This window comes from Neomonachus schauinslandi, chromosome 5 (assembly GCF_002201575.2).
Source record: "Neomonachus schauinslandi chromosome 5, ASM220157v2, whole genome shotgun sequence".
NCBI classification, from domain to species: domain Eukaryota; kingdom Metazoa; phylum Chordata; class Mammalia; order Carnivora; family Phocidae; genus Neomonachus; species Neomonachus schauinslandi.
Window position 1 is genome coordinate 36,469,110 of NC_058407.1, and position 144,179 is coordinate 36,613,288.

Below are 144,179 nucleotides of genomic sequence, written 5' to 3' on the forward strand. Positions count from 1 at the left end.
CAGGGAGCCCGATGCGGGGCTCGATCCCACGACCCCGGGATCATGACCTGAGCTGAAGGCAGACGCTTAACGTACTGAGCCACCCAGGCACCCCAAAGCTAATGTTTTCTTATATCATGGTTTAGCTCATCCCACAAGTTTTGATGTGCAGTGTTATCATTATAATTCAATTATTTTCATTATTACTCAAAATATTTTCTGATTTCCACTCTGATTTCTTCTTTGACTCAAAAGTTGTTTACATGTATAATTCTTAAGTTTAAAGTATATGGGAATTTTCTACTTAGATTTAAAACAATTTTTTTAACTTAAATGCATTATGGGTCAGAAACTATGATTTCAATTTTTTTGTAATTTATTAAAATTTACCTCAAAGCCCAGCACATGGTCATTTTTTAAAAAAATTCCACATGTACTTGAAAAAATTATGTAGTGGTTGGGGACAGTTTATTGTATTTGTCCATTAGGTCAATTTACTTTTTTCATTGGTCAAATCTTGTATCTTTATGATTTTGTTTGCTTTTCCCATAAGATTGATGGGAGCATGAAAATATTCCCAGCATGATTGTAGATTTATTTCTTTTATAGCTAATTTTTGTTTTATATATTGAGATTATGTTATTAACTAAATACCAACTTATAATTATTATATTTTCCTGGCAAATTGAAACTTTTTCATTATGAAGGGTTTCTCTTTAACTTCAAGAATATTTTTTGCCTGATATTAACTAATATCTACTTTGATATTCATACATTTTCCTTTTGATGAATATTTACAAATATGCCTTTTCTTTCCTATTAATTTTGAACTTTTTGTACCCTTGTTTTAGTTGTGTTTCTTCTTCTTCTTTTTTTTTTTTTAAAGATTTTATTTATTTATTTTGAGAGAGAGAGAATGAGAGAGAACACATGAGAGGGGATAGGGTCAGAGGGCAAAGCAGACTCCCTGCCGAGCAGGGAGCCCGATGCGGGACTCGATCCCGGGACTCCAGGATCATGACCTGAGCCGAAGGCAGTCGCTTAACCAACTGAGCCACCCAGGCGCCCAGTTGTGTTTCTTCTAACTAACATGTTATTGGGCTCTATTTTCCCAGTAAGTCAATCTTTGTTTTATAATTGAAGCATTCAATTTATATTTAATGGAATCACTGACATATCTGGATGTAAGTCTACTATCCTATACTATTTGTTTTATATATGTATTGTGTGCCAAGAATTAATTGCTTTACATTGAGAACTGTAACCATCTGCATTAATATGACAGAGCTATGGGGTCTAAGAACTGAGACCACCTGTGTCAACATGATTTATTTGTTTGTTAAAGAAAAACTGCCCAGGAAAGATAAGATTGTAAATCAATAAATAACTTCATTGTTTCAGGAAACTCATATGTTAATTTATCTCAGACAATCTGCTCACCTTGGCAAAGAGCTCACTTATCAAGTAACAGTTTACTTATCAAGACTTGCTTCAAGACCCTTCCCTTGCTATAGACACTAATCATAAAACTATTGTCATGAACTTTTCCAAACTGCAATCTGGTCCCCACCTGAAAAGAGCCACCTTTTTAAACCACTTGAGCCCAGACTTCACAATCCTATAAATATCCTCTCCTGACTTCACCTTCAGAGACTGTTGAGGCAGAATTCTCTATTACTACAGAGTTCTAATAAACTTAGTTTTGCTTTATTAACAGATTGCCTGGAGATATTTTGGGGGAGTTCAATAACATATTTATTCCTTTAATCCTCATGACAACCTTGTAAGTAAATTCTGTTCTTATGTTCTTTTTACAGATGAGAAATTGAGGCATACTGAATACTAAAGTGACTTACACAAGGACACAACAATTTAACTCACATGAATCTAAGCTATGCTACTAATATTACTGAGTCTATCTACCCCTGAAGTCTACCTATTTGAAGATACTACAAAGGATCCTATGTTCTGACCCTCTCAGCCCCATACAATAATTACAGTACTGATTACAGTACTTTTGTTGTCTTCCCCACTAGATTGTGAGCTCTTTAAGAACAGGGACATACCCTGTTTGTCTCCATGCTGTCAGTGCCTAGCATAACCTCTGACACATGACAATCATTCAATAAATGTTTCTAAAATGAAAATTAAATGAAACCCCACTTTACAAATGAGGCTCTCAGATATTAAGAGTCTTGCTTTTGCCCAGTTAGAATGTAATTGTCATAACTTATGCTTCTGCCAATACCCCACATTCCTTAGCTCAACTGTAAACTGAATTGAGTTCTCCAAGAGCAGTTTTTATGAGACAAAGAGTCTACAAACATTGAAATGGGGATTGATATTTATAAAGCTATAGCCCTACCAAAATAGGATATTTCTTTGCTTTATTTGCCGAACTTTTATCATCTCAGTGTGATCATACAGGTTCTCTCTTGTGGATTAGCTTGAGTCACACAAATGTCTCTAATAAAAATGGAAAGCATTAATTGGTAAATGTACTTTCTGACAATGTTTTAAGACACAGGGAAGTTACTATAAAGTTTCCTTGGTATTGAAACAGTTGGAATTCACTTCTCTATACTAAACAGAGCTTTACACATATGAAGTTTTTTTTCTTTATTATAAGGGAAAATAATGTTATATATTTAGTCATCAGGGAAAAAGTTCAAAATTTTACATATCTGGGAGTGGGGTGGCAAATAGTGTGTGCATGCTTGTAAGTGTACAGATGAAACAAGATTGGTAAAAAGTTGATAATTACTGAAGTTTGTGATGAGTACCTGGGGATTCATTAGACTCTTCAATTCTGAACACATTTGAAATTTTCCATAATAAGCTTAAAAAATGGCTAATTTCCCCAGTATTGTACTAGCTATACAAAGTACCTGATCATTCACATATATAATGGCTGCAAACTTAATATCACAACCCAAAGCAAAAGTTATTCTTTCCATCTGTGGATAGACTCTAAAATTTACGAGAGTAGTTACTTCTTCTGCTGGAAGAATTTTACATAGTCTTTTGCTGAGCATCAAGGAAGCTTTTCCCCAACTGTCCATCTCTTCTGTGTATATTAGAACCTCAAGATTTCTGCAGATGAAAAGAAGCTGCACCACACCGGGCACAGTGCTGGCCTTCTTTCCTTTACTCCTGCTTTTCTCTGATTGGCTTTCTACAGAGCACAACGTAATTCCATTAAGTGCAACCCATCCCTTTATTTTAGTAAGATAAATAGCTTCAAGAATCCTGAAAGTCATTATCTCACAAGATGTAAATTCCTTTAAGGGCACAGAATATTTCCTCATGTAACTTAGATTAAAACACATATTAAGCACTTTTTATGTCTGCCTGGTTCCTGGGTGTTTCTTTCCTTTGAATGTGAATTTTCCCCTCTGGATAACATGGAAAATCCTTCCAAAATCTGGAGGAAAATGCAAATGATCTTCTGTACCAACTAATTTTACTATATATACACCTCTACCATTCCTCTGTTAATAAAAGTTTTTAAGTCAGTAAAAGTCAAAATGTGGTATGTAGCAAATATCAAGGGTCTCAAATATAGAACAGAAAACAAATGTCAGATTACAATGTCCTATTGATACACTAACTCAGGAACGTAGGTCAATCCTTTTTTAATATTTTCATGAGTTCTTATTTTATTAATGTATGCTTTGACAACGGAAAAATGGATTATGGTATTCTGTTGTTAGCTAGTATTTTATTGTTTATTTAAAATATAGAGCAATGTTTTTCAAATATTTACATAATACAACACACATGTTTAGAAGGGCAAAATTAGCAATCCGTTCCATAAACAGATACATCTAATACCTTGCTTCAACTGAAATCATTGCTGCTTCTTCAGGGCAATAATAGCGTAACATCTGGGAGATTTCACAGGATCAAACAACTTCACAAGTGTGGCCCATGCAATATCTTCCTGCAAATTGATAAGTGATTTAAACACATAGCAATTTGTTGAAGATAAGAATGAAAGATGAATCAAACTATATTGTAATATAAAAACAACACAAAAACAAACTATGTAAAAGAAAATTATGCTGTGGGAAATACAGATGTACATAGATAGTGAACTACAAGGTTACTCTTTGTTGCAATTGTGAAAAACGAAGTGGTCAAAAACAATTGGGTATTACTGAAACAAATTATTATACAATGAAACATTATTCAGCTTCTGTAGTATATTTAATGAGATGGGAAAATTCTAAATAGAATGAAACAAATTATATGCAAAATTGTACTTATAATTTGATTCCAATTTTAATTAAAGTAGGCATAATATGCTCATACATATATGTGTGGCATATATATATTAGAGAACGGCACTAAAAAACATACCAAAAATTTAAAATTAATGCTGATAGATGGAATTATTGTTTTTATTTTTTTATATTCTTCATTTAAAATTCTCTAATGTAAATATTACTCTTATAATATTATTTATACTATTTAAAATATTAAACAATATTTAAAGTATTAACAAATTAATATGATTTCTATCACTTCATAACCAATCTATTAATCTTCATGCATACTATTTACTTATTTTATTTATTTATTTTTTTAGCATTTACTTATTTTATTTAGGTCAATGGAAATTGTTTTGAAAAGGGAAATAGTGAGTACCTAGTAAAACAGGCTTAATTCTGTCACCTATAAATTTGGAAACCTAAGATTTCCAGTGATTCTGAGTTAGTTGGTAGCTTAAGAAAGTACACAAATCCAAATATTTAAAAATTGCCTTTTTCCATAAAAGTACAAATTAGAACAAAAGCAAACATTTATTAAAATCCATCTGTTCCAAATAGCCTGTTGAAAAGAAGAACTAAAACTACCCACTATGATAAAACAAAATTCTTAAAATAAAGCACTTATGATGGAAACTTAAGGCTGAATCCATGTATGGGTTTAATTTAAATAGTTCACATAACTATTTTGATCACAGCTCAGAGTAAAATCTGCAAAAAAACATTTTCCCTAAAGATAACCAAGAAAACAATTTTTGGGGGCATTCAACATAGGTAAAACAAACATGACTATGAAAAGAACAAAAGTAATCTGCACTGATCAGAAAGAAGTTTTTATACTGCAGACGACATATGTCCAAAATCCCAAAGTGATTTAAAAGGTAAATTCTTATAAAATGAAAATATACATACTATCTTTTATATCTGGTCTTTATTAATTTTGGCTATATAATATGTCACATACGATGCTTGTGTTTACTGCCTACTGTATAGTAATTACCATACAATTAAAGAACATAAACTTTTATTATTACACCTTGCTGAAAACATCTGTTGTACATATGTTTATGTTTAAAAAGAGATAGAATGAATATTTAAACTTGGAAAATATAATGAGAAAAATTATCTGACTAGTTTTATGTAAAAGAAAGTTATCCTAGATATAAGTGGATCCATTTACTGCATTTAATGAAGATATTATGTATTTTAAAATACCATGATTTACCTGTTCTTTCAGGTAGCAAAGTCGATCTAGAAGAATCAATGTCTCTATACAAGGAGCCAGAACAACTTTCAACTAAAAGAAAGAATGATAGGATGGTAGAACTTAAAAAAAAAAGACTAGCTTAACACTTATGTTTAAGAAAATATATCTACAGAAATTTATGTAAGGCCAAATCTCCAGTACCAATTGTACATCTTCAGAAAATGAATATTGCAGAGATCAAAAGTTTTTCTTTAATGATAATAGGAAAAGAATGTCCTTTGAATGACTTTGAGGTAGAATCCAAAGGCAGTCATACATATGTGATAGAGAGCTTTCAAAGGTACTAAGAGTAAAATTCATTAAAAGGAATGCTTGTGAAATAACTGCATTGAGACCAATATGTGTTCAAAGAACTCTGAAATTTCTTTCTGTGCATTTATGATACACTTTAAGAGAAATCTACCATGTGTTTTCTTTATTACATTACTGACACCTAATATAGTTCTGAAATAGGAAATGATCCAAAAGGGTTTTTCTGCAGTAAGAGAAAAACAACATAGATTGGTTGGTCCCATAATAAAAGTTAATAGAACCCTATTTAAGTCTAGCAACATATCCAATTTAATAGGTTTAATTCTGAGATTTACCATATTAAAAGCTTCCAGCTCATTCATTCTAGGCTTATACTTCTCGTAGTAGTCCATTATAACTTTTTCTGGCAGCTTCAAGATAAAACAACAACAAGAAATGCAACAACAGTTAAAAAAAAGTTTTTCTTTACCAAATATACCTTAAAGTAAAATCAACGTAACAATTTAAAACAAACTTCAGTGTCTAAAGAACTCTAAGGATATGCATGAAACAAGTCAATATAAGTTCTTTCATTAATATCTTCTGTACCTAGTTTATTTAGCGTATCATAAATAAAACCAGCAGTAACATCCTATTGATATTGTTTAATTTCAGCCAGTAGATGAAATATTTACTTTCACTTGTTTCTATGCATGTAGTACACAGGAGCTCAATAAACTTTTTTTTTTGAGTAAAATTAAGATTTAAAATGATGTATCTATAATTATATGTCCTAGAGAATAATTTTCAAAGGCAACAAGAACACAATAAGGACATATGTTCATATTTAAGGTAATTTCCTCTAACATCCACTTAACAAATCCATCAACAAGCATTACTTTCTTATTTTTTTCAAAAAAAATAGGATGCCTACAGTACACTGAACACTTGTGGTCTGCAGGCTGCTTTTTACAACACATATGCTTCTGTTCACACCAGCAGAACTTTATGTTTACTGAGTCGATTGTATTCGTTTCTAAACTTGATATAAGTAAATATTACATAACTAATAAAATATTAATGCAAAAGAAGAAGTTTTTTCTATAAATTGGATGCTTTTGTGAAAGGCTTGACAAAGGAAACCATCAGAAGAAACTGCTGTCAAATTACATATGGTGAAAGCAAATGAAAGACTGGATAAAAAGGAGTAAAAAATCTGAAAGGATTTGTATTCAGATTTTTTTGCAAATGCCTAAATTACTATTTTTTTTTATTATTTTTTATATATTTTATTATTTTTTTCAAAGTCCTTATTCTTTTTCTTACTGCACTAAATTTCTTTTGAACTTAGAAAGTACAAAAAGGTATCAGTGAAAAGTGAAGTTTTTGTCTCATTCATTTCTAGTGCAGGCTTCCAGAAAAGATTTCTCCCTTGGTATAGAATCCAAGCAGATTACACCTCCTTCCCCAACCCTCTTTAAAATTTTGCCCATCTTTCAATCAAATGAGTACCTCCTGAACCAAATTTTTGCAGTAACGTATATTAGACTGGATCCAGGCCTGAACTTCAAGCCAGCAAAAATTCGCATCTTACAAAATTGTGTGTGTTTGAATTATAGCCTTTATTTAGTCTTTACTTCTCTCCTGCCACCTGAGATCAGCAGTTACAGGACAACTCAGAACTCATAATCTTTTTTTAATCCTGCTCCACCAGCACATTGCTTCCCGTAAACATTGTTTTTCAATGTGAATCCATGGGTTCTCCAATAGTCTTTGTTTCTTTTTTATGTCAAATTGGGAAGCACTACCCTGGTCACCAACTGCATTTGTTCCAAACTAGGAATGGTTGATTTGGCTCCTCAGCATATTCCACTTTAGAGAACTGTATTCTGTTGGTTTTGCCGGGGATATGTAACCCTGGAAATTTTCTCTTGGTATCTTTCTGCATTCCTCTTTACCTTCATTGTGCTTCATAATACATGATTTGAGATTCAACATGCTTTCTGATTTTGTCAAAGAAGGAGTTTGTGTTTTGGTTTCTATTTGTTAGTTTAGTGTGATTCTAAAGAATAATAGAAGTCTGTTGTTTAAGCGACCAAAGCTGGACACTGTAGACTGATAGACTGTTGTTAGCTAAAGTCCATACTATCTCAGCCAGGTAATCACTGTCAACATCAATGATGATAAGTTATATTAATAGATACCCTTGATGGATGCCTGGGTGGCTCAGTTGGTTAAGTGTCTGCCTTCGGCTCAGGTCATGATCCCAGGACCCTGGGATCGAGTCCCCCATCAGGCTCCTTGCTTAGCGGGGAGCCCGCTTCTCCCCCTGACTGCCGGAGCCCCCTGCTTGTCATCTCTCTCTCTGACAAATAAATAAATAAAATCTTTGGGAAAAAAATAGATACCCTTGATATGTCAGGAACATGGCACTCTATTTCTGTGGTCTTCCTCTCAAAAACCCTTAGCCCCAGTCCAATTATGAGGAAAACATATGCAAATCCAAGTGAAGGAATATTCTACAAAATGTCTGACCAGTACTCCTCAAAACTCTCAAGGTCATCAAAAATAAGGTAAGTCTGAGAAACCGTCACAACCAATAGGACTAAATGCAGTGTGATATCCTGGATAGGATTGTGGAACTAAAAAGACATTATGTAAAAACTAAGGAATTCTGAATAAAATATGGACTTCAGCTAACAACAGTGTATCAGTCTACAGTGTCCAGCTTTGGTTCACTGGTTCTTGTGTACTTTTCATTAAAATGTTATTACGTGTGGTTTTTACATATAATATTGACAATGTTATTAGGTGTGGTTTTTACATATAATATTGCTTTTGATCTCAATTTAAAAGTATACTTGTTAACTCTTGTTTTGTTCTTTTCCCAAATGTAATTGCTACAAATCTATACATCATAAGTTACAGGACACTTTATTATTAACAGTATGCTCATTTTCAAGGATAATTTGAAGTGGTTTATAATATGATGAATAAAAACATATCAATAGTAGGGCCATTAAAGAAAGGATAAACTCTCAAGGGTGTACAATTCAAAGGAGAAAAACATGATACCTAGTCCCCTAGCTAAGAACAGCTGCTGGAATCAAGCATAAATGTACATTCGAGCCTCCTGATAGCTAAGGCAAAAAAACAAATAAGTTGAGTGTTCTTTGGAGGAGACTGTCCTATCATGAAAAATTGAATTATTACGTAGATTGTTATATAACAGAACCTAGATATGAAAAAGCTTTGAAATATTGTCTTTACTGAATGCCCAAAAATATCCTCATACCAAATACATTAAGACTCTGAATGTCTCTAAAACTTAAGCCCTATTTTATTGTGTTTCTGCCCAATCACTGCTTGGGGAAAGAACCCTAGGCTGCAACTTATGTAAAAATCCTCCTGAAGGTAGTTTCCCCTTTTCTACCTCTCTCACCTTATTTGATTTAGGGTATCTGTTTACAAAAATTCTATCCAAATACCTGTGAAAGCGATCAAATGAATCAATTAGATCCTCTTTTTCTGGGTCGGGGGGGCGGTGCTGTGCAGAGAGGGGAAGTGATAAAAGCGATATACAAAGTTTGCTGCAGATGGGAAGCAGAGTCATGAATAAACAACTCATCGATAAGCAAGAATCTGGAGAGAAAAATTATCTAGAACAAAGAGTGAAATAGCTGCTGGTTCAGAGCTCTCATTAACAAAATACATTCTGAGGAGACTAGACTGTACATCACTTTCTTGGTTTTTGTGAAGCCAAGAGATCTCAGTCTTTCTTATAAGTATATGTATTCCTGGACTAGCCTCCCACAAATTAATTAGAAAACCTGAGTAAATCTTTATTTCTTGCAATCAAATGACCACATATCTTCCTTTTTTTTTTTTTAAAGATTTTATTTATTTATTTGAGAGAGAGAATGAGATAGAGAGCATGAGAGGGGGGAGGGTCAGAGAGAGAGGCAGACTCCCTGCTGAGCAGGGAGCCCGACGTGGGACTCAATCCCGGGACTCCAGGATCATGACCTGAGCCGAAGGCAGTCGCTTAACCAACTGAGCCACCCAGGCGCCCCACATATCTTCCTTCTTAAAACCATAATAAAAGCAAACCATTTAATCATAACTCTGATAATGCATCCCTACAGGGATGAATTACTATAGGCATAGGGTTGTAAATAGTGGAATATAGTTCTTTAATGATGTGATTTGACATAGAGATTTATGACAACATAGATAGATCCAGAGGGTATCATACTAAGTGAAATAAGTCAGACTAAGAAAAATACCATGTGATTTTACTCATATGTGGAATCTAAAAAAACACAACAAACAAAAAGCAGAATCAGACCTATAAAATACAGAGAACAAACTGATGGTTTCTAGACTGGAGGGGGGATGGGCAAAATGGGTAAAGGGGAGTGGGAGATACAGGTTTCCAGTTATGGCATGAAGAAGTCACTGGAATAAAAGGAACAGCATACAGGATGTAATCAATGGTATTGTAATAGTGTTGTACAGTGACAGATGGTAGCTACACTTGCGAGCACAGCATAACTGTATAAAGAAATGGAATCGCTACACTGTATACCTGAGAGTAATAGAACATTGTGTGTCAACTTTACTCAAATAAAAAAATTAAAGAAAAAAGATAGATAGGGCTTGGGTATCTAGAATGTGGATGGCTAGTATGTGCATTGAAAGTAGGGAGTGGGGTTTAGTACAGAGTTCTTTACTGTTACTGAGGTAAGACCAAGAAATCATGGGACATTCCTGAGATACTGTAGGTAATTCAACTGCAGCTGCTGGGGGATTCAAGGCCACATTCTGAAGTAATGAGGCTTAACTGAGATAAATTAGAAGGCATAATAGGTAAGGATTAGGGTTTTATCATTAAGAATCAGAACTCTGCTGAGAATCTAAAAACATACTGGATCTCTAGCTCATGAGAGGGGGAAAAAAAGCACTCAATACTGAACAAAGGGGAAAACTAGAAATTTAAAGCCTGAAGATGAAGCTGTGTTGGAAGACAGTGATGAAATCAGGGTACCAGAAGCAAAGGCAAGGATTTGAGCAGTGTTCTGGACAAATCTGACTGTTGCCCTGGTTAGACTTCTGAGGTCCCATAACATGTCTGGATTTGCACTTGGAAAAAGCTCATGCACTTTCTGACTCTCTTTAAAGCTCCCGTAACTCTTTAGTACTTACTTGACTGCATAAAAGGAACTGCACATGTGCCTATACGTAGGACCAAAAGTTTCCTAAAGAACAAGTATTTGAGCTGCTCAAGCACTTGAACAAAGTACTCAGTTAAAATCATAGAGTCTTGTCACATACATCAACCTGTTCTGCTAGATACAAAATATACAAATGACATTATTGCAATAAAATAAACTCTTCAGAGCTCTCAGATCCTGGTAGGGGAGATCAGAACTACCGAGTTTCTGGAAAGGGGAATAATTTACTACATAGTTCCCAGAAAAGTGATCTCCAAATCACTGTCCTGTGATTTTTTTTTTCCTCCCAAGGTTCACTGAAAGTTCAGGATAACCTTCCAATTAATTTTGTTCTAAACTTTTTTCTTCCTTGCTTCCTTCCTTCCTTCCTGAACTGGAAGAACTTGGCACACAAAATCATTATACAAGAAGTTTTACATCCATGGTGTTTTTTACTATTACAATCTATAAACCAATAGTAAAGAGATGGTCTGCTATGACACTTAAAAAAAGCATTATTAAAATGAGATCCTACACTGCTATTTTCCAATAGGAAAAAAATCAAGTTCATTAAGGTATGAATTCTAATGTGGAGCACCTTTTTATAAAGAAGCATTAGAAAAGATGGTCTGAGGAGCACCTAGGTGGCTCAGTGGGTTAGGCTTCTGTCTTCAGCTTAGGTCACGATCCCAGGGTCCTGGGATCATGACCTAAGCCGAAGGCAGACGCTCAACGACTGAGACACCCAGGCACCCCATAAATAAAATGTTTAAAAGAAAAAGAAAAAATGGTTTGAATATAAACTCTACTGATGTTCTACATGCCTGCTGTACTATTTTCCTAAAATGTAGAATTATAATTACAAAATGTGGACAATGATTAATATTTTATATAAGGCAAAAGGATGTTTGATTAGTAGATAGGGAATCTCTCTAAATGTGGCTTTTCACAGTTGGTAGCCAGCAGCTTTGGCAGGTGAATCACAGTCAGCAGGGGTGTCAAGGTTAATGACAGCACAAAGGTACACTTATTGCATCAGACTGATAGGCAGGCTTAGGCTGGGCCACAGTATCTCTGAGGAGAACTTCTAGTAAAGGCCTCTAAAAAGACCTGAAACAATTTCTGTCCTTTACCAGAAGAGGTTTATCTTCTCTAATTGGCTCCCACCCTTCTCAATATTAATGCAGGCTGTATTTTTAATTCTCCAAAAACTTTTGTTGCTTTTACTTTGTGTAAGGTTCACTTCCTTTGGGTTTGGTGGTTTCAGGTTTCCAAATTTTTTTTTAAAAAAATTAAAGCTTCAGAAAGTGCAATGAACATTTATATATGCACTACTTAGATTCACCTATCACTACTATATTGCTACATTCATTTTAACCATCCATCCATCTTTATTATTGTTATTACTGCTGATCCATTTGAAAGTAATTACAAATGTCATGACTCTTCATCCCTAAATGCTTCAGCAAGTAGATCCTAGGAACAAGATATGCTCTTACATAACTCATCCCTAAATCCTTCAGCAAGTAGATCCTAGGAATAAGATATGCTCTTACATAACTGCAATAATCAAGTTTAGTAATTTAACATTGATCAAATATTGTTATCTATTATATAGTCTATATCGAAATTTTACCATTTGTCCTAACAATGCCTTTTATAGCTCCCCACCCTTTTTAAAAAGACATTTAATTTTTAAGAGTATTTTTATTTTTGAGAGAGAGCGAGAACAAGTGTGGTGGGGGAGGGGCAGAGAGAGAAGCAGGCTCCCCAAAGAGCAGGGAGCCTGATGCAGGACTCGGTCCCAGGACCCTCGGATCATGACCTGAGCCAAAGGGAGATGCTTAACCGACTAAGCCACCCAGGTGCCCCCCCCCCCACCTTCTTTAAGCATCCAATCTGGAATGGGGCATTAGTATCTCTAATCACATTTAATCTGGAACAGTTCAACTCTTCTTTGTCTTTCATGAAATTGATATATTTTTTTAAATTGAAGAACTGACATACAATATGCTATTAGTTTCAGGTATACAACACAGTAATTTAACATTTATACACATTACAAAATGCTCACCACAATAAGTCTAGTTACCATCTGTCACCATAAGAAGTTGTTATATTTTTGACCATATTCCCTATGCTATACATTACATCCCTGTGTTTATATATTTTATAACTGAAAAATTGTACCACCTAATTCCCTTCAACTATTCTCTGCATCCTCCCCCTCCCTTTCCCTCTGGCAACCACCAATTTGTTCTCTGTATCTATGAGTCTTGTTTCTGTTTTGTTTGCTCATTTTTTTTTTTTTAGATTCCACATATAAGTGAAATCATATGGTGTTTATCTTTCTCTGACTTATTTCACTTAAAAGTTACTTCACTTATTTCACTTAAATTCATAATACCCTCTAGGTCCATGCATGTTGCAAATGGCAAGATTTCATGCTCTTTAATGGTTGAGTAATATTCCATTGTGTATATATACCATATATACATATATACCATACCTTCTTTATCCATTCATCTATTTATGAACATTTAGGTGCTTCTACATCTTGGCTACTATAAATAATGCTGTGATGAACAGAGGGGTGCATAGGTCTTTTTGAATTAGTGTTTTCATTTTCCTTTTTTTCCCAGATAAATACCTAGAAGTGGAATTGCTGGATTGTATGGTAGTTCTATTTTTAATTTTTTTTAAGACTTATTTATTTTAGAGAGAGAGTGCTTGTGTGTGAGTGGGGGGAGGGGCAGAAGGAGAGAATCTTCAACCAGACTCCCCACTGAGCACGGAGCCCAACTTGGGGCTTGATCTCACAACCCATGAGATCATGACCTGAGTCAAAACCAAGAGTCACCAACCTAGCCACCCAGGCACCCATATTTTTAACTTTTTGAGGGACCTCATATTGTTTTCCATAGTAACTGCACCAGTTTGCATTCCTACCAACAGTGCACAAGGCTTCCCTTTCTCCACGTCCTAGCCAACACTCTTTATTTCTTGTCTTTTTGATAACAGCCACTCTAACAGGTATGAGGTGCTATCTCGTTGTGGTTTTAATTTGCATTTCCCTGATGGTTAGTGATGTTGAGCATCATTTCATGTCTGCTGACCATCTGTATGTTTTCTCTAAAAAAATATCTATTCAGGTCCTCTGCCCATTTTTTAATCAGCTTGGGTTTTTTTGATATTGAGTTTATGAGTTCTTTATATATTTTGGATGTTAACCCCTTATCAGATACATCATTTGTGAATATCTTCTCCCACTTGCAGGTTGCCTTTTCCTTGATGTTTGATGGTTCCCTTCATTATCTGACACTGACACATTTTGAAAAGGCCAGTTACCTGGATGTTTTCTCATGAGTAGATTCAAGTTACGCATTTTGGGCAGGAATATTACATACGTGATGCTATATCTTCTTCAAAGCATTGCATTATGAGGCAGATGATGTCAGTTTGTTCATTACTGGTGATGCTAACTTTGAAGGCTGATCTACTTTTTGAAATGAATTAACAATCTGTGGGAGGTACTGTGAGTCTGTGTAAATATCCTGTTCCCCCACAAATGTTTTACCCAATGGTTTTAATCCCTTGATGATTCTCCTGTGAATCAATTATTACCATGGTGGTTGCAAAAAGCAGCCAGAATTTACTTATGGGTATAATGCAAATGTTAAAGGAATTCAATCTATATCACTTATGGACATATTACCACATGGAAGAGGTCATGAGCTCTCTACCCTTGTTGGCTTTCCCGTGGAATAATTCCTGCCCTCTCACCTGTATTTAAACCACCTGGTGATTATTCTTAGCTCTGATAAATCTCTGATTTAACATCCAAAGATCAGTTTACTTGGCCTCTCCACATGTGCCCACTCCTTTAGCCTCATCTCTCAACTGCTGCTTTTCCTGCTGGCTTTGTACTCCAGCAGTGTTTAGTTCAGAATCATGTTTCTCATATCTGTGTGTTTTTGCACAAGCAACCCCACCCCAGCACCTGCAATTAATTCTTTGCTCCCTACTTGCCCACCTTGTCTGCTTGATGAACTCCTACACATTCCTTCAAGACCAAACTAAGGCATATCCTTTGTGAAATCTTCACAGGCAAAGTGAGTTGCTCCTTTCTCTATGCTTCCATCCTATTTTATATATGTGTCTATTGTTGTAGGTTCATGCTATATTATAATTACTTGTTTTCTTTCTAAACGGGTTATATCTTAATTATCTTTGTAGCCCCAGAGTTTATACTGTTCTTAACACATGGGAGATTTTTCAATGTAAGTGTTTGTTGATGAATAACTAAATCATTTTGGTCTCAAAAGTTTTCCTTTTGCTGTTCCATTTTGGAAACATATCTAAGAATATTTTTCTAAATTATCCTTTACTGCTCTTTTTTTAAATTTAATTTTATTATATTATGTTAGTCACCATACAATACATCATTAGTGTCTGATGTAGTGATCCATGATTCACTATTTTCGTATAACACCCAGTGCTCCATGCAGTACGTGCCCTCCTTAAAACCCATCACCAGGCTAACCTATCCCCCCACCACCCCTCCCCTCTAGAACCCTCAGTTTGTTTCTTGGGAGTCCACAGTCTCTCATGGTTTGTGCCCCCTCCGATTTCCTCTCCTTCATTTCTCCTTTACTACTCTTACCTATCTTGCAAGATGGTGGGTAAAAAGGCTGAGAAGAAACCTGAAACCAAAGCTGATCCTGGTGGCAAGGTTAAGAAGGGTAACCTCAAGGCTATAACACCAAAGAAAGAGAAATCCTGTCCTAGTCAGAGGAATTGGCAGATATTCCCGATCGGTTATGTATTCCAGAAAGACCACATACAAAAGGAAGTATTCAGCAGCTAAACTCTGGGCTGAGAAGAAAAAGAGAAGGTTCTTGCTACTGTCACTAAACCAGTTGGTGGTGACAAGAATGGTGGTACCCAAGTGGTTAAACTTCATAAAATGCCTAGGTATTATCCAACTGAAGATGCACCTTGAAAGATGCACTGTGTGCTGAGGCACAATAAAAAACCTTTCAGGCAGCATGTGAGAAAACTGTGAGCAAGTATCACTCCTGGGACCATTTTGATCATCCTCACTGGGTACCACAGAGGCAAGAGGGTGGTTTCCCTGAAGCAACTGAGCAGTGGCTTGCTACTTGTGACTGGACCTCTGGCCCTCAGTTGAGTTTCTCTGTGTAGAACACACCAGAAATTTGTCATTGCCACCTCCACCAAAATTGATCTCAACAGTGTGAAAATCCGAAAACACCTCATTGATACTTACTTCAAGAAGAAGCTGTGTAAACCCATATCAGAAAGGTGAGATCTTCAACATAGAGAAGGAGAAATATGAGATCACACAGCAGTGCAAGGCTGATCAGAAAGCTGTGGATTTGCAAATTCTGCCAAAAATCAAAGCTGTTCCTCAGCTTCAGGGCTATCTATCTACACACTGTGTTTTCTCTCTCAAATGGAGTTTATCCTCACAAATTGGTGTTCTAAATTTCTCACAAAGAACCTAATTAAATAACTTATCCATTAAAAAAATAAATTATCTTTTACTTACTTCCATTAAGGTTTTAGGTTAGTAGTTTTCAACTCTACCCATTCAACACTACAGCATCCTCATCAAATCATCAGTTTTATTGTCTTTATTTTACTTTATGTGAAATTAATTTCAATTATTTCAGTATTCATTATATAACACACAAGTTCTAGAAAATAAGCTTTTCTTTCTCTCTTCTTATAAACAAATAATCCAGGTCATTCTTTGTCTAGCAAATAATATCAATTCTGATGCTTTTAAAATCCAAAGGAGATATGTGCATGTTTGCAATTGTGTGTTTGTATACATGCAGTATAAGCCAGGGGAAAGAGACAGAAAAGCAGAAAAGTAATTACCAATTGACAAAAGAAGGCAAAATGCTATGGACCATGAAGAAATTATGAAAACTGAGGTTTTCTGAAATTGGTGAGATACCCAAGTTTGGGACAGAAGATAAAGTTTGAAAATACCTAATCTCTCTTTTTACATTTAGGTAAAGCTAATCATTAGGATGTTAATATTTTAGACACTTTTCAAGTCTTATGAAAATGTTTTACAAAGAAGTAACTGAATGTTACAAGAATTTTACTCAACTTTCATTCTAAGAAATTGATTCATTATAAACAGTATACCTGCTGATACAAGGTAGTTGATGTTCTGCCACAATTTATTATTTTCAGTGGTTATAGAGTTAGGCTTAACTTCACTACAGAATCTAAACACTCTCCTTAAATAGACCTATATTTTATACTGGGCTGAAACAATATTGCCTATAAGTGGTTAGAGCTATACAAAAACGAAAGATCCAGCAGGGGACTGTTTTGAATAAAAAGTCTTCAAAATATAAGAACAGAATCATTGCTTCTTCCCCACTTCCTCTCTCCATGTTTCTTGGTGTTAACATGTAAAGTGGCATTTAAAAAAACATATGGGGTTTATAATGGAAATATTAGATGACTGCAAACTGCATCACTGAGATGACAAATGCTTGAAGACAGTGGACCTCAACTGGGGGTGGGGAGTAGGGATTTTGCCCCCCAGGGAATTTTTGGCAATGTCTGGAGACTCTCTCTTTTAATTAATAATTTTTTTTTCTACCAGTGGGGTGCTACTGCTGACATTTAGTGGGTAGAGATCAGGGATGCTGCTAGACATCCTTCAATGCACAGGACAGCCTCCCACAACAAAGACTTATCCAAATGTCAACAGTGCTGCCAAATCCTGCTCTAAGAGAAAATGTCCAATGCTGTCTTTCACAACTGACGATAGGAATTATGGACTAAGCTTGTAAGCTGCGCATAAACCACTTATATATCTAGTACACGGAGCTCTGGTCTCCTTTGGAATGATAATTTGTTTGGGAATGTTTTCTGTTTACTTCCATACGTTTAACATGATTTCTTGTAACTAAAAATATATCCAGAGCACATTAAGAGATTTTCTAGACACTTTATTACTACATAGTTTTGAATATTAAGAGATCTGCTTTAAAAGATTAGAAACAGGGGCGCCTGTTGGTTAAGCGACTGCCTTCGGCTCAGGTCATGATCCTGGAGTCCCGGGATCGAGTCCCACATCGGGCTCCCTGCTCGGCAGGGAGTCTGCTTCTCCCTCTGACCCTCCCCCCCTCATGTGCTCTCTCTCTCCTCTCATCCTCTCAAAAAAATAAAATCTTTAAAAAAAAAAAAAAAAGATTAGAAACACATCAAAGCATTCACCATACTTTCCACTATATATCAATAAATGATTATAAATTTAGTCAAGGATCTTTCAAGTATTGTGGTATATTTAACATTTTAAACTTAAATGGTTTTGATATTTTTCAGTGCCTACTTTTTGTGCTTGCATGTGAAAATTAATTTCATTTAGAACCATACACAAATCTCTTTTTACTGAGCTTGTCAAAACTTTAATTTGAGCATTGATACTTCACAATGTGGGAGAAAAATATTAGGAATCTGTATTGGATTGAAAACATAACTTTGGTTTAGGTTTCCAACAACTCTGACCTGACAGATAAAACTTTCTCAATTCCTCTTGCTTAAAATTCAAATAAATCCCCCACCCACAAAACATGTATTCATCTGTTTCCTTCCTTTCACCAGTATATCCTTTTAAATATTGGTTACGTTGCTATTATGTTGTTCTGTACCTTCCTCCCCCAAAGTCTTCCAGCTTGGGTTTCTTGTTCCTTTTTGTCTTCTAACCCATTTTGTCTGACATATTTGTTCTTAATGAGCTTAAATAGTGTTATGAGAAAATCAGTAGGGCACTATTACTGCCTTTATTAACTAATACAAAAAATAATTTAAGACTGATTTTACATGGTGATACTTATCTACATTAGTCTTTTTTTTTTTCTGTTTTTCATTTCACTTCTCAGTATAGTGGTGGTTAACAGTTGAGGTTTTGGGGTGCCTGGGTGGCTCAGTCGTTAAGCGTCTGCCTTCGGCTCGGGTCATGATCCCAGGGTCCTGGGATAGAGCCCCGCATCGGGCTCCCTGCTCAGCAGGAAGCCTGCTTCTCCTTCTCCCACTCCCCCTGCTTGTGTTCCTGCTCTCACTGTGTCTCTCTCTGTCAAATAAATAAATAAAATCTTAAAAAAAATAAATAAAAAAAAAAACAACAGTTGAAGTTTTGATGTTAGCTGAATCTGTGCTCAAGTTCCACCTCTACTACTTGCTAGCCCTTTGACCCTGGGAAAATGACTTGCCTTTTTCTACACCTCTCTTTCTAGATCATTACATTGGGAATAATGATAGAATCTACCATAAGTGTTTCTGTGAAGAGTAAATGAGATAATGTTGTGATGTTCTTGCACAATAACTACCACACAGCAAGTGCTTAGTAACTATTAGCTATTATTAGTATTTCTGTCAGAGGTGCCTGGGTGGCTCAGTTGGTTAAGCATCTGACTCTTGGTTTCATCTCAGGGTCGCCCTGCATGGGGTGATTGAGCCCCGCATCAGATTCCATACTCAGTGGGGAGTCTACTCCAGATTCTCTCTCTCTGACCCTCCCTGCCCACACCCCGCTCTCTCTTTCTCTTATCAGTCATATAATAAGCATATTAAGGAACATTTACTACGGTTACTATTAAAGACAAACTTGGGAAGAGAAAGCTTTCAGGAAGGATAAGTAACATTTTTTCTGGATTTTTTGCTGTTTAGTTTTTGCCAAAGGATAATATATTTTTAGTTTAAGAAAAACTTAGTTCTTCATCTGTGAATGTAATGCTGAGGTTTGTGTTCTTGACATTACTGCAAGATATAAAATTGAGATACGGAATTAAGATGTACACTAAATAAGACTGATTGGAAGGAAAACCAGTCTGATTTATTAAAAACATTTTTTAAAAAACCCAGAAATAAAATAACTAGGATAAAAGTTGTCTATTCTCATTCATTTATGTAAGACTAGAAGGATCTTCATTTGGTGACTAAATAAAAATATTGACAAGAGTCATATCAATTGTGTTATTACATAGAACATATACAAAGATCAGAATAATAAAAACTATACATAAAGTATAATAATATTAATTATAATAACTAATATAATAGTATCCTAATACATATCTATAATATATAATAACTATATATAAAAACTCATACTATTTTGATTGCATTTACTATGTAAAAACATTGTGCTTGGTATTTTACAAATCATATGAGTCAGAAATGCTTTTGAATAGCCATTTCATAGAGGAGGAATCTGATTAATAACACTCTAATTGCTTTAAATAATAAAACAACTGGGGAGTAAGTGACAAATGGTACAATAAATAATACCCTTTAGCTTTGATATAATGTAATCATACCTGTATTACTTTTTCAAGAAATCCATCTCATTCCTTTAACCATCTATTTTATTCTTTATTTCAATTTATAACCAATTCAAAATACCAGAGTGGGGCATTTGGGTGGCTCATCAAGTGTCCAACTCTTGATTTTGGTTCAGGTCATGATCTCAGGATTGTGAGAAGGAGCCCTGCGTCTGGCTCCACTCTGGGCATGACCTGCTTAAGATTCTCTCTCCCTCTCTCTGCCCCTCCCCCCTAAACAAACAAAAAACCCAAACCAACAAACACAAAAACCCAAAATACCAGAGTGGTCCAAGTTCAACTTAATACTTTAGTCAATAACTCTGAATTGAAAGTTTATTTTTTTCCTCAGGGTTAGAATATTTATTACTACTAGCCAACTAGCTTACCATTTTATCTTCAACATTAGGTTCTCAATTATTAGCTTGAGCCTCCTCTATGATATCACCACTTCTCAGGATTCTCCCTTTCATAAAGGCTTTTGAATTTTAAGATTTTTGATTTTAATTAGTTATACAGTCTTTAAATAAATGCAGTTTATTGTCTTATTGCTCTTGCTTTACTTATAATTCCCATTTGTTCTGTTATCTTGTTTTTTAACTGTTTTGATTTGAGAACTGGTACATGGTACCTGAATAAACCTAACGGGGAGTCTTCTAGAGATGTAGGACAGCAAACCATCCATACTGACAGGAAAGATGAACTTGGAATAAAGGTAATGGAGGTATGGTCTCAATATAATTAGATGTTTTTCACAAATGGAAGAAAAGTAGAAGGTAAATTATTTTGTATCATCTCAATTCATTACCCCATAGAAGTTATCCTGTTTTGTTTTGTTTTTTTTATGAAAACAACAATCATATACTGACCTTGGACTCATCTAATCCAAGCTTCTTTAGAGACTTTCTGACATAGTCCAGAAAGGAAGAGGATTTTGAATACATTTTACCCACGTGCCGATCACTGCAAAATAAAAGTGAATCACTTTTTAGTTTTTCCAATTTATAGATGATTTTAAATTCAATCATGAAATATTTTTAAATACTTTGTGTATATGGCACAAGCTTCAGATTTGACAAAGATGTAGTAATATTTTTGTAAACATTTTTAAATTACATATTATAAAGTGTTTAAGATCTGCTTCTGAGAATTCCTTCAACATACAGCAGTGGAAAACAGTATTTGAATACTATAAGAAAGAACTTGTAAACTTACAATATTAAAAAGCTTCATTTTTAAAGAGAACTATAGGTCTTTCAAAAGTTTCCACTATGCTACAAAACACATTTAATTTTACTGGCAACATTATAGTGCATATTTCACTGCAACACCTGCTAATGGTGGCGATAATTCAACAGCTATGCAAAGAGAACTCCTTCAGTGCCAGCCATTAAAGCACCATATGCTGAGTTGGGTCTGACTTGATCTCATTTATGCCCTGCAGATTTTCACCACAGTTTAAACAAAATATGAGATGGTTTTAAATTTAAATAATGAAATATGAGAATATCACATCGCACAACTTTGGTTGCAACTGAGGTAGAATATAAAAATCAAGGGAATAAAAAATTCACCACTTCCAAGTTATCAAAAACAATGAATAAAGCCTCACTTACTACTCTTGGCAGTATAAATATTAATCCCTCTGATTAATTAGACATGAAGATCTATCAATTCTTCCTTTGAAATGTATCTCAAATATATTCTTTCTGCTCCATTTCTAGATGGCCACCTCAATTCTACTTATGATTATCTCGAGTCCTAATTATTATAGCTACTTATTATTTAAGCCTGAAGTCTGTCCTCTTCATTACTGCCTGCACTGTCATATTTTCTTAGAGGAACATTTTTATTTACTACTTCCCTGCTCAAAAAACTTTCAATACCTTTGCCATTTCCTGGGATAAATTTGAAACTCCTTAGTTAAGTGATCAGGGACCACTATTTTCTGGCTATTCCCACATTTTCCCATTATAATCCAGAATTCAGTTTTCCTGCTCATTGTTTCAGACTATTCTCCACTGTTATGTCTTGGTGCATTTGCTCATTCAATCACTTCCTAATGGATTATAAGGTTCTCCACTCTCTTCTTCAGCTCAGTTAAACTAGAGTCCCCCTATATGAACAAGCTCAAATTATGTATTCTTTTTGGTAACATGACTAGCAACAATCCTTTCTAATTTTGAATTTCTATAGCCTGTATCCTTCTTCCATTCATTTGTTATATCATCACTGCTTTTAAATAATAGCTGTTTGAATAGATATAGGTTCCAGGAAGCAGAAACTATATCTAAGTTTCTGTGTAATTCTCAGATCCTACACATACTTATCTTACGTATAACAGATATCATATAATAGATAATGTACATCTTACCTACTACAGGTGGTGAAAACAGAAGCAGTAAGACCAATTAGAAAGTTATTACAATAATCTAGAGGAGAGTTTGGACCTGGGTGGTGACCTTGAGGATGGTGAGAAGCAAGAGAATTTTACATATATTTTAATGGTAGAGAGTACAAAATTGTTGAAGGACTGTATCTAGGCAGTGTGAGAAAGAGAGACGTCAACGCTGCCTCCAAGATTTCTAGCCCAAGCAATGCGAAGAATATGATTGTTATTAACTGGACTATAGTTTGGGATTCATCAGCATATAGATGGTATTTAAAGCCATGAGACATAAGATCACCTAGGTAGTAAGTATAGATTAAAAAAAAAAAAATAAAGGAACTCCAACAATTAGAGCTCCAGAAAAAAAAAAGAAAACAACAAAAAAAAACCAAAAAAAAAAAAAAAAGAGAGAGAGAGAAAGGGGAAAATGTGTCTTATGAAGGACTTTGCTTACAATACGAGAGAAAAAAGATCTTCACTTGAGTGGTAAATTGTGTAAAATACTGATGACAGGCCAAGTAAGATGGTTGAGAACTGACAATGGGATTTAGAAACATGGGTCATTAGTGCCCCTGAAAGAGTGGTTTGATGGAGTGATAGAAGTAAAATCTGATTGGAACTCACGAGAAAAAGTAAAAGAAATTGGCAGCATTTTCAAGGAGTTTTCCAGTAAAGAAAAGAACAGATAAAAGACAGTTGAAAGGGAATATGGGGTCCCAAAAGGATTTTCAGAATCTATGCTCTTAAGCACTCTGTACATCGTTTTATTTAAAAAAACTAAAAAATGGCCATCGAGGAACTCACTAGGTGGTACAGGAGTAGACACAAACAACTAATTGTACTATCAGGTTCGATCAGAACAGTAAATCACTGATTAAATCCTATGGGAGAAGAGAAGAGGGTGAGAGGGAGAAAAGAAAAATATCACAGAGATGTCTTCCAAACTGGGTTTTAAAGAGTGCTTAGATTTTACCGGCCAGAAGCTGTGGAAGGAAAGGGTGGCAGAAATGGGGAGGATATTCCATGTAGCTACAGGAACTTCAAGGAAGCATACCAGATATAAAATTAATTGCATGAGAAACAATGAATAATCCAGTGTGGCAGGACAGTGTGCATGGGCAGCTGCTTGGGGTGCAGAGGGGGAAAAATAGGGTGATGGATTAGGCTGCAAAGGATCTTAGTGACAGATCAGAAATGGCCTTGAATGCAATAAGGATATTTTATTGTTTGAATATAAAGAAGAGGAATTATCAAACATTTTGAAGTTAAAAAAGTGACATGACTGTTTCTGAAAGACAAATGATGGGACTTGAAGAACAAATTAAAAGGGGGCCCTCTGTCAGAATAAAGCATGGTCAGCATGCTAAAAAGGAATTAGTATTCATTCTTTTAATAAAAGTGAATGCAGTAGATCTAATTAAAATTCTACTCAAGTGACTCCAACACCACCCACATGTTTTTCCAAAAATACAATTGCAAGAACATGGTTTACATGTAGCACTTTCCAAAGAGGCAACATTAGTGTAGGAAATTTTAGGAAAATGTGAAGTAGATGTATACCAAATAAATGAAAACAAGCACATGCAGGACAGAAAGTGACAAAATCCAGTTTCTCCATCACTACAAAATACTTATAAAATTAATTATTTTGTGCCTTTTTTATGCTAACACATATTGGAAGACTTGAGATCCACAACATAAAATGTTACTAAAAATGGCAAATGGTTAAGGGAACTCCAAAAATCTTCAAACTACTCTGAAATTTAAAAGACCAGACTTCCTAAGTTCAATTTAGCCATACATTATTGATTAAGTAATCAGTTTTAATTTTGTGAGTCAGTTTTTGTGATCTGGTTTATAACTTTTCTATTTGACTATAACAAAATCAAAATAAAAATTAAACTAGGTAATATATAAAGGTATCAAAAATTACAATATTTATTGTACAGCTGTATACCGTACTCATTATGAAAGAGAGTAACTGTGAGTAAAGTGTATATATTTCCCGTGCTCTCTTTCTAGGTGTTTGAAGAGATTTTTACACAATGAAATTCCTTCTTTGACATTTTATTCCCCTTGGAAAGTTTCCAGATAAGGACTAATTATAAAATCAAGAGTTTTCTATAAATTATTGAGTTTGAACATAAATGTTAATGCTCAATCATAATTAAAATTAATAGAGTAAAAATGCTATTATTTAAGTCCATGAAAAAGTTTACTTCTAATCTAGGCTATGAACAATTACACTTAAACTTTTAGAATAATGTTTCAGATAGTCTAAAAGTACGTATCACTTGCACACTATTTTAGTTAACAAGAAAACAAATTAACCAAAATCAGAAAGAAGTAATAAGGTAATCTTATTTTCTGTCTTTAGCATTCATACTTTTTTTTAAATTGAGGTATAATTGACATATAACGTATTAGTTTCAGGTATACAAGGTAATGATTTGTTTTTTGTAAACACTGTGAAATGATCGCAAGTCTAGTTAACATGCATCATAGTTACAAAAACATTTTTTTTTTCTGGTGATGAAAACTTAAGATTTACTCTTAGCAACTTTTAGTAAGCAATATAGTATTATTAATAAACAATAGTCACCATGATGTATATTATAATCCCGTGACTTACTTATTTTATAATTACAAGTTTGTACCTTTTGACCCTCTTTACCCATTTTGACCACTCCCCACCTGCCTCTTCTCTGGCAACCACCAGTGTTCTGTGTATCTACAAGCTCCGTTTTTTGTTTTGTTTTGTGTTGTTTTGCTTTTTTTAGATTCTACATGTAAGTAAAATCATACGGTATTTATTTTCTCTACCTAATTTCACTTAGTATAATGATACCCTCAAGGTCCATCCATGTTGTTAGAAATGGAAGATTCCATTCTTTTTTATGGCTGAGTAGTATTCCATTGTGTGTGTGTTTATCCATTCATCCATCAGTGGACACTTAGGTTGTTTCCATATCTTGGCTACTGAAAATCATGCTGCAATGAACATAAGGGTGCAGGTGTCTTTTCAAATTAATGTTTTCATTTTCTTCAGATAAATACCCAGAAGTAAAAATTGTTGGATCATATGGTAGTTCTATTTTTAATTTTTTGAGGAACCTCCACACTGTTTTCCATAGTGGCTGTACCAATTTATACTTCCACCAACAGTGCACAGGGTTCCCCTTTTTCCACATCCTCACCAACACTTATTTCCTGTCTTTTTGGTAGCACTCGTTCTAACAGCTGCGAGGTGGTATCTCATGGTGGTTTTGATTTGCATTTCCCTACTGACTAGCGAGGTCGAACATTCTTTCACATGCCTGTTGGTGATCTGTATGTCTTCTTTGAAAAGATGTGTATTCAGGTCCTCTACCCATGTTTTAATTGGATTGTTTGTATTTTTGCTATTGAGCTGTATGAGTTTTTATGTATTTTGGATATTAACCCCTTACCTGGATATAGGACTTGCAAACATTCAGTAGGTTGCCTTTACATTTTGCTGATCATTTCCTTTCTGTGCAGAAACTTCTTAGTTTTATATAGTCCCACTTGTTTTTGCTTTTGTTGCCTTTGCTTCTGGAGTCAGATCCACAAAAATTCACTGCCAAAACTGATGTCAAGGAGTTTATTGCCTGTCTTCTTCTAAGAGTTGTATGGTGTCAGGTTTACATTTAGGTCTTTAATCCATTTTTGAGTTCATTTTTGTGTCTGGTGTAAGACAGTAGTCTAGTTTTATTCTTTGGCATGTAACTGTGCAGATTTACTGAAGAGACTGTCTTTTCCTCATTGATATTCATACTGCCTTTGTCATAAATTAATTGACCATATATGCATATGTGTCTATCCATGAACTCTCTAGTCTGTTCCATTGTTCTATGTGCCTATTTTTATGCCAACACCATGCTGTTTTGATTATTATAGCTTTATAATGTAGTCTGAAATCAGGGAGCATAATGCCTCCAGCTTTGTTTTTCTTTCTCAAGATGGCTTTGACTACCATTCCATATAAATTTTAGTATTATTTTCTATTTCTGTGAAAACTTCCATTGGAATTTTGATAGGGATTGCACTGAATCTGTAGATTGCTTTTGGTAGTATGGCCATTTTTACAATATTAATTCTTCCAATTTATGAGCATGGAATATCTCTCCATTTATTTGTGTATTCTTCAGTTTCTTTCATCAATATCTTATAGTTTAAAGTGTACAGGTCTTTGGCCTCCTTGGTTAAATTTATTCTTATTTTATACATCTTGATGCAATTGCAAATGGTATCATTTTCTTCTCATTCTGATAATTCATTGTTAGCATGTAAAAACTTAACAACCTTTTGTATATTGATTTTATATCCTGCAACTTTACTAAATTCATTTATTAGTACTAATAGTTTTTGGTAGAATCTTTAGGGTTTTCTCTCTATAAAATTCATGTCAACTGCAAATAGTGACAGTTTTACTTCTTCCTTTCCAATTTGGGTGTCTTTTATTTCTTTTTCTTGCCTTACTTCTCTGGCTAGGAATTCTAATACTATGTTGAATAAAAGTGCTGAGAGTGGGCACCCTTGTCTTATTCCTGATCTTAGAGGAAAAGTTCTAAGCTTTTCACTATTGAATATGATTATTAGCTGTAAGCTTGTCATATATGGCCTTTATTACATTGAGGTACATTTCCTCTATACCCACTTTGTCGGGAGTTTTTATCAAAAATGATGTTCAATTTTGTCAAATGTTTTTTCTACATCTATTGAGATTATTGTATGATTTTTACACTTCATTTTGTTAATGTGGTTGACTTTAGTATCCTTGCTGGACAGAGATTCCAATCAAGTTAACCTTGATTTACAGTACTAATAAAAAGATCTGTGCAACTCAAATCATATTAAAAATATTCCAAAAAATGTAAATAAGCAGCATGGGATAGTGAAAATATTTATGGACTATGAATTTAGTCCTAATCTTAGTTTTTCAGGCTCTATGACTTTAGGCAAGCTTTAACTACTTGTATCTTAATTTTTCTATCACTATAGTGAAGTGACTATAATAGATGCTGTGAGTATAACATGCTGCTCAACTAAGCCTGGGGTGTAGCCTAATAAGAAATTAAAATTTTATTGCTATTGAACACAAACATGTAAGTATTTATACAATATGTATAAACTACACAGAATGTCAGTAAAATGAACCCTTGTACCCAATATCAAACTTAAAAAATAGAACATAACAGGATATTGAAATCCCCATGTACCCCTTGTATTTCTTCCCCACCTCATCTCCCTGACTACTCAAATGTCCCCCCTCCCATAAGAAACTACAATACTGAGTCTTGTTTGTGTTTATCATTCTTATATTTTTTATTGTTTATCATATATTTATGTTCCTAAATAATTATACAGTTGTGCTTGTTTGAATTATACAAATGGAACCATCCTGTAAAAGTTTTTCTATGACTTTTATATTCACAAGATTCATCTACACTGATGCATGTAGTTGTAATTAATACATTTTCATTAATACTGTGCCACATTAATACAGTAGCACAGTATTCTACTACAATTTATCCATTCTCTTATTAATGAACTTTTGGTTCCTAGATTTTTGCTCTTATAAATATTGCTGCTATTGGTCATTCTTGTAGATGTCTCTGGGAGCTTAGACATGCTGAGACAGTATTTTCAACATTAGTAGATAAAACTAACTAGGCAACTAGGCATTTTCAACTTTATTGGGTGGTGCTAACTTGTTTTCCAAAGGACTGAAAACGAACTTTCTTCCCTCTCACCAGCAATGTGGACGGTTCTAGGTGATCTACATTCTTGCTATCATTTGATAGTGTCAATCTTCTAAATTTTTGCCTATTTAATGGTCTGAATTGGAAATACCTAAATTCTCCTTTTGTGTTTCTCCTTTACTCCCACAACAGTTCTGACTAAGGGCACACTCACAATGCTTCTGACACTGGATGTGGGTTAAGGGCTCAGTCCTACTAGATTGCCTCCCCACTTCAGATGCCAACTGCAAGTACTAGTTCCCTAGGTTACTTACAATGTCTGTCCAACCTGGTTATAAACTTTAGGTTCCCATGACTTTCTCCTCCCCCTCGGATTCAGTTATTTCCTAGAACAGTTCACAGAACCCAACACTTACATCTCCCAGTTTATTAAAGGATATGATAAAGAATACAGATGGATAGCCAGAGGAAGAGATACATAGGGCAAGATCAAAAGACTAATCAAGTCTTTTCACTATTTTTCTTTAAAATAGGTTAGTTTTTCCACAAATTTGCAGGAATTATGTATTTTGGCTATTAGTCTTTTTCTAGTTACAGGACTTGCAATTAGTTTCTACCAGTGGTTACTTTTCTTTCCACTCTTTCTATGACATCTGAAAACAGAAGTTCTTAATATTAATGTGACTGAGGGGCTCCTGGGAGGCTCAGTTGGTTAGGTGCCTGCCTTCGGCTCGGGTCATGGAGCCAGGAGGGAGTCTGCTTATCCCTCTCCATCTGCCCCTCGCCCCACCTTCACTTGTGCTCTCTCTTGTGCGCATGCTCTCTCTCACTCTCTCTCAAGTAAATAAAATCTTTTAAAAAATATTAATGTGATTGAATTTTCAAACTTTAATTTTAAGATTTGCAGGTTTATATTTAGTTTGAGAAATCCTTCCCCTATCTCAAGATCATAAAGCTATTCTTCAATACTATCTTCTAAAAGTACTATAGTATCACCTTTCACAGTCAAATTTTTAACCCACTATGAATTGATTTTTGTGTTTGTTGTAAAGTAGGGGTTCAGATTAATCTTTTTTTGTGTAGTGAGCAGAGTAATGGTCCCAAAGATGTCCACATTCTAATCCCCAGAACCTTGCATATATCACATGGAAAGAGAAATTAAGGTTGCAGATGTAATTAAATTTTCTAATCTGCTGAGTTTAAAATAGAGAATTCTGGATTATCCAGGTGGCCCAAGGTAATTTTAAGGATCCTTTAAAGTGGAAGAGGGAGACAGAAAGGATGTCAGAATTACAGAAAGATTTAAAGATGCTATGCTGTGGGCTTTGAAGATTGAGGAAGGAGCCATAAGCCAAAGTATGCAGGGTCCTCTAAAAGTTGTCAAAGGTGAAGAAATGGATTATCCCTTAGAGCTCCCAGGAGAAATGCAGCCCTGAAATTACCTGATTGTTGCACAGTGAAACCCACTTTGGACTTCTGACCTTCAGGGGGCTAGATAATAAATTTATGTGGTTTTAAGCCACTAAATTTGTCGGAATGTGTTATAGCATCAAAGGAAACTAATACACTGTATAACTGTATAAATTACTGTCCTAGCAGTCCTAATGACTACTGCCTCTTCTAATGATAACAAATGATATAACAAAAGGTTTGATCTGCACTATTAATTCCACTAGCCAGCCAATAAGACAATCATCTAAATCACTATAGTTAAAAAAAAAAAATGCTGTCATTTGGTAAGACAAGTTTCTCAACCTTGTTTTTCTTCTTCAGTAACGTCTTGGCTTTACTTGCTATTTAGTTCTCTCATGTATATCTTGAAACAACTTACAAATTCCGTAACACACACAAACACACATGCATACACACACTAATACACTTTGGGGATATTCATTAGATGTACTGAATTGCAACAATCTAGCAATCACTTTGTGAAGAGCTGACATTTTTACAATATTAAGTCTGTTTATTCATTAACATATTATATTTGTCCATTTACTTAAGAGTACCCTCTCAACTAGTAACATCCAAAAAAAGGCTCTTGTGTTCCCAAAGAATATTAATTTTTAAGGATGGCCTCACTGTTGCAAGAATTTAGCTGTCCCAGTACTAAATGATCATGTTGGTTAACCCTTAATTAACTCTGGTACCTGGTCAGGTACCCCCATACCTCTTTCTTGACAAATGTGACACGTATCCATCATTATGGAATCACACAAAGTATCTTCACTGCCCTAGAAATCTTCTGTGCTTCACTTGTTCATCCTTCATCCCATCCCAAGCCCTGCTCTTCTTATCTCTCCATAGTTTTGCCTTTTCCAGAATGTCATATGATTGGAATTCTAAAGTATATAGCCTTTTCAGATTGGCTTAGCAATATACATTTAAGTATCTTCCATGTGTTTTCATGGCCTCATACCTCTCTTTTTTTTTCTTTCTGTGAATAATGTTACACTGTCTAGATGTGCCACAGTTAATTTACCCATCTTCTTACTAAAGTATATCTTGGTTGCATCCAAGTTTGGGAAATTATGAATAAAGTTACTACAAACATCAGTGTGGAGGTTTTTGTGTGGACATGTTTTCAACTCCTTTAGGTAAATACCAACAACTGTGATTGCTGGATCATATAGTAAGAGTAGGTTTAGTTTTGCAAGAAACTCCCAAACTCTTCCAAATTGGCTGTCTCATTTTGCATTCCCACCAGCAATGAATGCAAGTTCTTATTGTTCCACAACCTTGCTAGCATTTAGTGTTGTCAGTGTTCTGGATTTTGATATTCTAATAGGTGTGTAGTGGTATCTTGTTGTTTAACTGTATTTCTCTGCAATTTCTCTATTCACTTCTCCATGGGGTTAGTGTACTTTTTTTTAAAGATTTTATTTATCTATTTGAGAGAGAGAGAACACAGAGGGAGCGTGAGAGGGAGAAGCAGACTACCTGCTGAGAAGGGAGCCCAAAGTGGGGCTTGATCAGAGGACCCCGGGATCATGACCTGAGCCGAAGGCAGACGCTTAACGAACTGAGCCACCCAGGCACCCCAAGAGTTAGTGTACTTCTTAAATTTCTTGGACTCATGTCTTTTCTTACTATTGCTACTGCCCTATTTGCTCTCTCCTTTTTTCTCAAACTGCAACTAACATGTATGTGAAGCCTATTCACTGTATTCTCCATAGCTTAGTCTTTCTTTTGTATTCTCCATCTTTCTGTTTCTTCATGTTTCACTGTGGATGTTTTCTTCTGACCTGTCTTCCAGTTTACTAATTATTTCTTCAGCTGTGTCTACAATGCTATTAATACCACTCACAGATTTTTTTTTTTTTTTAAGATTTTATTTATTTGCGAGAGAGAATGAGAGACAGAGAGCATGAGAGGGAGGAGGGTCAGAGGGAGAAGCAGACTCCCTGCTGAGCAGGGAGCCCGATGCGGGACTCGATCCCGGGACTCCAGGATCATGACCTGAGCCGAAGGCAGTCGCTTAACCAACTGAGCCACCCAGGCGCCCAACTCACAGATTTCTTAATTTCAATTATTTTATTTTTCAGTTGCAGAATTTTCACTTGGGTTATTTTTTTGTATGTTTTGGTTCTCTGACAAAATATTTTTATTTCAACATACTTTTTAAGTAGTTTAATAAAAATTTCTATTTTAGGATAATTGTAGATTCACATGCAATTATAGGAAAGAATTCAGAGAGACTGTTATTTCCTTTATCTGGTTTCCTGAAATGTCTCATAATTTGAGACTGGCTTTTTTTCACTCAGTATAATTTTTTTGTAGTTTCATCCAAGTTGTTATATCAATAGCTCATTCCTTTTTATCACTGGGTAGTATTCCATGGTATGGATTAGCACTGTTTGTTTAGCTATCTGTTAAAGGGCATACAGGTTGTTTTCAGTTTGGGATGCTATGGATAAAGCTGCCATAAACATTTATATACAAGTTTTGTGTGAAGATAACACAGCCTCTGTTGACACCTTGTTAGTGCTAGGAGTTCCAGCTTCCCACATCTTCTCCACTGATGTTGTGGTAGGGGGTGCCTTGTAACTCCTGGGCAATGGTGAAAATCCTGACTCTCTACTACTAGGCCTTCTCTGATGCCACACTGGTGGGGAGAGAGTATAACACCTTTTTACTGTTGGGTGGGCAGAAGTTCAGATCCCCACATGGTCTCTGACACTGTGGCAGCAGTGGTGGGGTGCTTGTTACCACCTGGTGGGGAGGAAATCCTAGTTTCCTACTTGTCCTTCTCTGACACCATTCCACAACTGGTGTTCGGGAACCTCATTACAATGTGGCAAAGATGGAAGTCTAGGCTCTCCACTTGGCCTTTGTTGGCATGGGGCGGGGGGGGCACAATATTTTATTTGGTTTCTGGCTGCAATATGGTAGGTCTATTGAAAGGTTTTCCTGTGCCTCCCTCTTTCCTGGTCCTTTGGCTAGAAAGAGAAGGTTTTTTTTTTTTTTTTGGCATGTGCCCAGTGGCATTTCTGGATTGCAGTTTACTTCAGCTCCAATACAAGGTTTTTAAGGCAAAAAGAAAACCCAGGGAACTCCCACTACATTGTTCATTGGGTCCTGAGACCTTAAGCTAGTTTGCTTTATTCTCTCCAAGACTCTTTCAGAATCTTCTTATATTTTATAGATAGTTCTAGATTTTTAATTGTAGTTTCCAGGAAAAATAGAAAAATGTGTATCTATTCCATTTTCCCAAAGTGGAAGTTTCTATGGTTGTTATTTTAAGCTATCTCTGAACTCCCAACTAGTCCATTTCTGTTGCATGTAGTTTACCTTGGTTTTTGGTCATGTCCTATTTCATCACATGGCTGGTTATTTTGGGTTGCTTGCTAAATGCTATATATAGCAAACTATAGTGATAATTTGGGCCTAGATATGTATTATTTTTGTCCAGAGAGGATTTGCCAATAGTAGGCAGCTAGAAAAAGTAGTAATCTGAAATACTTTAATCACAGCTTCAGATAATTCCAAGTGGGGCTTTAAAGCATCTTAGGACTATTTCATTTATAGTTCACCTTTACTCATACTGTGGACCTAACTCAAGGTATGAGTGGTGTGCCTGGCCAATGGAGTCCTCCTCCTAGGGCAGGCTATGAACTTTAACTTTTGTTTCACGAGAACTGTTACTCTATTGAAAGCTGTGCTCACCTTCTCTGTCTACTTTGTTAACTGTTAGACAGCTGCCTTTTCAAGAACTGGCAGATGTTTCTGGGGAAATGCAGCCCCAGAAGAAGCTGGGCTTATCTCTCTTGATTCCCATCTTCTCCTAGGTATTTGCCCTATAGTTTTTGTTGTTGTTTTTTCCATTAACAAGAAGTATTTTAACATTTAATTTTGACTTAACAACATACAGTGGCCTGATTTTTTATAAGTGTCTTAGAAAAGGATTCACTTCAAGTATGAATAAACTAATTTCATAAGATACATGGTGACATTCAAGTACCCACATAAACACAGAACTTATCTTTTTTCCCTAGTTTTATTGGGAAATAATTAGCATACAAGTTTAAGGTGTATAGCAGGATGGTTTGATTTACATATATTATGAAATGATTATCACAATAGGTTCAGCTATAACATCCATCTTCTCATATACATTTAAAAAAGAAAAAAAAGGAAAAATTCCTCTTAGGATGAGAACTCTTAGGATTTACTCTCTTAACAACTTTTCTATATATCATATAGCAGTGTTAGGTATAGTCATTGTGTTGTACATTATATCCATAGTACTTATTTATCTTATAACCTAGAGTTTGTACCGTATAGTCACCTCCCTCCAATTCCCCATCCCCCTGCCCTTTGCCCTTGGTAACCGCAGGTCTGACTTCTTTCTATAAATTTGGTGGTTTTGTTTATATTTGCTTTTGTTTTGAGATTCCACATATAAGTGAGATCATACAATATTTGTCCTTTCTTATTTCACTTAGCATAATGCCTTCAGGTCCACTCATGTTATTGCATATGATAAGATTTCCTCATTTTATGATGGCTGAATAACATTCCATTATCCCTTCATCCATTGAAGGACACTTAGGTTGTTTCTATATCTTAGCTATGGTAAATAATGATGCTATGAACATAGGGGTGCAGATACCTTTTTGAGTTGGTATATTCATTTCCTTCAGATATATTACCAAAGGTGAGAATGCTGGATCATCTGGTAGTTTTATTTTTTATTTTTTTGAGGATTCTCTATGCTGTTTTCAACAGTGGTTGTACCAATTTATAATTCCACCAACAATGCACAAGGGTTCCCTTTTGTCTATATCCACGCCAACATGGTATCTCTTATCTTTTTGATGATGGCCATTCCAACAGGTGTGAGGTGATCTCATTGTGGTTTTCTTTTATTAAATATTTACTTACTTATTTGAGAAAGAGTGCGTGTGAGAGGAGGGGAGGGGCAGAGAGAGAGAGGGAGAGAGAGAAACTCAAGCAGACTCCACACTGAGCATAGAGCTGATGCAGGGCTTGATCTCACAACCCTGAGATCATGAACTGAGCCAAAATCAAGCTGGACACTTAACTGACTGAGCCACTTAGGCACCCCAATCTCATTGTGGTTTTAATTTGCATTTCCTAATGACTAGTAATGTTGAGCATCTTTCCATGTACTTGTTGGCCTTTTGTCTATCTTTGGAAAAATGTCTATTCAGGACCTTTGTCCATTAAAAGTTTTGTTGTTTTGTTATCAAGTTGTATGAGTTCTTTATATAACAGATATATGGTTTGCAAATATATTTTCCCATTCTGTAGGGTTTTTTTCACTTTGTAGATGGTTTATTGTGCTGTGCAGAAGCTTTTTAGTTTGATATAGTCTCATTTGTTTATTTTTTATTTTGTTGCTTGTACTTTAGGTGTCATAACAAAAAAATCATTACCAACACCCATGTCAAGGAGCTTTATTCCTACGTTTTGTCAGGAGTTTCATGGTTTCAGGTTTTACACTTAAGTCTTTAACCCATTTTGAGTTAATTTTTGTGGGTGGTGTAAGATATGGGTCCAGTTTCATTCTTTTCCATGTGAATATCCAGTTATCCCAGCACCATTTATTGAAGAGACTGTCTTTTCTCCATAGGGTATTCCTGGCTCCCTTGTGAAATATTAATCAATTATATATGCTTCAGATTATTTCTAGGCTCTCAGTTCTGTTCCACTGGTCTATTGGTCTGTTTTTATGCCAGTACCATCTAGTTTTGATGAGTACAGCTTGAAAGCAGGAAGTGTGATCTCTCCTGCTTTGTTATTCTTTCTCAGGAATTCTCTGGCTACTCAGGGTCTTTTATGATTCCATATAAATTTTAGGATAAGTTATTGGAATCTTGATAGGGATTGCACTGAATCTAGATGGCTTTTTGTAGTATTTACATTTTAACACTATTAATTCTTCCAATCTATGGACACAGGATATCTTTTCATTTATTTATGTCTTCCTTGATTTCTTTCATCAGTGTTTTGTAGTTTTCAGAGTAGAGATCTTTCACACTCTTGGTTAAATTTATTCCTATTTTATTGTTTTTGATACTGTTGTATTTGCATTTCCCTAAGTTTCTTTAATTCTTTGTCAGAGAAGTCATTGTTAGGGTATAGAAACACTACTGATTTTTATATGTTACTTTTGTATCCTGCAACTTTATTGAATTCAGTTTCTTTCACTGAATCTTTAGGATTTTTTATATATAAAATCATGTCATCTGCAAATAGAGACAATTTTACTTTTTCTTTTCCAATTCTGATTCCTTTTATTTCTTTTTCTTGCTTGATTGCTTTAACTAGTACTTCTAGTACCATGTTGAAACGGAGTGGTGAGAGTGGGCATCCTTCTTTTATTCCTCATGTTAGCAGAAAAGCTTTCTACTTTTACCACTGAGTATGATATTAGCTGTGGGTCTGCCATCTATGGCTTTTATTATGCTGAGATAAATGCCTTCTATGCTGAACTTGTTAGGAGTTTATTATAAATGGATGCTGAATTTTGTCAAATGTGTTTTCTGTGTCTATTTACATGATCATGACTCTTCCATTCTATTAATATATCACATTGATTGGTTAGCATATGTTGAGCCATCCTTGTATCCCTAGGATAAATCCCACTTGATAATGGCAAATGGTCCTTTTAATTAATATGCTACTGAATTTCGTTTGGTAGTATTTTACTGAGAATTTTTATATCTATACTCATCAGGGATATTGGCAAATAGTTTTCTTTTCAACAGTGTCTTTTTTTCTGGTTTTAGTATCAGGATAATGCTGGCCTCATAAAATAAGTTTGGGAATGTTCCCTCCTTTTGGATTTTTTAGAAAGTTTGAGAAGAATTGATGCTAATTCCTCTTTAAATGTTTCATAAAAGGGGCACCTGGGTGACTCAGTCAGTTAAGCATCTGACTCTTGGTTTCAGCTCAGGTCATGATTTCAGGGTGGTGGGATCGAATCCCATGTCTGGTTCTGTGCTCAGCACAGAGTTACTTGGGATTCCCTCTCGCCCTCTCCCTCTGCCCCTCCCCCCACTCATGTGTTTGCTCACTTGTGCACACTCTCTCTCTAAAATACATACATAAGTAAAATCTTTAAAAATAAATCAATAAATGTTTCTTAAAACATCACCAGTGAAGACAGTTGGTCGTGGGGCTTTCTTCATTGAGAGGTTTTGATTATTGATTCAATCTCCTTACTGGTAATTAGTCTATTCAGACTTTCTATTTCTTCCTGATTCAGTCTTCATTAAGTTGTATGTTTATAATTTTTCCATTTTCTAAGTTGTCCAGTTTGTTGGCATATAGTTGTTCAATAGTAGCCTCTTTTGATCCTTGAATTTCTGTGGTATCAGTTGTAATGCTTCCTTTTTCATTTGTAACTTTTATTGATTTGGGTCCTTTCTCTTTTTTTCCTTAGTTATTCTAGCTAAATGTTTGTCAATTTTGGGGGTGTCTGGGTGGCTCAGTCAGTTAAGTGTCTGATTCTTGATTTCGGCTCAGGTCATGATTTCAGGGTTGTGAGATTAAGCCCCGCTCTGCACTGTGTGTAGAGCCTGCTTAAGAGTCTCTTTCCTTCTCCCTTCCTGACTCCCAGCTCTCTCTCTCAATCTCCCCCTCAAAAAAATGGTTTGTCAATGTTGTTTACCTTTTCAAAGAACCAACTCTCAGCTTGTTCTATTCTTTTTCTGTTCTCTATTTTACTTCTTTCTGTTTTAATATTTATTAGTTCTTTTCTTCTAACTTTGGGCTCAATTTGTTCTTTTTATAGTTCCTTAAATCAGAGGTAGGGTATTTGGGATCTTTCTTGTTTCTTAATATAGGCATTTATTGCTAAGAACTTTCCTCTTAGAACTGTTTTCACTGCATCCTGTAAGATCTGGTATATGCTGTATTTCCATTTTTACCTATTTCAAGAAACCTTTTAATATCTTCTTTGATATTAATTTTCATGCATTTGTGAATTTTCCAGTTTTCAATTTACAGATTTCTAATTTTATGCCATTGGGGTCAGAGGAGACACTTTGTATGATTTCAGTCTTCTTGAATTTGCTAAGTCTTGTTTTGTGGCCTAACATATGATCTACCCTAGAAAATGTTTCATATGCACTTGAAAAGTATGTCTATTTTGCTGTTGTTGAATAGAATGTTCTGTACATGTCTGTTAAGTCCATTTGATCTAGAAGGTTCAAATTTGCTGTTTTCTTATTGCTTCTCTGTCTGAATAATGTGCCCAATATTGGAGCACTTAAATATATAATGTTCCTGTATGTCCATTCAAAGAATTCTTATTTAGCATTCCTTATGAGGCAGATCGAGTGGCAAAGAGCTCCTTCAGCTTTTGTTTGTTTAGAAAAGACTTTATCCCTTCTTCGTTTCTGATGGACAGCTTTGCCAGGTATAGAATTCTTGTCTGACAGTTATTTTCTTTCAATATGTCATTCCATTCTCCTCTGGCCTGAAAAGTTTCTGTTGAGAAATCTGCCAACATTCTTATGGGAGGCTATAACTTGTATATAACCCCTCTCTTGTTGCTCCTAAAATTCTTTGTCTTTGACTTCTGACAACTTAATTATGTCTTATAGTGCTACCTGGGTTCAACCTATATGAATTCCTTTGGATCTCATGGATCAGGATGTCCTTTTCTCTCACCAGGTTTGAGAAGTTTTCAGCCATTGTTGCCTTAAATATATTTTCTTTTTCTTTTTTTTTTTTTGCCATTGTTGCCTTAAATATATTTTCTGTCCCTTTGTTTCTGATCTGGAATTCTTATAATACTAACATTGTTTCTTTTCAATATGTTCCATTTTGCCACAGGCTTTCCTCATTCTTTTCACTTTTTGCTTCTCTGACTGGGAAATTTCTAATGTCCTATCCTCTAGGTCACTGATTCTTCCTTCTGTATGGATAAGTCTACTTTTGAAACTCTCTACTGAATTCTTCTGTTCAATTATCATATAGTAGACCCTTGAACACCATGGAGTAAAGGGTATTGACCTCCCATGCAGTTGAAAATCCATGTATAACTTTTGACTCCCCCACTCAAAATATAACTACTAATAGTCTACTATTGACTGAAGCCTTACTTATAACATAAACAGTTGATCAAAACGTATTTTATATTTTATATGTATTGTATACTGTATTCTTACAATAAAGTAGGCTTGAGAAAAAATGTTATTAAGGAAGTCATAAGGAAAATACATTTACAGTACTGTACTGTATTTATCAAAAAAAAAATCTGTGTATAAGTGAATCTGTGCAGTTCAAACCCATGTTGTTCAAGGGTCAACTGTACTTTTCAACTCCAGGATTTTTTTTTTTTGGATGGCTGCTTTTTCCTTGTCAAAATTCTCATTTTGTTCATGCATTGCTTTCTGAATTTTGTTTGTGTTTTCTTGCAGTTCACTAAATTTCCTTAAGAGGATTACTTTGAATTCTTTGACAATTCTTAGATCTCCATTTCTTTAAGATCAGTTATTAGAACTTTATTAGTTTCCTTTGGTGGTATACTTATCTGATTTTTCATGATCCTTGATTCCTTATGTTGTTATTTGAGCACTGGAGTAACTGGGCTCCTCTTTCAGACTTTACAAGTTTTCTTTGATAGAGACTGTTTTTTTACCAGTCAGCTCAATTTGGGTTTCTGGGTTTGTCTACTGCTAACATCCACAGGTAGCAGAGACTGCTATTATGGTCTATTTTGGGGTGAGGCAACCGTTCAAGCTCTGAGGATGGGGACGGGGAGTGTGCCTCTGGTTGAGAATAGCTGGATAGGAATATTGGCTTGGTTCTCGACTTGAGTGAGGCTGTGGAATGGATTCCATGATTGCCTGGATTCTCTAGTCATGCTTACTAGATGGTTAGTACTTGGTACTATATTCAGTAGTATATGGGGCTATGAATTAACTTCCTTGCCATGGCAGGGAAGCAGGATAAGACCCAGGGCCTATATAGCTCATTGTTTGGGGACCCAAATCAGGCCAGAGTGTGCACAGAATTCCCTGGTCAGGTGACGTCACTGGTTTTGTTCTGCAGATAAGGGATGACATGGGCAGTGCTCTCTGTTCAAGTACTACTATAAGTAGGGCTGTTGAATGGGCTATGAAGCTTCCTGTGTGTTCTGGTTAGGTTCCCTGGTTGGACAGGCTGAAGGCTGTATTCAGTAATGAGTGGGTCTATGAATTAGATTCCTTGCCCAGGTGCAGTGAGAGAAGCAACTCTAAAGCTGGAGAGCTCTGGAGCTCCCTGGGGTCTAGTGGTTAGGATACAGTGCTCTCTAAAATTGGGAAAGCTCTTTGTTGTCTTAAGCCAACCTGCACCCCAAGTTTCCTAGCTGAAGAGGGCCACTGGCTTTGCTTTGTACACTACTGACTTTGCCTTTCTCTAGACTCAAGCATTGCTGGACCACACACCTTCCAGGAGTTGTTGCCAGCCCTTTTGGTCAGATGGGCTAAAAGACACATTCCACAGTGGTGTTATGTGTCAGCTCCCTTAACTGGGCAGGAGGGAAGAGGCTACTCCAGGCTACTCTCCAGATTTTCCAATATTCTCCTATTTCCCAAATAGGCTCTCCAGTTGGGAAGGGCTGAGAGCTACCACCACCCTTGGCTATGAATTAATCTTCCTGCCTGTGCATAATAAAAGAATCCTTCATACTTGGTACTGGATTTGCTCTGGGGCTGATCAGCTCTGCCAGCCTGCCTCCTGGCTGGAGTACCACTGAGCTTCCAGAAGTTCTAGCCAATGCTTATGCTCATTGGGACCAGAAGATACTCTCAACAGTGGGTGGGGCTGTAACTCAGCTCCCTGCTTGGGAGTGGAGCAAACCAGGCTCTAGAGATGGCAAAACTCCTCATCTGAGGATCTGAATCAGTCAGATGTGCACCCCACTGAGTTTCCTGGTCAGAGTGAGCCCCTGACATGGTTTTGCAGATGAGCAAATCCACCAGTTGGGATTATTACTTGGGCACTACAGGTATGAACTTGGTCTGCCAATATCCATGTGCTGATTATTGCAAGCCCCTTCCCCCTTCTCCATCCCAGTCAGATTCTCAGTGGTTGAGCCCCACAGACTTCCCTGCAATAACTGTGGGGCAAGATCAGAGTATGGGCTTTCATAAAGTAACCCCCAATATTGGTGGGGTGGCTGCGCTCCCTGGGTTCTTTTCCCACTGGAGGAACCAGAGGCTCAGGGGAGACCTCTCCATGTGCTGCTGCACTGGCCTGAAGGGAGACACAATGTGGTCAACATGTAGCTGCTTCTCTTGCCCTTCTGATGAAGTCTATCTTGGTCTCTGAGGTAGAGGAAGGTGCGAAAGCCTCACCCCCATGTTCTAGGATTCTTTCAGTGGTGTCTTGTTTTTTAATAGCCGTTAGTTGTTCTTGTGGGGGGGGAGGCGCAAAGTCAGGAACAACCTATGTTGTCATCTTAGTGAAATCACTCCTTGCCCTGTAATTCTTAACTTTCTTGATAGGTCTCTGATGTTCTCAAACCAATTAAAAACAAATACGCACACATGCGTACACACACACACACACACCTTCAATGTTTTTCACTTTTCTCAGAAGGAGAGTTGGTTCTAATGATCTAGTCTGCTGTTATTGGAAATGGGTTTCTATCACTGTCTTTGTTTTTTGCACATGCTATCCTGACTAGAATATAAAATATTTCTGTGTGGACAATATATCCTATGCATCCAGAACCTAACAGGCTGCCTGTCATACAATAAATTAATTGCTGGATTGGAAAAATAACAATGTGTAAGTCTTGGCAACTAATGAGAATATGTGGCCTGATGATGGAAGAATAAAATTAAACATAACTAAGATTTCTAAAGCTTGACTTTAGAAATGGTCATGGCATTCCTAGGTTTAATAAAAGAAGTCAAGAGAAGAAAGAAAGAGGAGTAGAATTGGTGGGAAGTTGACTTTGGTTTTTGGATATGCTGAATTTGATGTATCGGTAAGGTACTTAAGTGAAAGCGGTGGGAATAGATACCTGATTCCAGGTATCAGTTGTCAGGGTAATTCCTAAGAGAAAGGAAATATTAAGAGAAAGGAGCTGAATATAAAAATATTAGAGAACGTCTAACTATATGTAGGAGGTTAAGTAAGAGGAAGAACCTTTCAGTAAATAGAAGGATGTGCACAGCAGGAAAAAGAAACTCAGAATGCCACTTAATGGAAGAGAAGGAGGACAAGAGTTGGGAGAAAAAAACAATTATTAAATGGTCAAATGTGGCTAAAAGGTCAATCAGGCTCTGGAATGAAAGAAGTCTTATAATACATACATACCATCTATCTTCTAAGTAGTAAAAGAAGGCAGGAACGTGGAAGGCTGGAGGGTGTTTAATTTTTAAGTGAGAAGAAAAATTCAGAAAAGAATGGAGACAATTTTAAGTTGTCATTAGAGGAATAAAAAAATTTATAAAGAGATTTGAGGTCTCAAAAGAGGCAGGCAGTCAATATTTGCAAAATTATGTGACTTTTTTCCACCAGGTTAGTATCTTGTGGTGAACTCAAGAGAGGGAACTACTTTTCAGGAAAGCATGAGAAATTCACTTGTAGACAATTTTGACGATTGGTAAACATGGAAAAGAGAATGGAGTCTGCAAGCAGATTTGGGAGTTATCTACACAGAAATGATAGTTTAAAACAATGGTATATGTAGTATTTATATGTCATAATTTCTATCAGTAAAAAAATGGTTATTTTCTCTCTTACAGAGAAATAATAACTAATCCAAAAATAGTTTCTATCTCGGTTAGTAAGTGTGGATTTGTTTTTGAGAACCTTAAAATTGTCCTATTTTAACTTGAAGAATAATCCTATTACAACCAAATGGTTATCAGAATCCTAAAATTGTAATTAGCAAGAGGATATTCATGAAACTTGCCAGAAATGTGAATGTAAGCTTGAGTACAGCAGTTACTGAACCAATATTATGGAAAAATTCTCCCATCTCTGCCTGTCTGTGCAATGCATTATTTGGAAAAAAAGACAAAACATATGCAGGGCTACTATTTTACCAGTAATACAATGGCCACAATTGTTTATCATCAATTTCTGTTCTCATTAGCTACGAGTTTAAGCTGTATTGGTTGTAAAACATTTTAAATATAACTCTTGTTCATATGCTAAGTCACTGAATTACTTATATATAACATTTCAATGCTTCTAAAATTCTAAATTACAATTGACACAGACTACTTTACCATTACACCAACTCTTTGGGACAAAAAGGAATCATTAGCGTCCCCACTTTAATAATGATTAAGCTAAGATACAGCTGCTGCATACTTCTTTGTTACTACTCACATTATGCTCAAATTCAAAGCTTCTTCCAACAGTAACAGTGACCCTGAATAAATTCACCTGGGCTAAAAGTCATTTCATTTACAAGACAACATAGTTATTATTAAAATTCTCATACCATTTGGTGATGCCATAACATTCTTTAATAATATCCTGAAGGACGGCTCGATAGAAGAGTGATTCAGTAGGCAGCTGAAAAAAATGTAGATATATATATGAGCACAAGAAACAAAAAACATAAATTGAATCAATACTAGAGAGTCAGGACCATAAGTGAATGTTAGAAACCTGACTTTGTTACAAAACATAGAGGACACTTTAAAAATTTTTTCATTCTAAGTTACATTAACTCCCTGTGGCTAAAATTCACTGAGAAAGTATTCTGCATGAAAATAGAAGAAACTATAAGAGAAATGGTAGTGAGTGAGGAAGAAAAAGCAAAATCAAAGAAAAATGAGCTAATGTCCCAAATAGAGTGCCGTTCAATTTAAAATGTGGAAATAAATTTTCACGACCAGCCAAATCAGCTCTGGAGCCTGTAAGAGAGCAGTCAGGTAGAATATGTGCAAAAGAGAAGAAAACGTGGATTTGTCCTAATGGCGGTGGAAGAGATAGTATCATTTAGGATTCACACCTGCAAAGAGAAGGTACTATTCTAAGGACATTCTAAAAATATATCTGAGCTCTGAAAGATCATAGCATTGGCTACTGTTGAGTTGAAAAGGATATGCTTTTTGTCTTTTAGAAAGGACATAGGATCAGGTATCCATGAACGTTTTCCAAAGGAAAGAAGGTATGGCTGAAAAGAAAGGCCCCAGTGAAACATAATTTTGAAGAAGTAGAAGGTAAAAAAAAAAGTACTACACATAAAATAAAACACTTCACTGAAAAAATGGAAGTGGTACTCAAACTAAGAAACTACAAAAGTCACCCAAACTCCATCCACATCCCCCCAGACCTCTTAATATTGACAGTGTAAATAAATCTAACATGAAATATCAAATATTATCAGCAACAACCCTGGTTCCATGCCAAGTTACTAATGGGAAAAAAAAAAAAAAAAAGGAAAGAAAAATGAGCCAGAGTAGCAGGAGGTCAACAATATCGTATGGTTCTGAAAAGTCTAATAAGGTGAAAACTCCAAACTATGCAGTGATTGGTAAAGTTTTAAAGACAGAGGTCAGTAGACTGTATATATTCCCTGAGTTATCCTTTTGTAACTTTTATTCTCCTTCCTAGCACAGAATTGTTATTTTCATCTGTTTTCAACTAAAATATGTTTGGATTCAGATGGAGTTTAGCACAAAATAAAATCTTGCCTGTGTGCTCAGGCAGAAAACTTAACTCTACTGCTCCTATCCTCATCTGACCTCAAGTTCCTACACTGTGGGCCCCTGGTGCTGAAACTACAAAAAAACACAAATTGGGGAGTTGAGGGTCAACCAACCATTATTTCTTGGGTCTTGTCACTGGACAATGTCTGACTTGCAGGATCTTGACAGAACACTTGGAAAGAACACACGTTATACCCTTTCTGGATGGTGGGAATAGTGGGGAGGGTGATTCTAGTCAGAAATGGTGTTAGGAATACCACAGTCCCCAGTTCGGCTCCTAAAATAACATACTGACAGCAGACATTCATACATACTTGAGTGCCCACAGTAAAATTTATAACCTTCAAAAGACACACTTCTTATATAATATCTCTTTCTAAATACAACTCCTTAAGACAAACTGATTTCTAAACTTTTTTTCTGGAAGACTGCTCCAAAACATTTCATTCTAAATTTCCCATCTCCGGATATACTTTCTTTCTTTTTTTTTTTTTTTTTTAATTTATTTATTTGACAGAGAGCACAAGTAGGCAGAGTGGCAGGCAGAGGGAAAGGGAAAAGTAGGCTCTCAGCTGAGCAGGGAGCCTGATGCGGGGCTCGATCCCAGGACCCTGGGATCATGACCTGAGCCGAAGGCAGCTGCTTAACCAACTGAGCCACCCAGGCACCCCTTGATATACTTTCATTTGGCATTTTTTCATCTTGAGTAATTCTTTTTTGCAGTACTAAAAATCTCTATCATCTGTCCCTCAAATCTCCCCAAATCCCTTCAGTTTTCTCACAAAAATGCTGAAATCCCCTTTCATACATTAACACCTATTGTTCTATTGAAATTCAAGGCATTCTGGGAAATATATTATTACATGAAGTAAAATATTAGCATTAGTATTATAAATGCTTACGAAGTTCTTAATTTTTTATTTGGTTAAGCTATATAATAAACAGGAAGTTTAATTTTATGTAAATTTTATATGAAACTCTAAAAATAGAGCTGGTATCTGAACTGAAGAAGCCTAGCTCAGATGTCCCTGTACCAAGCCATAATGCTATTTTGCCTCTTGGACACTTGGGCAGGGATGAGGTATCATTAGTTTTATTATGTACTTCATTTAGGGAAAAAAAATCTTAAAAATATGGTGTGCCTGGGTGGCTCAGTCAGTTAAGGGGCTGACCCTTGACTTCGGCTCAGGTCATGATCTCAGGGTCCTGGAATTAAGCCCCATGTCCAGCTCCATGCTCAGTGGGGAGTCTGCTTAAGGATTCTTTTTCTCCCTCTCCCCTTCCCTCTGCTCTCTCTTTCTCTCTCTCTAAAAACAAAAACCAAAAAACTCTTAAAAATAAAGCTTTCCATTCCCTGCCTTTGAGAAAAATTTTATAAATGGTAGCAAGATAATTTAGAAATAAATGTATATTTATATTGTTATTAAAAACTGGTTGAAGACGACAAAAAGAAAAAAAACAAGAAATGCATTTAAACAAGAGATTATACAGAAATGCATAGAGAAATACAAACAGGATAGAATAAATCATCATTCCCAAGTTATCCTGAGTAAATAAGAGCTTTACAGCTGTTTCCTAAGAGAAAGGGAAGAGAGTTATGAAGTACCTTCAAATGTGCATTCCTGGAGTAACTAGGACTATCCATCCTGGTAAATACGTACTGGGGGTAAGTGGGAAGGGAATCAACAGCTCCCCACCCCTGTCTGTCTGACTATTCCAAGAATAAACTGGATGTGGCTCAGAGTTTACTTTCCTTCACAAGTGATAAATCAACTTAACACTTTAATGCATTTTAAATGGGAGGGAGCAAAAAGAGCACACCCTTAAAGTATATTATCTTAGGCATGCATTTTACAGGTCTAGTGGAAAGGGCTCTAAGCTGGAAGTCAGTACTCTGCAATTAATTAAGGGAGCTAAAATGCACTATTAAACTTCTGCTGTTCTGCTGTGTATCATGTTCTCATGTAAGTTTGGGATAATACCCAACTTATAAGATTACTGTAAACATGAGTAAGCACTTGGGAAATTGAAAAATACCACAAAAATGCACAGGAACATTATTATGATAAAGTCTCTTTCCTCTTCCATATCCCTAGGGAACCACTAGGTTGATATGCAATATAGCTGTTAACTGCAAACCAGGAGTTTGAGACTAAAGCCCACACACCTAAACAATATGCTCTAATGCCTTTAAAAAATCAGTTTTTATCAACTTTTAGATAGGTACAATGAATACATTTTTTTAATGAGATTATGGTTGTTATGCAGAGTTAAGTCTTTATCTTTCCCATTGATAAGAGTTTCTAGAGATTTATTTTTTAATTTTTTTTTTAAAGATTGTATTTATTTATTTGACAGAGAGAGAGAGACACAGCAAGAGAGGGAACACAAGCGGAGGGGAGAGAGAAGGAGAAGCAGACTCCCCACCGAGGAGGGAGCCCAATGCGGGGCTCGATCCCAGGACTCTGGGACCATGACCAGAGCCAAAGGCAGACACCCAACGACTGAGCCACCCAGGCACCCCCAATGAATACATTTTTTAAAGAAAGTTCTTAGCATCATGCCTGGCCTAGTAAATACTCAGTAAATGGTATTTGTTGCTATTGTCATTTTCAAATTATTATTTTTAAAAATTTAAATTGACATATTAACATTCCTTAAAAAAAAAAAGCAAAAAAGAGATTTCTAAAATTTAGGTCTAACAAGAAAAATCTTGTGAAAAGCTTAAAAAGAATTCTTAAAAATTTTTTAGAAATTCCCAATATGTTTCATGAATTATAAGGTAGAGGATAAGGCAATTACACAGATATTCTGGGGATACATTTAACTTCTGTTTATATGTGCAAGCCCATTTGGCTATTTCAACTAATGACTAATCAAGTAAAATAAGGAAAAGAGTTAAAAAAAAAAACCCAAAATGTGTGTTTTGGACTATAGGTAAAAAATAAACTGAATGCTATATCATGGTTACCTTTGCTTGAACTAAGTCCATAAAAGCCTAATAGTCAGCAACAGCAGTCTTTAGAAATATTTATAGACTGTTTATTATGAAGAAATGAGACATTAGTACAAGAAAATAATGTAGAAGTTTTCTTAAAAGTTCAATTTACTTTTTCTGAAAGTTCACTTCTCTTTTAAAGTAAACTTACAGAAAATGTATATATTTGAATATGAAGAGGTGATATTTATTAAAAGCCATCAGGTTTTAAGTTCATCAGCAGGTCAAGTACGAAGAGTACTTTAAGGAACCATAATGTCCATCTGCTATATTAGAGTAAACATTCTTACTTACCCCTTGGCCAACTGCAACTCGTTCCAATGCCTTTGGAGAAAAAATAAAGAGAAAAAGATAAGACAGAGACTGCTCATATATTTAGTCTTACCTTATAAGACTTATAAACACACTGTATAAGGGCTTACAAAAGTGACATTAAAAAAGATTAATTGATAACATGTAAGTTTATACATTTAAAAGTGTTAATATCATTAAGGAATGTTAACCGGTATACTTGTATAATTTAGGGTTGATTTATATTAGATGTGTGTCATGTACACAAGCACAAACATACCTTAACCGTATACACTCCTTCAATTTTAGAAAAAATAAGAAAACGAAATGAAATAACATGCTCTTGGCTCACTTTTAGTTTAGCTAAAACAATCAAATAAATCCAAAACTATTATTTTTTTAATCTAAAGCTATTATGTGTGTGTATATACAACTTTTAACTTATTTTCATCTAATTTTTTATAAACGTAGTTTCATATTTTATTATAGAAGGTAATACTGAACAGACTGTATTTTAAAACTTAGTTTAGAAAAGTATGTATAGTTTTGATCTACCTGGTCTGCAATTCAAATCAAATTCACATATGATCAAGTGCCCAGTAGAAAAGAAAGTAATACATATTTTTATAATTTTATACATAGCTAGTTTTTATATTTATATTTATTTAAGATCCAGAACATTTTTAGAAAATATTTCCTAATATTTCTAATAAATACTCATAATCCAACATATATGAAAGGTATATATGAAAGATTTGCCATAATTTAAATATGGAATAGAGGCTTCTAAAACTTTCATTTTTTAAGAGACATAAATTTCCACACTTACGTAGTTTATATTTATATATATTATATATAACTGATTTATATATATTATTTATAACTGAATTACATTAAAATATTTTAATATTTATATTTTTTAAATTTTAAATAGTTCAAACACAAAGAAGTAAAATATAACAGATCTGCATATACTTCCTATTCCATTTTAAAAGACTCATATTTGCTTTAGATAGATGTTCTTCATAATCATATACTTGTTAGATATAGCTGAATCATATACTTCTAAGACTAATGGTAATTTACAGATTATCCTATATAAGTACAATTTTTTCAGCTACACAAGCTCACTGACAAGGTAAAGTACTTGCCACAAGTTGTATAGCTAGGTAGCAAGTGAGCAGGAAGTAAAACTTTGTTCTATGAACCCTGATTAACTTCTCCTGCCCTCATACCATGAAGATTTAGTGGGAAAATGAGTTCACTGTATAACAAGTTGCTTCACAGAAAGTGTTTGAAGAAAAAAATTGCAATTTTTCCATTGACTTGAAGGATACCTTCACTGAACATTTAAAGCCACAGATTTATGAATACAGGAGAAAGATATTATGTAATTTTCATATTAAATTAAACAACAGGCCCAGAATAAATTTATTATTGAAGAAAACACTGATTTTCATTTACAGGACTATTTGTGCTCATTTCAGATTAGATTTTTGTGTTATGGCTTTTGCTAAAAGACTGAACTGAATAAAGAAACAAGAATTTTTAATAAGTTGCTTGGTGTTGATAAAAGTATCTGCTTTTAGGTAAGTATAACTAGTTAAAAGTAGTCAATAACAAGACTACTTTTAGTATGTGTTGCTGATGAGGGATTTTAGAAATACAAATGATAAATTAGGATGACATAATAAAAGATAACCAGGTAGGTGATAAGAAGTTTCTTGCAAACATTAGTATTTTTCTTGGCCAATAAATAAAGATAATGAAGAAAATAAACCAAGTGTTCATGTCATACTAATCTAAAATATTTTACAGTTTTATCAGGGTTAAAGTATGCTGACAAGATTGTATTAATCTAATTAAAATTTTATCTCTGGTTAGTACCCTTAACAATTTATCTGAAAGCATCACCAGAAAGGTCTCGTTCTCCTTTTTTAACCCCTAAGGCTTTGATTATTTGTGGAAAAGGTCAGGTATGGAACAAAAGGCAATAAAAAATGCACAAAAAAAATGTTCCTTAGCCTCCAAAAAAGAAGCCAAGGTAGCCAGGGACTGGGATGGAGCCAAGGAGAGGGGCTTTCCATAGGAAGCTGACATCGGTCAGGAAAAGTTATTAAGTGCAGTGTGGTCTATAAATTCTATATTCTGAAATTTATTTTTCAAAAATGCTTCTTTTTGTTTCTTTGAATGTTTATTTTCATAGCAACCACTTCTGTTTTATGAATGCAGTATATTCTTTTATCTAAGGGATATTAATAGCTATTTTACATTATTTTATTTTATTTTGTATAGTCTCCACTTCCACCAAGTTTCTTTTCTTCTTACCTGATTTCTGTTCTTTCACGTTAGAAATTCTTTAGGTATCTAGAGATTCTTGGCTGTCTGCTGATAATTAAAATAGGGGTATCATAAACCTGATTAGAAGTATTATGCTCATGAGTGAGGACTGCTAATTGTGGGCTTCATCATAAAGATGACATGTGTCCTACTTATTACCACAATGCATGTAAAGTAGTAGATAATGTTGTAAGGGCAAGTCATTTTTTTCTTAAAATTTGCAATGCACAAAAGCATTAATAATGATGCTCTGCAAAACTTGGCATTTAATTCATGATATTAGCCAACAATAATAAATTCTGCAACATCTGGATAAAGCTTAGTTCAGAAAAAAATATAATCATACCAAACATGCTGACATTCTGGCATTACGACCACAGCACCATCTCTCTTCTTTTAAATACTGGCACATTGGAAATCCCCACTTTTCTTGGGTACTTTCTGCAGATGGAAGAAAAATATGGATTATTTAAATAAGATTCTTCCTCTTTCAGTTAAAGTAAACAATCTATTAAGAAAGAAAAGCAGTCATTGAGAGTCAAACAGTAGTTAAACATGGAGGTAGTAATGTTTAACAGTTCATGCCAATCTGTTAATTGAAAGCATATTAATGTTATGAAAGTGGTATTTTCAACAACAGCTGTTTTGTGTTTAAGCTTTAGGTCTGATACTAACCAAATTGCCAAAATTATTTTTCTAAGATTTAGCAAAAGCAATTTAAAATGGAAGTACTCCTCATGTTCAGTGTAACTATAGGAAATAAGTAATGAGATACTGGACATTTACTGCTGACCTGATAAGATTTCTAAAAAAAAAGATTTGTTAAATGACATTTGGTAATTTATTATAGAACAATATTAATTCATCCCTAATAACGATGAAGCCTCAATTTTTTTTTCAGCCACTATATTCACTTTCCAGGAAAAGAACAGCTGTATAAGCTCTTCTTTTTCATTTTATTAACAGGCTGCAATATTTTCAATTGTGATCCAATTTGGCTCAGTTGCATATATGGTTTAAGTAACAACAACAAAAATCAACATTCACTGCTTAATCACACGTATCTTTTGCCTAACTCACTTACAAAGTTGCACATGCAATCTGCGGATGTTCAAACCCTTAATGCAGAACTATTAATTACACAGGGATTTTGAAAAGGAAAACAAATTTCTTTTTTAAATTGAAGCCTAAAAATTAAGAGCTTAAATTTTATCAAGACTGTGACAATTTAAAGAAAAATACAAATTTTCTATTAGGTTAAAAAGTAAAAATAGAATTAAAACCTCGAAAACATAAAAACACTTTAAAATAAAATATTATTAAAAAAATAAATAAAAAGAAAATACTGCTGAAGTAGAATCCACTAGGTAAACTTCTCTGCTATGAAGGATCAGATGACTTTTGACTCAAATAGTGAAAGTTTAAATTTCATGCAGATCATATGCCTGTGAGAGTGGTTTCTTCCAGTTCGTAAATTAAAATTTATAATAGACTTTACTGATAATCAGTTGGAAGATATGGACCTTTCCCTGGGAATATAAATAATAATAATGCTAGTGTTTATATAGCACTTAATATTGTGAGGCACTATTGTAAGTGCTTTAAATGTATTAACTAACTAGCTTTAGTCCCTACAGCAACTCTTTGAAATAGGTACACTATTACTCTCATGGCTTAGCTAGGGAAACTAAGCACAGGCAGGTTAAGTAAATTGCCTAAGTTGCAAAATCTAGCACATGGTGGGGTAGGATTTAAACCGAGGCAATCTGACTCCAGAGGCCATACTCTTAACCACCAAGCTATATAAACAATTTCAATTACACATGCACAGGACTTGTGGAGCCCTTGAAGCCCATCCAGGTCCTGGGGACCCTTGGACTACTTCCTCTAGTTCCAAGATGACTTGAAACAGCAGTTTGAGTTTTATTTAAGGCTTTATAATTTTACTGAGACATGATTACCACTAAATAAAAGAATTACTGTAAGGTTTTTTTTTTTTTCTTCTTATAACCAAAAAGAGAAATATCTAGATCTTACTGTAAAGGGTAAGGGGCTAGAGAGGTAGGTTTGTGCTATTTTATTCAGAATAGTTAGGAAAGGTGCTAACCAATAAAATAGCTATATCTTCCCTTTCTCCTAGCCATTCTCTTACTCCTTGTGACAATGATCCCAATGATGGGATTAGTCCTGGCAGTCCCTAGAAAGACAGTGGTGAAGCTGTGAGTGTGTGGTAGGGGGAAGATGGGTGGGAATTATCCAGCGGAATACTGAGTTCTGGGATTCCCAGATTTCTAGTAATAAAGAGAAGATGAAGGCAGGGATACATAGGACCCCTGGTATCCCTCTTGATTTCAGATGACATAAATATGGAAGCCACCAGCGGAGGCTTCTGAGCACATGGGGCTGTCATTAGAAAAATGAAGACTAGTAAAAGAAGGTCTTACTGCATGTTCACTAACTTGTACTGATGAAGGTGATGAGGGTAGAGAAGGGATATGGTGTTCCTAAGGGCACATAAAGCTATTCTTTTCCACTACAATAAAGGCCTACAGAAGGGTAGTTTTTGTGTATTAGGGAGCTTCCTCTCCAACCCTACATAACTGTGATGGCAGAAGGGCAATCTTACTCGATGTATACGGCTCCCTGAATCTCTGGCCAAAACACCTAAGATCCTAGGGCTCTTATAGTTTATAGGAATTGCCAGCCTTGGTTCAGGGTTATGTAAAATCCCATCAAAGCCTCCTTCCTTTGGACACCTGGTGGTTGTGGAATCTCCTTGAAGTTTTCTGAATCTACATCACAGTTTCCTCTGTGGTTGAGGTCATGGTGGCCTCACAGCTCTGCTCATTTTTTAAAAGTAAGTGCAAACAACTGATACAGAGGCAGGACATCCTCAAAGTCAAACAAAGCCTTTCATGTACAGGTTCAATATTATCTTTGGAATCTATTTCAGCAGCTTCATTTTGACTGCAGTGAAGAAGGAGGCTCACTACTATGTCCTGAATCCAAGTCACAGAGTTCGGGTTTCTATTGATATCAATCTCCTATTTAACTGTGTTCATACATTTAAATCTAGTCAAACTGAGCTTTAACCACCCTTATCAGTTGCTTTTCCCTAGGATCACTTTCAGGTTATCTTTAAATGATAATTTTGGAATAGATGAAGTCTCTTGTATTTTTCTTCTATCCCATTTCTTTTTTGTTGGCTTTAGAAATCCATTAATCTCAAAAAGGAGAGCTTCTACTAGTTCTTCCTTCTTGTGTTAATAATATTATTATCCACTTAATTAATCAAGTTTTAAAAACCATCTTCTATTATTCTTTCCTTTAATCCCCAAGTTCTTATATACACAACCTCTTAATTATACCTCCTTTTCATCTTCAATTCTTCATTAGTTCTTGACTGGGTAAATGCAATACCTACTTACTAATTCTCTTTTTCTCTTTCCTTTAGTCTTGTCCATCCTTTATATTAAGAGGAACATTATCTTTCTAAAATAGACACATCTAGAGCGCCTGGGTGGCTCAGATGGTTAAGCATCTGCCTTTGGCTCAGGTCATGATCCCCGCGTCCTGGGATCAAGTCCCGCATTGGGCTCCCTGCTCCTTGGGAGCCTGCTTCTCCCTCTGCCTCTCTCTCTCTGTCTCTCATGAATAAATAAATAAAATCTTTAAAAAAAAAATTAAAAATTTTTTTAAAAATTAAAAAAAATTAAATAAAATAAAATAGACACATCTAACCATGTCACTCCAATAGCTCTTGTTTCCCTCACCACTAGCATCTATGAGACAAAACCTAATGCGTATTTTTCTTACTGTGGATTTTCAGGAGGTTCTGATACTCCTTCTTTGTAATATTCTCTCCCTCTGGTTCCATGATACCATGCTCTCTTATTTGTGGCCTAATGCTCTTCATATCCCCTGATAGTTTGTTATTTTGTGTCTACTGAATGTTCATAAGGATTAATCCTATGCCCCCCTTCAAACTTTTTTGAAGAAGGATTCAAAGTGAAATGATTTCAGTTGGTAAATAAATGTATGAAGCAGCTAGACAGAATAAAATAGGTACTAATCAATTTGTATGGTAACTAAGTATCTCATTTGTCCAGTCTTATTGCTACTTAAAGCATAATTTGGGCATAATACAACTGTCAAAATTGCCCAAAATGAGTCTGGGGGCACTCACTATCAGTGAGAGCCAGTGTGTAACCTCTGCTCCATCTCTATGCTTTCCCTAGGCAATCTTACCTATACCTCAATATACACTAATGATTCCTGTAGTAATTTCCTAGGGCTGCTGTAACAAATTACTACACACTTGGTAGCTTGAAACAACAGAAAGGTATTCTCTTACATTTCTGGAGGCTAGAAGTCTGAAATCAAGGTATGGGCTGGACCATGCTCTCTCTGAAGGCTCTAGGGAAGAATCCTTTCCTTGCTCCTTCCTAGCTTCTGGTGGTTCTGGCAATCCTTGGCATTTCTTGGCTTATAGTTGTACCACTCCAGTTTCCGCCTCTGTCTTCACATGGCTGTCTTCCCTCTGTGTCTCTCTGCTTCCTCTCCTCTTCTTAGAAGGACACTCACCATTGGATTTAAGGTCCACCTTATTCCATTATGACCTCATCTTAACTAATTACATCTATAAATACCCCATTTCTAAATGAGGTCACATTCTGAGGTTCTGAGTTGACGTGACTTTTTGGGAGACACTATTCAAGCTACTCCAATTCCTAAATTATATCTTCAACGACTCTTCTCTAAGATCTAATTCTACATCACAAATAGCCTAACTACCATCTCCAAATAGTTATTTCATCGGCACTTGATAATCAACATGTCCAAAATCTAAATAACTGAATGACACAAAACCAGATATCCTAAAGTTTCCTATTTCCGTGACTGGCATCAACATTTATTCGTTTACATGAGTCAAAAAAATTCAGGAATCTTCTCAGATACCTCTTCATACGTAGCTTGTTTTAGAAATGCCAGTTTATTTTTGCCCTAAATATTCCTCAAATCCATTCATATTCTCTATTTCCACCATCCCAAACTACTATGCTATGAAACTGCTATGAAAGTCTCTTGATTGGTTACCAACACATACTCTTGCTCCTTTTTATTTCAGTTCCAGTATTGCAAAGTGATCTTTTAGAATATAAACCTCATCAGTTCATTTCCTGATTTAACAGGTCCTTCTCCTTTCAGATTGAAAACCAAGAAACAGACTCTTAACTACAAAGAACAAACTGATGGTTACCAGAATGGAGGTGGATGGGGGGATGGGTTAAATAGGTGATGAGGATTAAGGAGGGCACTTGTTACGATGAGCACTGGGTGTTGTATGGAACTGTTCTATCACTATATTGTACACCTGAAACTAATACTACATTGTAATGTTAACTAACTGGAATTTAAATAAAAACTTCAAAAAGAAAGATTAAGACCCTGTTCCTTAACGCGATCTGCTCATGACTACCTCTCTGGCTTCATTTCACACCTTGTTCTGTTTCACCCTCTTGTAACATTTTCAGTTCCCGAAGCTTTGGAATTGTCTGTAGTAGCTTTCCTATCTCAAAGCTTTGGAATTGTCTGTAGTAAGCCCTAGATTTCTATGCTATACTCCACGATTCTTCTATACCCATATCTTTGTAAACAGCCCCTTTGTAAATAGACTCATTTCAAATTATTCTTTTTTTTTTTTTTAAAGATTTTATTTATTTATTTGACAGAGAGAGACAGCCAGAGAGAGAACACAAGCAGGGGGAGTGGGAGAGGGAGAAGCAGGCCTCCCGCCGAGCAGGGAGCCCGACACGGGGCTCGATCCCAGGACCCCGGGATCATGACCTGAACCGAAGGCAGACACTTAACGACTGAGCCACCCAGGCACCCCCTCATTTCAAATTATTCTAATTGATGTGTACCATCCATCTGCTTACTGCTAACTCCCTGACTGGTTTCCATTTCACTTAAAATAAGACTTGTAATATCCTATGCAGCTCTACATGATCGGTACTCTCAACCCAGATCCATTGCCTCTCTGAGCTCCTCTCCTACTATTCTTTCTCACCTCCACTCTGGCTTCTTGCTATTCCTCAAATATGCCAGCTTGTTCCTCTTGTGTGGAATGATTTCCCCCCAGCTATTCACTCAGTAACTCAATTACCTTTTTCAACTCTTTGCTGAAATCTCACCTTTTAATAGGGTTTCTCCTGACTTCCTATTTAATTTACCTAGTTAGGTTATTTATTGTTCATTCTGCTCCTAGTGTTCTTTTCCAATGTATTCTTGATCTGAACTTCTTTTTAAGATTTTATTTATTTATTTGACAGAGAGGGCGAGAGAGCACAAGCAGGGAGAGCAGCAGAGGGAGAGGGAGAAGCAGGCTCTCCGCCAAGCAGGAAGCCCAATGTGGGGCTCGATCCCAGGACCCTGGGATCATGACCTGAGCCAAAGGCAGACGCTTAACCATCTGAGCCACCCAGGCACCCATGATCTGAACTTTTATAACTATTTCCTAACTAGTCTCTGTCCCTGATCTAGCTCTATGTCAATCTATCCTCTATAATGCCAAAAATTACTACCTTTCAGAAATGTAGATGAGTGTATGCAATTCCTTTGCATCAAATCAACACACAAGAGATATTTTTACGGAACAAAATGCATTTTGTCTCCCACTGAATAATATTCTGACACCCCAGCATAGCATTCATGGCTTTCACAATCTGGCTCTAATTTGCTTTTTTAGCCATATTTTCTGTTTCCAACATTCTCACCCTCAGCTAACTCTCAGTTATATATCCACAAGGACTTGTTTTATTCAGAACAAGCCACACAGTTTCTGCCTCTATGCCTCTTCTCCACAAAGTTCTCAAAATGTCCTTCCCTACTCATTCATCTTTCTCAATGAAGACCAAACGTTACCTCTTTTAGAAAGATTTCCTTTATCCGTTAGTTGTGAAAACTTGTTCTCTTCTAGTCTTAGCAGTATTTTGTTTATACATCCATCATTTACTACTTCTTTCATTCATTTTTTTCAAAAATTCACAGTCATAGCTGATTATAATAGGTCTGTGGGCCAGGAATCTCTCACTCTCAGATATGCATGAAAGTTCTCTGTAATTGCTTCTGAATTCCTCACTAGATCACAGGCCTCCCTATGGGGTAGACAGTATCTCACTTTTCTTACATCCTCTAGTGCCTTCTACAGAACTTTGTGGAACTGAATAGAAAGAATGAGACAGATGAATCAAGATTATCTACATATCCTCATTATATTTTGGAAAAAAAATATTCTTTTAAAATTTCTTTAGGGGTGCCTGGGTGGCTCAGTCATTAAGTGTCTGCCTTCGGCTCAGGTCATGATCCCGGGGTCCTGGGATCGAGCCCCACATCGGGCTCCCCGCTCGGCGGGAAGCCTGCTTCTCCCTCTCCCACTCCCCCCACTTGTGTTCCCTCTCTCGCTGTCTCTCTCTGTCAAATAAATAAATAAAGTCTTTTAAAAAAAATTTAAAAAAAAATAATACTAAAATTTCTTTAAACCTAAATGAAATCTGACTGAAATGATTTCATCTGGGAAGAACAAACAGGTATTACGCCTTTAGAGATACAAATTTCTGTCACCTAAGTGAATAATGTCAATTTGCATTATGCCTTCCTAAATAGAGGATTTTAGAATATCTTATTTAAAACCACAATAACCATTATTGAAATATGGGGGGGGGGGGAAGATAGGAAAAAACATAGGTAAGTGATTTTTGAAAAATTCTGCTTTGATCACCATATACCTTACCCTCCACTCTCCTGTTTATTAGTTTCTTTTACTGTTTATAACCTGACATTACATATCTACTTATTTATTTTTCTATTGCCTGATGCCTTCTTATTAGAATATAAGATTGATAAGGGCAGGGGCTTTGTTTTGTTCGATCTTGTATCCCTAGTACCTAGAATGGTCACATGACTAGCATGTGACAGGTACCCAATACATATTTCTTATTAGGAATGAAAAAAATTACAAAATCGTGGCAAGTAAACCAAACTAAAACTAGGCAAGATTAACATGAATATCTGAAACAACAACAAATAAATGAAGATACAACTTATATTTCAGAGAGGAGAAACTGACATCCTAAAGACATCACTTCTCTCCATAATGATCTTTAAATTCAATGCATGCCAATTAAAATCCCAACAGATTGTTTTATGGATCTTAACAATCTAATTTAAAATCCATTCGATACATGCATCATCTAAATCAGTTTTTACTTTGAATTTGGTCAGCAATATTTATTATGATCCATATATTATAAAGAGAATGAGATAATTTTAAAATCATTTTTTCTAAGCATAAAAAATTTTGCAACTTTTCATATAAATTTGCATTATAAACTACACATACTTTAATCTTAAATGAAATACTCAAGTAAATTTATCTATTTAAGCCTTATTAAATGTTTGATGTGATCAGCATTTCAATTCTCCTCTAAGCAAGCTGTTTGGATAAATAAAAGATTTCTTCTCCAAACACTATAATTGTTCCAAATTGCTAATATCTAATAAGCATTTTTAGTATTAATTATCTTCTTCCTTGAAAGATGGTCTGTGCTTTTTGTATCCATACTACAAATATGATGAAGAGCTCTAGCAAAATATGAAACAAAGATGCCTTATTGTTCGACTTTCCTATCTGATGTTGTTCACCAAGTGTGCACTGAGTCATGCCATCTAGAATTGCCAACCCCAGACAATGGTTTTGCTGCTGTCATTAAGCCCTGCTTAATTCAAATCTCTTCTTTTGTGAAACTCATTCAGTAATCCTGAACCTGGTCTCTAAAAAGAGTAAAACTGTATCTGTATGTCTAATAGTTGGTAGAGCAATGAAAGTAAAATTATCACTTTTTAAAAAATACACGAATAAGTAAAACCCCTTTGAAAGAGAAAATACATGAGGTTAGCTAAGAAAATTCTGAAAAAATAAGAACTTTGGGGGACTTCCTCTACCAGATTTCAAAGGTTCCAATAAACTATACTAATTAAGGCAGAATAGTATTATCAGAAGAATCAACAAATTAAGGGAATTCAAGAGAACTCAAATACATTATATGATAAAGGTATCATTTTATATCAGTGTGGCAAAGCATGAATTATTCAATAAATAGCATTTAGAAAAATATAAGATTAGAGCCATTTCTTGAATCATACACACAAATAAATCCAGATAGATTATGGAACTGGATAAGAAAAAACTATAAAAGTTAGAGGGGAAAATTATAAAACAAACGTTAATCAATACAGGAGAAGCTAAATAGGATATGATACATCCATTCCAAGGAACATGTTGTAGTGTGTAAAACAAATTTATGAAAAGAGCTCCAAAATATATTGCTAAGTAAAAGGGCAAAACTATATTGTTCTTTTTTTTTTTTTAATCACACCCTCTTGCTGGTCTTTCTTATCTTCCCAACCTCCTTTGGAATGTCCTTGAGTTCAGTCTCTGTACTTCTTCATCATTTCTATTCCTTATGTGATCTCATTCAGACTTACTATCTATATGTTAATAACTCACAAATTTCTTATCTTTAACCCAGATTTGTCCTCAGGAATCCACAATTATCTATCCAATTCATAATTTAATAACTTTAATTTCTAAGAGGCATACCAAGCTCAACCTATCCAAAACTGAACAACTTCCCTTTTAATTTTACTCTTTCTGTAGTCATATCCAATTCACTAAATGAAAACCCCATCTTTCCACCATTTCAGGTCAAGAACTTTTATGCTTTTTTTTTTTTTTTTGACACCTCCACTGTCAATAATTTCTGCTGACAATACTTTAAAAATATATCCAAAATTTAATCATTTCTTTTAATGCTCCCCTCTGACCTAAACCACCATCATCTCTCACCTGGATAATAGCTCGCCTGGTTACAGCACCCTAAAGGATCTCTGTGCTTTTGTCCTTGACAGTGTTTGGCCAAATATGTATCATTTGCCAGCCCTCTTATCTGTTTTTAAATTTAGTTTATGTTCCATGTCATTCTCTTCTACGATGGAGTAAGACTGCTTAGGTTCCTTTAAAGTATTCTTTAAGGGTATCTGAAGACTTACCACGTAGAGACTGATATACTCTCAAGTAAAGACAATATTTGGATTTTAGTTGTAAAAGTATAGAAACTTATTTCTCACCTTAGAGTTTTATAGTTTAAAATTGGCATTAACACTACAGGACAATTCTATGAAAATTTCTTGATTTTCATTTCAGCTTTTAAACAGGGTTAAGTGTATATGGCATTCAAAATATTACCTAAAGATAAAAGACATATTAAAATTATATTAAACTGTCCCGATTTCTGAAGCATTTACATCTTGCCGGGCTTTTGAGTACATTAAAACTAAAAGGATAAATATGATTAAATGACTATGTAAATCAGACATATACTCCTCAGCATTAATAGCAAATATAATAAAGAATAAAGTCAAAATAGTACAACTAGAAAAAGAATAACTAGATAATTTAAAAGTTCTTCTAAAAATTAAAAGTTATAATAATTTAATTTATAATTTAAAAGTTATTCTAAAAATTGCTCTATTCTCTAGAAATGATTAGAATAAATATGGGTATAAAAATTTAGTAACTTCAAAAGATAAAATTTATACATAGCTATCAACAATGATTTAAGCTGTAAAAGAAGTACTAGGGAAAGATCCTAGAATTCAAGACATTTAAAGAAAATCACAGCATAATGATCATATTTTCATGTTAAGTAATTGATATATTATATAAATATGGATTGAGCCCCTACTGGTCCTCTCCTCCTGCCTTCACCAGAACATATCTTCAATTTAAGTCACTAAAATATATAATCCATGTATGGACTTTTCTACACAGATTATTCAAAGCAGTAAAGCTAGTTAGTTAATGGTAAAAGAGTAATTTATTATTTCTCATTTGTTTCTCTCTAGATCATGACAGGTATAATCCTATTTATAACATCTTTCTTTCTGCATCTCATCTCTACTTCTGGTTCCATTATATAATCAATGTATTAGTATTTCACTTATCCTTTGGTTAAAAGTACAGCTAGGCATGTAATCTCAAGGGAGGGAATATGTAAATTATAGGGTACATACAACAGAAAATAAACAACTAGTTAAAAATGTATATATTACTTTGATAGAATCCTATCTGTGATAAAATATTTTCTTTTAAAAAACATTTATTTATTTATTTTAAAGAGAGAGCCAGAGAGAGAGAGCATGAGTAGAGGGAGGGCCAAGGGAGAGGGAGAAGAATCCTGGAGCAGACTCCCCAGTGAGCCCAGAGCCCAACTCGGGGCTCAATCCCAGTACCCTGAGATCACGAATGGAGCCGAAATCAAGAGTCAGCGGCCCAACTGACTGAGCCACCCAGGCGGCCCCTACAACGCTGTTTCTCAGTGAATCCATCTGGACACTACTGTCTTGGTATTTTTGTGCATGGCCATAAGAATGGCAAAGTCTGGGTGCTGAGAGAAAACACTGTGTTGGTCTGGCCACCACTGTGATAGTAGCTCCCAATGGCGCTTCTCACTGTGCCCAAAAAGTTTCTCCAGCTGTTCCTGATGGGCTCTTTCACAGTCTTTTATCAGTCTTGATAAAAGAGCTTACATTGAGACACATATGGAATATCTGAAACATTAAGTCAGTAAGACAGTTTTTAGACTAATATTATGCATCATGGTGTGACTTTATTCCAATGAGAATTTTACTCACTGTGCCAGACTGATGATGAAACAAATTTAGACAACTTGCTTATAATTTATTTACCATGGGAAAAAGAAATGTGAGAATACTATATTTGTAGCAAAATATTTTTCAAGATCATGTGCTCTACAGTATACAAATCCAAGTTTGTATATAAACCTAGTAAAATGGGGGGGCCTGGGTGGCTCACTAGGTTAAGCACCTGCCTTCAGCTCAGGTCATGATCCCAGGGTCCTGGGATCGAGCCCTACGTTGGGCTCCCTACTCAGCAAGGAGTCTGCTTCTCCTTTGCCCTCTGCTCCCCCACCCCCTGCTCATGCTCTCTCTCTCTTTCAAATAAATAAATAAGAAATAAAATCTTAAAAAAAATAAACCTAGTAAAATGTAAATTACTTTTTTAAAAGCCTGTTTTATATTAGTTTGATAGCCAACCTTCTGATAAGAATTTCTATTAGCTTTGACTTCACATTATTCTATATTTGAAACAAATTATTTGTCTTTACTATTCTTTTAAGTAGATATAATAAGATTTAGATTTTAGATTTCTATTTTAGATTTAATCACATTTTTTATTTCTTTTATTTACCGTGAACACAGGGAGAACTTGTTTTATGCTGAATAAATACAATCTGCATGAGCTTCAGAAACCACTTTATTTTAGTCATGAGAAATAACAAAGTGCAAACTAAAGAAAGAAAGGGCCAAAATGTATTAAAACTCTGTATTTAACTACTTCTAGACAGCAAGAAGATGCCCTATGGCAAAAGTAAAATCAGTGCCAATACTCTAGAAAACGTACAACTGACTGAAGATTAGATACAGCTGTCTATGTGATGTAATTGTATAAAGACTGCCAAGTATATCTAGAAATCTCTACATTATTACCATATTAATTGGCAAGAATTATTCTGAGACATAAACCCAGCTGAATAGTGAGAAGTAATGTGATATTGTAACAAAAGCTTATAAACAGCTGAATCTACAAGGCTGACAGTAAAGTCTACTTATCTGCTATAAGATTACAAGAGCAATACCTTATTCAAGCTGAGACTGCTCCTGATGGTTTCTGAATTACTAAATAAGCTAATAAACTGTTAATATTGATAGTTAAGTAAATGAAAATGTAAATATGCACTTTCTATAAATTATTGTTAGGTAATTTAACTCTTAGAAATCAAACTTCGGGAAAAATAACATGGCCATTATTACACTGATTTTCAAAAACTTCACATTATCATCCAAATGCAGAATCAAAGTAGGAAAGCAGATACCTGTTCATGCAAATCCAATATAATTAAGAAAAAAAAAAAGATAATGAAACTAAACCTAAATGTCATGATAAATATAGGTGAGGTTCAGCTGAAACAAAAGGCATATTTTGGAAAGCTACATTTGAGTCACAGAATCATTACTGGAGCCATGAGAAACTGCCAAGGTCATTGAATTGAGCCCCTTTCTTTTCACTAAATTTACAGATGACCCACAAAGGCTAACTGATTTATCCAAGGCTGTAGCACTGCAGAGACAGATGTAAAACTCTAGGCAGTCAAACCATGTCCTCTTCTATGTGGTGTTCTGGGACTCCCCTGGGCATTTAAACGTCTCCATCTCCACGCTTCCAATATAACGTACAACTCTAATATAGCCCCAATTGCATCGTATTACAGCGGTCTTTGGTTAGCTGTCTTCCCATTGGGCTGTAAATTTCTTTAAAGTGCTTTATCTAGAAATCCTCGGTATCTAGCAAAGTGGGCAGTTAGTGGGTACAAAGCTTCTGGTGTGTCTTCCAAATCTCAGCACACTCTGTGTTGAATAAATGTTTTATTGATATTCTCAATGCCCAAAGTTGTTACTAAATCAGCTCTTATGTTTTCATAACTGTTTCAGAGTCTTCATTTTAATTTCAGGTTAGTTTTAAATTAAAAGGAATTGCTAAATAAAATTCTATGCCCAATATCCAGATTCTGGATCAAATATTAATGATTTATAGAAAGCTAAAAGACAGTTCATTGAAAAAGATTATGAAATATAATCCATCCATCTGTAACTCATTTGTTTTTGAAGCTTTCTTTTCTTCAAAGAATTGTTGTGAAATATAATCACAGTTTTTCAATAATAATTTGTTTTTATTTTCTCAAATTTTAGGCTAAAATTCTTAGAAAACAATTTAAGTGATGAACACATGATACAGTAGGCACCATGACACATGAATAAAGTAAAGTATTTCCTCTTCATCTTTAAGTTTATGAATATAAAAAAATCCCTGTGACATTCAGGTAAGAAACTGCAGTCCTTACGTGAATAACTGGACTGAAAAAGAAACAAACTTGGGGAGATACAAATACTCATATCTGTCAAAATAAAGCAACTCATTCTTCTAACAAATACATATTTGGTATCTGCTATATAATAGATATTGTTTGGGATGTTTAACAGATAAGGCGACTTGCAGTTTAAATGAGCAAATTCACTTACTTATAACAAACATAAATTCATATTTAAACTATTTGTTGTAGCCAGTGATGTGGTGAAGCTGGCTCATAATGGTTCCCGAGAAAGCTGACTGTGTCATTTCGTCCCAGTTGATTCAGTGTCATCAGGATAATAATTTGAAACTGGTCAAGTAGGGTTTATTTAAACCATGGAAATCAGAAAACATTGATATTAGGGGCTTTTATTCAGGTGCAAAGCCAACCATTAAAAATTTACCATCACACTACTAGCTGCAACCCATTAATGGGTCATAAAATCAACTCAGTGGATTGTGATCAACATTTTCTAAAATTTAATAGAAAGGAATAAAATAAACACAAGAGCATGCATTGTGGGTTGTAAGACCCAGCACCTTTCAAAGAACAAATATTAATTAACCAAAAAGAAAAAAAGAATAAGCACTTTTTTGGTGAAATTTCAGTACCAGTTTTATTTACCTATTAATTTGTAATGACATAAAATGTATTCCTTAATCTGGATCAGAGTTAAAAAAAAATGTGAAACCACTATTATAATCAAGAGAACAAATACATTCTTCTTCCACAAACATGTTTTACAACCTTTGTGGTCATCATATGCTTTGTGGTTAAAGATTAGATGCTTTAGAGAGAAATAAAAACTTCATAGTTAATAGGTGAATATCTGGAAGTTTTTTTTCTTCTCAAAGAAAACAAAAGAGGGAATTATAATTTATGACACAAAGGAATCTGAGTTTGTGTAGATTTAAAATTAAGTAAGACCCCTGTCTCACCAGGATAGTGTGCTTTCATCGTTTTGCTCCAGTGTCCTCTGGAATGTAAACCTTCGCTAACCTTCTGTTCCTTATCTTTGCTAAGAAGGGCAAAGCCAGCTCAGTACCTTGAGAATTTCCAAACTACTTATGTCAACATAATGATTTCTTCTCAAGATGCCTCATCAAACACACTTGTTTTTTTTCTTTAGTTTTAACCAGTACTGAATCAGTTTTTTTCTTAATTCATAATTTTATTTCATGTTATTCCTTTATTGAGTACTTGCTATATGTCACATATTTTGGTGAATGTGAGGCATTAAAAGAAAAAATTTAAAGATAAACTTTTTGTTTTAAAGTTTGTCAGAGTCTACTATGAGAAATAAATACTAAACCATCCTGAAGAGATTAAACCTAAACCATTATTTAACCATGATCAAATAATGTGGTAGGTGCCAAAGCAAAAGAGCACTCGAAGAGATCATTGCCCCTCTCCTTTCACAGAGTTAGTGCTCTCATTTTACTCAATCCTCAAAATCAGTACACAACAGAGGACACAGGAAAGAAAGCAGGGGGAAAGAAGGAGGGGTGGGAGAGGAGAAGAAAAAAAATATCTTGCAGACATAGTGAGGTGTTCAACAGTCACTCTTAACACCTGTCTCCTTTGCCTGCCTCACCAGGGAAGCTGAAAAAGTAAAATATTTACTTTTCCAGACTCCCTTGCAGCCAGGAATTACTTTGTGAACTATGTCTAGACAAGGAGACATGAAATAATTATGAGAAATTTCTGGTCAGATGTTTTTCACCCTCCTTGACAGAAGGGTTAGAACGCCTGAGGAGAAAGTCTCTAACTCATGCCACTTCTCATGAAACTGCAGCCCTGAGAGGGAAGTAGAGATGTGAACCGTGATGTCCCAGAAGCAGTGAACCAACCCTAGAACTGCTACTCCTGACTTCTGTTTATGTGAGGAAATGAAGGACTTTATTGTTTACACCACTGTTGGGTGAACTTGCTATTATTTACAGCCAAAAGTATTTTAAAACTCAGGTTCTGGCTTAGATTCTAGGTACGGTTAACCACTATTTTCTTTCTTTCCAAGATGGGGGTCTTCAGAAGTTGCATGCCTCCTACATTATAGGCAGAGCTTATCCTGAAACTATCTTGGTCTCCTTTCTCTCAAGGCCCATTTGGCCCAAACAAATAGAAAATGAATAGAAAAAGCTAATTATGTGGTATAGGCTATAAAACCAAAAAAGAAAGGCAAAATCAAAGCAGGATACAACTATTAAAATCATGCCAATTTAATAGAATATTGGTCCTAGCAAATAAAACATCTGATATCTACATAAAAAGAGAGTTTACAGAATGTGGGAGATGCCACATTTATCTCATATTGAGTACTTATATTTATTGAACCTTAACACAAAATAGAGACATTTAAGGATAGTGCTGCTCCTAAAAACAAAAGGTGAGTATTACCATATAAGCTGGGCCAGAGACCCCTCACCCTTATCATATTCCAGAGAAGGAAAATAGCACCATGTCACTTTATTTGACTGTGAACAGTTATAGTGTACAAAACTGAAGAGAGAGAAGCAGAAATTAGGAAACTGTCCTAACCTTGTATGAATCTCCGCCAAAGTCAATGTCCTTTCCCAGTTCTCAAACCCAAACTAACCAAGCTCATCCATATTTAAGGATTGCTATTCTTAAAAAGAGGTGAGGACCAGAATTAGTCTTCAGTTCTATGCTTGGACTTTATATCTTTTTTTTTTTTTTTTTTTTTTAGATTTTATTTGAGAGAGAGAGAATGAGACAGAGAGAGAAAGAGCATGAGAGGGGGAAGAGTCAGAGGGAGAAGCAGACTCCCTGCTGAGCAGGGAGCCCGATGTGGGACTCGATCCCAGGACTCCGGGATCATGACCTGAGCTGAAGGCAGTCGCTTAACCAACTGAGCCACCTAGGCGCCCCCTTCTCTGTATCTACGAAGAACTAGCATTTGTGTATCCCCTGAGCTTCCCTTATATGCCCCATTTAATTCACACAGGATCTACCTAAGCTTTTGCCTCAGGTTCTGGTTAAGATTCTCGTCCTCCAATAAGAACCAGAAATTACTCCAAAATGTTAACACACTGGGTTTTAGCCCTGATGTTTTAAAATTTAACAGAATCTCCCCAGAAGGCCAAATCCTATCTCTCTGTCCCAATTTCTGACTGATGCTTTAAGAGTGTGACTCTAGAGCCAGACTGGCTGGGCTAAAATTCTAACTCCTTTACTTATTAACTATATGATCTTAGGCAGGTTACTTAACCTCTCTGTCACTCAGTATTCTCACCTGAAAATGGCCATGATAATAATAGTATTACCTTATAGGGGTGTTATAAAGAATAATGAAAATGGGAATGGTAACATTATTACCTCACAGGAATGTCATGAAGACTAAAGGAGTCAATAAAAGTAAAGTACCTAGAATAGTGCTTCACAGACAGTAATTAAAAGATTAGCATTTATGCACCAATATGGGTAGTTTTCCACCTGGTCAGAAACTACTGCTGCATGTCCTCAACTTTCCAATAAGACCCTTTGATAATAGATGCCAACTCATATGTGACTGGAGTTTCCCCCTTTTTTTTTTTTTTTTAAGATTTTATTTATTTGAGAGAGAGAGAGAAAGTGTGCATGAGAGAGAGCAAGAGCGGGGGGGGGGCCAAAAGGTGAGGGAGAATCAGGCTCCCCGCTGAGCATGGAGCCCCATATGGGGCTCGATCCCAGGACCCCAAGATCATGACCTGAGCTGAAGGCAGTCACTTAACTGACTGAGCCACCCATGCGTCCCTGGAGTTTGCCTTTTGAATACCAATAAGGAACTGGCTGCCTGATTTGGGGTGAATACTTCTGCTGGGTTAGTTCCCCTAACATTGGTCCCATGGTTTCTGGTTTATTTTCCTTTCCCCACTGTTAGGGTCCCAGCAAATCTCATGGTTGAGAATCACAGGTCTTACAACATTTGCTCTTGGTCACATTACTGTTCTGCTCAAAAGTTTTCATTACCAAAATGGACTTTGTAGATGAGCCCCTTTCAATACTCTTCAACATTTCAGTACTTCCTATGAATCAGGTTACCACCTAGCTAGAGAATTCATCCATTTCCAATGAGTGACCTACTGCACTTTAACTTAACCTACCTCATTCCGATGCTTGGAATGCTCCTCTCATTTTTGCCTATCTAAATCTTACACTATAAAGCTCAATTCAAAAGTTACTACCTTCATAAAGCTTTTTCTGATCTCTTAAACAGGAAGTAATCTTTATATTTTAGCTGGAATGGTTCTTTTAACACTTACATTCCTTTTTCTTATCTCTAAGAAATCACTTATAAATCATATATCTTCACAATCACTTCATAAATCACATATGTTATTGTTTGTTGTTGCTACTATTGTCAGCTTGTGTACATTGATGGTACATAAATACAGTTACAGTCTCAAGGTACAAGTTTCACACAAAGGAGAAGCATTCAGAACAAGACCTCAGACTAACCTATACTAGATGGGGTATCACAAAGGATCTCAGAAGAGGAGTTGTAATTATTAAAAGAAGAGGACGATGGATATGATTACATTCTGTTTCACATACATACTGTCATATTCCCCACTCTCCTTTACACTCTCCTCTTTCTTGTGCCTTATTCATGCGTTAATACTGCACATGGGCATCTGTGTGTGCACACGTACACATACCCACACAGTGGCAGAGAATGCTAATTGCCCACCTAATACCCAGCTTCTCCTTCTTTCTCACTCACAAAATCTTGATTTCATTTGGAGGTGCAATGTACCCATCTAGAAGGTTACATTTCCTAGCCTTTTGAAGTAGTCTATTAGGAAAGGAAGTTCTATAAAGGAAACTGTCTCAGATGGGAGAAACTCTTTCACCTTCATATTTCTTCTTATTTGAACTATAATGGCTGGAGCAGTAGCAACCATTATGTAATAAGCCATAACTGAAAGGCCAATAAAACTGTAGAGACCTTGGCCTCCACATTCTTAAACCAGATGAAACACTTCAGCTACCACTTTACAGATTTTCTGGAAAATAAGAAAAAAAACAAATCCTATGATTACTACAATAGCTCAATTTCCATGTATTTAGATGTATTTATAAAACTTTCCCAAAATATGATCACTCATACAGAAAGCAATCTCAAATATTAAACATGTTCAAAACTTGGCCCTGAAACTTGGTCTGTCCTTACTGTTTGCTACCGTGTAAGTTCACGATACATCACCTACACAGTGGCTGAAAACAGACACCTTGTAATAATCCTTGACAATTCTTGCTTCTTTATGTCCCATTCTATAAGCAATCTTAAATGTTTCTTGAATTCTCCTAATTTGCTCTATTCCTACTACTGCTGCCCTGACTTTAGTCCTCACCTTTGTGGTCTGAACTTGTGAGAGTGTGTCTATGAGACTCCTTCTGTGTGTGCCTAAGTATAGGTTTATCATTTGCAGCCTACCCCTTATAGGACCATGACACCAAAGCCCTACTTGCCATGGTATACAAACAACCTTAGTGGCTTCAATGCTTCTATCATCTCTGTGGACTCCTACACTCTCCTACGTGTTGACCTGATAAATACTATGTATCTTTCCAGTATTTCAATGCTTTTCAGAAACAAAATTTAACTATCTATATTCAGTACTTTTAGTTGAATAGGGGCAAGTAGCATTCAGGTTATGTCCAGCCAGACATATTTTGTGATTTAGTTAAGTTCCGAGCTTATATTTGGTAGGTTTTAATCTACAGAAACTCCAAGGGCCTGAATTTGGGAAGTATTCCCTCATAGGATTTTCTGTATAGATCTGACTGAAAACTGTTTTGTCTCTTCAAGGTCATGGCTTAGTATGGACTTTCCAGGTTTAGCTCCCTGACTATGCAGGAGGCCCAATATTAGTCTCTAGATCCCACTGTGAGAAGCATTTGCCTCAGGACAACACTGTCTGCTACCTTATGGCTCCAGTTCCCTGCTCTGGTTTCAACTCCTCTTCTTTGTCTCTCCTTTTAACTTTTAGGTTTTGATTTTTCTTGAATCATAGAGATTTCCCTTATTTTTTGTGGACTCAGCAATGCTTAAAAAAATACATGTTCTAATTTAGCCAGGATCTAGCTGAACTGTAGGAGGGTTCCTCAGAAAAATCACATCCCCCACACTGCTAGAAATGGAAATCAAATACATGCTGTTTTGAAAAGAGAAACCATGCTTTGTTCCTCTACATCCCTCAAACTTCCAGTATTAAAAGACCATAGTAGGCAAAAAGATTTATTTAATAAAATACATATGTCAGGAAATATTGCCTTTACTGAAAAGACAGCAATTCTATGTATTGTTGCAATGATGGGAATAATTCACTCCTATTAACTTGACTAAGAAATTAGTCATACCTTTCTGTATGATACAATGCATGGTTTAATGCTGACACTAACCAGCTAATATTGTCTTAGGAGTTTTTAATACCATATACTGGATATCTGAAAGATCTCTAAATACAAGATAAGCTTATTTTTAAACAGTATGTTGCATTTTCAAATGATATGCTCAATATCTTTTCAACTTCCAGATGCCTTTCCCAGTGAAGTACCTCTAAATTTAAAGCAATTATATCAATAGTTAATCCTCAAAGACAGTGAAGAGATGACTATATAAGTATCTAGCTCCCTTAAAATTCCTACTGGTGACAAAAATAGAGAATCTACAATATGAGAGCTATCATGTGCCCTTGAAATATTTCCATTTGATAGAGAAATGGCAGAACCAGCTTGAAAGATGCTACTAAAAGACTACCTACAGCCCTCCTCTGGTTAAAAACAAAACAAAGCAAAAACAAAGCAAAAGTAAGTGGAGGGATCAATGGGAGAATCACCTTAATACCCTGTAACACATTAAGACTGGGGGTAAACATGAAGCTATACCGCAGGCTTTCAAAGGTTACACCATTCATGTGATCTGCAGATATGCAGTATTTGGAGTGCACTAACAATACTGGAAGACTGCCTGGCACTGGACTGGGGATGGGGTCGGGAAGACCAAGCACCAATCTGTGTCCCCGACAAGAGGTGCTCCTAGTAGTGACTTCCTATTGAGGCCAGGGAAGAACTTCTATAAAACTGCCTGATGTGACTCTCCAGGGTCCTAGATCTTTCTCTACTCCTCCTGTACTCCTAAGCCTCTGCAATGATCATATAAACTTAGAAGAAAAGTAAAATTACCTTTTGTCCCTCAGACTGGGCCTGAAGGATTCAGAGCACTAACACCAATTTCTGACAGTATACATAACAGGCAGATATAGAGATATTTCTGTTAGGCTGAACAAACGCATACAAATGACCAAGTCCAGAGGCAAAAAAAAAAAAAAAAAAGGTGATTTCCTGCCTTGTGCTCAGTTTTAAGAAAAAAACAAAACAACAACAAAAAACCACAATTTCCTAGGAAACCCCCTTAGAGATATGCTTCTCGTGCTTCATTGTTAAGAATTGTGTCTCATACCTATTCCTAAATAAATAAAATTATCATAATTAGTTGAGATTGAAAGTCACCTATTTCTGGGGCACCTGGCTGGCTCAGTTGAAAGAGCATGTGACTCTTGATCACAGGGTTGTGAGTTCGAGCCCCATGTTGGGTGTAGAGATTACTTTAAAAAATAAAAAAGAAAGTCATCTATTTCTGAGGCTATAGAAGGGCACAATCTTCCTAAAGACTGATGCCTTAACAAAATTATAGTTCAGTTAGCAAGGAAGAAGAGATATGCGGATCTAGGTAGCTAACTTTTCTAACTTTACAGGAAAAATATCCAAAAGAATTTCTCTCTCCAACTTCAAGGAGAAGTAATGTAAGTATTTCAAATTAATTATAACAATAATAATCAATATTAAAACAAAACACTGCAACAATTCAAGCTTGGGAAAATATATATGTTCTATAAAGCACTGCAATAAAACTGTTTCTGGTATTTCTTGTTCTCCTAGGAACTATTGGCTCATAATATATAAATATTTAAAAGCAGTTTTTAAAACATATGGTATAACTTCAGTATTCATAATGACTCAGAGAGCTTTGAGGTATTTTTGAAAATTGACATTCATGGCAGACCACCTCTACGGTCTACCACAGCATACTGGGTAAACATATCATGTAAAACACATATTGTTTACATAATACATATCATCATAAAAAGTTGCAGTGTACATACCAGACTTTTCTACTATACTTTGTTGGACTATTAATAACTCAAATTTACATCCCAAGGGGCTACCATGCCCCAATTCAAACTTAAAAACAGCTGTGCAAACAAAGCAAGGGTGAGGGGCAGGTGTATAAGATATGAAGGGAGAGACACATGACACACTTGACCTTCAGAGATATAATTCCACGGAACCCAAGTGCTAGATATATGACAGGAAATATGCTAACTTTGTGCATGCAAACCCCTTGCCCTGTAAGTTAGTTTAATATAATGATCAAACTGTATAGTGATGGATTTCTATTTTAGTAAGGAATAGAACTACACAGTATACACTGTATATACAAAACGAGACTATATCCATATTCTATCTATCCAAATAGTTACTGCAATATAGTCCATAACAAACTGCTATTGTCTGCCTTAACATACACACACACCCCCCAAACACACACACCCCTTCTCTTCAACAAAGAAGCTATCAAAATTCTAGTAGTATTCATAATTATCTTGGATATTCTTTTGCTTGTCCTAGCTTTTTCCCCTTGATTTTGTCTAGTTTCTAGCCCTTAAGTTTATTATGCATTTATTACATGGTATCCTGCCCTCTATGTTTGGTTTCCCCAGGTTTTATTCTGAGCTCCATATTTTAAGGACTTTTTTTGGGCTAATTACTCTAGCACTCTGCACCCTGGACTTTGATACACCCTCCTGGGCCTCTTTTGGGTTCAGCCTTTGGTTTGGATCCGCAAGCTGGCATGTGAATAGAGTCTCTAAGTCTGTGCACGGGAGAGGTTGAAATGACTATAAATAATATTGAATATATTGCTACAAATCATCTTTTCAAATTCTGTATGTCTTCTTATGGAACCATAATAAATAGCTTGTTTTCAAACATGCTGTTCATCAGAATTACCTACAGAGCTTTTTAAAAATATTTATATTCAAGTGCTATTCCTGGAGATTATAATTCAGAAGGTCAGAAGCAGGTCTCTGGCATCTATATACTGAAAGTGTCATATTTGATCCAGCTGGGCAGCCAGAATTGAGAAACACTGTTATAAAAATTGCAGGAGATGGTTCATATCTTCTTCCTTTTCCTATAGCCAAGATAAGGCAAGAAAATGGAGATAAAGGCGTGGGAAAGAGAAAAGGGAATAAGTTACCTTTGCCATCTGGCTTTTGAGATGAGAAAATGTGGCAGTCCAAAGCTAGGCAAAACTGCAACACAAATAAAGGTTGCTTTTGTTACTCCTATCACTTATTTTTCTTCTATCTTTTGGCTTTCCACCTCTTTTCTTGACCTCCAAAGTATTTGAAGGTACTCGTGTTGTATGTATCTCCACCTACTTCATAATACTCAGTTCTGTTGCTTTCTGCTTATTCTTTGCTTTCCTGACAAGCAAAACTCCCAACCTTCTGTTTGTTTCAGGTATGCATAAGGAAAACAAGCAGCACTAAGATACTAATACTTGCTTTTGTCAGTTAAGCCTAGTATTATCAGTTTACCTGATAATCTCAGTGATTCTCAGTTAAGATTTTTGATAAGAAAACCTTTCCCTGAATTAATTCTGTCTGTAAGGAGGGAAAATGAGTCTGTAGCTGCCAGTCACTGTTGTTACAAACCTTCCCAACACTTTTTCTTATCTAAATCCTCTGACTAAAAATGTCCTATCCACTTAGTGAACAATGGCAACTTCCACTCTAGAGAAGGAAAGGATCCAAGACCAAAGCTTGAGATCTGTTAACTGAGAGACTTCCATTTCCGAAGTATGAAAATCTGTAGTTATTTGGTTTAACTAATTTTCCCAGAAGACCCAAAGATTATTCTATGAATAACTAGATACTAAGTAAATAAACTAAGAGAACCAAAGAGAGATTCTGAGGAAATGACTTATGGGTAAACTGAAATCAGAAAATGGAGGAGTCATTCACTCTAAAAGCTGCCCCTTTCTACCCACTGAAATGACCATTAGGATTATCATTATCACTGCTGAGAAAGACATAAGGAAAAATAAGATGGGAAAAAAGACAAAGAGAAACAGTAACTATGGAAAGCAAAGAGAAGCAAATGTGATTTTGAACACTTATCACCCCAAGCCTTTGTTTACTGTCTGCGATACCCTTCCCACTTCTTCGTCTGATTAACTCCTACTGATCTTTTAAGTCACAGTGGGTTTGCCACACTGGGAACATAACCTCAACTCCCACCCCCCCATCACAGACTAAGCTACATGTTATTCTGCTATAACACAAGTATAATATTCTGTCTTACAGCACTTACTACACTCTTTTGAACTAATGTTGGAGGATTAGGAAATAGAGGGAAACACTCTTTCCATATTTTGTGTTCTCTAAACTCTACAGTGAAATGACCATCTGTTCACTAAATTCTGATTTACTGAAAGAAAAGTACCATTGTTTTCAGAAAATATAACTATTTAGGATTGAATAAATAAAAAATAGCATATGAGGGGCGCCTGACATTAAAGATCTTATACTGTAGGACAATACTTCTGGATTGAAGAAAACACTAGGCATCTATACCTACCCCAAATGAGCCAATTATTAAAACAAAACAAAAACCCATTTAACTGTACCTATAGAACAAGGAGGCTGTTGAACTAAGAACCACACCTCCCCTACATAAAATCTTACCTTATTGCTGATGCAGGAAAACACTACTCATTTAATATTTTAAAAGCTATACAACTGTGATTGTATTGAAGGTCATTCTTCATTTCTTTTAGGAAAGATGTACAATAAGACTGTAAAATAATGTAAATATTTGTGTATATACTTTGGTAAAAATACTTTTTTTCTATTTTAGGTTCACTTTCTTCCCCAAATTTTTACATTGAAAATTTCTGTACTCAAAGTTGGAAGTAATGGCATAACAAATATATATATTCTCCATGTAAATCAAACTGTTAACTTTTTGCCAATTTGCTTTCTCTCACTCGTGTATCTCCATATATTCCCAACTTTACTTTTGTGCACCTTGTCCTAAAAATTACTTTTTAAGACACATAAAGAATTCAAATTCAATGAACTTTTATCTCACAAAAATCTTTGTCGGTTTTAAGGATGACCTGTCTCATCCAGTCAAATTTCAGTAGAATTATACAATCATAATTTTTACTTCTTGAATGTGGCTAAATGAAAAATAATTAAAATTTCATATTCACCTGGGTTTTAAAACTGAGAAGAGCATACAATACCATCCACATGCACACATCTTCCTGATGTAAAAATTCTTAGCAAGGGATGGTTGATGTTGATAAAGACTTCCTTATACCAATAGAAAAGAGAACTGCTAATGTTAATAGACTAAATAGCCATCTAATCTGAACCAGTGGTTTTGAAAGCATATCTCATGGAGAGATAGAACATATAAAATGGATCAGACAGAGGAGTTTCAGGAGCCACTCTGGATGAAGGGCTATGAGATGCTTCAAGTCCTACCAGAGTACTCTGTATTTTGTTCCTCAGGTACCTTCTCAGTCCAGGGAGTAGTTTGAATACTATTTTGATGCAACTGCACAGTTATGCAGATTTTTAAAATCAGAGTATGTTGACTCTTCAAAATACAGTAAGGAAGTTTGGTGGGGTTTTTTTTGAGAAATAGTAATATAGCTTACAAAACAGAGGCTTTAGAAATGAAAGCAAACTTTACAACTATATATTCATCTCAAAATAATTTAGCTTTACTATTTAAGCAAATATATATCATATAAGTATTTTTAAACAGAAGTTCTCTAAAATGTGCCACATAAAATTTTTAAGTATTTGCAGTTTTTAGCATTCATTAAGACCATTTTATGAACAAAGAAACTATAATAAAATACATAAGGTGATAGCACATCAACTTGCATTTGATGTAACATTAAAATTACAAGAATATTTAGATCAGGTATTCTCTCAAATGTTAATTCAAAATGTTATTGTCAACAATAAGAAAAAAGGAGAGACAGAAAACAGTCGTTATGCTCAAATAAATATAATTAAGAGATATGGGAAACTTTGTACCTTTATGTGGTTTTTCAAACTCTTCAGATAAGAGGTGGTAGCAACAACCCACACTGCAAACTCCCTTGATTTCAGACTTGGAAGTAAATATTCGCAGAGTATTTGGAGCAAGATCACCGCAAGTATGTAGACCTACCATCAAACAATCCTTTGAAAATGAGAAGAAAAAATAAATTTTGGCAATCCAGGAGGAAGCCTAAAAAAAATTTCAGGTGAAGATATTAAATGTTCATTGGAATATACAGAGCTTTTAAAAATGATCAAATTCTACCTAGAAAGTAGTATATGTTTTTTATTTTAAATTTCCTTTATAGGCAAAATGACTGTGATCTTTTATCACAACTAACATACTTTTGAATTGATTTTCTAATGTTTTTGGTTTCTTATCCATTTGAATTTTCTCTGACCTCTTTTACAACTAATATTTGCTTAATAACTAGCCAAATTAAAGACTGGATAGTTAAATGAAGCACATATTACTAGAACAAACTTGTGATCTGAGATACATTTACAGCTTCCAGTCAATATTTTTATTTACCTCTTCACAAGCTGCCTACCGAAACTTATAAAATACTGCCGTACAGAATAAGTGGTGCTAAGTTGGCATTTCTACTCCAACACCAAAAAAGTATAGTTTATTCATTACATCAAATATAGCAATATTAAATTCAATAAAAAAATTTTTTTAATGGACACACATACAGAATGGGCACACACATACATTCACAGATCTTAATCAATATACCAAGTTTGTTTTAACTCTTCAGTGTCTTAACTTCCTCATCTGTAAAATGAGGATAATAGTACCTATCTCAATGGGCTGTTGTAAAATTTAAGTAAGCTAATACTGGTAAATGACTTAGTACAACCTCTGGCACACAATAAAATTCAGTACATGTTTTCTATTCTTATTATCATCATCATGTTATTATAAATTCAAAATAATAGACATGTTAAGTTGTGAGTAAAGTATATTTTTATAACTATCTTCAGAACAAATGCAATTATTTTATTTAAGTTATTCTACTAAAAACGTTTTTTTACGCCATGTATTCTAGACCTTAAGCAAAGCTTAAGTCTAAACTTTCTAAACAAAAAAAATGTACCTGTAAGTAGCTTTGACCTGATAGAACATTCAGTTGCTTCAACCGCCACTGTCTTCAAAGTTTTTGGAGGGTTGTGCAACTATTTTGTTTTCTCAATGACTAGACAGTTTGGGTAGGTTTTATTTAGATGTCACAACATTGTAAGTAGAAAGGAATTTAGAGAGGGAGGGTCTATTACTAATTAGAGGTAGAACAACAGAGGCATAAATCTCTCTCTTTAAACTTAGCTTAGCTCTCCCTAAAGATATTACAAGAAAATTTAATCTCATTCTTTACTATATTCATCATATACTATTAGTTAATAACATTATCAGGTGTCAGACAAAAATATGCAATCACTATTTTATCCTAATAGTAAAATATTTAAATATTGTATATGTATGTTATGGGGAGGGGAGGAAAGGTATTGGTTAATTTGGGTTATTAAACTGCTAATTCACTACAGAACTCAAGAAACATTCTTCTAGCTAATCTTATATTAGATTCTTATAATAGTTTGTATATAGCCTCTGATCATATTTCTTGGCCCTTTAGATTAATGTAATCAAAAAGATAAAGTTAAGTAAGCTACTATTAATATTTAATTCCATGTCTTAGAGCATTTTTATAAATTAAATTAAGGAATTCAAAAGTGAAATCACCTCCAGATCTTTAATAATATCATGTAGTTCTGAATCAGCAGTGATAAAAGATGTTAAAGGTGAATATATATTTGATTCATTTGACTTTGATGTCAGTTTTCTTCTCTCTTTATTTGCTTCAGACATTTTTCTCTTAGGTGTTTGGAATGAAGCAGGTTCTATGGCATTAATAGGCAAAAGGTCTATAAGAGCAAAGGCATTTTCAAAACACAAGTTTTCTTCTCGATGTGAATACACATGTAGGTTTTCCATTTGTGTTCTAATGTTAGAAATTAGAGAATCCGAAAAATCTGGCAAAAAACCTGAGGCAGACATCTTTTCTTGATTTGCAGGACTGTTGTTACATATTCCCTCAATATCTACTTTATACTTAATTTCATTCTGCACTTTCCTTTCTTTTGCCATTTTTAATGCCAGTTCATTGACATCTAATTTTGACCGAGTATGGTAGACTTTCCAATGTTTCTTCAATTTCCTGTTTCTCTCCTCAGCTCCATGAGTATTGGTATTTGATGAATCAATTCCATAAACTTTTAAGCCATACTTCAAGGACAAAAAAGAGCTTAGGTAGCCTTTTCCAGAACCCAGGTCAATTACCTAAAGTAAGAAAAACAGAATGAAATAAAGGATTTTAGTCAGATGAGAACAGAAAGCATTCTCAATATCTTTTTAAAAAGCAAGTAAAGAAATGGTTGTGTAATTTATACAACCTGTTATGTTTGTTTTTTAATTTTTGATTCCTACTAAAAACCAACCATTTTCATCATTTTTATTTGACATTTTAAAGGAGGTTCTAGACACTGTAATAAGTCAAGGAATACACGTAAAAGATATAAATATGGGAAATAAAACTGTCTTTCTTCATAGATGACATGATTGCATCTGTAGAAAATCTAAAGGAATACACAAAACTAACAACTAGCAAGTGAATTTAGCAATGTTCAGGATACGGGATCATTAGAAATTCATAATGAACCAACAGAACATATACAATACAGTAGCAAAGAACAATTAGAAAATAAAATTTAAAACCAACTGAATTAAAATAGCAAAAAAATATAATATCTAGGAATAAATTTAGTGAAGGTTCTGCCAAGGCCTATTCACTGAAAACTTTAAGCAGAGAAAAAATTTAAAAGATCTAAATAAAGATACACCACATTCACGAAATGGCACAGACTTAAAATGAAGATGTCAATCCCCCAAAATGACTTGCAGATTCAACACAATCCTAATCAAAACCCCAGCAGGGTTTCTTAAAAAATTGACAACTAGATATTATAGTTTATGTGAAAAGGCAGAGTACCTAGAATAACCAAAACAATTTTGAAAAAGAATAACGTTGAACATTTATCCTGATTCAGGAATTAATATAAAACTACAGTAATCAAAAACAGCATAGTGCTTTAATCAAAACAGATAAATATATCAATAGAAAAGAACAGCATACAGAAATAGACCCAAACTTATATAATCAACTGATTTTTGACAAAATAGCTAAGGTAATCCAATAGAGAAGATAATCTTTTCAACAAATGGTGCTAGTATAATGGATGTCTGTCCGGGGAAAAAAGTGAACTTTACCTATCACACAGCAAACACAAAACTTAATTAAAAGTGTATGGACACCGGGGAGGGTATGTGCTATGGTGAGTGCTGTGAATTGTGTAAGACTGATGAATCACAGACCTGTACCTCTGAAACAAATAATACATTATATGTTTAAAAGAAAAAAAAAGAAGAAGATAGTAGGAAGGGAAAAACGGAGGGGGGGAAATCGGAGGGGGAGATGAACCATGAGAGACTGGGAGACGAACCATGAGAGACTATGGACTCCGACAAACAAACTGAGGGTTTTAGAGGGAAGGGGGGAAGGGGGATGGGTTAGCCCGGTGATGGGTATTAAGGAGGGCACGTATTGAATGGAGCACTGGGTGTTATACGCAAACAATGAATCATGGAACACTACATCAAAAACTAATGATGTAATGTATGGTGACTAACATAACATAATAAAATTATAAAAAAAAGTATATCACAAATCTAAATGTGATAGTAAAAACTATTAAATTCTGGAAGAAAGCATGAGAACCATTTTTGTGACACTGAGGGGGCAAAGATTCCTTATGCAGGACATAAAAAGTATTTACTTTTACAAAAGAACTAACTGAAAAAACAGACTTCATTAAAATTAAAAATTTTGCTATTAAAAGTACATAGTTAAAAAAAGAAATATTTGCAAAACATATATCTGACCAATGGTTTGTATCCAGAATATACAAAGAACTCTTACAACTCAAAAATAAGACAAGCAAACAACTTAACAGTTGGCAAAATATTTAAACGCACACTTCACAAAAGAAGATATACAAATGGGCAATATGAAAAGATGCCCGACATCACTAGTCATCAGGGAAATGTAAATTAAAATCATAATGAGATACACACAAATGTAATGTGGTTCAGGCACTTTGAAAAACACTGGTAGCTTATCCTAAAGGTAAAACGTACACCTATTACATGACCTACAAATCCCAATTCAGGCTCTCTGCCAAAGATAAATGAAAACATGTTCACACAAAGTCTTATATGTGAATATTCATAGCAGCTAAAAAAAAAATGGTAACATCGCAAATGTCCATCAAATTGTAAGTGGCAAAACAAATTGTAGTATATCTATACCATGTCCTAAAGAGAAACAAAGAGTAAATACAACATTGATGACTCTCAGAAGTTATGTGCTGAAGGAAACAATTCAAACACAAAAGTCCTCATCCTATTTGATTCCACCTATATGACGTTCTAGAAAATTCAAAACTACGGGTATTGTGTAAGACTGATGAATCACAGACCTGTACCCCGAAACAAATAATACATTATATGTTAATTAAAAATATATATATATATAAAGGGCAAAAAAAAAAAAAGAAAATTCAAAACTACAAGTAGGTCAGGGGTGCCCAGCTAGTTCAGTTGGGAGAGCATATGCCTCTTGATCTCAGGGTCATGAGTTTGAGCCCCATGCTGGGGGAGGAGTTTACTTCAAAACAAAACAACAACTACAAGCAGGTCAGTAGTTACCTGAGAGTGGAGAAAGAAATATCTTGTGGAAGGGCATGAGGAAACTTTTTATGATGGCAAATATTTTTGATTATGGTGGTGGTTACACAACTGTACACACCAAGTTCATCAACATGTACACCTAGAATTGGTGAATATGTAAATTATACCTCAATAAAACTAAAAATAAGAAAATTAAATATTACCGAGATTGTTACTGTACTGCCATGTCATTTCATAAGAAATAAATAATTACAGGAATACTATCATAAGAAATCAGTATCTAATTTTATGTCTATCCTAAAATCAGTTAAACACTGATAAGTATGAGCCACTCCAGGAAACATTCTTATATCTGAAATAATTCCATTAATTAAATCCTCAAAAATTTTAGGGTCTTGCAATTCAGGCAGTTCATAGGTAAGACTCCAATAAATAATTCCCATAAATAAGCTTCCAAAGAACTCCCTCTGCCCTTTTTTATGTTCATCTCTGGGCTAGGTATTATGAGAAATACAGAAGCATTATATATCTTGATTTTAAGGAATTACAATCTAACTGAAGATACCATACCTATACTCATGAATACAAGGGCTATACAGTAGAAACTATTAGTCAGTTCTCTCCTATCTGAAACTCCAGAGAAAGCAAAGCTCTCTATTCCTTTCCTTCTATGAAACACACTTACTGATGCTGATGACAACCTTAAAGTTAGCAACCAGTGGGTTGCTTACAAGCATCAGTACATTTGTTCCTATCAGTGTAAATGTTTTCTTACCAAGAGGTAATTGAGTTTGTTCCTATATCTGTTTATGGCAATTCCACTTGTGAGTCAAGAATATCCTGGCTGCAAGTAACAGAACATCAAGTTTTGAACAATGAAGAAAATCCACCCCACTTAAGAAATCTGGCAGTACAGTGGCTGAACCATTCAAAGGCTCAACCACAAACAGCCTTGGGGGCATCTTATTTGTAATTTCTCTGGTTGTAAGATGGCTGTAGAAATTCTAAGAATCATGTCTTCACAGTATTATATCTAAAACCTTTTCAGTAATGGGCGAATTCTCCTAGGAAATCTATCAGTTGACTTACACTCCTATTTTATTGATCCAAGTTGACTTTTATCCCCCCTCCAGATTTGTCTAATTTAGTAGCATATGTAGTATCAGCAACACAATGAAAACTTCTATGCAATTAAGTAACATAAGCCATACAACATTTTGCCTTCAAACTATCTGATCTGAAGAGCAAAATCTCCACCATCCTGATCTCCTATTATCCTTTACTCACAGCAGTCTTTTCCTTCCTGATCATTTTATGGGTTTGAGAATAAAGGATTTTCCAGTCCAATGCCAGGTGGGAGGTATCTTCCTAGTCTCCTAATTCTGTTTAGGAGACTTTCCCACAGAAACATTGTTACACATAGTGGGGACATTTCTTAACACTATTAGTACAGTAATACACTTCATATAGAAGAGTTACATATTGGGGCGCCTGGGTGGCTCAGTTGGTTAAACGACTGCCTTCGGCTCAGGTCATGATCCTGGGGTCCTGGGATCGAGCCCTGCATCAGGCTCCCTGCTCAGCCGGAAGCCTGCTTCTCCCTCTCCCACTCCCTCTACTTGTGTTCCCCCTCACGCTCTATTAGATAAATAAATAAAATCTTTAAAAAAAAAAAAAAGAGTTACATATTTTTTTGAGTCTGCCGTTTTTAATAAAAATTGTATTTAAGGTATACAACATGATGTTTTGATATACACAGTGAAATGACTACTACAGGCAAGCTAATTAACATAGCCATCCCTTCACACAGTTACATCTTTTTTGTTTTGTTTTGTTTTTAAATAAGGAGGTTCATAGTATCTTTTTTTATTAGTTGCAGAGATAGAATTTAGTGATTCATCAGTTGCATATAACACCCAGTGCTCATGACATTAAGTGCCCTCCTTACTGCCCATCTCCCAATTATCCCTCCCCCTGCCTCCAGCAACCCTCAGTTTGTTTCCTTGAGTTCAGCATCTAGAAGAGTTATATTCTGTTATCTGACCTAGAGATCTAATTACCATTCTAGGGTAATGACTTTTAAATTTGTAATTCTAGTATGAAATTCTCCCATGAACTTCATACTCATATAACCAACAGTCTACTAAACATTTCTACTTCAGTATCTAATAAGAATCTCAAATTTAATGTGTTCAAAACTAAGTTCTTGATATTCTCTGTAAAACCTGCCTTTCCCATAATATTCTCCATCATAGTTAATGGTATCTCCATACTTATCTCTAGGTGGAAATTACGACTCCTTTCTTTCTCTCATACCCTATGTGTGAAATGTGAGCAAATCCATAATCTTAGCAACTGCACCCTAAGCCTGCCTTACTGCAACAACCTCCTCAATAGTCTCTCTGCTCCTTTCCCTCAAGTCTATACTCAAGAGAACAAAACAAAGTCTGATCATACCACTCCTCTTAGCAAAATCTCTCTTCAACTCTTTAATCTTATCTCTTCCTTACTAACCTCTTTTGTTATTGGGATTTATGCCGTAACTCTGAAAACTCTTCACATGCTCAGGTAGGAGCCAATTTCTGAAAAGAACCAGCTTGAATGTCTACAAAGACTATGGTTAAAAAAGGCAAAGACAGTGAAAATATCTGCTTTGTAACAGTTCTCAACACAGCAACCAGAGTGATGCAGTGTGTCCAACGGTTTCTCATCTCTTTCAGGATAAAAGCCCAAAATATCACAATGACCTCTAACACTCTACAACTTTATGACCTGCCTTCTACCACTCCAACCGCAGCTCCTACTGCTTTGCCCTTGCTCTCTCCAATGGAGCTGATCCGGCTTTCAGGCTGTTTCAAGAACACACCAGACATACTCCTATTCTAGGTCCACTGAGCATGTTATCCGTTCTACCTGGTAAGTTTTTTGTCCAGATATTCTAATGGGTAACTCTATTACCTCCTGAAGGAGGCCTTACTTCAAATGAGTTTAAAACGAGTTCTTACTTGTTCCTCCCTTTCTTAGCAACAGCTTTAATCTCCCATCTCTGAATTAGCTACTTCCTTTGCTTTTTATTTTTTCTCTTTAAAGTATACCAACACACACCAAAAAATATACGTATAATCACTTTATGATCTATCTTTCCCCATTAGAATATAAATGCCATGGGGCAAAGATATCATTAGTTTTGTTCATTACTGCATCCTCAGTATCTGTAATAGTGTGTGACACATGGTAGGAGCTAATGAAGTATCTGTTAAATGGATGCATGCATGCAGGTATGAATGAATGAACATATTTTGGAAATAAAAATTAAGAAGCCTTGGTAATGTGCGTGAGAGAGGCAAAGGTTTTTGGCATGTAGGGAGCAATGTAGCTGGGGCAAAAATGAATTCTGTTTTGTTTTCTTCTCTGGTGTCTATGGTCACTAGTAAAGTTAGGTATTTCAGAATCTGGGTTTCCATCTATCCCCATGAAATCTGTGCTTACTAAATCTGCATTTTAAAAGTAAAAGTTGTACACATATAATAGACCTTAAACTTTACTATTGTGAGATTCAAATACTGCTATAAAGTGATTTCAAGAGAATGACTTTAAGTCTTTAATTTAGGTTATTTCATTCCCTAAGAACAAGCCTCAGTGCTATAATCAAGTCCCCCGAAAGCAGGTCTAACATGATACACTAAAGTATTTCAAAATTTCTGACTTTAGAAATAAAATAATCTGCTGTGTGAATTTAAAGTTATTTATTACTTAATGTTTCATATAAATAAAGAATAAATGTAGTCTAAATGTAAAGTTATGAAGCACAATAATAAATAGCACTTATCTTAGTTTGGGTTATCACAGAGCACATTCTACAGCAAAGACTTAAGTATAAGCAAATTATTTGGGAGGGAAGTAGAAAACTGAAAAGGAGAAAGGAAGGCAGCCCAATAAAATCTGTGCTATTAAGAAAGATACCACTTGGGAGCTAGTGTACAACACATACCTCAGAATCATCCTACCTGAAATGGCTACATCAACTTTCATCAATCATTAATTCAAGGCTGTTCAAAGGGAAGAATTAATTTCCAGAACCTATATACAAGTAGTACTTTACTTTGGCAGCCAGAGAAAACCCACAGGGGAAAATGCAGATATTGCCAGGTAGAAGGCAGGCTGGCACACCATGAAATGTCCAAGAATATTTGGGTTAGGCATCCAATAGTATCTGCTATAACAGTGAACCTACCAGCCATCCTATGAATGAAAATGTATTTCCACTGCACTTAACTATGTTTTCCTTCCATATCTCATCTCACTGCTTCCTAGGCCAGAAGTAACAACTATTCTCAAATTATGATTCCCTTGCTTCTTTAATAGCTGTTTTGCATGCATTTTTTGCATTAAGAATATACCATTATTTTGCTTAAAAGCTTTAAAAAAATGGTACCATAAAATATGTAGTCTACTGTACACTTTAATTTTCCACTCAATTTTATGTTTCTAATATCCATCCATGTAATATGTATGGCAGTAGTTTATTACTGTGTAATTGCCCCTTTTACTCCAGCTGAGTATCACTGCCATGGTAAGCCTGTTACTGATCCATGTAGGTACCACTAGGTATGATACGTTAAATAAAAGGTTGAAAATTGCTGCCTTAGCTCTTCCCTCTAGCCCCTAACCTAGAGATCTACGCTGCCATAAGTGGCTCTGCATGCCTAGTCCAAGCTGTGACAGTTTTCTAATCATCCTCAAACTCTCCACAAGTCTGGAAGAGTCCATGAGAAAGATTCTAATGCCTAATAGAAACTGAAGGAGGGAAGATCCTCCACTAGCCCCATAGATGTTCTTGTAGAGATAAGAAATATAATTTACTATTTTTACAAGCCAGGGATAAGAAAAATAACTCACTATTTTTATAGGTCAATACAGGCAATCTCTGATTTTATTTTAACATCTGTTTTCAGACAATACTGCTTCACAAAAGCTACTTTTCACAACAGGAATGCACTGTGATTCTGACACTGTGAAAGAATCCAAGTCCTAAAACATAGTTCCTATAAAAAAAATTAAAAAAAAACAAAACAAAACATAGTTCCTTTGTGTTACTATAATGAGGCAGGTACCCCAGACCATAGCTTGGTAACCCAGGTTCTGAGAACACCCAGTGGCAAACAATTATGCAGAATGTCATTATCATAATGCTGCCTCAAGTTGGAAATTTATCAAAGATAATTTAAAAGAGTGAAATCTGTGGCAAAACATGAATAGTCATATCTTATTTTTAGTATAAATTTGTTATAATCATAGTGTATTGGGAAATGAGAGGACATATTTAAAGTGTCTGGCAAAACTAACATCAGCTATTATTTAATGACATTCAAAGGCTAGACAGTGATCATAGATAAGAATGTAAATGTATAACAAAAAAAAAAAGGCACTAATTTTAACACTTGAAAATACAAGGAAATTCTCTTACCTGCTTTATTCCATAGTAATCAGCAATACTGCTGATCAGCTCTGACATAGCCTGAACTTCATGAGATTTTTTCAAATTCATAAATTCATCTGGTTTCACATTTTCACCTGAACAAAAATAAAACAAAGTTAAAATACTGCTATTAAAGAAACAAAATGCAACAAAAAATCATCAATGTTCATGTTTTCTATAATTACATATGAAAATAATAAAGAGATTCCATTGTGCCTGCATGATAGATCTCTATTAGTTTAGCTGCTATGAATCAAAATTTGAATTAACAACATAAATAAGAAGACCCACAGAACATTATTTAAAAAAAAAAAAAATGTTCCTTGACAGGCGCCTGGGTGGCTCACTTGGTTAAGCGTCTGCCTTCGGCTCAAGTCATGATTCTGGAATCTTGGGATTGAGCCCCACATCGGGCTCCCTGCTCAGCAGGAAGCCTGCTTCTCCTTCTCCCTGCCCCCGGCTCGTGCTCTCTCTTGCTTTCTCTCTCTCTCAAATAAATAAAATCTTAAAATTAAAAAAATTAAAATGTTACTTGACACAAAAAAAACAATTATAAAGGAAAAGACTGATAACTGGACTAAAATGTAGGAAAAAAATGTGGAGATCTGTAACTAAGTTGTTCTGTATAACATGATGCATAAGAAAACCTACTCATCTAAGTATAAGCCAATCTATCAGTGCTCATGATAGAAGAGCACTGATAGAACAATAAATTAAGGACATGTTAGAAAGAATATATGAACATATATGAGCATTATGTTGCTTCTAATACTAAAAAAAACATACATACACACTTACCAGTTCTCTGTTTTTTATTTCCTCGAAGGGCTGTAAGCAACTGTTCAAAAGGAGTACATATTCCCAAATTTGGTACAGAATAAGATCTCACAGCCAGAGCAAAGGCCTCCACACTCACCAGCTTCTGGGAAGTCTCACAAAATATTTTGGGAAAATTGGTAATACCTAAAAAGACCAGGATAAAAAGAAATGTTAGCAATAACTAATTAATGCTAATTTGTGTGAGATTTAAAAAATAAATGAAAAACACTGGATCTTTACAAAAAATTATAATATTTCCATTTCAGTGTGAATTTTGACAATATCTCTAATGGTTCCATTGTTTTGTTATTTCAGCTATTAGCTATCTGTAGCAACCAGTTTTCTCTTAATAGTGTACACAATTATATATTTAAATTCTAAATTAAAATTTGGCCTTTTTTTCCTTCCAAAAGCCAAAAAAAAAAAGCAGCAGCAGCAAAATAAAAGTTTAAAATCCTGCTACACTGTAATGTGGTCATTAAATTTATGAATGGTCCTGGCTGACCTACAACTGGGAATTTAAAGGCAATCAGCGTGCACTACACTGTTATTCCCTGTGCAGACTGCATGTGGAACAACGGCAATGTCCCCAGTGGTATAAATGTTACTGTAAAAGAGTCCCTGCACCATTTGGACCATAAAGAATTGTGTGTGTGTGTGTGTGTGTGTGTGTATGCGTGTTCAAAGCACTGTCAATATGAGTTTTAAAAGTTGTCATGTTAAAATCAAGTGAAAACAGTTCATTCCCTTTCCCTGGTCAGTTTTAAGCCATATATTCTGTAAGTTTACTATAAGAACTATTGATGATTTCCAAATGCTCACTCATTAAGAAGAGTATGGTCAACTGTCATACCACAAACATCCGCTACCTCTCTTTGTGTGAGGATCATGTATCCTGTTGAACTCTGGTGTGGACACATCTCACCAAAGTGAACTATGCCATTTTCAGACAGAAGTTTTAAGAGAACTGGAGGATTCACTATGCTTTTTTTCCCCAGAACTGTAATCACTGAAGCATGTGTCAAGATGGAACCAGAGTCCTTGAGTGACTATGACATGGCCATCACTGCTGCCAAACCACTGTAGGCTGCAACATACAGGAAAAGTAAACTTCGTTCTTTTTAGTCACTGAGTTTTTAGGTTTATTACTGCAGCATAATCTTGCCTATTCTAATGAAACAGACAGAAACACATATGCACACTGATAGAGTTGCCTTTTTTTTGCTCAATTTCAGTTTTTTATGGCCATTTTTATATATTTAATTTATTTAAGACACTTACAAAAAGGGCATTCCAATGTGTCTGTAGTGATTTAAATAAACTCTTTGAATAGATCAGTCTAATTAAGTTCATTCATTGAAAATTACTTTTAATAATTTAAAAAAACCCATACATCCGGTGTTTAAATGAAATATTTAAAATGTTCACCTTACGGAAGAATGGTACAATCCAGGAAACAACTTTGGTTCTACCACAGAAACCAAACTATACACTATGAAGTCTATACTAACATAGCTGACCCTCCACAGTTACTTACAAAATTATAAAAATTCATTTTTTTTAAGATTTTATTTATTTGACAGACAGAGCACAGCAGAGGGAGAGAGAGGGAGAAGCAGGCTCCCTGCTGAGCAAGGAGCCCAATGTGGGACTCGATCCCAGGACCCTGGGATCATGACCCAGGCCGAAGGCAGCCGCTTAACCGACTGAACCACCCAGGCGTCCCTATAAAAATTAATTTAAACACAAAGAATAATTCCTAAATTTTTCAAGCAAATTTTCTAGCAAAAATTAAAAGAAGAAAACTGATGAAGGCTTGCAGAATTCTAAATAAGAACTACATGTTTAAGACAGTATCTTTTTAAAGCTAATATCTATTAAGTTGTTGGTGGTAATGTTTACCATGGGTTTTTTTTTTTTTTGAGAGAGAGAGAGAATGAGAGAGAGCAAGCACATGAGAGGGGGGAGGGTCAGAGGGAGAAGCAGACTCCCTGCCGAGCAGGGAGCCCGATGCGGGACTCAATCCAGGGACTCCAGGATCATGACCTGAGCCGAAGGCAGTCGCTTAACCAACTGAGCCACCCAGGCGCCCCAATGTTTACCATGTTAATTAATAAAAATAAAATTGGCAGAGACCTGTAACTTCCATTTCTGAATCAACTAATTAGAAATTTAAGCTCCAAAATCACTACAGTAAATTTATTTAAGATATATTTTGTGTATTATAAAGTTCTTTGGACATTTTACAAACTGAATTTACTAACGCAGACAAAAGTAATAAAACCCACATCAAAATATTTAGGCATGATACAGAGGGGAAAACTCAGTCAACTATTAAGTGAGACTCTCAAGTTTAAGGGCAGTCTCAACATCCCCAAGTTCCAGGGCAGCAATTTCTTTGAGTGTGATAGAATAAGAGTATTAAATCTCAAAGTGCAGAGAGACTATTACAGTAGTCAGTTATTGGACAATGTTGCCAACAGAAAGAAATGTGATGTTTCTGTTGGAAAAGTAAAGGTTCAAATCAACTTAACTATCCTACTGAAAATACTTGAAAAAATCCAAATCCAACCTGATCTAAATGTTGTTAATTTGCTTTTAAATACAGGCTTCACAGAAATTTCAGAAATCTGGAGATCTAAATTACAAAGTGTTATCTTTTCAACAATGCTTGCTTTTTTAAAAAAGGAGAGTGTTCTGATTCAGTCCATTAGTTTATGTCATTTAGGGCTATACGAGTTTATTTAGATAGTCTAGGATCTCTGAAAAAATCTTTCTGAATTACAGAAATATAGCTTCTGTACTTTCTTTGTTTTCAAGTGATCCAGCCTGTAACTTCCACTAGCAATTTTTAAACATTCAGAAAGAGGGGAGGGAGAGAGAGAGGCGCGTCATGTTATCTTTACTTCCACCTCTGAAATTGTATGTAAGAAAAGTTATGTGGCAATGGTAACAGTGTATGTAGTCCTCATAGTGCTTCTCTAGGAACTTGTAGAAGGAGTTTGGGTTCGGCAACTGGCAAAACAGAAACCACAGTGTTAACCAATATTTACTTAATTATTAATTAGCTGGATTTTTTTATACAGGGAAAGCTTTGTTTTTAAAATTTGTTGCCACTACACCGCCATATTAAGTGGCTTGATTATTTTGTAAATATCTCCCCCTACTGGAAGTACCTGTTCTGCTTGATTGCATGCTTTGTCTTTATGTACTCTTAGTTTTTGTACACCCTTGATCACTATCCCATAGAGGTTTCTTGTAATATGGGTTGATTGGGCATGAGAGCAAGAGGAGCAAAGAGGCAACGGAGAAGCTATTTTCTGTAAATATGAGATCAGGATATCTCTAGGTACCTTTTTTTTTTGAAAACAGCAGAGATCAATATACAAGGAAAGATAGAAAAGTTAGATATACATATTAATTATGAAAATCTCAAGGTAGAGAAATGAATAATAACACTTCAAAACTAAAAATAAAATAGAAAAAATCAACCAATATATTTACATTTTTAAAAGTTTCAAAAATAAATGTCTGTTATTTTATTTGAATGTTATCTAGCACTTTAAGGAAGACAGAATACTGCTAGGATTCATAACTCATTGAAATTATAACTCATTGAAATTATAACTAACAGTTATTGTGCATATGCTATATGCCAGGCACCGCACTCAATAGTTTATATTTAATGGAACAGTCTTATGAGGTGATTACATAGTGATCTTATCCCCATTTCCAGAGGAAGAAATCGAAACTTAGAGGCTACATGTTAGCCATGTTTGCACAGACTCCAGATGGGTGAACCAAGGCAGTGTTCAGCCTTTGCCTGTAATTCCCAAATTTGATTATTAGCATGCCACAGCAGTAAGCTCAGTGGGCAAGAAATGAAAACAGGAAAGACAGGAGTTAAAACCGCTAGGCAAGTGTATGACTGTCAGAATCAGGTCTACAAGAATTCCCTCTGGCACAGATCTATACCATGGTAATATCTTAAGATGGTTCATATTACTTTGTTCATGTTCTTAATTCTTTCACTTTATTTCCCTCAACACCTCCCGCTCTACCAGAAGTGATTTTAAGGTTTCAAGAAATTTAAAAAGTAATTTTTACACACAGAACAACTGACGTCTCTGAAAAAGAAATAAAAAGGCTTTATAATGAGATTTTGTTGTAGTATCTACTTCTATAAGTAAAGCAACCCAACTGCTTCATGCCCAGTTTTAAAGCAACAATACCTTCATATGGCAGGCACTCAGTAAGAGAGGAATGGATGAATGAAAGCAGTTCTTTAATATACTCACTACTGCAGCATCACCAGCTATACTAGGAGAAACAAATTCTAAGATTCTGTGGTGGTAGTGATCCCTGAGGCCAGCTGGAGGACTTCCATAGCACTGCTGAGCCTGTTAGAATGAAATCTCATCTCAGCCAATCATAAGGTGAGACGATTTAGAACATTTAGAATATGATACAAGATAAAATATAATTATGTGCTAAATTTTGAGGTTTAACCGTGTTATAGGAGTTAGGACAAAGGTCACTATTGCTATCACACAGCCTAGAACTGTCCCATGGCCCAGAATTTCAAGAAAAATCAATAGCGCCCTCTTAATAATAATCTTCAAAGGACATGGAAATGTATTATATTCACTTCTACATGAATATCCTACAGATGCCTCTAATTCAAAAGGTTCAAAATTGAAATGCACATTCTCATGCTCTCCAAACCTTTCCTTTCTCCTACTTCCTATCTTGTTTAATAATGTCCTTGCTCACTCGGTGCTGAAGTTAAGTCTTTACATTATCTTAAATGCTCCCTGTGCCCTCAGTCCACATATCCAGCCACCCATCTATCTTAATGTAAAAATGTCTTTCGTTGTGGAACTAACCACCCTCCTTCCCTGTGCCCCACTATCACTACCAGGGTTCAAACTCCATTAACTCTCACCAGTGCTACTGCAATAGCTTCACAGGTGATTTTTTTCTTACCAGTAAAACTCCCATAAGCACAATAAGTGCTCATAAGTGTTGGCTGAGTTGAATTGAACACGTTTTCTAAAACAGAAATTTCCTTGTTTTCAATGCAAATTTAATTGAACATTTTAAGGCTGTGACTTCCACAATGAATGACTTAGGCTTTAATCTTTTATACTTTTTTAGTAGACTTCAACCAAAAGGTAAAGTCTACCTTGTTGAACTTGAAAATTATAGATGGGATGCATTAAATTTTATGAATGTTTGAATATCTCTATAATCCTATCACTTATGTAAGGAAGAAAATAATATATATACTGCTACTTTTTTAAAATTAATTTCTAGCATCCAATTACATACTAGGAAACTTTTTGCCTATGCTACTTCAGAGTAATTTCAGGTTGCACATGAAATGAAACAATATGTCATTTCAACATGTAAACCATGCTCTTAGAAAGAATAAAGTAAAATTAACAAAGAATCAACATGCATGTTCTCACTGTGCTAATATTCACATCATATTGTATGTATAAAGTATACGTAACCATTTCAAAAGCATTTTCACATTTAATTACTTATAAAAATAAAAATAAAATTAAATATAGAAATAGGAGAATCTAACTACATATTTTAACTGTAGCAGACCATTTTCATAGTTTAATTTGAAGGAAAAGAAAAGTATCATACAAAGAAACAGCACTTTAGAAATTGATTTGGTAAATAAAAAGTAAACCTGATTAAAAGATAAATAATTCCAAGATGCTTACTATGTGCAAGGTAATAAATGAACCTGAATAAAGCTAATTTGAGATTCATTTATGGGATATGTGTCTTAACCATTTACAAAGCACACGGACACTAAGTGTTCAATGAGGATTCCAGGGGGCCCAGAAATTCCCAGGTAGAAGTCTGCTGAGGCCACACAATGGATGCGCTTCCTCAGGCCTCCATGCTTGTTTTTAACTCAGTCCGAGACCATCTATTCTCAGGTATTTTCATGGCTCACTCTCACTTCCTTTAGGTCTCTGCTCAAATGTCACTATTTCAGGGAAAATTTCTCCAATTCTGTTTAAAACTGCAACCCCATTCATCCCTTACCCTCTCTGATCTCTTAATTTTTTTCACAGTACTTATCACCATCTGACATAGCAAGTAAGATCCAAGAGGACAAGGATTTTTATTCATTACTGATTCCTCAGAACCTAGACTAACGCCTGCTACTTAGTAAGTACCCGATGAGTAAATGAGTACTTGAATGGGCAAGAACTAGCTTTGAATTGTGGTTCTCAGACCGTCTATCCCTGTGTAGCCATGAATAATTTATCTGCTCTAAGACTTGATTTATCTATAAAATAGGAGGAAAGTACATATTTTATAATGTTAAAGAATACAGACACACACATATACATGAATATATACACAAGTATTTAATGTAAGTACACACAGATGTGCACACGTGCATGCATACACACACACACATACATATCATCTTAATACAGAGCCTAGAACATAGTAGGCAACCCTCAAACCTTGAGTCCAAACTAAGTAACTGTGTATACTTAGGGCTTTGTCGGAATAGAAGGTTGAAAACACTCAATTATTTAGGCCCAGAATACCATATAGGCTACTATGGAAGAACCCAAAAGAAAGATCAATACATATACCCAGTTCCTAAATGAACCTGCTGGGAGAAAGGAGGTTTAGGGTCTGGTACTTGGGTGTAAGACCTCCATCATTAAAATGAAGGCACAACTAGGGACAGGTGAGCTGTAACTTGAGAAACGACATAGAAGTCCAAGAGCCAAACCTGGGTTCTACATTCTAGGTAGGATGACAGCAAGAATTACTCAATGTTGGGAGCCCAATGGTTAACACTAGGCACACTATCATAGGATCAGCTTTAAAGTATAGGAGAGAATTTTAATACTAATGATATTTCTCACAGGATTTTATATGAAATTTAATAGATAGGTTACAAGCTTGACTATGCCTTAAAGACCTGATGTCGAGTCTCAAGTTTTACTGTTCTAATTTTCTACTATCAAAAGTCTCTATTTTCAGAAAATAACCAAAACCAAGAGATAGAGTACTAGAAATCCAACAACTTCAAACCCCATTTAAAATAGAAGCATTTAAGAGTAATTAAAGTATTTGTAAATTTTAAATTTAAAAAAATCAATAAATTTTAAATTTAATAAATCAAGCATGATTTTTATTACCAAAATACAAAATTAATTCCAGATTGCAAAACTTTAAAAACTGATGTTATAATTGTAAAGGATACCTTAAAAATCAACCATAAGTGCTGTGAAATCCATCTGTTCTTCTCTTGTTCCTACCACAGACATCTCATTTCCTATTTTGACTGTCACTTCTAAACACCTCTATTGGTTCTACCACCCACAGTGCCTCAACCACGCCAGTATCGTACTAACATTACCACTGATCTCTTACAGAGAAGACAATATTTTTTTTCTATACATTGACTTGGACCTAGATTTCCAAGCCTTCAAAAATAGACTTTTCAGTTTATTTATTGTTTGAGGCAGGACACAAAGAACTTTTCTCCCAGGTAAAATGTAATTGTAAGCATAATTAATTACTAATAGGGCATTCTGAGAGAGTAAAATTAAGTCACAACTCTGTCTTAAAATTGTACTTTTTCTCATTATGCATTTCATTAATTTCAGCTTTCATATGCTATTGTTAGCTAAACTCTATTACTTACATTTCAACATTAATACAAAATAGATGTGTCTATTCTACTCTTAACTGAATTTAGTTATAATCATTTGCCAAGTAGAAGGAACATGCAAAAGGAATTTGCATTAAATATACACTTTTGTCTATCCAGTTCCTACCACACTTCCGGCAGATCTTATTCTTTACTTAATTTTTATAATGGTGCATATAATTAATAAAATCTAATTTTATTCTTTAGGGGTCATTATTCAAGGTGGCTACGAACAGTATAAAGAAATAAAATGCCAACCTAAACTTTAAAATTGCCATTTTGGTTTCAATAATTAAGAGGGAAGAACTGAGATTCAGTAACTGTCATGGGTGTTGCCTAGAGATAAGGGTCTGATAATCTATAGCTGCATCTGAAATGCAGCTTCCCCTAACAAAAGGAGGGACTGTTTTCAGCACTTGATACTATCCACAATAGCTAAATTACGGAAACAGCCCAAGTGTCCACTGACCAACAAATAGACAAAGAAGATGTGGTGTATAAATGCAATAGAATATTATTCAGCCATCAAAAAGAACGAAATCTGGTCATTTGCCACAACATGGATAGAGCTAGGGAGCATCATGCTAAGCAAAACAAGACAGTCAGAGAAAGACAAATACCATATGATTTCATTCGCATGTGGAATTTAAGAAATAAAACAAATGAGCAAAGGGGGAAAAAAAAGAGAGAGAGAGGCAAACCAAGAAACAGACTATAGAGAATAAACTGATGGTTACTGGGGGGGGTGGGGGATAGGTGATGGGGATTAAGGAGGGCACTTGTGATGAGCACCAGGTGATATATGAAAATGTTGAATCACTATATTGTACACCTGATATAATATTACACTGAATGTTAACTAACTGTAATTTAAATAAAAACTGAAAAAAGGGAAAAAAATAAACTTACAAAAGGAATAAAGACAGACTATACAAACTGAAAAAAAAGATTAAATGAATGTTTGCAAATATATAAATAGCTCATAATAAGGAACAAAAAGTTACAAGAAAAAACGAAGAATGAGCACAAGTGTTGGTCTAAATCAAGAAGAATTCAAAGAGCTTTGTAGTACTAGTAACATTTTCAACCAGTGATTCTTACCTTGAGGTCTAAGAGTTAAAGAAGCCTATGAATCACCTAAAGCTGTACGTAGTTTTGTGTCTATTTATGAACATGGATACCATTTTGTGTTTTTTTTGAGGAAGAGGTTCTATAGCATTTATTTAATACAGCCTTTTAATAGGATAGGATTTGTGACCTGAAAGATTAAGAATCACTGTATTTTACTAATTTTTCACCTTGTATATTGCCAAACGTTAATATTATAACATGCAATTCAACCAAATATTTTTCCTCTGGCTTCCAGAGATCGTTTTAAATGTTCAAAACATGAAAACCAAGTAGTGACTACCAAAACAACCTAGGATTATTCTTTCTTTCCTATTGGCAGAGAGCTATTAATTCTTTTTTTAAGATTTTATTTATTTATTTGACAGAGAAAGAGTGAGAGAGCACAAGCAAGGGAGTGGCAGAGGGAGAGGGAGAAGCAGGCTCCCCTCTGAGCAGGGAGCCCCGATGCGGGGCTCAATCCCAGGACCCTGGGATCATGACCTGAGTCAAAGGAAGACACCCAACTGACTGAGCCACACCAGGTGCCCCAAGAGCTATTAATTCTTACATAAATTTTATATTTTTGAAGTTAATCTAACTTTGAAAAGATATGCTTTTCCTCTCTAGCATTTTTTTTAAAGATTTATTTTTTTATTTTTTTTATTTATTTGACAGAGAGAGACACAGCAAGAGAGGGAACACAAGCAGGGGGAGTGGGAAAGGGAGAAGCAGGCTTCCTGCCGAGCGGGGAGCCCGATGCAGGGCTCGATCCCAGGACCCTGGGATCATGACTTGTGCTGAAGGCAGACACTTAACGACTGAGCCACCCAGGCGCCCCTTCAGTATTTTTATTATTAAGCAAAACCTCAGTGTTGATGGTCAAAGTTTCTAGGCTAGCTTTTTTAGATAATGCCCATCTAAGCAAAACAAATAATTTAAGGTACCAAAACATATCGGTCAGTCTGTTCCATTTGACAAAATATATGTTATTAATAATAAATGGTTTTAGGGCACCTAGGTGGCTTAGTCATTAAGCGTCTGCCTTCGGCTCAGGTCATGATCCCAGGGTCCTGGGATCGAGGCCCGCATCAGGCTCCCCACTCGGCGGGAAGCCTGCTTCTCCCTCTCCCACTCCCTCTGCTTATGTTCCCTCTCTTGCTGTGTCTCTCTCTGTCAAATAAATAAATAAAATCTTTAAAAAATAATAAAATAATAAATGGTTTTAAATAAATTTGCACCATCTAAATTTAAATCTCTAATGAAAAAGGCAAAATTGTTGCTTGTTTGCACAGTCCCAGAGACATTTCAAGTGATACATACCACCACCTGATCCAGGAGAAGAATGAACCACATATTTTATTTTTTGACAAAAAAATAAGTGAACTTAAGCCAAATGCACATACTAAGTGAACAGGGTGGGGTGGTAATGGCAAGGAAGACTGAAAAGAGCTAACAGAAGTAGAAGTAATTTGGGGCACCAGGGTGGGTTAGTCGGTTAAGTGCCCAATTCTTGATTTCCACTCAGGTCATGATATCAGGGTTTTAAGATCAAGCCCTACATGGGCTCCATGCTGGGCATGAAACCTGTTTAAAATTCTCTCTCTCTCCCTCTCCTTCTGCCCCTCCCACTTCTCTTGCCCTCTCTTAAAAAAAAAAAAAAAAAAAGTAGAAATAATTTATACATTTTAAGTTTGTCTGATTAAAAGTGGCCCTTCTCCTGGGGCACCTGGGTGGCTCAGCTGGTTAAGCATCTGCCTTTGGCTCAGGTCATGAACCCAGGGTCCTGGGATCAAGCTCCACACCGGGCTCTCTGCTCAGCGGGGAGCCTGCTTCTCCCTCTCCCTCTGCCTGCCTCGTTCTCTCTGTCAAATAAATAAATAAAATTTAAAAAATAAATAATAACATATGTATTATATTATATATAATAATTATATATTATAACATCTAGATAGATAAAGCATTTCCTTGGGCAATGCTTAGAACATAAGATTTTCATAGATCACTTAGTCTAGGAAGTATAATACTATAATTCTCAGACTATATCAAATGGGAAGAAACTAGAATAGAATTTTGCTTAGAAAGAAAAACATTCATCTTTCCATTTTGTTTTGTACTACAATTACTGATGTCTTTTCTCTCTTATTCAAATGTGATTTTTTTAAAGACAGAGGTTATGCCCAGTTCACTTTTGTATTCAACCACAACACCTAGCCTCGTGTTATACTAAGAAAATGTTAAGTAATCTCTGCAAAAATAAATTAGGATATAAAAATAATCCTGCTCCCAAAAGTTGTAAGGCTTAGAGACTATTGACCTATTCTTAACTCTAATGACCACAGCAAATTTTGAAGAATACTGAACTTGTAGAGATGATAGAAGCAATGCTCAAGGATTGCTTATCTCTTCCTGTTACCTCTCAACTATCAGTAGGGTTAAATTTGTTTCAATCAACATCTGTTCCTTATATCCTAGAGAAGTGATAATTTATACTATTCAAATAAAACATGCAAACTAATTCTAAAAATGTAAGGTGGTAGTTAAATGACTGAAGAGCAATGAATGTGAAATCTTAAATCTTAATTATCTCTATTTGGGAGACCTTAAATACAATATATTTGAAACTAAATGCATTACTTCCCCAAAGAGCTCCATCTCCCAATTTTCCTAATTTTGTCAATGGTACATTCATCGTTATTCTTCAAAACATTTCCAAAATCAAAATCTTGGACTTATATTTGATTTTTCCATTTCCTTAAACCCTATATAAATATCAGTCACCAAGAACTACCAATTTTCTCTGTACAAATTCTTTTAAAACTATCACTTCCTTTGCATTTCCATTGCCATCATCTTGCCCCAGGTCCATACTTCAACTCTACAGACTATCACAAAAGTGAGAGTGTCCCATGGAAGAATGATTCCAAATAATTTAACAGACTAGTGTCCAAAAACTGGCTGCAATATGTTTTTCTGACTTTATTTTTAGCTATTTAAAAATTTATGAATGTTCTGCTCTCTGTTCCTGTCTCCAAATATGTTTTATAGTTTTCATCTTTGCCCTTTTGTTTATACTGCTCTACCTATTGGAATGCCCATGTACTCTATACTCAGCTATATTAAATTTAACAAACATACAATGAGAACCTACTATGTGGTGCTCACCATATGCTAGAGACCAGAACTCACATACCAGGAATGTCAAAAGAAGCAAATCATTCTAACTCAATGTGCTAAGTGCTCTAATAAAGGTAGAAATAAAATAATATACAAATAACTAGTTTTGTTATTAATTTAGTATAACTTGATCTGAGCTTTGAGAGAAGATGAAAAATAAGTGGACAGTTACAAAATATTTGGGGCAAAGAGGATTGCATGAACAAAATGAGGGAAGGGGAAAATACAAGGCATGTTAAGGGAATAAGGCAGCAAAAGTATAAGGTATTTGGGAACAGCAGAAGAAGTGCTGTTAATACTATACGACTGCCTTCTACTCCATCCCTTCAACTTTGGTTGAAGATATACCTTAAAAGTGAGAACTGACATCAAATTATTTCAGCCATTTTCATAATTAAGGTTGATCTGGAGTCAGATCATGTGGGCAGTTCAAAAATCTATTAACTTAGCTGACCCAATTATGACTGGTCATATGCTTTTTCATCTCAAGATTCAGGTTGACCCAGGCCCTCAACACGATCATGGGTTTAACACCAGGGACTAACAAGGTCTGGAGATAAAAATTTTAAATCATTACATTCCACAGGACTTGACAACAGGAGAAGCAACCTGAGATAACTTTTAGCCAAGTGATCCATACTATTTTTGGTTGCTGGTCTCCTTCAAGAACGTGAAACAAACTCTTGAATTCATTTTCAGGGGATACAAGGAAACTGACTGGAGGCCACAAACCAAGAGCCATAATCTCTAGTACTTTGGAGGGTCAGGGAAATTCAGATGGTGATGCTAGCTAGGGGATGAGGATACCCTTGAGGTTATAAAAGGAGCTATTTGCCACACAGAGATATGCAACAAAACAGCCAGATCTTCTGATTTTTATTCCAAGAAAAGCTACAATTCCAGATATATGTGTGTGTGTGTGTATGTGTATGCATATGCATATGTTAAATCTGTCAATTTTGAAATCTTGGCTGGAAAAAAAAAAACATTTAACATTTATCAGTCATGTAAGACATGTCGACAAGCCACATGAGACTGGGGGCAGCTATTTTCCACCTCAGTCACTGAGGAACACCCTAGGCGGTTACTTCTTAGATGAGGAAACTAAGGCCGACAGTTAAATGTCTGTGCAAGATACACAGCTAATCAGATTCAGTGATGGATTATCCAGGTCTTCTGACTCTGGGCCCAGTCTGCCCCTATCTGAGGGGAGTAGAATATAGAGAGTATTACTAATATTTATTAAATGCCTACTCACATGGTAGGTTTTAACATCTATCTCATTTACTTTTACATAGCCCTTACAGGGCTATGATTCCCATTTCTCAAATAAGAAAACTAAGGCTCCAAAGCTGAACAACTTGCACAAGATAATACAGTAGTAAAGTATCGGAGCCAGGATTCAAAATTAAATGTAATGACCACAAAACCCATATTTTTTCTATGCTGCCTCCTATTTGCTTACATTAACAGCCGAGGCTCCAGCTGGAGAGGAGATAGTGGATAAGGCCAAAAGGTGAAGGACTTTATTTTACAGGAAATGCAGACCTATGGATGGCTTTTGAGCAGAGGAATGATGGGACCAGAAGTATGATTCTGGAAGATAACCGGAGAGCAGTCTGAATGGAGAAGCAACTGAAATATAGAGTCTGAAGGCAAGAATAACAGCTCAAAGTTATTGCTAAAATTCTGCTGCAAGATTTAAAAAGGAGGGAACTGAACTATTTGCTATGGGAATGGGAGGCAGCAGATGCAAGAGAAACTGAGGGAGAAGAGTTGACAGATTATGAGCTCAAATAGCAGGAAGACTATTAATGCCATTTATAGAGACGCTCTTTAACCACTGAGGTGATGAGGTCAAAAAACAAAAACGAATGCAGACCCTACCAGTTATGAAGCCATGCAGGCAAGCAGGGTGTTTTTGTAAACCAGGAAAAGAGTCTAAATCATGATAAGCCATAAAGATAGGTTACCATAATTGCAAGCTTCCGGTGAAAGGGTAATGACAAAATTTAAATAAACAACAACATAAAATGAATATCTAAACACATAGAAGGAACTCAAATTTATTCTGACTGGCTAAAGATAAGCATAATTTAAGTAGAATGAGGGGAAAAAATGCCATAGATGAGAGGAATCTTCATGAACTTTGTTTTACTGAGCATCTTAATAATGGAAAGATATAGGAGTGGGGAATCAAAACTTGGGGAGGATACACTGAAAACTGGAATATAAATTCAAGTTCTAAATGATATCATCTAAAAGGAACAATCTGAAAGCACTTTCTATACATCAAATAAACAAAATATGATAACAAATTATTCTGGGTTCCCAGACTTGCTTGCTTTGTTACTCTCCCTTACTTACAATTACAGTAGCAACCCAGGAACAGAGCTGACACTTGCCACTATCTTATGGTGTCTTATCATTTCCACACTTGAAGTCTCCTAAAAAGATCCAGAAAAACTGAAAAAGGGAAAATAGAGTTCAGGAAAATACATTAGGAGAGTGAATGAATAAAGTTGAATACAACAGAGTAAAACAGATGACACTAATTATTTCTCTGTTGTTTTCATTCTGTATTTCAAACACATTTTCTGGCTTCATGTGTTTTGAATTAAACGTTAGCACAATGTCAATACACCACAATCACCACCATCACCACCAACAACAAAAACTACTTAGGATGGCCAAGAAGCAATGTAATCTATTAAGATGCAATAAAATTAATTTAAGAGAAAGCTCAACAAAATAATAACCTATCATAGGCATACACTTTCTGCGTTGTTCAATTAAAATGATAGTAAATTAATTATACAGATGCTCACCAAAAAGGAACCAATTCTAAACATTTACTCAGCATCCAATCCTGGTAAGGGTCATTTGAGTGACAATAATAAGAAACAGGAGAAGTAGCATATGGCCTCAAGAAGCTGGAAGAAGGGAGTCAAGAGAGGCCCTGGAGGCTCAGGCTGGGTCTTAGAGCAGCCCTGGGCTTTGGCAGTCACCAAGGATGGCTTGCAGGTATAGAAACTGGATTTCCTGAGAGCCGAAGAGGTTTTCCACAACAGATTCTAAACAAAGTTACAAAAAATTGAAATACAAATTTATTAATATACATTGAGAAATATATTTATAATAATAACCCATATCATTCATTTGCTAGGACAGTCTCCTAATTTTAAAATTACAATTAGAATAAAGACAGATATTCTTAAAATTTTAATCAAGCTGGATAACTGGTTGTCTCTGTATTCTAGATCTACTTCTACTTCATAAAACATTTTGGCTACCCTAACTCAGACTATCATTTTTCTCTGTTTTTTAGAAGAATTTTGTAGACTTTATGAAGACCAATAAATTTCTGAAGATCAAGGGATGATTCATTTGAGAATGTTACAGATTTATATACCTAGTTATTACTTCCTAAAGACACAGCCTTGTTCCCTTGAAGGGGGTATAACAAAATCTTACCTCTGAGATGAGATACAAGAAACCCCTCTGTCCTACCAGCAAAGCATTTAGAAGCCATCTCTGGTGGTTTTTTCCTGCAGATGGTTAATCTCACCTATTTACGTAACGACTTTCAGAAATTTTAACCTGAAATGATGCCTGTCTTGATTTTACCTTCAAATTCTCAGGGTATCTTGTTATAATTTGCAATGTACTAAAAGAAGTATGACCTTTTCACATAGGGAAAAAAATAATTACTGATTTCTATCTCCTCAAATTAAAATACTTGGAACAAATCATATATAAACAACAATAATAAACATAGTATAGACAGAGATCACACCAGAAATAATAGCTGTCTAGTTCAGTATCACATTTCAAGGGGTACCTTCAGTAACACTCATTATAGTTCTATGCTTCACTTCATTCACTGGTTTTTTTTGAACATTTTTTTATTTAAATTCAGTTAATTAACATATAATACATTATTGGTTTCAGAGGTACAGGCCTGAGATTCATCAGTCATTTAATACCTGGTACTCATTACAACACATGCCCTCCTAATGTCCATCACCCAGTTACCCCATCCCCCACCTCCTCCCCTCCAGCAAACCTCAGTTTGTTTCCTATGATTAAGAGTCTCTCATGTTTGTCTCCCTCTCTGGTTTCATCTTGTTTTATTTTTCCCCCTCTTCCCCTATGATCTTCTGTTTATTTCTTAAATTCCACATATCAGTGATATCACTTTATTCATTCTTTAAGAATCATTTACTTTCCTCATCTCTATGCCAGAATCTGTTCAAGGTGCTAAGAATACAACAATGAAAAAAGCAAACACAGCACTTTGGTGTATACGGCTAAAGATGTAGTTGCAACTACAGACAAGCCAGTTGACAATGACAACAGTGTGACATCTGTTAATATGGCAGAGAACAGACGTTGTTACAGGGGGCATATACATTTCCAGAAGTTCCTGACAATTTATGTCTTTCAAGGAAAGACACCATCACCACTGTAAGTATCATCACCATGATCATCATCGTCATTTACAGCCACAATTTACTGTGCCCATGCCATATTCCCAGATCTACATTGGGTGCGATAGTACATCATCTTTAATCTTGACTACAGCTCTGCAAAACAGGTAAAATTTTATTTCTGAAAAAGCAAAAAAAAAATCAGCTGTGACAGATAGATGTCAGCTTATAACTGCCTTGGCACTGACATACAGGTCACAGTCTTCCCTACTGAATATGAAAAATATCACAGTACACCAATATCAGCCAAGGTCTGTGGCCATGACTGCTCCATTATCATGTCTGAGCATGGACAAAAACAAGTCAAGATGTTGGCTGGGCTGCTGCAGTTGCTGAAGGCTTGACTGAGGCTGGTGGCTTTGCCTCCATGATATCTCACATTGGTGGCTAGTTGGTGCTGGGGTTAATGAGCTCCTAGTAACTCATTTTTTTCCCCCTGGGTCACATTATTCTTCAATTCTGTGAACATAGCTACTTAAATCCAACATCGGGGCTCACTTGGAATCAGTTTATCCTAAGTATGAATCACACTTTGTTTCTTTGCACATCTAGTAGTTTTGGGTTAAAAAGCAGAATTGCAGATAATTTGTTGTAGTGAATCCATTTTGTTTTCTAAGGGTTTTGTTGTAGTTGAAATTAATCCGTCTGGACTCAAACTGTGAAATCTATCTCCCATCAGTGTGAAGCGCTGATGTGTCTCTGCTCAATTACCAATTTACTAGCCTGCCCCCAGAGGGGATCCCTGAACCTGTGCAGTTCAGCAGTCAGACAAGGATTTGGGTAGATTTTATAGTCAGATTGCAGGTCACAGAGGGTGACCTCTCTGTGGTTACCTTTGTTTCCAGGATTCCCCAGCCCAAATTTCCACTTGCTCTACAAGCCTTGAATTCTTTCCTTAAATACATGAATTCACTCAGGCTCCTGATTTTTGCCACCCACGCTGTGTACACTCTGGGAAACATGCTCTGTCAAAGGTGCAGTAAAATTGCAAATCTCGCCAGAAGCTCTCTCTCAAAGGTTCACTATCCCCTTAGTTTTGCCAGCAATAATGCTGGACTCTGCATGTGGCCATGCATGTGACCTCTAAACTTAGAAGTCATCCAGGGCAGAGCTTACATTTTAGATCTCAGCCCTTTCTGTGGCTGTCCTGCTTCCAGAATATACACCTTAAATTTCCATCTGCTCTATCTCTGAACTTTGTATTACTACCATGATCTGGTAAGGATGCAGCTTTCCACTGCCAGATCTCGCGGGGCTTGGAGCACAAAAGAAAGCAAGAAAGCCATTAACTCCCAGTTCTTACCCAATCAGTAGACACCTTCTACGGTAAATTCTTATCACCTACCTTTGGTCATCTTCCAGAACCTTCCAGTAGTTGTTTCCTTTTTTAATAATCTGGCCACTGTTTATCACTATTACCTGCTAGAGAAACTATCTGACTTCTTCAAGTTGCCATTACGTGAAGTTATGTTATTAGCCTCACATCCTGTCTTCCTGCTTCCACCCTCCCCTTCTGAAAGCCTCTTCTCCACACAGAAGCCAGAGTCATACCTTTAAAACATAAATCACGTATCACACCCCCACAAAATCCTTGAAGAGCATTACAATCTGCTCAGAGTAAAGGTCAAACCCTCATATGGCCTGCAAAGCCCTATATAAAGTTGCCCCCCTCCCCTTGGGGCGCCTGGATGGCTCAGTCGTTAAGCATCTGCCTTCAGCTCAGGTCATGATCCCAGGGTCCTGGGATCGAGCCCCACGTCGGGCTCCCTGCTCAGTGGGAAGCCTGCTTCTCCCTCTCCCACTCCCCCTGCTTGTGTTCCCTCTCTCGCTGTGTCTCTGTCAAATAAATAAATAGAATCTTTTAAAAAATAAATAAATAAAGTTGCCCCAGACCACCTCTCAAACCTTATCTCTTAGCAGTCTCCCCTGGACCATTCTCCTGTGCGTCCAAAACACCCAGCACACTTCAGCTTGCCCTTCACTTGGCCTAAAACACCTCCACAAATAGGGGAAAACAGAACCCGTCTTGCAAGGCTGCTATATGTAAAAATGTTAAATGTTGAAAAAGAAAATATACAAGAAAATATTTAGCACACTGCAGGGTAAATAATATCAAATAATATTATTATTAGGCTATATAAACAATTTAATTCTTCCATTGTGTGAAACCCCATATGAAAGTCTTCGGCTTCATATTTAATTGTAGTTTCCTTTCTTTTTTGGGAAGCTACCACGAGTCATTTGCACATAGCAGATACTTTATAACAGTTTCAAGTGAACTAGTACATATTCCAGTTCTTCACTACTACCATCCTAATCCCTGATACAATCATCTCTTTCTTGTACTACTGAAAAACCTTCTAACCGGCCTCAGTTGCTGCTCCATTAGTCTGTTCTTCAAATAACCAAATAACTATTAAAATTATTTTTTCAAATGTGAGATTAAGTCCTTCCAAATGTTTCCCATCACACTGATCACACCTGCCATTTCCAGGGCCTGGCTCTAACCACTCATACTTTCCTCCTGAACCTCAACCAGCCCCGCTCTTCCGTGCCTCTGCGGTTCCCAGAGCCTGAATTCCTTTCCTGTGGCTCACGGCAGGCTGGCGCCTTCTCATGCTTCTGCCCACCTAAATTAAAGCAGCCTCCTCACACAATCGCTACCACGTTTAACTGTTTTTATTTTTTCTTGGCCATTATCAATATTTGAAATTATTTTGGTGTGTTTCATTAAGTGTTGATTTATCTTCCGCCTTGTTCTGCTTGTTTCCCTCCAGTCAAGAAACTGTCCAATTACTCAAAGAAACGCCCCTGCGCGATTTCCTGTTCTCTTTAAATTGGGAAATACACAGGGACCCAAGGACAGAGAATCCGGAAGAACGTCCCAGGCCCATCCCGCCACGAACCTGACTCTACTTCCGCTGCCCCCAAGCCAGCCTCTGCCCGCCATGCAGCACACCTGTTTCCGCTCTTCCTACGCTAGGGAGACGCTTTGCTAGACTGGACGGTCTTTCCACTCCCTGCCCGCCCCGCCCACCTGCCTTTTACCTGATCGCCTCTCAGCTTCCACCAGGAGGCGCGCCTCCGGGGGCCGGGCCTCCGCCTCTGCCACTGACTTCCTCAGTACCCTCAGCACGGTCTCCGGGGGCAAGTCGACCAGTTGCGCCCACACGGACTCCGTGTAGAAGTCCACCGTATGTGCGTTGGAAATGCACAGGGCTTTCCTCAGGAACTGCAGTAGCTCCTGCAACGTGGCACGCAACGTGAACAGGTCCTGGGTCACTGGGAGCGGGAAAGAAGCCGCCATGACGCTCACCCTCCCGGGCTGTAGGTGGCGCAAACGTAGCCGCAAGGCGAGGACTCGGTCGCAAGTAACAGACCGGATGAATAGAACTCCGATCTGGACTCTAGTTGGGTGATTGATTGCTTTTGTCTCATGACGTATTTTAACAGCGTCCGTTGCGTTTTTCTGGCGACTTGGTTGGTGTGCCATGGCGCCGGTAAGGCAGGTAGCGGAGTGGTCGGCAGGGGATTTTGAGACGCGTAGCCAAGGAGTTTCTTCGGTCGGATTCAAGAATAAGAACGTGAAGCAGAGGACTTGGCGATCTAATCATCCGCAGGCCTTCGCGGGGAGCGTTCGCGAGGGTATGTAAGAAGACAGCCTTTTACAAATCTTAAGGCCTGCGAAATCTTAGGATACGCTACCCGCCGGAGCAGGGAGGAAGGATTTAGGAACCAGACCCGGCCCGCCTTAGGGCAGAGAAAGCCATTCTTAAACCCGCTGAAGCCGTGGGGCTCCCAGAACTGTGAATGGGAAGATGAGTCAGTGTTGCTAACTGTAATTAAGTGTCTCCTCCGACTTAACCCCATTTTTAATCAGAATTGTTTTTCTCTACAGTTTTCCGGTGAAACCGTAAGTAGAGCATTTCTGGGTCCAAAGTTTTCCAGTCTTTTCTTACTGATCTTTCTTTGCTTCGCTTTAGTTTGTGTTTTTGTTTGTCTTGCTGTCAGCAAGTTTCCTCAAATTCCATTTGGAATGTTTAAGTCTTTTTTTTTTTTAAGATTTTATTTATTTATTTGACAGAGACAGAGATAGCGAGAGCAGGAACACAAGCAGCGGGAGTGGGAGAGGGAGAAGCAGGCTTCCCCCCAGGACGGAGCCCGATGTGGGACTCGATCCCAGGACGCTGGGATCATGACCTGAGTCGAAGGCAGCCGCTTAACGACTGAGCCACCCAGGCGCCTGTGGAATGTTTAAGTCTTAAATAAGTTCAACTTTCTCATAACTGCTAGCTGTACAGAAAATCATACACCATCTCTCTTGTAGGAATTAGTTTGGTCGTAGAGTGTTTCTCTAAGGTAAAATAATTGATGTGAGGGTTTTTTTTTTAAGTATTGAAGACCTAGATTAATTGTTTTAGATGTATTAAAGAATTTGTTTTGATTTGGGGTACAAAATCAAATTGGAGTTGTGTAACTAGTCATTGTCTCTTCTTTGGGATTATCACTGAGCGTGCATGACTGATTTTAGCCAGGTCTTTTTGCAAAGGACCAACATATAATTCATTCCATTCCCTTAAACTTGTTTTCTTGAAATGACATTTTAAAGCAAATTAGTGTAATTCTAGCTTGTGAATGTGATGATGTAAAAAGTATTCCATTTTAAATTAACAGCTACATTTTTCATGCAATTTATTTTCTGAGGAAGTAATTTATGACTGATATTGTTCAATAGGGCAAGGCTTTGCATTCCGAAGAAAACTGAAGATTCAGCAAAATTACAGGAAATTGCTATGGAAGGAAAAGAAGGCCCGAACCTCACAGGAATCCCAGTTCACAGATCGATACCCTGAGCATCTGAAACATCTTTATTTAGCTGAAGAGAAAAGACTCAGGAAGCAACTTAGAAAAGTTGAACAGCCTTTGTCAGAAGAACAAGCTGATCAACCTTTGCCAAAGGAACAGTGTGACATCGACCAAGCGTTGTCAGAAGAGCATTGTAGTTTTGAGCAGCCTCAGTCATCAGAACAATGTAGCATAAGAATAAAGTATGTATTATCTTCCTTTCAAATCCTTTATTTTTAAAAAAAATTTTCTTAAGATTTATTTATTTTAGAGAGAGAGTGAGAGCGAAAGGGGGGAGGGGCAGAGGGAGAGAGAATCTCAAGCTGACTCCCTGCTGAGTGCAGAGCCCAACATGGGGCTCTGTCTCAAGACCATGAGACCATGACCTGAGTTGAAACCAAGAGTCAGATGCTTAACTGACTAAGCCACCCAGGCACCCCTCAGATCCTTTGTTGTAGATATAAGTAGTGTTTTAAGAAAGAGATTATAGCACAGTTTATGGAGTTAGAATTTTTTTTATTTAAGGCATTATAGAAATCAGTGGATTATGTGAAAATATTTTCAAGGAAGCTTTCTTTTAGCTTAAATGACTGCGTTAGGCTAGTTTAGGTTAATGGAAGAAGTAATGAAATTGGAATGAAAAGATGTGGGTTTTGGATTTCAGCCTCTTGAGTATATTTAATTTTTTTGGACCATGGTTAACTCCTGTTATTAACACATGTTTAAAAAAAAAAACTAACTTTTGAGAGGTATTATAGTGTAGTGGTTAATATCAGACTGGAGCTGGACACATATTGGTGCCTGGTGTCCTCTCCTCTTCTTTGAAATGGACACAGTAATAAGTATGTAATTCAGAGCTGCCATGTTGTACAATTCTAGAATGGATTATTCACATAGACCCCATGGAATCGCTGACCCATCTCATGATGTTGGAAAGTGAGTTCATTTATATAAGGTACTTAAAAAGGCGAATGGCACATAGGAAGTGCTTCATGAATGTTAACTGCTGCCGTTAATACTATTCTGGATTTTTTTTTCCGGAGGACATAGACTTGGTCCCAATTAAAAAACAAATGGCACAACTGTATAACACTTCGGTTCTATAATAGCTAACTTACAAAGCTTTCTGCACACATATCTCAAGTTAAAAAACTGTTGAAACCTAAACCAGCAGAAAATCCACTTGTTACTTGGTTCTGTAACTTTTTAGTTCACTAAAATACTGTGCTTTAAAGTTGTTAACTATTTGTGGTAAAAGTAACAGGAAATAAGACCCTAGGGAAAAGTGTAATGGAGATAGAGACAGAGATATTAAAAATTCAATTTTTTTAGTAGGCTTGTGCATCATATTATTTAATAATGGATGTAAAGCTCTGGCAAATCTAGAAATGTAGATTTCAGTCATTCCTGGTAATAATTGAGGTGAAGAGGGTTAAACCATGAGACATGATATGAAAGTAACAATCATATTCTTAAAGATTACTTATTTTGAGGTCAAAGCAGAAAAAAATTATTGAAAAAGTTAAGTAGAACTGTCGTAATTGGAGAAAGGGGAATACAGAGACAGTTAAGTCAGCCGAAGAAAGTTGTGCAAAGTAGGGATTGGTCATCTATCAAATACTATAGAGTCCAAGAAAAACAGGACTAAGACCAAGTCTTTTGGATTTATGGTCTAGGTAATCATTGGTGATTTTGGAGAGATTTTAATAGATAACCCTTACTAAGATTTTGACCTTGCGTCCACGTGGAGTCTGAAGCCATGGTCATGGATATTACTGTCTAAAGAATGGAGACCAAGAAGAGAAACACTTGGGGAAATGCCTGGAGCAAGGAAGAAAAAAACGATCAGGAGAGAAGAATGTTACTAGAACTAAGGGAGTGAAATTTTCAAAAGTAGTGAATGGTCAGCTAAATGAGACTGAATAGTGCCCATTGACTCAATCTTCATATTTGGTGAGGTCATCACTGTCTTGGCATGGACTGTTTCATTGGAGAGAGCAAACACCAGATTGCAAAGAGTTAAGGAGTGAATGTGAAGGAAAAAAAAAGGAGTGAGTGTGAAGGGACTATTGTAGTCTATTCACTATTCTTTCTAGGTACTTAACTTACGAAAGAACAAAGAAAAGACTGATAGAAGAGTACATAGAATCTGGTGATGAGTAATTTATGCATTTGTTAAGAAAGCAGCTGCTGAAACCTGTTTTATTGTGGTTGTGAGCTGACGTAGTGAAAAATTGAGACTGGGAGAAAGAAGATTAATTACTGAATCAGATAGCTTGAGGAAATGGATGGAATCTGAGCCTAAGTGTCTGGGGACACCAGAGAGCGAGAAGTACTTCCAAGATAGAACAGCTTTAAATGGGGACTACCTTCAAGGTGTGGTCATTCATGACTGAGTAGATGAATTCAGAGACGATCGAAGCACTTTGGGATTAAAGTTCATGTCATCCATAACTTCTGTCACATCCTTCAATTTAATGCCTTTTTCAGTCATTTCTGCCATTGTGCTAGTTTCCTGTTTGTTAACATTTAGGATCTTTCACAGCTTTCTGTATTGTCTCTGGTTGAAATATTTCTCCAAGAGTCTCCATTTACCACTTTTTAATTATGTCTTGAAAGCTGTAACTCTAGCATGTTATTTGGATATTTTACTAATACGGTTTTGTTCTCTTTCTGCCAGCCTCTCTTCCCTGCTCTATTAATTTGCATCAGTGAGATTTTTCCTATGCAAGTACTGTATTTGACATAATTGAGTCATAATTTTGGTTCTGTCACTTTTAATCCTTTGACTTACATATCTTTATCTTAAAAAGCTCCATTACTATTTCAAAGAAAAATAAAAAGAAAACATCAAATCAAAAAGCACAGGAAGAATACGAACAAGTACAGGCTGAGCGTGCTGCTAAGAAACAAGTAAGATCTTTTAAAATACTTAGATCCTTTTTTAAAAATGTATTCTAAATGTAGATGTATATAAAGCTGTTGTTTCTTAGTATGTGCATATAGTATGTTCTTTGTAAATATTTGCTGAATAAATGAGTAGTTTGAACAGAACTGTAGAATTTCAACAAATTCCTTGATCGTTTATATTATCTTTGAGAAGAGATACTAGTTGGTCAAGAATAGGATTTTAAAGTCACTGCTCATAGGTTATGAGCACGTGGGACAACATTTTTCAAGGGTATGGTCTGAGAAGTTGCACTTTGAACAAGTGCCTCAAGAAATTCTTAGTATAATAAAATTTGAGACCTACTGATGTAAGTAAAGTATAGATGATTATCATAATTTTACGTTGAATAAGTAAAAATCAGAGAGAGGCATTAGAATAAAATATTTTTCTCTAAAGAGTTGATCTTGCCTATTAAAAAGCTGCCTAGATTAACTTAGCAAAAAATTACCACTTTTTATTATTCAGAAACCCAAAATTAAAAGTCTTTTTCAAATGAGTACAGTAAAATTATCCACAGCTTCAACAAAATTCTGTTTACTCTGTGGTTTTTATTTTTTGTATTGAAGATATATTAATCTATCACTTTAAAAAGGATAGCACATCAATCAAAAACTACTTTAAAGATGGCACTGACATTATTTTATTTCTTAGCTTTAGAATTTGTATAAGAAATCTGGAAGTTTAACATCTAAAATTCTCATGATTATTCTTAAACTGGTAGACAAGGGTGAAGCAGAAACATTTCTTTATGTAAGTAATGGACATTTGTTTCATAGCTTGTTACATTATACTCTTTTCTAACCAACCATCTGATATCTGCCACCTTTGTAAATAGTATACCAGATAAGGTAAGGACTGTTATACTATAAAACATTTAGTATCCTTTTAAAATTTTCTTTATAAATACTAGGGATTTGTAGTCATGAAAATTGACAGTTTCTTAGAATTTATAGATATCGAATGTCAGTATAAAAGCTAATACCCAATTCACGAGAAATCAAAGAAGCACCCATAATAGATGGTAAGACTGTAATTTTTTTTTTTTACTTTGTTTAGAGAAACTCCATAGAGGTAAATTAGACTGTATATGCCTAAATTCACAAATAAGTTCCAGATCTTTTGTGCTTACTAAAATATATGAAGTGCTATGCCATAAGAAATCATAAGTTTGAGTGCTAGTCAGACTTTGAATTCACAAGATCTAGATATGAGACTTGGCTCTACTGGGTATTTGGGGCAAATCACTTTCATTATCACTGAGAATCAGCTCCTCATCTGTAAGATGAAGATAATAGCCTATCATGAAAGTTTTACAAGATTGGAATATGCTCTGATGGGAAAGCACTTTGATAATTGTGGTACCATGCAAATACAAACTGTGTCATTCGGGGGCTATGTTATCAGGGAAATTACGAAACTGTACATAGTGCATTATTTAAGAACTTTCATCTAACTTTTATATTTAATTTAGTAAAATGTTCTGCATTTCAAATAGTGCTTTTCAGGTTTACATATAAATTTGAATTATTTTTCTTATGCTCAAATGTATTTATCTTAGCAAATCAAATGAGCATGATAAGTCTTAATCAAAATCATAATGCCTAGCAGTGTTTTGCCTAGTGTATAGTCAGTAAATGTTTCCTGAATTAAATCTTTCAAAAAGAATACCAGATATTCTGGAAGTGAAGATTTTTGTATTACATAGAATAGGTAATCTCTAAAGTCTCTTCTAACTCTAGCAGATCTAATTAAATGATGAAATCTTACATAAATGTGCCTTCTTTCCTCTCTGCTCTAATTTTAGTTGTATCCAAAGAATTAAAAATTTGTAATAAGTTTACATTATTCTATGTTATAGCATACATTATAGTGTAAAGGCAAAGAGGGTACACTACTTTGGTGACAGGTAACCCCTCCCATTTTGCAAAATATAAGACAAGCCTAAAGCATTCCCATGGTGATAGCTTATTTCAACACAATTACTGAAATATCTCTGTTGTTTGTTACTAATGGAATTTATATATGTTAATAATTTTAGGAGTTTGAGAAGAGAAAACGAGAGAGAGAAGAAGCTCAAAGGCTCTATAAAAAGAAGAAAATGGAAGCATTCAAAATATTGAGCAAAAAGACTAAAAAGGGCCAACCAAACTTGAATTTACAAATGGAGTATCTTCTTAAAAAAATACAAGAAAATTAAATCAGACATCTTCTTAATTCTATCTGCCCTCTACTGAGTTCTTTTGTGTATGTACTGTACCTCCTAACAATTAACTAAATTTGTTAACATAAAATAGATTGCAAAGCTGTACTAAGTATAAAATGTCCAAATATTTTTATTCTTGTGAAAGAAAATTTTCTGTGTATGCTCTACATAATATGATTTGTTTCTTATTTATTTGCCTTTCAAGGAAGGTGGCCAAAGAACTGAAAGAACTTTTCTATTTGAACATGTTTAAGCATGTAATATTTTTGTACCATATGAAAATCAGATGAAATAAAATGTTTTGAAAATAACGGAGCACAACTTTCAATGAATCATTTCAGTGAAATGTTTACATTTAGTAATCAGCTGTTACGGTTTTAAATTCAGAAACCTGAGAGCAGGCTACAGAGGTGCTGAATCTACCTTCTACCCCCACCGAATTACCACATGGTCTTTTATAAAGTAGAGTTTGGTGTAAGAATTCCATCTGGTATTTACAAACGTTCTCCTAAGTGGAAACACAAAGCTTGTTGGTGTCAAATCTTGAATGATGTTGGAAACTGAGCAGTGTCACAGCAAGAATTAAGCTTTCCAGATTCTGTGGGACCCTATTATGGAAGAATATTGTCACTGAACATTAGCAGTGTTGTCTCCCTTGGTACCTTTGTGAGCCGAGGGAAAAGACAGGGATACTGCTTCTCCTGCCTCCTTGCAATCACTACAAAATGAGAAGGGCTTGTTTATCATCATTAGAAACAAAAGGACCATATGAAAATATTTGTAAAACATTGTATAATAAAGTTATATAAATGGTAGCAGATGCAGCCTGCTACTGCATTAAGGTTTTAGGGAGCCTTGGCACTCTACTGATCACTTTGCATTTAAAAGTGCAATAGGAGATGCTGAGGAAACAACTTGGTAAAGAAGAGGAATTCTTTGTTACGTAGAAAAACATGGCTTAGGAATTTGCAATACATTATATTACCTTTAAGACGAGCCACGAGCCAACTCTAAAAGCCTAAATGTGGTTACATCAGTAATGAGAATACATTGTGAAACAGTAAAAATTTTCAATTAATTGCTGTATAGCATGTGTTTTACTTCTAGACACTTTATCAGGATAAGACAAGAGAGACACTCAGGATAGGATGGAACAAGGGAAGAGAGAGATCTAGTCCTTTTGAGAGATGAGTAAAAATTAGTTGAGTTCATTTTAAAAATGTTGAGCAGCTGCTGTATGTGCAAGGTCCATGTTAAGGAATTAGTCTTAGAAAAGAACTCCTTCCTCCAAGCAACTTAACAGAACAATAAATGCCAAATAATAACATCACAGTACAAAAGTAATCTGTTAGGATCAGGTACAAAAAAAAAAAAAAAAAGACTTCACTGCGCTAGGGAATCATACACAGAACTTCTTACAAGGTACATTCAAGGGTCCTACTTCCAAGTTTTGGATAGCATCAATGGGTTCAGTAACACATTTAAACAAACAACTTGTGATTCTGTTGTGGGTGGTCCTCAGGACACATTTTGGGAAGCACTGGAACAAGGTCCTCAGTTTTCTGAGAAATTTCATGTGGTTAAAGACATTAAGGATAGTTTCATGGATGAGATGGCATGTAGGAAAATCCTTTAAGGTTGTGAAGTGAAGACAGCATGAGGAAAAGATGAAGAAAGCCTGGGATATATTTAAAAGTTTATTTAAAATTCTTAAAAATAGTTCCATGTATGTTATGGATGGGGGCTAACACTTCCTATCCATTGCTGATGTTTTCTTTCCTGTGGAGGTGGCACCCACCTTAACACTCATGGTCTCCTTGCTATTCTTAATTTTTTTGGCCAGCAAGGCAGTGACTTATCTAAATGATAATTTGGGGAGACCACCTGGCCTGCCTGCACAGTGCATATACTCTTGATTACTATTCTTATACCGAGATTATAAAGAACAGGCAGTATTGATGGAGGGTAGGAGGGAGATGAGCATGGAGGCAGAGCAGGGGAAAGACCTGTGTTTGGGGGAATGTAACATCTAAAACCAATTTGTGCTGCCTGGGTCAATACATCAAGAAATAAAACAAGAATGAAACTTAAGGGAATAGGGTATACAAGTGCAGAAGCCTTGGGTGGCTAGAGCTTGTAGTTTTAGAGCTTAGACTTCAATACATGGTCTTGGCATGTTTGTAGGGGCTTATACTGGGCCATTAATTTGATTTTTATAAATATGCGGTAGGCTTTTAATTGCTGCCATTTTGCCAAGATACTTTAAGTCTTAAGGCACATGAGATTTTGATGTGAAGTTCAGGGTAGTTTCATCTACAGAAATTTGGTTATTTCTACAGAGGCAGGGTGCAATATTGAGTCTCCAGAAGTGTACAGGCCTCAACAAAGAAGCAGGGTGGGGAGTGGAAGTGGTGGAGACACACAGGGTTCAGCAAAGGCACAGAATGAGGGAGTGGGCTCACCCAAACCCTGACCTCCTGGATGACCTCAGCGAACACCAGCCAAGAGGAGGCTCCATGAGCTACCCTGGCGGTGCTGGTATTAAAGGCATCGGCAAGCGCAGGCAATAGGGGCAGGCTCCTGCAGCTTGTCCTTGAACTCTATTTAATCTAATGTATGAAGAGCAGGGACCTCAGCGGAGGCTGCAGCGACACTAGAAAGCAACCTCATTTAGGATTTCATGATAGAAAAAATAGAGCTATGCTACACCTTGACTGTATCAATATTTGCTGCTCTTAAACTTCAAGACAGAAACTTGTATGCAATACAGATTTCTATATCCTCATGACTTATTTTATAACTGGAAGCTTGTACCTTTGGGCTCCATTCATCTTCCCCCACCTGCCACTTGATTTAATATAGTTTATAGATGGATTTTATTTTTAAAATTACAAAGATATCCACTGTTATTGTGTCTACTGAAAATACAGCCATTAAAGCAGCTCCATTACATAATATTTGATCTTCCCAGGTAGCAGAAGCCATCGCTGACTGAAGCCTGTACTCTGGCAAAAGAGAGAAGATAAAACAATAGTAGATATGATTTTAGAATTGTTTTGTGATTTAGAAATGCTATGAAACCTGGAGGATTTATGAATTCAGATATGTTGACTAATGGTGAGAAGGTTATTGATGACTTAGTGGAAGCTGTCCAGAACTCACAAGGAAGCAGTGGTTATGAAGATAGAAGTGCATAGGCAGACCAAAAGCCAATGGCGATGGCCTTGCGGTGCTACATGCTAAATGAGCACATTTTACCATCCCAGCTCTATGAGATGCCTCTAAGTCGAGGTCTCTCCCCACCAAACCTCCAGACAGATCATTTTCTCGATTTAAGCAGGCTACAGTTGACTCACAGCAGCTAGATCAACTTTCTGAAAAACAAAATTGGCCATCAGGGAGATGGAGGCCAGAAGTCTGAAATCAGGGTGTTGAAGGGTCATGCGTCCTGTGAAGGCACCAGGCTTTCTTCATCTTTTCCTCATGCTGTCTTCACTTCACAACCTTAAAGGATTTTCCTACATGCCATCTCATCCATGAAACTATCCTTAATGTCTTTAACCACATGAAATTTCTCAGAAAACTGAGGACCTTGTTCCAGTGCTTCCCGAAATGTGTCCTGAGGACCACCCACAACAGAATCACAAGTTATGAGATGTTGCCTGTTAACTGATTATACTTAGTAATTTAGCCTATCTTACGGTCAATTTTGCAGGGTGTACAAGGTCCTTTAGAGATGGCGAAGGAGTATTCCATTGGTCAAAAAAAGTTCATCATTGGTTGGTTCCACTTCTACCTGTGGTTGTGTTTATATTAATGCAGTGCCATCATACAGGGTTCAGAATATTGTTATCTCAATAGGGCCAGTTCTGTCACTGAACCTCTGATACACAGACATAGACACACTCAAATGATGAGTCTATGCAAAGTAAGCCAAATTCTTTGTTGTCAAACCTTCTCCCCTGGGATGGAAGATTAGCCACAAGAAGAGACTGATGAACTTTGACCACTTGGGCACACCACATACAAAGCAGAGACAGCCAAATGCCATAATCCTAAATTGGCAAAATCACATGCAAAGCAGAGGTGCTTAGCTGGTATAATCCTAAAATAGGCATCATACAAACACTCCAATTATCCCAGTGCTTACTTAACCCAGATATAGCCATCTAATGGACATCACTGAGAGATCTTGTTTTTCTAATATGGAACAGAGACGGTTCACCGTCTTGTCATTATAGAAGACCTAGTCCATTTCTTCTTCCCCAAATTTTTTTATGAGAGCCTCCTATATTTGGTCTGCTATTATTTATATATAATTTTATTACTATATTTTATTATCTATTATATATATTGCATATATAATATTAATACAACAGAAATAGAGAATCTTGTAGAAGGAACTGGCTTGGGATGAAAAGTGTTGAGTTTGTTCAATTTACATCTGAGTAGACCTCAATTTATCTGTTCACCACAGTGAAGAAAGTCAAGTGGATCTTTAATACCATCCACTTCCTCTCAACATCCTTAGGAAAAAGTCTTTTGGAAATTCTGCTTAAGTTCATTACCATGGCAGGAGGTTTGGAAGGTTACTTTTTGTGTTTTAAATGTAGATTAAAATCTGAATTCATTTAAAAACATTAGCATATTTGCATGACTTGCATTTTGTGCTTGCATATTGAGAAGAGTAATTTGGATTTCTTTGTTCCAATCTATGTATAATTTGGCATAGTATCAAATGTATCATCTTAAATTGTAAATATTCACAATAACTGTCTCCCTTAGTAAAAACTGAAAAACTGCTAAATTCATCCATTACATCCTTACCCCCATTTCTAAACAAATTTACTTTTTGTATGCTTTCTTGACAAATTAATTTTAAAACCTTAGTTTTTTTAAGTAAGCTCTATGGCCAGTTTGGGGCTTGAACTCACAACCCTGAGATCAAGAGTTGCATGCTCTACCGACTGAGCCAGCCAGGTGCCCCTTAAAAATCTAATTTTTAATCAGAGAAGGGAGTTTACAATTTATAACTCATGGTTAGCCCTTTAGAAATTTTTTTGAGATGTATTCTGCATCATGAATTACCACAATTGATAATTCTCAACATTTAAATATTCTTCACAGGGTATATACTCTGTCATCAACTTTAAAGTCTTATTCACATTCTTTAATTTTATAGGAATGTTTTTACATTAGTGGCCTAATAAGTGAGCCATCTACATGAGTCATGATGACAACTCTTCAGTGTACATAGAGGTTTTAGCAATAATGGAATATGTACTATTCTAGAAATCAGAAACCACTTATCTGTTGTGAAAGGAAAGAATTGTTCTTTGCTATTAATTGAAATAGTTCATGAGCTTGCAGTATTTTTCTGTCCCAGGAATAACTAAAACTAGGAAACAATGATTAATGTAGAATGTGAAAGGGACAAATATGCTTGAATTTTTAACTTATATAATTTGACTAGGAATGCAGTCTATATTTAGAGTTGTGATTACAAATCAGTATCTTTTTGCCACTTTCAAAAAAGCTATTAAAGAATATGAGAGCTAGTTTAAATGTTCTACCTTGGGACACACAGCAGATGACAGATTCAGAGCTTGGCTCCTGATACTGCTTCAGAATTAGACCCCAAATAGTAATAAATATTACTTCTAGGTCTTTCTAAAAATGGCTCAATTAACTGCACTCAGGTACATTTATTTCATCTAGATTTCATCAAAACAGAATTCTAAATATAATTTAGAAATGAGAACATATGAAGTAGAATACTGAATTATTTATTCAAGGTCACACAACAATTTGGTTTCTGAGCTTAAACAAAAACTCGATTTCCTAACATTCACCCCAAGCTGCTATGTGTTTAAGTCTAGAAATTCCATCTGTGAAATTTCAATCAAGACAGATGTATTTAAGCCCTTTGAAAACTTTGCTTGCTATGTAATTCCACATTTCAGACTGATTATTATATAGGCATTCACAGTGGGTTTTTTTTTTTTTTGACAGTACATGCTGGTACAGCATTTGGCACCCTTTGCAGTAACCATGACACATACACATTCAAGTAAATTAACATCCCAGTCTTAATGGACTCATCTGGGTTCACCAGTATGATCTCCATAGAATACAAAGTGAGGCTTTAGCTAGCAACACTGAAAGCAGTAAGCTTTCCTAGTTCCCTCCCCCTCTTAAATTCGTCTTCCTTTTAAAATGACATTCCTGTCCAGTGCCTGGGTGGTTCAGTCGGTTAAGCATCTGCCTTCGGCTCAGGTCATGATCCTGGGGTCTTGGGATGGAGTCCCGCATTGGCATCCCTGTTCAGTGGGGAGTCTGCTTCTCCCTCTCTCTCTACCGCTCCCCCTGCTTGTGCTTTCTCTCTCATGCTCTCTCACTCTCTCAAATAGAAAAAAAAAAAAATGACATTATTGTCTACAGGTATCCATCTAACATTCCATGTTTGAGATTTTGGAATCAGTGGAAAAGAAAGGAGGGATGGGAAAAGCATTTAAAACCAATTAATGTTCATATGAAGATTAATCACATTTCTCCTATTTACAAGTTGTGTGACTGCAAAATGGTTTACCATCTCTGTGCCCCAATTTACCTATCTGTAAAATGAGCATGGTAATATAGGTTCATAACTTATTTTCCAAAACCCTTGGGTCCAAGAGTGTTTCAGATGCAGAATGTTTTGAATTTTAAATATGTAATTCAGCACAAACACCACATATTTACATAACAGTCACAGCAGGGTCTCAAGCTGCATATTAAAATTGCTCCAGTAAAACGAATATTCAAACTAAGAGATGATTCGAGAATATAAATAGCCTCATATCAATTCAGGTCAAATCTTTGCCTGTATGAAAAAACAAACAAAGTGGGCGCCTGGGTGGCTCAGTTGGTTAAGCGACTGCCTTCGGCTCAGGTCATGATCCTGGAGTCCCGGGATCGAGTCCCGCAGCGGGCTCCCTGCTCGGCAGGGAGTCTGCTTCTCCCTCTGACCCTCCCCCCTCTCATGTGCTTGCTCTCTCTCATTCTCTCTCTCTCAAATAAATAAATAAAATCTTTAAAAAAAAAAAAAGAAAAAACAAACAAAAAAACCAAAGTTTTCCAGACTTGTCTTTTAAAACTGTAGGTAAAAAAAACAAGTGACATGAAATAATATATACATAATAGGGTAACTTAAGTGGATAAATAAATCATTTCACACTTTTTAGAGATCAAAAGGCATTAGAAAAGGCCTAGAAAGGCATTAGAAAAGTAATATTAGAAAAAAAGTGTATATGTAGTCAATATAAAGCACTGGCAATTACCCATAACTGCAATTATCTAACTTAATATTTTAGATATGAATCATGTTATATTCTGTATCAGTAATATTTAATAATAATTTTTACATTGTCAAATTGAAAGTCATGCCTGATTGTTTTTGTGTCACAGGATATAAACCCATTCAATTAATAATGGCAATAATAGCCATTAAGAAACCATAAAAAAATATCCTCAAGTGACCCATGAGTGCTGGATCTCTCATAGATAAAACCTCCAATATTTGAATTATTTCCACCATTATTTTTTTATCCGTGAAAGCTTCTGACACTTTTGTTACTTAAAAAATGAGATTTTAAGCATAGGATATGAATTAAACTTTATGTCCTTCCAAACCTGATTGCAGAGACTCAAGTAGGCTAATGCTAACACCACTTACAAGGTAAAAATGTAATTTCACCTGAAGTCCATATTTGAATGTAGATTTCTAAAAAAAATTTTATTGCCGTATGAGCTAAGATCTCAGACATTTCAGACTTTTAGAACTACTTTGCTAAATGTTAAACATATTATTTTCCCTCTCATAACATTATTACCAGATATTTTCATGTGAAATATAGGTTGGTATTTTGAGGCTAATTAATAGCAAACTAGTAATTTGAGGTCATGAAAGAGAGGAATGTTAGAGAAACAGATATTAAGATACTATTCATCTGATACATATGTAAGAAGTAAATTAGTATCATTATTGTAATTCTAATTACTGGCACTGTGCTAAGAAATTTACAAATATTATTTCACTTAATCCCAATGAACTCTATGATTCTATCCAACCCTATGATAGGCTAAATATCATAGTATGATGATGATAAAAATAGTAATATTAATATTGCCCAACATTATATTTTTTCACATATTATCTCCTTTAATCCCCTTAGTAACCCCCTGATAAATACTATTATTGTTGCCTTTTTCAGTTGAAGAAATTATCATTCTTTGTGACATAACCTCTTAATCATAACTGGCAAATTAATTGATATGCAAGCTGGCTTCATACATTTCATACATAGAATAGTACTTACCCAAATTAAATTCCTCAAAATTTGTTCTTTGTGTAGAAAATTTTCAAAATTAGTACCCCAGTTTGTTCAAGCATCTTGTTTCCAAATAGGAATGATATTCATTACTTACTTACTTAAAGTTTCTTTTAAGCCAATGATTCATTTTATAATTACAAAAATGAAAAACAAAAGATACTAAAAAATGATCAACTAGTGTGTGTTTCCAAAGAAATTCTAGTTAAAGAATAGTTATATTTACTTGTCTTTTCTTATCTTCCAGTATCAAATGTACACACAAACCTGTTCTCTCAGTTATTTGGTGGCCAACAAATTTATGTACAGTATTTAGTATTTTGCTAAAGAAAAAGGTGAATAGCAGTACATTTTTAAATGTTTATGTATATGAATATTATATTTTATAAATATTAGAGTCAGATGAAAATGCAGATTTTTAACAAAGAAAAATTATGTAGAATTATGAACTATTAATGCATTGGTATACATCTTCTTAGTATAGTGTTTTATATTTCCCTTACTATATTACAAACATATTTTTACAACATTAAATGGTCTGATAAGTCAGTATTCTAGTGGCTTATAGTTGAATATTATATTTTATTGTAATGCTGAACCATCATAATCTGTTAATTGAGCTATTGACTTTTAGATTATGACTATGCTAAAATAAAAAATAATTAATGAAGTTTGTGTATTTAAATCTTTTTATTTTAAGATTTATTTATTTATTAGAGAGAGAGAGAGGACCAGGAGGAGGGGCAGAGGGAGAGAGTAACTTAAGCAGACTCCACACTGAGCCTAGAGCCTGAAGCGGGGCTCGATCTCACCCTAAGATCAGGACCTGAGCCGAAACCAAGAGTCGGATGCTTAACTGACTGAGCCACCCAGGTGTCCCTGTGTATTTAAATCTTTAAACACATTTTGGATAAATTTTCTTTACAGATTTCTGTTTTATACAAAATATCCATATAGATATTCATACCACATTTCATGTTAAACTAAGTTCCTTGACAAATTTTGACATATTAACTATAATCATAAATATATATCAGATGCATAATGCAAAGTATTCCTTTTTGAACTTTTAAAAAAATTCCTTGGATCACACTAAATAATCAATTTTAGTGGAAGGAAAATGTAGAAAAATAATGTTGTATATCTTTCAGTTCTGAAAAAGAAAGAAAATATGATTATTTTCCCCAACCCCTTCTTACACAGGTTTATTAAAAGATGGAAGTTCTTAATCATATTACCATAAAGCTATAATATTTCCCACCATTTTTAAAAGAAAGGATATTTTGCTTTCCCAATTAATTTGAAATGACAGTTCATACAAATGGGAGATAGGGGGGAAAAAATCACTTCATGGAATTGGCTTTAGGCTCCAAGAAAACATGAAGCAAAGTTATAACCACATTCTTTTCCAATAATATCCTGACACATTGCAGTATGCGTCTATTAACTTCCAGTTCTCTAGAAAATTCTATTTTATCCAGACTTCGGAAAGAAAATATGCTTTTAGAAAATTATTATATTTTTTGTTTAAAATAATTAACATTAGATTTTAAAACAATCTTTTGGAACTTTAAGTGCCTTAAGCCTTAACAACAACAACAAAAAAGAGATAAAGACAGAGAAAGAGAGGCAGAGGGAGAAAGAGAAAATGGATACCCAAATTGGGGGATTTAAGAATGTGGTTTTGATGCGCAGAGGTTATAGGGAAAATGGGGACATGGACTACATGTTTCTTAAGTCTGGTTTTTTCCCCTTGTGCACATGAAGAACCATTAACAATGCAATGATTAATTTCAGAATAACAGAAAAGTCCAGCTAGCCCCCTGACATTTAATAAATCCTTTTCTTGGAACACATGACATTTATTCTTTCTTTTTAATAGGTACTTCCTCTTTGAACCAAAGCTGTTAAAGGCTGTCTGGCCTGAAGAATCCCTTACGGAGTTTAGAAAAGAAAGGGAAAGAGTTTATTTTTTTCACCTAGGTTGGTCTTGTTTCACAAATGTCCTGTTCTATAATACTTCATAGAGGCTCAGGATCCCAAGATGGCTTTTTTCCCCCTAACAACTGAAGTGCTAACATGGTAAGGTGTGTTCAGTATCATGAGAGTTGTGTCTGTTCTACCTGTAGGGCAGATTCTTCTTCAAAGAATATGTCTTACATTTTGGAGTTAAAGTAAATGAGTCAGAGGGATACTATTGAGCAAAGAAAAATAGGATAAATAAACTCAGGGATGGGGCATCGTGTGCATATTTCATTAGGATATCACTTTGTCTCATAGAAGCCTATTTCTTTATCATATTTTATGCTTAAAAACAAATTATTACAAAATGATATTTTCAGATGACAAAGACTAAGATTGATTAGTTTAGCTTATGTTTAATTGGCAAGTAATATAGCAAGCTACATATTATATTAACAAATGTCACTACAACACAGATGGGAGACCAATGGTTATGCTTTACCCTCACATTTTATAGTTGATGTAAAGTCTATATATTATGGTTAATACAAAGTATATAGGCAATATAGCATGGGTGGAGGAACTCTGGATATGTTTCACCCTGACACTCTATAGTTAATAAATGGTACTGTAGCTGAGATAGGGAGACCTTTAGGTATGTTGGTCTGTCTACCTTGTGTAATGCAGTTTAATATTTACTCAGTAATACTGATCAAAATAAAGAATCAAGTCTATGCATTTCCTGTTAAAGTTTTTAATTTCCAGGTCATTAATATAGATCAGCCTTTAATATAATGCATTTTAGTTTCTAAGATGAGAACACGTAATTTGCATTTTCTAAAGTCACAGCATGAGACTGCTTAAACTCTGCAGCTGGATGTTTATAGCTGCTTTTTTCCTAATTCTCCTTGTGGTGCTGTAATTGGATGTGCTAACATATTAAAATTCACATCTTTTGTGCTGATGTTATATTAATGCATTTTCTCAAGTTGAGCATTCAATTGCAACAGTGCAAATAATAATGGAAATACAAAGGGCTCTGCTATCCCTATTTTTTTCTTTTGCTGTAAATTAAAGGTGAATGAACTCATTATGATATAGAAGACCTTCCCTGCCCTAATTCTTCCTTATTTCTCCAGCTCCCTCTCCTGCTACTCCTGTATATACATAATCTATGTTATACTAAAGTTCTTATGATTCAGTAAGAATTGAACCATGATGCCACACTGGGTAGGGAGAATGTAGGAAAGAAAAGATAGTTTAGATGTATATTTAGTAGGACTTGGTATTTAATTAATTAAAAGTGGGATGTAATAGACAAGGGATAATCTTGGATGACTCCCAAATTTGTATTTTGTGTCCTGTAGTGAATTAAGTCCTAAGGGGAGAGGGGCTAAGAACTTGGAAATGTTACCATACATAGGATTCTGCATGATCCCCCATGGTTTCCCTATACCTTGCCTGTACCTGTGTAAGTTAGTTTCTTTATGAACCTCTTCTCTAGCTTGTATCATTTCTTTCCTGCCAGAACTTTGGTACAATAACTGGTACCAAAGTGGCCCCACGAAGCAGAATTTCAAATCTGGGAAATGGATTGCTCACATATTTGAAGACTGTTGGGGAGAAATGGGACATGGCTAATCCATGACATGCAGTGACATTAAGATTACTCAAATGGTCACTGATACTGCCATGGGATGAACTGTATGGGCAGGCTATAGCGTTGGCATATCAAGCGACTGTAAAACTCAGTTGCTATAGCAAAATCTGGCTTTTTCTGATGGCCCTAGAGAATGTAGATGTGGAAAACAAGCAACTGAGAACTAAAAATACGTGGCATAGATGACCAGAAAGTTTAGAAAGAAGCCTTGAAGGAATCCCTCATTTCCTGTTGCCAGAATAAAGATGTAGGTGAAAACCAAGTTCAAGGTCCAATTGTGAGGATTTCAGAGTATTAGCTCTAACTCAAAAGAGACTTTTGGGTCTCTCATCAGAGCACAAAATGTATTGTTGAGGAAGCTGCCAGCCTGATAAATGTGGAATTTGGTGAACGGGTTGCTAAACACAGCCATGATTAAAAGTGAAATAAATTATCTGAGAAGGCTATTAAAATAATCTCTCTTTCCCCATCTATGTATCTGTATGAAGCAGAAATTTCTTCATATGCTTCAACCAAACAACATATTGTAAAATACTCAATGCAGAAACATAGATGGGATTCCAACTGTCTTCTATTAAACCTGATGTTAGATGTTATGTTAGCATGTAAACCTACTACCCAATTTATTTATTAATTTTAAAGTAAATACATATTTTGAAATTGTGTGGTTTTAACTTATAATACAGTAAATAGTGAGGTATATGTTATATAAGTATATATAACAGCTCTTTCCTAAACAAGTCTTAAGAACTCAAAGGAAGGGGGTTTTGAGATTTAAAAGTTTGAGAACCAGTGCTTTAGATCATTCCTTTACTGGTCATACAGCTCACTCTCAATTTTTCTTAAATCTTTATTAAAGATCATCTACCCTGATTATCAGAAAATTGCAATCCTCTCCAAATATGTATCTCCTATTCTAATCTTTTGCCTTATTTTAAAAAACTTATTAATTTACATGCCTATGATTTATTTTGTTTATTGTATGTCTCTTTGAGTGAATGTAAATTCCCTTATATGGCAGGGAAATAACCTGCCATAATTACCCTTCTATCTATCATGCCTAGAAGAGAGCCTTGCGCATGTAGATGTTTAATATTTTTCACTGACTTGCTGAATGTATAAATGAATGAATTTCGGTTATCAATTTCAGGTAGACTTCTCTGACTTCCCTAATTGGCTAGAGCAAGGGCTCTTAATAATTTAGTGCCATGGACATGTCAGAGTATATTTTTCTAAAGTTTAAGAATATGATTATCATAAAATATTGAATGAACACCTGTCAAAACACATTCAAATCATTAATGAGGTAAGTAGCAGGAAGTTTAAGTTGGTTCAAAGGAACAGGAGTGGTATTGTTATTGGAAACACAATACTGAGTATGTTTGCTGTTTAGATATAAAACTAGTTAATATTCTACAAAGCAATAAAACCATAATTTGGTGGGTTATATTTTACTGAAAGAAAATGCCAGATAGAAACACATAAGTTAATAAGCAAAATCACATAGTCTGAGTCTTTGATCAATAGTAGATAATGATTTTTTTAAAAGATTTTATTTATTTATTTTGAGAGAGAGAGAACGCACACACGCGTGTATGCATGAGAGGGTGGGGGAGGGGCAGAGGAAGAGAAAGAATCTCAAGCAGACTCCACACTGATCGTGGAGCCTGACTCAGCGCTCCATCCCAGGACCCTGAAATCGTGATCTGAACCAAAATCAAGAGTCCGACACTTAACCGACTGAGCCACCCAGACGCCTCTGTATTAGATAATGATTTAAACAGCAGCATTACTGATTCCCCTAGATAATGAAATATTCCTTAGGTTGATTTGTTATATCTGTTAGTCATACTTTGGATAATTTTTCTTAAGAGTCCTTCTTTTATGATCATAAGTAATCTTCAAAGATCATTCCTAATCCTAAAATGGCTAGTTTCATTGTGCTTTGATCTGATTATTTACATAGATGCACTGAGAAGTGTTAATTAATACAAGCCTCATAGAGCATACAGAGTTAGGCAAATTAGTGCTAGAAAATTAACTTTGTTTGGAAATTTCATAAGGAATATAGCATTGGACTTTTTTAAAAGATTTTATTTATTTATTCATGAGAGAGAGAGAGAGGCAGAGGCAGAGGGAGAAGCAGGCTCCCCTCAGAGCAGGGAGCCTGATGTGGGACTCGATCCCAGGACCCTGGGACCATGACCTGAGCTAAAGGCAGACACTTAACTCCCTAGCCACCCAGGTGCCCCAGGATTGGACTTTTAAACTGCTCCTTGTTTGCTCTTTTATTTCAACTCTAAAAAACCCCATACATATATATGTGTGTGTGTGTGTGTGTGTGTATAAATATATAAAGTGTAATTTTACTCATCCATAAAAAAGAATGAAATCTTGCCATTTGCAATGACATGGATGTCAGGGAAAGATAAATACCATATGATTTCACTCATATGTGGAATTTAAGAAACAAAACAAATGAGAAAGAGGGGGAAAAAAGAGTAGTAAACCAAGAAACAGACTCTTAATTAAAGAGAACAAACTGATGGTTACCAAAGAGGAGGTGGCTGGGGGGATGGGTGAAATAGGTGGTGGGGATTAAGGAGGGCACTTGCTGTGACAATTTATGGAAGTGTTGAATCACTATATTGTACAGCTGAAACTAATATTACACTGTATGTTAACTAACTGGGATTTAAATAAAAATTTTAAGTCTCTTTATATAAGATTTCTTGCAATTTCTATAAATTTTGGTGCATTCTTTCCTCTTTGAAATTGCCCAAATAATCTGAGATCTCTGACCTATCAGGAAATGATCTTTCTTGTTAGTTGTGGGACTGGCATCTTGTAATTCATATGATAATTGCCAGTCCAACTTGGTATGAGAGTGTTATGAATATCAGTTCCATACTTATGCCTTAACGGTTAGTTTCTGAGGCTTATTATTAAGTGTAGTACTTTATTATGACCTTGATTCCACCATCAATTTGTCAAATGTGTCCTGGTAAAAAAGAATGATGGATTCTTATTGAACCTATGAAATAAATGCATTACCATGAATAGTAAGAAGACTCTAATAAAAGCATCTATTTCTGAATTCTGAGAGGTCAGTGAGATCAGATATCATATTTTAAATGTCTCACTTCAGTTTACAAAAGCATAATCTACTAACTTGAAGGTTATAGATTAATAAGGAAGGAAAAGTCTTTCTCACAAATCCATCAGAAAATAGACCTCTAAAAATAGTACTAAGAGTATGCCAAGAGAGATAACCACAATTAAATAGGCCTCATTAATGTATCTGATTCTATAAAATTAATTCCTGTTCTTCTGGATATGTTTTCTTGAAATCTTCTGCTTTTGGACTAAAATGATTCCTGATAATCATAATTCAGTTCTCTGGGCAGCCTGCAAATTGTCTGAGTAATGTTCACTTAAACTCCAAAGTCTGTAACCATGAGTCTATTTCTAGAACGATTACTTGGTACAATCCTTTCAATGAGTCTCTGAGACTGACTCATTCTTTGCATGCAGTGTGTAGCAGAGCCTTTAAGAAAACACGAAAGGAAAGAAGAAAGTTGATGATGACTGATGAATGGAAGTAATTAACTTATTAGAAAATGAGGCGAGATCACAAAATGGTCAGACTATAAAACTAGATTCCATTCAGTGATGCAGCAAATGGAAAATAACCTACCTTGTGCAAACTAGATTCGTGTACGCATGTTCCGAGTCTTAATGCCCAACACGTTCTATAACATCTCTTTTTATTTAACCCCTTTGAACATCACTCCTACTTCAACTCCATCCTGCCATCCTAAACTGGCTTACTGCCACTACTGTTAAAATAGAATAGTGTGTAAAGGGCCTAGAATAGGCAAAATATTGAAAAAGAAGAAAAAAATTGAAGAAGTTAACCATCTTATTTCAAAGCTTGCTACAAAGTTACAGTAATCTAGACACTGCTATTGGCATAAGAATAGACATAAAGATGAATGGAACAGCATAAAGTCCAGAAATAGACCCATGCATAAATGATCCCCCCCGCATTGGTGTCAAGATGATTCAATGGAGAAAGCATTGTTTTTTCAGTAAATGGTGCTGGACCAATAAGATATCTATGTACAAAGGAAAAAGAACCTTGATCCATATAAAACTTGAAATGACTCATAGACTTAAATGAAAAAGCTAAAACTATAAAATTTCCAGAGTAAAACATAGGGGAATCTTTGTGACCTTGGGTGAGGCAAAGTTTATGATCCATAAGAGAAAACATTGATAAATTCAACTTCACCAAGATGAAAAATTTTGTTCTTGGGAAGGCATCATTAAGAAAATGAAAACACAAGCTGGGAGATTTGACTAGGAGAAAGTATTTGAAGATTATATATCTGTTAAAGAACTTGTGTGCAGAATATACAAAGAACTCTTACAAGTAAATCTACTAACTCGAAGGTTAGATATAGATTAATCAGAAAGGAAAAGGCTTTTTCACAAATCCATCAGAAAATAATAAGAAAACAAACCCAATTAGAAATCTGTTCAAGGATTTGAATAGATACATCACCAAAGAAAATATATGGATGGCCATAGGCACATGAAAAGATGCCCAGGATAACTGGTCATTAGGGAAACTCAAATCATACCTACTACAATGGCTAAATATCTAAAACAGACAATACCAGGATGGGTGAGGATGTGGAGAAACTGGAATCTCCTGTCAAAAACTGAAAGGCCTGAGATTTTACCCTACTTGCAAGCTAACAAGTTAGCCCTCCACCTTTTGTGGATGCTGGCAGAAGATACAAGACTCCTGACTCTGACACAAAAGACAGTTTGTTACAACAGCAGTAGCCAGAGTATTATTTTCTTGCGCCAGCTCTCTCAGTCCTAATTCCCATAGAGTGATGCGATGAGAGCCAGGTGAATAGTCTGTGTGCCATGATTTTTGTTGTTGTTATTTATTTATTTATTTCAGAGAGAGCTTGTGTTCTGGCGGGGCGGGAGGCGGAGAAGGGGCAGAGGGAGAAAATCTTCAAACGGACTCCCTGCTGAGCATGGAGCCCAGTGAGATCATGACCTGAGCTAAAACCGAGTCAGATGCTGAACCGACTGAACCACACAGGTGCCCCTTGTTTTTGTTAAATCATACCTGAAGACCCCTAAGCTTAGGAAATATAAATCTTTTATAAAGGGCTGCAAGCAAATCTGCTGACCTTTGCCCCAGAGGGAGATATTATTTTTATTATACTAGAGTGTAAACATTCTCTTGGCTTTTTCAAGGCTGTTCACTATACAAACACACTTTAAAAAGATAGTCTGAAACAAAAGAGCAGTTAATTCTGCTGGCAAATGTGCAGAAATATGAAAGACACATAACACTTGTCTCCTAGCACCCTCAAACATTACTGGTGAAAATGTAAAATGGTACAGACACTTTAGAGAAATTTGGCAGTTTTTTTTTTTTAATTTGGCAGTAAACATATACTTACCATACAATTTGGTGAGTCTATTCCAAGGTATTTACTTAAAAAAAAAAAATTCAGGTACACCTGGGTGGCTCAGTCGCTGGGCATCTGACTTTGGCTCAGGTCATGATCTCAGGGTCCTGGGATCGAGCCCCGCATCGGGCTCCCTGCTCAGTGGGAAGCCTGCTTCTCCCTCTCCCACTCCCCCTGCTTGTGTTCCCTCTCTCGCTGTCTCTCTCTCTGTCAAATAAATAAAATCTTTAAAAAAAAACATATTCAGACAAAGACTTCTATGAATATGTGAACATTATTCATAATAGCCCCAGATTATAACTCAACAAAGCTGTTTTTTTTTTGTTTTGTTTTGTTTTGTTTTAAGGCACAGAAAAAATACAGCAGTGTGTCTAAGAGTTCCCAGTTCCCTCCGTAGCATCAGCTTTAAGGTATTTACTCTATTTAAATGGTTCTCAGCCCTCACTTTGCTTCAGAATCATCTGGAGAGCTTTTTAAAAAATACTAGCACAATACAAGCAATCCCCAATTCCAAGATTTTGATCCAATCAGCTTGAATAGAGTATTCTTTTGTTTGTTCCTAGTTGATTCTAATGGGCAGCCAAAGTTGAGAAAAAAATACTGCACTAGTTTTCTAGAATAATTTTGAGGCCATTTTGGGAGTCAGTGTTGCTGGCACCTGTGATCACGCCAACCTGCAGGGAAACCCGTAGAAAGCAATTGAAGAGAACATTTTCTCTACCTATTCAGTAAAGCTGCAGTTCTCAGCACAGGTTAGGGTTTAGAGGGTGGTTTCCAACATTCTTTGGGGGGTTTTCCCAAATATGTGTGCTTGGGGTGTCGTTGTATCCCCACTCCATACTGGAAATTCCTTGCTACTTCTCACCTCTCTCCACCCAGATTTCACGGCCGCATACTGCTGGGTGGTTAAAGTTTCTTTTACCTTTTAGGGGAAAAGAAAAAGAGGAATTAAGGTAGACCCTATGACTTCAATATGTACAGAATGTATGTACCTTACGTCCTGAAAGATAGACATGGCTACTTCATATTAACTCTTTCTTTTCAAATTTTATTTTCTTAATTAAAATAGCAAATTACAGATATATTGATACTTGTTTTAACTAGGAAAATATTCAAAGTTATATAAATAAAAAGTTAAAATTCACCCCCACCCTCCTTATTCTTTTTTCCCTTTTTTCCCCTTTTTTTATAGTTATGTTAATCACCATACATTACATCATTAGTTTTTGATGTAGTGTTCCATGATTCATTGCACCCTCCTCATTCTTATCCCGTGGTAACTACTATAAAAGGACTAGTTCTTTTCCTTCCACAATGCCTATTATGCTCACACAAACATGAAAAATCATAAATAAATTGTGTACTGTTATTGCTTTTTGTAATGATTCACCTTAAATATGATCAATATGTATTTCTGATCTCTCTCTAATGATCTCTCTCTATATAATCTTTCCTTTAAATAATTCCATAATAGAATGACTGTACCAAAATTTATCCATATATTTTATCTTTGATACTTGAATGTTCCCTTGTTTTTGTCATTACAAATTTGCTACATTAAATGTCACTAGATACATGGCCTTAAATGTTGGCACTTTTATTTTTATTGGATAGATCCCCCAGGTGGGATTATTCTATCAAAAGTGTGTTTGTGTGTGTGTGTGTGTGTGTGTGTGTGTGTATTAGATTTAAAGATATTGTCAAATCTTTTTTAAAAGATTACAGCAGCTTACACTGTATTTCTGTTTTTTTGTTTTTGTTTTTGTTTTTTAGAGAGGGAGAGGAGGGGGAGGGGCAGAGAGAGAGAGGGAGGGAGAGAATCCCAAGCAGTCTCCACGCCCAGCAGGGAACTCCACGCGGGGCTTATCCCCCAACCCCGATATCATGACCTGAGCCGAAATCAAGAGCTGGCTCTCAACCAACTATGCCACCCAGGCACCTCAACTTGGACTGTATTTTTAATATTTGCCAGTTTGAACAGGGCTTAAGATAATTATCCTGTTAATGGCTTGTAACTCTCACTGTGCATTTCCTTTTCCTTGACTACCAGGGAGGATGAGCAGCTATTCCTATGCTTGTTGAGTATGTGGGTTTCTTCTCTAAATTTCCTTAGCATAAGACTTTATTTTTCTCTTAGGTTCCTTTTTTCTTACCACCTTATACAAGACTTTTAATAATAGGGAATTTATACCTTTACCTATCGTATCTGTTGCAGTATTTTTTGCCCCCAGTCACTTGCCTTTAACTTTGTGGTGTTTTCCTTTTTTTTTTTTTGAGAGAGAAAGAATCTTAAGCAGGCTCCATGCCCAGTGCTGAGCCCAACACAGGGTTGGATCTCATGACCCTGAGATCATAACCTGAGCCAAAATCAAGAGTTGGACACTTAACCCATTGAGCCACTCAGGAACCCCTTCCTTATGACTTTTAAATCTCTTGTCTTATAGAGGAAGACTTTTCCCATCTGGAGATATGAAATTTTCCAACATATTATTCTAGTGTTTCTATGGGTTTGAAATTTATTTTGAAAATTTTAAAAATTTCATCTGGTCTTTCCATTTGTATAGAGCATGAGGTAGAGATCTACCCTTTTCTTCCAGAAGTGTGACTAATTATGTTAGCATACATCGTTATTGAACTCATTCTACACTTCATGAAATTATCTTGTTTGTCATGTATTAAATTCCTAATATGCTTTTTTGGATGTTCTACTTTGTTTCTTCTTCTGTCTGCCTCAAACTGTTTTGATTACTGCGATTTTATGTTATTATTAATTCAATATTCTTATGACACTGAACTATCATTTTTAAGTCTGACAGAGGATAAATATACTTATTTTTACTTGCATTTTTATCATAGTTGGAGTCATTATGTAACATTTAAAGTGTTTCTAAGGGCTTCTGTTGTTTTATGCTAAATTATTATGCAAATACAGGAACGTCCTTTTAAGTTAAACTGCCCTCTAAAGCCAGCAGGGGGAGTACAAGGCACTGTTTTACTGGTGAGGAATTAAAAATCATTTAGAAATATATCCTTTTACTGACTTATGGAATAAATTAAAGAATTCAAAATATGTATTCCATCAAATATTTTCTTTGATCAAAATTTACACCTACTTAATCAAAACTTGCCTAAATATTTATAGGTCCTCCGTAAGTCACATAATTTAGAGAAGAACCTAAATTTCCTTTTGAGGGAGAGGAAGATTTGGCACAAGTTTGTGAATATAATGAGGATAACATAAAATTGAAATAATATATGGAGTATAGTTAATGGGATTCCGACTTATTTTTGAAAATCAAACAAAAAAATCCCGAGAAAATGACAATAGATTAGTTAATAAATGCTTATTATTTTGTCGCTTATTTTTGATCACACGAACACCGTTTTCTAACGCTTGAATGTACATATAAACAGTTGGAAGTTTTGCATGAATAACACTTCTAAACATTTTTGAAGTGCTTATTTTTTTAAAATGCAAGAAATTATAAAACATTGCAAACATGATAACCTAAAAAGGGGTTGACATTTTAGTAGGAACTTATAAATAGGCTAATTTATATTGGATATTTTGCAAACGCTGGTTTATTCCAATGGAAGTTTTTGTCTGCAGCCTGCTGCTCTATGATAGTTATAAATATCAGAATGATGGAGACTGCCATGAAGCAGAAAATGCTTCAGTGAACCTCTCAGTAGCAGTAATTCAATCAAGCAAAGGTTGCAAAAGCCCTGTGGGCCACTTGTTATGCGATAGCAGAAGTAGACCTGATTTTGTTGTATCAAATATTTTTAAGCCAGGAAGCTTAGTGTTAAATTTAATGCTCTATCAGGGTAACTCTATTACCCTGAGTTTGATGTATCCATTTCATTTTGTTCCACATTTTGTTCTGTTTGTTGTCAATATATATTACCTGCTCTGTGTGTGTGTTTGTTTACGCAAGATGGTAAGTTATAAATAAAATTAAATATTTAAAAGTACAATAAGGTGTTGTTAGAATAATTTTATTTTAAAGCTAATATATCTCAAATATATATACTTTTTAGCACAGCTAGAATTAAATTTTTTTTTAAAGATTTTATTTATTTATTTGAGAGAGCGAGAATGAGAGAGAGTACATGAGAGGGGGGAGGGTCAGAGGGAGAAGCAGGCTCCTCGCTGAGCCGGGAGCCCGATGTGGGACTTGATCCCGGGACTCCAGGATCATGACCTGAGCCGAAGGCAGTTGCTTAACCAACTGAGCCACCCAGGCGCCCTAGAATTAAATTTTGAAATAAATATCTAGAGTGATATATTTTAACTATTATCATTGCTGAATTTTCTACACTTCTATTTTCAAAATATTTTACCCAAGATGAGCATTTAAATTTTTAATTTTTCAAGAAACACAAATTTAACTACTTTTGAGTTTCTAGTTATCTTTTATGAAAAGTTATATAAGTATCTTGGCAAAATATACTCAGTTGAAAATAGGTTTATAAAACAACTAGGAAAAATATGCTTGATTATCCATCTTTTCTTGGAGATAGTAAATAATTGAGTATTACCTCAAAGTGAATCAAAGAAAGAAGTGGGTATATTTTATTACATAAACTTAAAAATATTTATGCATATCAAAATAAACATAATCAAACTTAAAAGGCAAGCTCCAAATGGGGAAAAAATGTACCATATGTAAAAGATTATAGAACACAGCTCAATATTAAAAAGAGCATACATTTCAAAATGTAGGCATTTCTTAAAAATACAAATGATTACTAGATATACAAAAAAAACCAACCCATTCTCATCAGCAAATTTCAACAATGAAGTTTTTTTTTTCCTTTCAACATGGCAGTTAAAAATAATAATATATAGTGTTTTAATTTGGGGAAGTCATTACACACATTTCCAGTGAGTATCTAATCTGATGTAATTTTCAGGCAGATGATATTTATCAAGAGGTTTAAAAATATCTGTGCACTTTGACTTGGTAATTCCATTCCTAGAAATTTATCCTAAAGATATATTCAGAAATTGGCACTTTACATTCATTCTTTCCTTTGCCGGGAAGCTCTTTCTGGGATAACCATGTGGATGCTCCCTCGCTGGCTTCTCATCCATCTTCAGCAGTCAACTATTCAGTAAGACCTCCCCTAACCACCCTATTTAAATAGCAAATCCCACTTTTCCATCTGAAACTCTCTTATTTTATTCTTTTTTCTTTATTCCATCGCATGTAACATCTTCCAACATATCCTCTAATTTACATATTTATCATGTGTTCATTGGAACTTCAATAGGACTGAAATCTTTGTCTTGTCCCCTGATGTCTTGTACCTCCCATTATCTGCAAGAGTATCTGGCATATAGTAGGTGTTTAAGAAATATTTATTGAATGAATGAATGAATGTCAAGGATTCTAGCATTATTTATGATAGCAAAAGAAAAATAATGGCAAAAATTCCTCTAGGAATGGTTACATAAATCATGGTCAAGTGTGCTTGCTAGTTTCCTGGAGTGGTCCTAACAAATTACCACCAACTGGGTGGTTTAAAACAACAGAAATTTATTCGCTCACAGTTCTGGAGACCAAGAGCCTGAAATCAAGGTTTGGGTAGCATTTTGGAGACTCTGAGGGAGAATCTAGTCCATACTTCCTAACCTGCAGTGTATGCTGGCAGTTACTGGTGCATCACTATGATGCATTCTTCGCATTACCTCTCTGTCTTCTTTCCTTCTATTCTCTTAAAAAGACATTTGTCATTGGACTTAGGGCCCATCCTAATCCAGGATGATCTCATTTCAAAATTCTTTTTTAAAAAAGATTTTATTTATTTATTTGTGAGACAGAGAAAAAGCACAAACAGGGGGAGGGGCAGGCAGAGGGAGAAGCAGGCTCCCCGCTGAGCAAGGAGCCCAACACAGGGCTCAATCCCAAGACCCTAGGATCGTGACCTGAGCCGAAGGCAGATGCTTAACCAACTGAACCACCCAGGTGTCCTCTTTTCAAAATTCTTATTTGCATCTTCAAAGAAACTTATTAAATAAGATCGCATTCACAGGTTCCAGGAGAAGATATCTTTTGTGGGGGGGGTCACCATTCACCTGACTATAGTACATTACATTGTTACAGTGCTATTAAAAATCGCAGGTTATACATGTCTTTCTCTGATTGACTTATTTCGCTCAGCATAACACTCTCCAGGAATTCTTAATCTCAGGAAACAAACTGAGGGTTGCTGGAGTGGTGGGGGGTGGGAGGGATGGGGCGGCTAGGTGATAGACATTGGGGAGGGTATGTGCTATGGTGAGCGCTGTGAATTGTGCAAGAATGTTGAATCACAGACCTGCACCTCTGAAACAAATAATACATTATATGTTAAAAAAAAAAAAAAAAAAGAAGAAAGCAGGAGAGGAAGAATGAAGGTGGGGGAATAGGAGGGGGAGATGAACCATGAGAGACGATGGACTCTGAAAAACAAACTGAGGGTTCTAGAGGGGAGGGGGGTGGGAGGATGGGTTAGCCTGGTGATGGGTATTAAGGAGGGCACGTACTGAATGGAGCACTGGGTGTTATACGCAAACAATGAATCATGGAACACTACATCAAAAACTAATGATGTAATGTATGGTGATTAACATAACATAATAAAAAAATAATAAAAAAATAAAAATTGTAGGTTAGTTATGGGTTAAAATCTTGAAAAATGTTCATGACATAATGTTAAGAAAGGATGATGACAACTATGTTTATTTATGTATGTGTATAAATATATAGCTAAACACACTCACGCACTGAGTAAACATAATTTTACTTAAATTTGTGAATTAAAAAAGCTCAGGAGAAAATACGTCAAAACATGAGAGAAAATTTAATGCTGGGATGCTGGTTGACAGGAATACAAGTGGTTTTTTTTTCCTCTTCAAGATTTCCACAGTTTTCCAAAATTCCTACAAAGAAAATATATTTTAATTTTTATATTTATAATTCTCTTATTGTGAGAAAAATAAAAATTAAATAGAAACAGCCCTTATAAATGATTTATTGTGAAAGTAAGAAAAATTAAGTTTCAAAATGACGTAGTGATGAATCCTCTCTTTTATATCTAACACCATTAGGTTTATCCTCATAAAATTTTTATGTCAATCTGCTCAGGAAGATGTGTACTCATTTGTCCCTAGAGATTTTCTAGAAAAGATAAGAGAACAGTTTTGTTGGAAAGCTTAGAAATGTACCTTTCTGAGAACAAGGGAGTGGAATTAATGAACTCTTAAGACTCCCTTGTCGTCTTAAGATTTTGTCAGTTTTAACATATTGCATATTATATGATTTATCAAAGGCATGTAGACTAGGAAGTTCTCATTTTTTTCTTGATGTTTTTTGTTTTGCTTGCCTTTAAGATTTGACACTCTCATGCTCACTTTTTTAGATTCTGCCACTTATCCTTGTCATTAACTAATTAATTAAACAATTAGAGGAGTATTCCTTGAGCGCTCCTTATGTCCCAAGCATTGTAACCAGTTAGAATTTGGTGGAATATCAACCCTGAGTTGGGAAGCAGGTGCTTAAACAGGGGGCTTGTGTTTGGGCTATCCAAATAACTGACATCCCCTACATGCCAGCTTCATGGCACATACATGGCCACTTCCTCTGAGCACAATGGGCTTCACGAGAAGTTCTGGTTAGGAGCCTCGGAGGGAAATGCTGCAAATATGACTGTCACAGAGATTCCTGGGGTCTTATCCTCATTTACTTGCATTTTGCTTGACTGGTGTTGGTTCAAAACATCAAGAATTTCCCAGGTGAAATCTGAAACCTGTCCGTACAGGAAAGGCAAGGAGAGACGGAAGAAAGAAGCAGGCTCTCCAGATTGGCAGGTGGCAGTCTTTTTTTTTTTTTTAAGATTTTATTTATTTATTTATTTGACACAGAGAGAGAGACAGCAAGAGAGGGAACACAAACAGGGGGAGTGGGAGAGGGAGAAGCAGGCCTCCCGCTGAGCAGGGAGCCCGATGCAGGACTCGATCCCAGGACCCTGGGATCATGACCCGAGCCGAAGGCAGACGCTTAACGACTGAGCCACCCAGGCGCCCAGGTGGCAGTCTTAATAAGCAAGGGAACTTACATACGAAGCTTGTCTTGGGTGGCCTCAAGACAAGGAGATCTCTGCACAAGCCTGCCAGTTTATGTAGAGGCTTAACTAGGTTTAATCAGGTCTAGATGGTCTCAACAACGCATTGCTCTCTCAAGGTTGCATCCTTGAATGGCTCTAGTTATGGGAATGGTTGGGCAGCATGTACATTCCAAGGACAGGAGAAGAGGTGAGGAGCACCTGATTGTCTAGGTCCAGCTTGGAGTCAACTGGTGGTCACATCCTCTAGATGACCTCCTCCAACAACTGGGGTCCTATGTGGAAAAACCTGTGTAGAAGCATATTCTCCAAGGTAATTGGCCATGTCCTTTATATAATTCTGGGAGGAGATTAAAGATAAAGAATTAAAAAATTAGTAAATGATTCTCTTTGTAATATTTTAATTCTAATGGTTAAATGCTATTTTATGCACTTGGTAATGTTTGATTAGTGATATATATGTAAGAGATTTCTCTGAGGCATGGAGTGCAAACAATCAAATATACTTAAACATAATTTTGTATTTATTAATAAACATGAATTCATTGAAGTAAGGAAAAACGTGGTTTGAAAACTTACCTATATTATTGGAGGCACAGGTGAAAGCAATTCCTAAACTTAACTAATTATTCTGTCCTGCTGTGGGCACTTGCCACTCATAGGCCTTTTAGCACCAACATGAACACTTCCATTTGAATCTCCTTTAAAAGATGATCACTCCTGGTATTTAGCAACCCTTTCCATCATTTGGAAAATCCATCTAGTGTACCTCTAGGGAAATCTACTGGATTGCTTCTCAATTAGCTTTCTAAGTCCGTTTCTCCAAAAGCCATTTAGCACATCATTGATCCCCAGAAACTACTTGTATCAAATCACATTTAAACTGGTAAAAAGAGCCACTTCCTTTGTCCTGCATGGGATGCCGAGTACAACTCTATTTATGACCACCTAGGGTTTTGGGGATCGCATGCCTCAGCCTTCCCATGTATGTCAGTCACGCATGGTGAAAACAAGAAGTCTCTGCTAATGTTCTGGCTTGAGCTCACTCTCTGGTTCTTCCATTCACCTTTGGTAATATTTGTAAATTATAGAAGGGAAGGTTAAAGTTTAAGATAGATAACGTAAATGTTTTTGCTGCAATCTCTGATGGCTTCTGGAGGTAGACAATCATCTAGGAGAAGGAAGAATGACGAGACCAAGCCTCTGACTTATTTCCAGGGTCAGGTTTTCCAAGGGTTAGATTTTTTTGTAGGTTAATTTTAGATGAAGCGTGATTGTTTCTACCCAGCGATTGAGAATGGTGAACTATATCCTGGATGAAACACTTTTACGTCAGGGCTATTCCATATTCATTTATAATATTCGTCATGTGCTTGACATATCAAAGAATTTTAATAAAATTTTCTTCAATGCACCTAAGTTCAAGTCCCAGCTATATCACATAAACCTAGGCCAGCCATTTATGGTCCCTGAAGCTCTTTTTTTCTAATTTTTAAAACAGATTTAAAAACTTGCTATTCCTTCAGATGGGAGGGGGAAAAAACCAGGTGAATATTAGTAAGTGGATTTTGAAGCTACGATTTTGTGTGGAAAACCAGTTATTGCTATGTACATATGCTAAAAGTGTTTACAGATCCTGCAAAGCTGAAGTTATGAGGTGAAGTTAAGAGGTGGTTGGAATACTCAATTTGAGTCCTGAAAACGGATGTAGATGTATTATATTTGTCATTTTACCCAATTTAACTGTTCTTCATAGCACTTATATCACATATTTTTCTTTTGTCTTAGAATTTTATTTTTCTAACTAGTTAATAACATTTACTGAAGTAGAGACCTTGCCTGTCATGTTCTCAGCTGAATTCCAAGCACTTAAAGTCTGGTACTCAGTAGACATTCAATTATTTTTAAAATAAATCAATACCACCACATTGCAGAGAACCAGTCATCACTGGATGACTGTCTGCTAATGTTTATGGCTAGCTAGTGTGTTTGAATCTAGTGGAGACTAGAGACTACAAGTGATAAAGAATCACAATTTTAATGTCTTATGTAAATAGAAAAGAAAAATATTTTAAAATGACTATGTAGACAAGCATGTTTTGCCACTGAAAATTAGGGGATTGCGCAAGAACATATAATTATTAAATCACTATCTTATGGGAAGCAGTATGTGTTTTACTTCAGATCATTAAACTTAACCTTTGTGTAATTAATATCGCACTCTTATTTATGTTACATTTTCTGAGAAACAGATTTCAGTATTTGTTTGATATTTAAAAGCATTATTGGCTCTCCTACTAAGAGAAAACATTTTTGAATGGAATCTAATAAATATATAACAAAATCTTATCTTTAATCAGCATATCCAAATATTGTTTCATGTTTATTCAAGCATGCACTAAAGTAGTTGGCATATTTTTGGCAGTTCTGGTCAAATTACTTCATCTTTTCAGAAATGTTTAAACCAAACTGACAGTTTGGACTACCTGACAGCTTCTATCCATGATTGTCTAATTTTTTTCACAATGTGAACCAAATGATTTTCTTGCTTATAAAACTAATCAAAAAACTGTTGTCTCCCAGAATTGTTACTTTGCAACTGGACAATGTATGGAAACATTACAGTTACACTTAAGGACACGTATAGTTGATATGAAGTGTTCCTGGATGTACCATGTTATGGACTTTAGAAACTTTTTCTTTTTTAAGTTTTTATTTAAATTCCAGTTAACATACAGTGTAATATTAGTTTCAGGTGTACAATACAATTCAACACTTCCATACATCACTCAGTGCTCATCACAAGTGCCCACCTTAATCCCCATCACCTATTTCACCCATTCCCCCACCCACCTCCCCTCTGGTAACCATCAGTTTGTCCTCTATAATTAAGAGTTTATTTCTTGGTTTGCCTCTCTCTCTCTTTTTTTAAGCTTTATCTTCTATTTTTCTGTCTCAATATCATTATATATTCTAATAATTTGTTCTCTGGCTGATATGAATTTCAATAATTTAAATTTTAGATGAAAGTTGTTGATTATTTGGCACTTTCTCAGCTCTTAAAAAAGGATCTTACAGTTTTTTGTTTCTGTTTTGGCAAAAAACTTAAAAACTGACAATTTGTTTTCATTAGTGCCCATTTAGATAAATGGGATTCCATTTTTTAATTTAGAGAAAAAGATTCAAATTCTCTAATACCATTATCTTCCTTTTTCTAATATTGTGATAGTAATTCCAAGCCTAAAATAAATTTCTCTATCAGTATGTTATATGCAGGGGGAAAAAAATGTAAGACCCACTAATGTGAGAAACTACTTCTGTGTATCATGTTAGACTCTATATTGTATTTTATTTGACAGAGAAATATTAAGGAACTAATAAGTATCTTTGCCTTAATTAAAATTCTGTTGATTGCAAACAACAGAAATCAATTTGAGTGAATTTAGGAAAAACCAGAAATTTGATGATAGACATTGACTTATCCAATGGAAAAAGGCAACTAGGGCTCTCCAATGACTAGAGGCAAGATCAGAAAAGCCAACAGGACTCTGAGCTACAATCTGTCATTTTTCTTTTTTTTTACTGTGAATATCTCCAGGCTAGGACCCTGGAGAAGCAGAAGTCAGTCTACAAAGAAAGAAAGAGCAAGGCAGATATTCACAGTAAAAAAAAAGAAAAATGGCAGATTGAACCTCTGAAACAAATAATACATTATATGTTAAAAAAAAAAAGAAGAAGAAGATAGCAGGAAGGGAAAAATGAAGGGGGGAGGGAATGGAGGGGAGACGAACCATGAGAGACTATGGACTCTGAGAAACAAACTGAGGGTTCTAGAGGGGAGGGGGGTGGGAGGATGTGTTAGCCTGGTGATGGGTATTAAAGAGGGCACGTACTGAATGGAGCACTGGGTGTTATACGCAAACAGTGAATCATGGAACACTACATCAAAAACTAATGATGTAATGTATGGTGATTAACATAACAATAAAAAAATAAAATAAAATAAATTGTTCCATCTATTTTATTTGGCTATTTCTGACCTTCAATTCCAAGTTGTTGGTAAAAGCTTTATTTATTAATTTGGCTTTGACATTGTGGTAATCATCATGCTATTCACCACATATTTCTATCATCTTTCTACTTCGCAAGCATGACATAGGATTGTACTTCCTAGCTCTGTTGTAGTTGGGCGATACCATGTGATTTATTCTGGTCAATGAGGTGTGAGCAATAGTGATATGTGTCCTTTAAAAACCAGTAACAAACTCTCTAGAGTGTTCTTTTCCTCTGCCTTGATGATCAGCATGTTATAGTTAATAGATACTTCACCAGCTTAAGTTCCTGAATGAAGATACACCAGATTAGGGTTCCCATGCATCCCTCAATGGAGCAAGAAATAAACATTTATTGTTTTAAGTCACTGAGATGTTGAGTTTCTTTGTTATCTCAGCATAGCCAAACCTGTCTTGACTAATATATGAATATATTTGGAATTGTATTCGATTTGTAATATTTTTAGATCTGACCTGTTATTTA

General features: G+C 35.6%; 2 protein-coding genes and 1 pseudogene across 2 annotated transcripts; 2 read left to right on the top strand and 1 right to left on the bottom strand.

Moving 5' to 3' along the window:
• Nucleotides 1–3,696: 3,696 nt before the first annotated feature.
• On the bottom strand, nt 3,697–107,352 carry METTL25 (methyltransferase like 25). Its single transcript, XM_021689852.2, has 12 exons — nt 107,093–107,352; nt 87,545–87,709; nt 86,735–86,841; nt 78,205–78,801; nt 76,458–76,605; nt 50,565–50,659; nt 47,882–47,911; nt 43,374–43,447; nt 21,205–21,298; nt 6,105–6,179; nt 5,476–5,547; nt 3,697–3,922 (listed from the first exon to the last, which is right to left on the bottom strand). Exons 1-12 carry the CDS (start codon nt 107,349–107,351, stop codon nt 3,830–3,832), a joined length of 1,809 nt encoding a protein of 602 aa, XP_021545527.1. The 5' UTR covers nt 107,352; the 3' UTR covers nt 3,697–3,829.
• Nucleotides 15,637–16,469, top strand: LOC110580197 (annotated as a pseudogene).
• A 172-nt stretch (nt 107,353–107,524) lies between the features above and the next one.
• CCDC59 (coiled-coil domain containing 59) lies at nt 107,525–114,353 on the top strand. Its single transcript, XM_021689853.1, has 4 exons — nt 107,525–107,689; nt 108,780–109,092; nt 111,703–111,802; nt 113,878–114,353. The coding sequence occupies exons 1-4, from the start codon at nt 107,536–107,538 to the stop codon at nt 114,034–114,036; spliced, it is 726 nt and encodes a 241-aa protein (XP_021545528.1). The 5' UTR covers nt 107,525–107,535; the 3' UTR covers nt 114,037–114,353.
• Nucleotides 114,354–144,179: the final 29,826 nt, after the last annotated feature.

Excerpts from the sequence above, each read along its gene's own strand:
- CCDC59 (XM_021689853.1), top strand. The coding sequence starts at position 107,536 with ATGGCGCCGGTAAGGCAGGTAGCGGAGTGGTCGGCAGGGGATTTTGAG. Across the intron at positions 109,093-111,702 it reads CAATGTAGCATAAGAATAAA|CTCCATTACTATTTCAAAGA; the intron begins GTATGTATTATC and ends TATCTTAAAAAG. Across the intron at positions 111,803-113,877 it reads AGCGTGCTGCTAAGAAACAA|GAGTTTGAGAAGAGAAAACG; the intron begins GTAAGATCTTTT and ends TAATAATTTTAG.
- METTL25 (XM_021689852.2), bottom strand. The coding sequence starts at position 107,351 with ATGGCGGCTTCTTTCCCGCTCCCAGTGACCCAGGACCTGTTCACGTTG. Across the intron at positions 86,842-87,544 it reads AAATAAAAAACAGAGAACTG|GTGAAAATGTGAAACCAGAT; the intron begins GTAAGTGTGTAT and ends ATTTTTGTTCAG. Across the intron at positions 47,912-50,564 it reads CCAGAATGTCAGCATGTTTG|GCATTGGAACGAGTTGCAGT; the intron begins GTATGATTATAT and ends TTTTCTCCAAAG.